The following is a 144,179-nucleotide window of genomic DNA, read 5'->3' as shown; positions in this document are numbered from 1 at the left end:
AGCTTTTCCCTAGTGTTAAATCAATTAAAAGCCACTCAACTTCCATTTCATTGCAATGTATTGTAATCTGTTATCTAGTGCCCCCCATGTGCTATATTATCAGGGACTCTCTACAGTGATTAGCTTCAAAAATTTAATTAAAATGTAATTAATTTTATGCTTTGCTTATTTAGCAGAGTTTTTAGTAAAAATAATCTATTAGATGAGGCTTGGATTTAACCATTCTTTTAATATGAACAGCTACTGAGTGTTCTCTAAACTGTGAACTATGCTCTGGCAGTAGCAAGCAGGACCCACATGAATGACCATCCTGTCTATGGGGTAGAAGAGAAAACAGGCTGGTTGAGTCAGTCATGAAGCTTCAAAAAGTGACTGAAAGTCACACATTAGACAATTAATTTTTTATTATTTGTGCATACCCTGACCTGCAGTTCCCTGTCACTACAATTGTAATCTCATTGATTTCCCTGTTTGTTTTTATGCATATCAGGACCAGCATCACAGGATGGCCTGGCTGCTCCTTGTCTTTTCCCACATGACATGAAGTTAGCCTCTGTGTTCTGTCAAGACACCTTCTGCTGACTGATATGACAAGTATGGAAGTGGCACAGCTAACATTGAGGACTTTGAGACATTCCAAAAAACTATGTGAAGGAAGGCTGAGCACTTTAAAAAAGACAACTTGGCTGTACACAAGGCACTAGCTGTAGATATTTTCATTCGCTTTTGTCTCATGTACCTTGAAGCCCCTGAGAGTCCTGTTACTGCATCTCCTTTGTAGTTAGGGGGTGAAACAGGACAGTTCAAGCTATGTAAGACCAAATCCCCTCTCACCACCTTGGATGTCTTCCTTGCTAAAGATTAGGCAAGATGAGTCCAGGCCAATGACTTTAAAGCACTTGGGCAAGCCAAAATAGCGCTTATGTTAAAGATACACTCAAGGTATTCCCTGACTGTAGCATTTAGATAGACTTTTAAACAAACTAAAAAATTTACTGTCCAGCTCTGAGCTGTATGCTCCTGAGAACCTCTTGTGGATCATCAAATAAATTGCATTATACATTTTTAATTAATTTCTTTCTAGCATCTGGATGCACTTTGCAGGAAGACATTCTCCCTGGAGAGTTGCCACACTGCTCCACACCATCTGTATGCTTACACCCTTCTATTTTTTTCCATGGCAATGCATTTAAGTCTCCTTGAATGAAAGGCCAGCAAAGTATACTGACCATGGGGAAAGTGAAGCTCTCAAATACCTAAATATTGTGTCCCAGTGTTACTGGGTTATTCTCAGAGATTACTTTTCTGAAGTGGCTGTAACAACTCCAGGATTTATGGACAAAAATACTGGACAAAAAAACTTTCCAGTGTTGTGACTAAGTCTCAGCTATTTTAGTAGAACTGAAAGCAGTATAAAATGTGCACAGTTTCTTTGAGTATAGTATAGAAGGCAAGGTCTGTCAAGAAGCTGCCAATATTTTTAATAAATAGCATTTTACTTCACTCAAAGCAGTTCTAAATGGCACCCTGCTAAAAAGGTAACTCAGAAGCAAGACTCTGGAAATCCAAAAGCAATGAAAATAATTTTATCCTGAGTGGGTTATCACTGCTGTACAAAGGCAAACAGATCTGCCAGTGTGTTCCTACACCTAATCTCTCAGCCATGCCCTCATCTATTCATGTCACATTCCAAAAATCTCACTCACCTAACCACTATCTTCATCCTTCTCAGCCCCATTTCCCATCTGTCACCAGTTATAAGAACCATTGCCTCAAGTACTACATGCTTGTCCAACAAACAATATTCTAGAAAATAATCTGAATATTGTATGAATTTTCTGCCTCACTCAGTTGTATTCCTTCTAGTTAAAGCTCCTTAACAAAAGCAGATTGCTCTTTTTCCTGTTTTCTGCCAAACTCTGGATTTAAGCTGACAGTGCACAAATGCAAGCTGAATGAATTACTATTGTATTGCCAGACTGACATGAATGGCAAATTGAGACCCTTTGTATCTTCATCAGTAACACTGGTAAATTTCCAGAATGCATAATTTATTTAAATAAAAACCAACAAAGCAACAAACAAAATCCACACTTCAGTCATCAGTTCAATTCAGATTTCCAAATTTTAAAGGAATTGTTATTTTGATTGAACAGCTTACTTTTTCCAGGAAGAAAGCCCCTTATAAAGTTCTGGATTTTGAGAAGACATTATAGACATCTTCAAAAAATATAACAAAATGTGGTATTCAAGATAGCAAAAACAGAACACAAAAACTTTTTCCTCATGATTCTACAATACATCATAAGTTCTTTTCACTGATTGGGAGTATTAGAAATGTGGTATAATATTCCTTTAATCCTTGATCTACTCATTTCTACTTTCATTTTGCACCCTCAATATTCCTTTTAATCATTTCAATCAGTGGCCAATGTTTTTACTAGACTGATATAGATGCCAAAGTATGCTAACACACTTAAAATATAATTAAACATTTCAGATTTAGTAGATGACTGAATTTTTTTTCACTATATTGCTGCCTCTGTTTAAAAATCAAGTTAATTATGCATTGAACTCATTTGAAATGCTTAGTTTGAACTTTAGCTTTAGTTTAACTATAATAAGCAGCATTACTATAATAATCAGCAAGTTTAACTATAATGATCAGAGATTATTTTAATTTAAGGTTGACACTGATATTTTTACTTCCTCTGCACATGAAAAAGTATTTAGAAACTATTAGTCATGATATATAATACTCTCAGGAAAAATAATTGTAAATTTTAATTCATATTTAAATGATGTTGGTCAGGATCTACTTTTCCTTAGACTGACAAGGTGTCTCATCCTGGTAGTTGTCTGAGTTGATGAGGCATTTAAAAGCAGGCATAATGGTAGGTCTAGCAGTCTGACTGAAGTCAATGATGCTTTTTGAATGCTTAAAATTAGCCACATGGTGAACTGTCTTAAACAGGATAAAAGTGATTACAGTTATTACATTGTCATTTACAGATATGAAATCACCTCTGACTGGAATTTTTGAACTGTACAAATATCTAAAGAACATGCTGTTTAAAAAAAGTAGTCTGGTTGAGAGTGGATGTAGATGATCAAATTACTTTTTTCAAATTTTGAGATTATTTGATTGCATAAGACAGAGAGATGTGTGGAAGAAAGGTGACTCTAAATAAGTTAAAATATTGAACTATAAGCATTCTAAGGATCAAAAAATATGTATTGCTTTCCAAAAAGACTTTTAAGATGTGCCTAAACCATAAGAACTTTTACATTACACAAATAAACTCTGTATCTATTAATACACACATATATTTCCAAGCATGTACCTTACTCTTTTAGTTGGATATAAACAGATTCTACAACTCTAAAAATATACATATTGTGAGGAAAAAAGGGGGTTGTAAGATATTACATCATCCCGCCTTCTAGAAAATTTATTAATTATTTTATTAAAGTGTTTTCTGAGATTTTTGACACCTACTATGAATTTACTAGATCCACTGAATCAACACAGAGATATTTAGACATATATGTAATATAATGTAATATAATATAATGTAATATAATATAATATAATATAATATAATATAATATAATATAATATAATATAATATACATATTTATAATTCATAAAAGTAAACTCACCCCTTTCCCAAAATTACTCCTAATCTGGATATGAAATAAATTAATGTTTCCAGCATGACTTTCCCATGGAAGTTCTGAAGTTTTTCATAAGGAACCAGTTACATACAAGTTCATTTCCTTTGATAGGCATCTCTTCTAAGCAGAGTCTAAATTTACTCAGCTAAGTCTATACTAGAAAGTAATTTGTTGCATAAGTGGATGAAAGCATTTGGTGCTTAGGTCCATATGCTTACACACCATGCATACACCATGGTTTCTTCAGATTGAAATCACTCTGGAGCATATCTCTACAGGCACTTTGAAATGAAATTTCCTGAGAGTTGTATGAATTACATTCTAATTATGCCTATCCATCTCTGTAGAATATGGAGGAAGTGAAAAACTCAACTTTTAAACCCAAAAAAATAGTCCACTTTGAAGGTGGTCAAAGTCAGGTAAGAGGGTATGTACATTATAACTCTCACTGTATTTAATTTTAGAGAAGAAAATATTTCTGAATATGTTCTAAAACCTGATCACATCATTCAAAAGGATCCTACTGACAGCCCAAGATCAACAGCTCAACAGAAACTTTATTCAGCTCAATTTACCCCCTGCCAGTGTTTACCCACTATACAGTGTTTATTAACAGATAACACTACAGTGTACTGCAGTTTATAATGGTGGATTCTCCAGTGGACATTTACTTTATCTCCTACAACAATAAATTAATCTTTAAAAACAAATACTGCTGCTCTCTCTAAAGTTAGTCTTGAATCCTAGACAGACTCTTTAACATTTCTAACACAGTTGATGTTTCTACTGAATTTTACCAGCTGGAATATTTTTTCAAAATACCTCAATTTATGAAATTAACCTGTTGCATAACTTTCAAGTCTATTGAGGACTAACTTCTTAATAATATTTAACTCTGCTGCAGATTATATTGTGTCATTGAGAGTTTTTCTCTTTGACTGCCTCTAGTGTAATTAAACTTTCCTGATACTTTGGTAAATCTTCTAGAGTTGAATCAATGGATGCTATCATCTCCTCTACTAAAGTAGATTTGGGCAGTAATGAGATTTTTAAACCTCAATTTAAGCTGTTAGACTCCTTTTCACTTATTTTTAATGGCTAATATATAACTATTTTTACAAGTCTAGAATGATTAATTGTAGCCTGCATATCTAAATCAGTTTTAAATGAGCTACCTCTCCTAGCTGGACAATAAGATGGACATTAATAAATTTTTTCCATGCCTGTAAAGATTTTTCAGGCTCTATTGAACTTTGTGCTGCTGATGCCAGACCATTCTGTTTGCTCATGCAAGGAATTCTTAAGAGAGTTTGGGTGCATCTACCCTATACTGCAGCTGCAGAGCCCACCATGAACTCCCATCTTTACTTGGGGTCTGGCATATATTATATATGGTAAAATTCAATGTCTTTGAGCAAAAGTATGAGCCTTTTCCACAGCAATTTTTATCAAATTTTAAGTAAGATTATTATACTTTGCAAATACTACTGTGTTTTTTTGATAGTCCTTATTCTAAGGAAATCACCATTTTTCATACATGTTGGGCAATTACATAGAGCCTGTTACAATTGTCATTGGTTCAATTATCATTTGGAAATTAAATACAGCTGTCACAATCACTGGTTAAACCAATTATTTATTACAGGACTAGAAAGTGATGGTCTGCCATTTCCATTTTTCAATGGTGAGATAAGCTTAAAAATGTGTGAATAGGTAGCACTAGAGAGGTACTCTTGAAAAAATTCTAAATATTTCCTAACAATTTTTTACTACAAGTCAGAACTAGTGAGTTTTGAGAGTACAATATTTAAATGCGCTTTAAACTCATGAGTTTTCCAACACTTAGAGTTTTATGTAAGTTCCAGTATAAAAAGATATTAAAATCATTCCCTGTGAAGATCTTTAGTCTACAATTCATACTACCTAGAATCTTCAGAGATGTCTTCAGGTTGATTTGACTGGATAAAAAGATGTCTACAAGACATAACCAAAGCTGTAAAATTATTACTGTCAGGAAGACTCCAAGAAGAGTCCACTTACTGCAGCTTTTTAAATCTGTTTATGATCAGGCTATCTAAGGCAGTGACAACAGGTGTAATATCAAGAGGCTACTCAGAAAGGAAAGCATGAAATCTCAGAATCTCAGTACTGCATCCTAAAAAAACAAACAAACAAAAAAAAAAAAAAAACAAAAACAAAAACCAAAAAACAATGTCTTGTAGTATCAAGAAGTGGACATAGAGCAAAAGGCACAATACATCCCTAAATGAAAAACACTTTATGTCAGGAAATGATACAAGCATTCCCCAGTCTTGGTGTGTGTTTACTGGCACTATGGCATGTTTTTCTTTTTCCACAGAAATGCAATTCCACCTGTTGGGTGCCAAGTACTAAGGGGGCATTAATCAACCTTTTTTGGTTTTTATTATTTTTGTTTTATATTCTTTTTTATTATGAAATGCGAAATATCAAAAGAAATTATTTTCAACATTATCAATATCTCAGAATAAGTAGGAAGTTATAATCAGTGGTGAATAAGATAAGCCAAATATAGACATTGATTTTTTTATATAAAAAAATATTGTTCTACACAGCTTTGCAGCTTACTGAACATATATATATATATATATATATATAAAATTCAAATTTTGATACACTTCCCCTCAAGATTCTAAAATCAAATAGACCACAATACTGTCATTTATTGCACAGAATGAAGCAGCAAGGCTATCAAAGTGCAACACAAAAAAAATTGCTTGAACTATGAATGACAACTCCTGCTAACATGTTGAAACTGCATTGGTTTTATTACCCTCTTTTTGTAAATATTCATAATTCATAGGTTCAGTAGCAAGTGACAGATGGATTAAACATGCTGATGAAAGTGAAAATGGAGGAAGATTATTTTTTTGTGTCCATGTGATTTTTGAAAAGTATTCCAGTTCTTTTTCCTCTTTATGAGGAGTCCAGTTTTCAGAGGTCTTTTACAAGAATTAAAACAGAAATATATGTCTCTATAGGTGCAAACATTCAAAAGTACAATCAAAAAGCACATGAATAAATGTGGACTGAGTGCATATGCTCACTAAGCTCCATAAATCTGCCTTTTTTTACTGGGAAAGAATTTCAAAACAACCTTCTGCAGAATCTTATCATGAGGGAGATTTTGCAAAAGTAGCTTGGAAGGTACAATTTTAATTTTTTAGAAAGTGGATAAGGACAGGAGAGCAGACCAAAAGGTCACAGAACAAGTGGGCAATCAAAGACTGTAGAGCTCACTCTATCTGTCTTTATATCAACCAAGTACTAGCAAAAAAAAATATATATATGCTTTACTTTAAAAACAGCATTTACTGCTTTGAACTCAGCATTTACTCTGTTTTAGTGTTACACCTCCTCCCTCAGGAGTCAGTGCCTGATCCAGTATTTCTCAGTATATTTTCTGCAGTCTGAAGGATACAGTATAGACCGTGCACTAATGAATTGTTTTGTAGATAAAAGGCTGGGATTAGCAGTAATTTTTTTGAAAATTGAATGATTTAAGAAAGTGGCAAAATCACTCACATGTGACAAAATAAAGGTGAATGGAGAATGGTGTTTGTGAGAAGCAGGGATATTTCCCTACCACGTGTAGTACTGAAATCAAGGGTCAGAACAGAATAATGAAATTGGGTTCTGGAAGAAAGTATCTTCTCATTACTACTGATTACTTCTTATTTATGCTGATATTGCATTCTGCATTTGGTTTTGATTATTTGTTTTGTTGGTTTGTTGTTTTATTTTAATACAGAGATCAATAGGATTGAGGATATAAAGCATATAGTTTGGGAGTTTTTTTCTGTAAAGTTGGAAACAGGGGACTTTAGCAATTTATTATGCTATGAAATATTACCAGCACAATTACTCTTACCAAGCACATGCATAACCTGAAACAGAATATATGTTTGCATATATTGATAGTCTGTCATCACCAGCTCCTGACATGTACAGGATTAGAAAAGGCTTCACACACTTGAAAAAATGGGTCCACATTATCAAAGCCACCAAAGGTGGAAATAATTCTTTGAAGATTATGGTCCTAATCAGTCCATTTTGAATGTGTTAAGAAGTTTGCACTTAATATTCTGTCCATGAGTACATTCAAGTGCAATAACTAAAACCTCCAAGCCACCCAAGTAATTCCTTGATATTTTAAACACACTTTCACTTACTTTAAAAATGTTTTGCTTCAGCCAAAGTTACACAATAGCACGGTGTTCAGCCAATGGAACCAGATGCAGAAGAGCTCAAAATTGCAAAATTTCCACCATTTCCCCCCCCCATTTTTTCTTTTCCTTTTCTCTTACAAAATAGTTTAACAATGTGTGTACTGCTTCATTGCCAGTCTTTGGCATGCAGAACCTTTTTAAATAACAATGCTGACATATGTTCAGTAGCTCTGAACTGGTTTCCATTGTTAGAAAATACATTTTAATACCCACCACCCATGATAGATCATCATGCTTGGAAATCATTGAAGATAACACTAATTCAGTTGCCCCCTTTTCAAGCACGTGCACAATTACATATGAAGATTTGTAAAGGCTTGGGCCTTCCTCCAAGTGGAAAATCATCCAAATCATCCTAAAGTACTGGGAAATTTACAAATATGCATTCATACAGAAATGGAAGCTTTCACAGGATGAGTGGCCCAAATAAAGAGAAAAGAATTGTTCAGTGACATGTTATTGCTAATTTTTTAAACCACTCTTCTGGAAGCTGTGCCAGTCTCTTCTTCACTCTTGATGAGTGAATAAAGAGAATCACTTGATCAGCATTGAGTACCACTTTCAAGACTGTAAGAATACAACCTGTAAATTGTTATGAGTTTTGAAATAGGCAGACTATGCTGGTCACCTCTGGAGAGCAGAAAGGACTTTCTATTAAAAAGAAAAAAAAAAAATAAAAAAAGAATTGCCACAAATTCATGATTTGGCATATCTTTGAAGGCTGCTCACTTGTCACTTCAAAAATTTCTTTCTTACAAAAAAATAATGCAATTTTTACTGGATTCAGCTTCTGGGATTTTGTTGTACAAGTGTGGGCTATTGGTTTTGGCTTGTCTTTCCATCTTTTCCTGAAGGCACACTGTAGCACACTCTCACCAAAATATTATCTATGTTAGAAGTCATGATTCACAGTTGTGATTTTATATATTCCTGCTGTAACTCCCCCCCAAACATTGCTTACTTACTGAAATATTGTGTAAGAAGGCCTCCTACATGCTGAAGTAGTTTCATATGACCCATGAGAATTTAACAGCACTCAGGGTATGTGACAGAAAGCAGATTTTCTGGCTTCTTAGAAATCTGTCCTACATCAAGGAATTAAATAAAATGGAAGCCTCTGGAGTTGGACACTTCTGTACAATAAGAGTTATCCATCCCTTACTTGTCTTTGAAAAAACAATTGCTGTATGGCAATTGAACCTCTTAGAAATCAAAACACTGCTTTAATTAATCAGTGTTCAAAGAATTTTGTTAGGAACTCACTCCACCAAACACCTACAAAATTTCATTTCACTTCCCTCAACATTTGGGCTATTTATCTTGCTCTTTCCCTGGATATCATTTATGTCCCTCATGTTATGCCAGATGTAAGCTGTTCTGGAGCAGCAGTTCTATCCCACTGAGATAGAAAGGTCTCCAGTAACTACATTTTTCTTTTTATGGGAAGAAGGGACCACTCCCTGGATTTCTGCTGACTGCCATATAGCAGACCAGTCAGTAGAAATATCATGTCCCTCATATTTCAGCACCATATACAATTTGTCCAGATCAGTGCAATGCCCTGACCCATTCAGCTGGTTTAGGGGAAGGTAGTTTGGTACACTGGGTGCTGCACAGGAGAAGCAACAAAATTCTCAGGAAGTTATATAGCAAACTTTTATTTGGAAACTTTAGAACATTAAGACAGATTAAGGTATTTAGCAAATTTTAAAACAACATCCAGACAAAGTAAGGAACTTCACAAACTTTAGCCTAGCCAACTTTAACTTATTTAGACAAAACAAGGCATTTACTAAGGGTATGGAGCAGTGGCCACCCCAGCCATGCAGAGCTCACCACCTTCCCTGCCCCACTTCCCATAGTTACTTTGAGCCAGTCAATGAATCATCCAGGCTTCTACAACTGGTTGTAATCTAATCTTAGTGCAGCAACTAATGTCCAGTTTTCACAAAGGTACCCATAGAGAAGATGATTGCTACAGTAATTGTGTGATCAGAAAGGTAAATACTTATTACAAGATTTTTCTCCAGCTATTTTTAACCACATATTTATAACTTTATCCTCTCTATTGCTAAGTGGCCTATGGCAAGGGTACAATCAGAAAAAGACAGGACCTTGCACCATTTGATACAAGATAATGGTTTTAATACCAGCAATATTTGAGTCCAAAAAAAATGCCAACAACATAAATTGTGAGAAACAGAGATGGTAGATAAATTTTCTCTCAAAACATGATCTTTTAAAAGAGAATTGGATATGGGGGAACAATAGACGTTAACTAAACCTGCTGACAAAATAACCAGAAGTGGGGATCATCCTGAAGAAGGGTAAACCTTAGTGCCCAAGGCTTACAAAACACTAATGAAGGTCAAGCCTTTAGTATTCTGCTCATAACTTACAATAAAATGAATGAGGAAAAAAATTCCAATGTGTAAGAGCTGGAGCACTTTGTATCATTCTTAAAGCTGAAGAGTTTTTTATATGGATCTTTAACTCTCTAATTTTGCAGTCCTTCACAGTATAAGCCTTCAGTGCAGACAATTTTTTATACAGATTTAACCACAGTATCATTAACTCAATGAATTGTAAAATGAGCAAAAACAGTTTTCTACATAAATGCTATGGATATAATGCCTTAGTATTATAAATAACAGCAATCTTGTAAGAGAAGAGAATGGCTAAAGATGTATAGGATGATAAATGTTGATAATACACATGGAGATATCATGGGGAAACTTCTAGATTAAAAAGAAATACCTTGATGTTTTTTTTTCCTCATAAAATACTGTTTACATAATTAGCATGTTGAATTATTCACTAAACTGTGATTATTACTTGGTCACAGGAGCAGCAGGTTGCACATAAATTGTAAGTTGCACATCTCCTGAATTTCAAAGCCAATAGCTGAGAAAACTGTGAAAGTTACTTAATTTTCTTGTCCACTCTCAATTTCATTGCTCATAACAGAAAGAGAGGGCTGCTGGTTTGAATCAATTATCTCAACTTTCTAGGTTTCCAAAGACAAAAAAATGGGTCTAGCTAATTCAGGAAAATAATTGTTTTGAACAGCAATTTTAAGATACTCCTTTATAATTGTCAAATTAAAATCAAATGTCAGTCAAGTCTGTGAATTCTTATAAAATAATGCATGACAGCCAGTTTTGAGCAGAGAAATCTTATCAGCATGGTTAATCTTTGACTCATTTTAAAGGTGGTTAAATTATGTAAATTTTAATGAGTCTTTTCCCTTTTCATTGAGACAAACCCTCTCTGGCTTCACTCACCATCATCTTTATTTTCCTTATTCCTCATTTTGTGAAACTGATAAAGTGAGGAATTTGTCTGAGTTAGAAATGAATGTGCTTCATCAGGATTAAATGTTATTTATAGCCAAGAGCAAATTGAAAACTAATCACCTCTGGTTTTGCCATTACAAAATTTGTCAACTGTGATATATACCTAATAAATTATTATTTTGGGGCATTTAATTTTTTTAAAAATTTAATTAATTCTTCAGTTTTATGCTCTTGTTTGGTCTATTCAAACAAATAGAGTCTTTGTTTTTATCTACTTACATTGCCTTAAGAGTTACAGCTAGATAAAACCAAAACAAACTGGATATTGTTAATAACAATATTTATGAGAGCTTCAGAAATGGAATTGTGTGTCTCTGTTAATAAAAGCTGAAACTGCACATAAACATTAACAGAAACATCTGTTTTACCCAGAGCATAACATTTTAGATGGCTTGGGTCATCCAAAAACTGAATACCAAAATACATAGTAAAAATATTGCTGGAGTTGTGTGCCATTATACAAATGAGCCATTCTGTTTCTTTTTTTTTTTTTTTTTTCATTCAAATGTTAATTGAAAAAGAATAAAAGGATTGAGCAATCTTTTTTGAGGATTTTTAAGGACTTTAAGGATTTTAAGGCTTTGATGTGTACATTTACAGCTAAATCATTTTATCTTTTAGCAGTGCATTTCAACCTTAAATCAAAACTACAGAGACTATAGAAAGTTGCACTTGCAGTTCTGGGTTCAAAATAATGGACATCATACAGATAAGTACAGCTCACTTATTATAAGTATCTAGCTTGATTAATAGATTTCAAGGCTGGATATGAAAGAATAAAAATGCCATCAGGGAAGGCTTTAATATGGACTGCTATTGGGCATGCTTTATGAATCAATGTTAGATTTAATATTTGAATAAATTGGAAGGTTTTTTACTCTTTTCTAACCTATTAATACATATTCTTAATTTATGAGGACTATATCATAGCCTAACATCTCCTCCACAGTTCATCTATGTTAACAGCTAATGTAAACCTCTTAAGAAAAATCTTTTAGGCTAAAAACATAGACACAGTGCAAGTAAGAACAAAATAAAATGTTATTCACAATTTCCACACTGCTAAAATTTTCCTAAGATGTTGCTTACACACTACATATTTTTACATTAATGGCCACTTAGTAGAGATATAATTCATGCACAAAATCACTTTATCTGCAAATACAGTTTCGTGGGAGACATCAGTGAAGTACTGGACACTTTTCATCTATAGTTTAGTTGCCTGTACTTAAAGAACATGCTTTTGCATGAATAAGCCAAATATTTATTTTTTTCAGTTGCAAAACTGACCATCTACTTCAACATGAAAATTATTTTTCTGGCTTCTGGCAACAAAGAGAATTCATGTATTTTATTCCAGCATATGATGGTTTAAAAGAAAGGAAATTTATATGTATTCCTGGATTGATGCATGAATAGATGTCCAAGCAACATTAATCCTATCTAACAATGAGGATGTGATGGAAGAAAACACTCCACACATTTTAAAATTACTTTGCTTTTATCTGATATCTAGACTGCTGATCAGTCATATCATTGCATTATTATTATCATTTATATTATTTGTATACAGAATCTACTCTTTCACACCTATTTCAAACTTTTAAATGTATTTATTCTGCTCCACCACTGAATATTCTGTGGGTGAAAAAAACCTGTTTATTCGAGGAGTCAAACCCTATAATACGTTTTATTGCAAATTATTCATTCATGAATGTCTCAGTGAATTTTTCCTTAGTGAGTATTTTATTGTTTTAATATAACAGAATTAAGCTCTCCTAGGTCCAGGACTGAATCAGGCATTTAGGAAAATGTTGTTCCTGACCCAAGGAGCCAATATTTTAACAGGATTTACCTGTGCTATTTGTTTGTGAATGAAGAATGTAAAAGGACAAGTTCACTTTTCTCTCTGATTATTTTTCACATTTTTCTGAAGTATTGTATCTAGAAGATGGACATAATAACTATTACTAGAACATCACCAGCTCATCAGGTCTAATTAATATATGCAGTTATATTCCAATATTGTGTAACCCCTTTGGTGCAGTTTTTAAGACTTAGATGTGGTATTTCTGTTTTCTTTCAGGCTGTAGCAGATTTTTCTAGTGGGCCACTGATGTGTCCTCCGTGGTTGACATTTTTTAAAATAAGTTAATTAAGCTCCTCATTAGTGTTAGAGAGCATGGCTCTTTCTGTAGATGCAGATATTCAGGAGGTGCTGATGTCTTGTCACTGGGCTGGCTCTTGCTCCTCTTATCTGAAGCACCTGCTTGTTCATGTTTAGAAATGCATTCTTGCTTAGCTGTTAGTTTTGGCAACATTCCTACCCACAAGGTTGTATGTTGGTGTGAAGAGGGAGTAAATATCACAGCTGAAAATAGGTTCTGAGGATTGGCTTTCACCAAATGAAACTGATACCCCAAATTCTTAGATGATGACAGTGTGGAAAAGGAGTCTAGCTTTCAGTGCCATAAAGGCTATGTGAACAATGTAGGAAGATAGAATAAATGATTATTTATCATTTAAATAAGAATTAAAAGGTTTATTGAATGCATAAATTGTGAATGTACAAATTATGCCATGATTTCTTCATCCCTCAGTGATGCACACAAGAACTCTTCCCAGTCACAGAGTGATGATTCACCTCAAACAGTGGGAGATAGCTGACAGCAGGAGATGGCTGACAGAAACTGTGACTTTTTTTCTGTCTGTGTGATCTGGTGAAGAAAAACAACAATCTTTTAACTGTCTGCTTCATATAAGCTCTTCATCTCTTGGTCATGGTCATTTGTTTCAAACCCTGAGCTGCCAGAGGAAAAGCAAGATCTGGAGAAGAGGACAACAAATTACACATCCTAATATCTTTCCTGAGGAGATTCTGAAACAGCAAAGATGAAGGAGATAAAACCAGGTCTAATTGTGGCATTCATGAAAAGCTTAGAGCACTAAAGTATCTTAGTGATATCAATTAATCTGATTTTCTGTGTATCTACCTTTTTAAGAAGTTGGAGAAGATCTTTCACCACACAATATTTCTGTTTGGCAGTGGGAATTTTATTCATAGTTCCATTCTTCCATTATCTTAGGATTTACAGTAGATGAGACAAAGAATCAGAGAAAAGCAAATTTCTTTTTCTTATATTTTATTTGAGATAATAAGGTATCTCAAGATGTAACAGCCACACATTTTCAGTCTTCCTGATCACATATCAGGTTAAACTTTGTTTTGCTTTAATGGGTTCAGAAGAACTAGAAATGAAACTTCATTTTAATATTATTTTCTCTGACTTTACTGATGATTTGGAGTCTCCAAAAAGTCATGTATTTTGGCCTTATCTTTGAGCAGCTATATGGCAGGTGAATAATTTGTTGGCCTGCTGATGCAGCTCTGTCATGAACAATTTAAAGTGTAATGCTGTCTTTCCACTACTGTGCTCAGCATCTCTGTAATGGCCTTCTGCTATCCTCCTGCTACTTTAGATATGGAAAAAAGGATTAATTTTAATTCTGCTATAAAGTAAATTTCTCTTCATTATTGCTTATTTAAATACTCACCATGATAACATTGATCACAGGGTTATTTTTTATTTTACACAAGATATATTTGTTTTCAGATATCAGAGAATTAAGCAAAATTATTTAATTACCATAAAAGAATGCAAATAAATTTTATCAGGTTTGTGCTGCATTAAGTACAAATTTTAGCAGAAAGAGACAGTTGCACACTTGAGTTAAGATTTCCAACAGTATTTATTATTCATCGATCAAGTTTTTACTTCATGTAAAGCTCATATTGCAAAAAAACATATTTTTAAATTAAAGTACTACTTTTCAATTTCAAATGAAAAAGCAATTTATTTTTTTAAAATTACATTAAAAACCTTAGAAGATACCAAATAGTTTTTTTGGCAGTTACTGATCTTGTCAAACAAATGTTATTTTAAGAAGCTTGTTGGTAGAATGCTAATATTGAATGAGAAGTTTCCCTTGCAGTAATGGACAAAATCCAATGCATTTTTAGGAAATATAAAGACTGAACACTACAAAAATCAGCCAACTATTTCATGGAAAGCCTACTGTCTTTGCAGGTGTTAGCAGACCTTCCAAAAAGTCTAACTGAATCTGGACTGACACCTTAAAAACCAAACACATTTGGCAAAATTCGGGAAGGCAATCACTACAGAATAAGTAGTAGAATAACCAAAAAAAACCAAAACACACTAAACAAAATAAAATAATCCCATGCAAAATCAAATGAAACATTCTAAACATTTTCAGAAATGTGTATAAAGTATAGAATACATATATAGTGGACAACTCAGAATATCTAAATGCTATATGCACTAGAATTAGAGGTTAAATAAAAAAGCAAACAAAAATACATGCAGCTCATTGTTACTGTTTTAATTAACTTGGAGTATTCTTAAAATCAATTAAAAGAAAATTATTAAAGGCCTCTGGATGTGACAGGCAGCTGGTAACTGTCACCAGAATAATTAATGAATGTTGCCATGAAATTCAATACTTTCAGTTACTTGGGTAAAACTCTGAACTGCTGAAGTCAACAGCTAACTTAAAAACAATAGCACTGCAAGCTTTTTAGGTAATTAAATCAGTTTTATCCTGGATTTGTCCCTCTTGCCTGGATTTCCTGGTGACACCTAGGACAAATTCTTAGGTAGCTTTCTCCAGAGTTATATCCAAGTGTTTCAGTCTAGTATAAGATTTTCTGGTCCCTATAAAGATATGACTTCACTCATCTTCCATTCTCTCCATCAGGAAATCATTGAGGATCTATTTCCCCAACCTCAGCATCTATTTTGTAGAACAAATAGGGCCTTAATATTCTTAATATTCTTTTGGTCTAATGTCTTGTGCCTGGGATGGATTAAGTCCAGTCTCAAATCTTGGGTACCAAGTGACTAGGAAAGAGCTCCCTAGAAAACTACACTGGAGTCATAGCAGTGAACACTGGAGAAGTGTCAGCAATGTCTTTTGTTTTGTCATGAGCAGTTTGACTGATACAACTCCATTACAGACAAGAAATGCTGTGACAGTGAAAGTATTCAGAGACCACAAGGGAGTGAGGACCCAGCTGTAACACTGAAACCTGGCACGCTCAAACCAGGCACAGCTGTGTTTAAGTCCATGCAAGCCTCACATATCTTTATTTATAAGACTTATATCCAATTTTCTATGAAGGAGATAAACTTTAAACTATTCCAGAGGGAAAAAGCAAACAAGAAGAATATTGAAAAATTTAACTCCAGAGATCTTCTTCCAGTCTTTCTTTGTGAGCTATAAAGGTGAAGAAGAAAAGAAAAAAATATGTTCCCTGCCTCCTCAATTGCTTGTTAAAAACCAAGCAGAAATTACATTATTCTCTATTCCACAGCAATTCCTGGACAAATTAGGAAAGGTGGGACTCTGTTGGTGCTTGAGAACGTTTCAGAGGGCAGTTGTTTGCTGATTTACCATTGTTCACTGAACTGTAAGGCAGCAGCATTCTTGGCACTGGCTATGTTAGTATAACAAACAGACCCATTTGATGTAGCAGCAGTGAATATTGCATGAGGTTGATCATTAATGGACCTTTTCAGTTCATACTGGCAGAACTGTGACAGAGCTCATATATTTCAGCTGGGTATTAGACATTTCTCATACCACTTGTCCTTCTAATCAGGTTCATTTAAAAGCCAGAAATTTGAATTTCTGCTTGTATTTTGTAGAGCTCCACTTTTTGAGCTAACACATGACAGACACTGTTACAGGTCTGAATTACTGCAGATTAAATGTACATATTTTATTTTGTTTTTCAGTATAGTTTTCCACCTGAAGAAAGAAAAAATTTATTGGAGATTAACCTCTCCAGCAAATGCACTCTAGAGTCCACATTGATGTATAAATATGGAAAAAGAGAGCTTGAATTGGTACTTATATCATGTTCAGAAATTAAATTAAATATATATTATACTGCAATTGTGATAATCCTGTTTCTTTCCATGTTTAATTTTATCTTTTTTTTTTTCTTTTAACAGAAAAAAATTAGTAGTGAAATATTTTTATCTATAACAAGCAAAATAAACTACAATTAACTTCATTTTACATCAGGAATGCCAAAATATTTGGGAGACCTTGTTGGCCTAGGTCCAATAGGAAGGCTGAGCTGCATTTGGACATTAGTCTAGTACTCCATTAACTTCTATTAAAAAATTGGAATATAGATTTAAATCACATTTGTCTGAAGATGTAATTGATCCCAGGCTGCAAGAATCACTCTCTTTCTGCAGCACAGAGATACTGAGGCAAAACACAAGGACTTAGCAGCTTCTTCCTAAGCCATGATGAAATTGAAGGGGATACACTCCTTTTGGATAGGATAGAGTTAATTTTGTACAGAGATGGCTTTCTGATGGAAAGCAGTGAATGAATGCTTTATTTTGCTCACATGTGCATTTTTTTGCTTTGCCTATATAAGTGTTTTTATCTCAACTCATGAGTTTTCTCACTTCTCTTTCTATTCTCAACACAACCATTTGAGGGGAAGTGAGCAAGCACTTTTGTGTGGCTTAGCTGTTACTGGAGTTAAGCCACAGAAGAGGCAAAGTGAGTATCTTGTTTTACATGCCTGGATACCTCAGTATCATTATCTAACTCTAGGCATTTGAGAATTTTTCAGGAAAACATGGAGGTGGCTTTGTGACTTTGAATCTCCATTATATTATAGCTGCTTGAAATAAAAGCATTAAAAGCAACCTAAGTCAGATTTCTGTCTGCCAAATTTAATTCTCCGTAAAAGAAGTTGGAGTTAAAACGTATCTTTTTCTGGTAATAAAAATACACAGCACTGAGAGAAATGTAACTAACTGCTCTCATTGCCACTTTATGTATTTTGGTCCCATCATTTTGGGTTGCACCATCTCTTGGGGTGAGAAAGTGCAGCTGCCTCCAACTCCAACTCCAAGTTCAACTCCTCTCCTTTCTCATATCTGTTCATTATCATGCCACTGCCTCCCCTCAAAAATACCTGCAAACAGTTTGTTTCTGTCAAAATTACCAGTTATCCCAGTAGCTGCATATAGCCTTTGCAAATCCCCCTCATTGACAGCTAATAACCTGGTTTGGAATTAAGAGTCTTTGCCTGCTACACAGAACCCTCCATTTGTCCTCTCCATCACTGTTAGAAACTTTTTCAAAGGCAGCCCTGAAGTGTAAATGTTCTTTGTGAACATTAAAATGTCATTTCAGTGCTTGTCTGGGTATTATTGATTTAATCTAACAAGTAGGTGAGAGACTCCAGGGACCAGTGCTGTGTAATTGCTGCTGTGACAGAGCCAACTAACACCACTCTGGCCAGAAGCTTTTTGATCATAATCAATACTGAGTCTACTTCTCTCACACTTAAATTTCCTTCAATAAAATATGGTCATGGATGGCATCAAACTGGAAGGTGATATTATTTCCTCTTTGACAGCCAGACCCTCATATCACCTCATTAGGAGGTTTGAAATTTGAAGTGACATGTGCCTGTTTTCCTTTATATCAGCAGCATTTTTCAGTGAAAACTTCATCTTCTACCTGCATGTTGCCTGATGTTGCAAATGGATTTAATTTTTTCAATTTCAGTAAATCCCTTAGGTTTCCATTTCCTATTTAGAAACAATGGGAGAATGCAGTAAAACAGTAAAAACAGTAAAAACAATGAGAGTTTTACATACTTTTCACAATAAGTAACAAATGAAGGACTATTTCATTTCTATTGCACCAAGTGGTGATAGACATTAAATATAAATATATATTTGGGGAAGTGGAGCAGCAAGAGGGTGCCCATGAAGTAGTCATTTGTCCTTAGAAATAAGAGGGGGAAGATAATGAGGTCTACAAACTTTTTTTTTTTTCAAAACAGGGATTAGAGTAAATGTGATTTTTATGTGAGACAAATTAAACCTAAATTTTCCCAGTAAATGTCTGCTAAAATTTTTGTATGCATTCACAATTTTTTTTCTACAGAATTCACGTTATGTCTCCTGAGTCAAACTTGAAATTCAGGCAAGCAGACTTGTTTCCAGGAATTCTTTTAGAAGGAAGACTATGATCCTGATAAAGAAGTAGTGAAATGAACCCATAACATCTTGTCTTTCCACTATCCATCAAAAAGACAAAGACTGAAAAAGAGCATGGCAGGACATCTGACCAAGCAAATTCTGAGCTTTTGATCTAAAGCACTCATGACAGACTGGCTGATGGACCATGACCTTTGTCTCTGGATCAGCCTGGACATACCTAATGCTGAATCCTAAAGTTAGGATTAACTTTAACTCACTCTCAGCCCTCCCTGGAGTCAGTAGAGAACGATGAAAATATATATTGCTGCAGATACCTGTGACTTTTGGGTGTCTTGGCTGCTAAAGGAGCCTACCTTGACATTTACCCTGTCAGACAAGGATGGGTGAACCCAGGCTTTTCCATTGCACCAGTTGCAAATTTGGCAGTGGTGGGGAGGGGTAGTGTCTGTATTTCAGCTTTGGGAGGATTATGCAAGGTTACAAAACTAAAAGTAGCAGTGAATTCGCTCCTTCCTTCACCACACCTTATTTCTAGAGTTAGAGACCACAGAGAAGATTCAAAACCCTCCACATGACCTTCCAGGCTGTTTCACAGACATGAAAAATAACATGCAAAAGTTAAGTACATGTTACAGTGTCACATTTAGAAAAACAAAAATGCTCCTTCCTGCTGTATTCCAACACTGTAGGCTATGAAAGTAAGAGGAAAATTATGTGACTTCTTTCTTAACTTCTTTTTGACACATACTGATAAGATTACAAATCATCTTTTTATTTCTTGATTTTTTTACTGAGGGATCATTAGGCATTCTTATTAGGCGTTTCATTACATGGTTGGGCAAGAATTACCATTTCTAAAACCAGCAGGACAATGACATTTTTTATATATTTGATAAACATCTTCCTAAAATAGTGCACCTTTCGTTAACAATGTGAGGATCTGAACAATAAGTCCTTATCTTAGAGTTTGGAACTTCAATTTTTTTCCTTCTCTGTGTTTTATGACAGTCTCTGGCAAAATGCTGGGTTTGTATAAGACTTTAGAAGAAGACAGTATTTAACATAGCAATGGGATGTCCCTAATAATCCAATGTCACGTTTGATACTGAATTTCTTGGATAGGTGATGGACGTTCCAGCAAACAGAGCATCCTACATATGATGCACTTATTTCTGTTTAAGAAGGGCACAATGAGAAAAGGGAATTTGGGTAACTTCTTTGACAAATTCCAAGAGTCTGTCACACTTATATATGTACTTCCTTTATCTATAAAACAATGAAACTACAATTTTAGCATGCCAAGTTTCCAATGTTACAGGTACTAATAGAACTTTGCTACATCACAGAATCATAGAATAGGCTGAGTTGGAATTAAAACACAAGAATCATCAAGTCCAAGCCGTAGTCCTGCACAGGACCATCTCCTAGAGTCACACCATGTGCCTGAGGGTGGTGTCCAAATGTTTCTTGAATTCTGTCAGGCTTGGTGTTGTCACCACATCTCTAGGGAGCCTGTGCTCAACCCCCATATGTATAAGAGAATATGATACTGATGAAAGTAATTTCTAAAATTCAATATTTAAAAATTCAATAAACATCCACAGTGCTTAAAAGGACCTGGTTGCAATTCTTTTCTTTGAATCTGCTCTAGCTTTGTCTTGACATTCCTTTCCTCAGTATGTTAGTGGGAGAAATAACTGTATTGTCTCCTCTTCCCAAAAAACTCTGGGTAAAGTGGTTCAGAAATTTCAAACCATGTATTGCTTTCTTCTGAACTAACCCATTCAGCAATACAATGTTTCTCATAATTGAGTCCTATTTACTTCATTAATTCCATTGGGGATTGCTGATAATTATACCCCAGTATGATTTCCTCAGAGATATCATACAGACCCTTGATAAACAGCTGAGGAGAAAAATCAGGGGATTAAGAGTAATTATAGCAAAGTGTTTTGCTATTAAAATAATTGAATAAAAATTAATTGGATTATCTGTGATCTTCAGCAGCTCCTAGAATTTAAACATTAATTAAATTATCGTAAGTCTCATTCAAAATTGAGGGATTGAATATTAGCTATTTTGACACTACCAGGCAGTAGAAACAAAATACAAAGTACTTGTGCTGTATGCAATGCTCATTGTTACTATTGTACAGAAACAAAGGCCCACTTTAGGAATGCTGAACTTCTTATTTTTCATTTACATTCTATTTAACTATTGCTCCCTGATGGAAAAATTCATTATAACTGGCAAAATAATTCTTTTTGTTAAATAATTAACAATATAATATTCAATAAGAACAGCCTGGTTACCTAATTTTGTCAGCAAGTTTTTCAAATGGAAATATGTGTTGTTTCTTAGTAGAAATTACATTAAGTGTAGAAAAAAATTTTAAAAATCTGGTTGCTTTCCTATATTATTAGACCTCAAATATACTATATATAGAATAGTATTACTTTTAAATGCACCATTCATAGAATGTATGTATTTGTAATTATTTTTCCCCAGTGAAATATTTCTTGGAGGAAAGAATAAACACCTTTTTAATGTTAAATTGACTTGGAGGCTAGAAGCTAAATACTTAATTCAAAAATGCTCCCTTTAAACACAATTTAAAATATTTGTTATTCAAGGTAAGATAAATTTTAAGCAAAAATACATTTTCCCCTATATGCATTGAAAGAGCTTTCTAACAATAATAATAATAATAATAATAATAATAATAATAATAATAATAATAATAATAATAATAATAACAACATGATTGTATGAATAGTTAAAAGGAAATCATCCAACAAAAATTTAAAGAAAATCTCAAAGAAACATTTAACTTGAACATGCAGAGGAGCAAATATTTTGTGTCTATATCAAGTCGTCTGCAGGTGTATGGGTACTGAGTGTTGCACACCTCATGGTCATTCTTTAGGAGTTCATTATAGTTTTGTGCCATTCTTTATAGCTACCCTTAAATGCCAAAGTGTGCATGCAGTGGTTCATTCCAAAAGGATCATAATTTCAGAAAACACCATCTGTCTTTCATAAAGACTCAGGTTTTTTGCATTATGGATGCTGTATATTCCAATGTGTAATCCATAACAGCAAGGGTAAAAGGTGATACTGTAGATGACACTGACTAGCACAATCAGACAGGGCCATTGAGGTGCTGTTGGAAAAAAAAGAATAAAAGACATGATACATTCAAAGCATCATTCAAAATGTACATGGTGTGACCTCTGTATCTGAGAAAGTCTAATGACATAATGAACAGTAAATAAAAACTGATGGAAGGTAAGACATTATTGGGAGTGGAGGCAATCTAAATTTTTAGATTATAAATTTTTCATTGTCTCTGCCTTATTCTGAGCAGAAAATGCTCTATGAGGTGGACTCCTGGTCCACCAATCCTGGAAGTGAGGCCACTGAACTCAATGGCTTTCAGCAGGAGTCAACAGCCCACCACTGAAAATAATTTTTTTAATCTAAAAGAAAACTTACTATATTCAATGCACTCAGGCTCATATTCCAAGCTGCTGTGAAGAGATAGCCAGTCCACCACGAATCTATCAACATTTCCATCTCATCTATTAGGCAGTATTACAAAAAATAAGTAAATGCAAAATGTCATTTTAGGTCGTACAATCAATGCAAATATTTAATTGACTTTATCATTAATTTGCCTTACTTGATCCATATTTCTTTTTCTGATGTCTCTTTGGCAATTTCAGCACTGTAAGCCCAATGTTCAGAACTCATCATCAGGCTCAAAGAACCACAGTATTGTCCTAAACAAGGTGTGTAGGGCACACCAAGCATGTATACTAAGTTTCTTAAGCATGATGTGGTGTTCTAACAAGGTTAAAATGCCTAAACTAGCATTGAATTATATTAGCCTGAATTATTCATATGCTTAAATGCACTGCATGAAATATTTTACAGAATAAACTCTGCATGATCACTGTTAAGCTACTTCAATATCATCTCCACATCTTGCTTCAAGTTCATCCACCTCCTTCCAACATTTTGTTATAGGCTCTTGATATCTGATTGTTACTGACAGATAACACTGTAAGGGTGGAATTACTCTATAACTTGAGAACTATCAAAACCCTCATAAAAATAGATCATATAAAATATAGTCGAGATAACAAACAGTGATTAAAATCAAGTAAGAGCTTAATAATAAGAAACTGAGATGATCACATGCAATCAGTTCTGAGAAATGGAGCAATTAAACTGATTTAAGAATCAATCAAGTTTACTACATAGAAAAAGACATGAGATTTCCCATTACATGATACACAGAAAGCTCATTTTATAGATGTTTCAAACTGAATTATAAAAGGGTTTTCCAACATCATTTGCCTGCAGTCTTTGGTCACATAATTGAGGGGGGATCAATTTGGGCATTTTGTCTAGAGTTAAATTTGTCTAATATTTCTAACGTGGTCAATAAGATTTCAAAGTTTATACCATACTCATATGGAAGTGGATGTAATGAGACCCCCCAAACTATGAAAAGCCCATCAAATCAATTTGTCAAGCAGATCTTCTGAGAATGTCACAACAGTCCAACTGAAATATTAAAAAAAAAATAAAAAATAAAAAAATAAAAAAAAGATAAGACCACTCAGGGTGTCTCAGAGACCAAAAGTTTGAATTATTTGAAGATCAATTCAGGGATGAAGCAAGAATAAAAACAACACACCTGGATAACAGTAAATTCTTACAGATATCAGATATCATTCACCAAAGTAATTTCCAAAAGTAGCTACAGTTGCAAGCTTTTTAGACTCATGGAAGTACTTCAGGTTTAACCAAGTTCAACCCTTGAAAATTTTTTTTGTTGGCTGTGTTTTGATGTTTATTAAACAAATCTTCAAATATCATCTCATTCTGTTAAAATTGTCATTAGAAGCTGATGCAGGACATTTGATATCTAACCAACAATGGTGATATTTAATTTTAAAACATTTCTTCACTATCCTCTACAATATTCTGTCTATATGCTTGGGAGATTAAAACACACAGAAAGATTATATATTTAGCTAGTATCAGACAGTGATGGTTAACTACATTTTGTGTATTTGTATTAATTACATATTGTGTCCAAAAATGAACACCAGTTCTCAGCTTCCATTTGGAAGTGTTTTTCGTTTAGAAGACTGTAAGTGGTTTCATCAAGAATAAAAGATGAACTTTTCTGCATTGCTCTGGAATTAAAATATGTAATAATATCACAGTTATAAAAGACATCTGAAAATGGGTTAGACTAGAAAATGAACCAGCAACAATAGGCGATTGTTAATTCCTAACTATACCTTCTTCATGATCAACTATAAATATTTATATAATTTGCATTACTTTAATTTATCCAATATTTTGATAATTTAGATAAGCTGGCTTTGAGAACTGTGACCTTGCTGAGCTTATAGCAATCTTTACAGTTGAGTTATCACCTCTTGAAAAATGGCATTATAATGAAACTGCTGACACAACCTTTACTATAGCAATGCTACTGTAAGGAATTTTATAACAGGCAATCAAGCCTCTGGGATACCTCAGGTACCAACATCTCTTGATGCATATCTTGGTATCAAAAATGATCAAAAGATTGACAATTAAGATGTTTATATTATTGCAATAGTTTATCAAAGCAATACTGGAAAGAACAAGGAAGCAATTTAATTTTTAACATATTTTTTGTTATTTCTTTGGGAAATACAAAATTATATAATTTTCTTGTAAAAAAAAAAAGGTAATAATTGAACTAAAGAATGATGATCCTTGAAGGCTACAATCTTCATTACCTCTTATTCTCACCAAATGAGTCATGGCCTAACATACCAAAACCACCAGAATCTTTAAAAAATAAAAATCAAAGATATATATAATACTGAATTTTGGCTTAAAAGGAAATAAGTACCAGTGCAAAAATGTTAAACATATGGTGATAGCCAAATATTTCAATTACTTCACAGACCAATATTTGGCACTGCAGGATCAGCACTTATGCAAGGTTCATGTTGTACTTGTTGATGAGCTCTGAAGATATATCCTTACAGGCACATCCTTGTCACAGACACTCAGCTTGAATAATCTGAAAACACTGCTGAACTTCATATAATATCCACATAATATAATAATAAAATTCATCCTCATGGCATACTTCTTTGTTTTTATAACAGATCCCCACAAACTACAATCAAGAAATACTATTGCATTTTCTGCAATGCTTTGTTTGTCACATATTCTGTGGTTTTGTGTAGGGATACAGCTTTTAATCTAGTTATATTGCATGTTCTGGGTGTGATGTGACAGTGTCTGCCCCATGAAGCTGCCAAGTATCAAGTAACTATCATATAATTTATGAACTAAAACTGCATATTTCCATTTCTCATTACACAAACCTTATCAAATTCCTAACCCTGAAGTAGATCCTGAGGGAAAAACAAAACAAGAACTGCATAAAAGATAATTGTATGTAACTAGCATGGTTATTTTTTCCTTTGAAAAGTCAATTTATACAAAGTTGAAAGCTATCATATTAGCAAATGATAAACATTCACCATGCCTAGAAGGTAAGAAAACAATAACAATGTCAATTACAGGGAAATTATAAATGAAAAAGAAAAAAAATTTTCTCAAAAATTTTTGAGACAAGACACATCATGTGAAATCAGAAAATTGGCAAATACAGAGGTAAAGGATCTAAAGCTTTACCCATTGATATTCTGCCTGTTTAAAGATGACATAAAGTGACTTTTTATACTAATGTATTTCAAGATCTAGCTGAGGCACCACTTCAAAGTTAAAAGTTCAGTAAGCAAAAACAAGTTTTGTAACTGAAGAAACAAAGTTCAGTACAAGAGACTTCCACTTGTTTGTCACCTTGATGAACGCTTAGGTTCACATTTGGAAGAAACACTGCAGTACATAAGTGTTATATTTGGGCTTTTGCAGTCCCTAGGGACATGTCAGTATTCCCAAGCATGAAGAAAGAAAAGACAGAAGCCATCTCTGATCCGGAAATAATTTACAAAATGCTACTTCACTAGGAACACTCATGCACTAATAGTTTCTAGAACGGTCATGTGGGGACCCATTCTGTTTCAGCTCAGAGCATGAGCAGCTCAAGCTAGCAACCTTCACACCCTATAGACATGCAGCAAGAGGGTGATTGACCTGGCATGGTTTGCTGCTCACAGCCTTTTCCATGAGACTGGAGGAACAGACGACATTCTCTGTCCACAGAAGAGCTGAGTGTCTGATGGTGAGAACAGCTTCAGGAGCACGGACTCTCCTTCCCCCAGAAAGAGAGGATAGGGCCTCTGTGGACTGAAACAGTCTGTCAAAGCAGCTCAGTTCTATCACCTGTTTCAGGGAAAGGAAATCCACAGAGGGTTTTGTTGGTTTTTTGGTTTGGTTTTTTTTTTTGTTTGTTTGTTTTTTGGTTTTTTTTTTGGGGGGGGGATGTGTGTGTGTGTTTAATGTTTTCTCCTGCTCTAGCTAAAGGAAAAAGCACCTTGAATACAAATAATGAGAACAGGTGAGTAAGCCACTACTGATGGTGGGTTTAGATAAGTAGCTATCCATTTGAAATTATTCTGCTGCTGACATCTGGTTGAAGGATTATTTAAGAGTTTGCAAGGAAAAGTCTTTTATGTCTAGGATTAAGTGATTCTTGGTCTATACCACTACAAACAGAAGCACAACTGCAATCTAATTTCTGAGTCTTTGTCAATAATACAAACCTGTCTGTCCTGTCTCACCCTTCTTTAAAAGATTTGAGAATGTAGACAGTAACAGCAGCCTCCTGAGGAACATTTCAGAACTTTTGAAATGGGTAGATGCTTGAAGTAATTTGCCTTTTTTTCCTTATTTAGCAAACACTCTCTTGAAACAAAACATCAGCTTTACAAAAGAGGTCCTGACATTTGGAGTGGATTTAGTCATTATTGCATGTATATTTAAATCTCTTTCTAGTTTTTTGTTCAGTAAGTTTTCATGGACACCGGCATGGGCAAGCAGAGAGTAAAGGTCCTGACAAAGTGAGATTAATCAGGAGCTTTCTGGCTTTTTTTTTTTTTTTTTTCTCTCTACCTCCTCAGACAAATTGACCTGAGGCATTAGAATCAGCATTTATTTTGTTTGCAGAGATGGGTCAGAGGAATTCAGTACCAGACTGCCTGAAAGCAAGACTTGGCTCTTCTTGGTGTAGTGGAGCTGAATAAAAGGGAAGAGTTAAGTGTCATTGTAGAGCTTCTAGTGCTTTTGTAAGAGTTTGATAATTTCCATACCCTAAAAATGCTCAGGGACTGAGAACTTCATGGATGAGGCTGACAGTCACACAGTGCACTAGCAGTCTCCATTTGAGTACACTAAAAAGAATGAAAAAAAAATGATGTTCATAACTGATGTGAGCAAACTGGACTGGTTATTCACCATAGGGTGATTTGACAAAAATACATACAGCTTCTGTATAGAAAAGGAAACCTAGTAATTATTCCCTCTGAATGTTTGCAATCTTACCTATAAAAAGGGAATGGACTGATCCAGATTTGAACTGAGACATTTATGTGGTAGCTCTATGTGTCTAACTAGTGGGTACAATTGAAGAAAACTAATGTATGTGTATGTACAAATTAGTATTTTTTTTCCTCACTGCATGATGATGATTTTATAAGAAAAAAACTATATATATAAGAAAAAAACTATATATGAAAACTATATATAAAAACTATGTAGGAATAGCTATATATGTAATATATTATTCCAAAGAGAATTAATTAAAGACTGAATAAAATGCTTTGCAGCATTAGCAGTAGGACAACAAATGTAAATATTAATAGAAATATTTAAGATATAGAAGATAAATAAGAGGTTAGCTTAAAAATTCAATCTTCATTATGCTGCTCCAGACTTTGAGTCAAGAGTTTGATTGCCTCTCTGTCTACAATTAATCCATTGAAAACAAATCCAAGAAAAGCATTTAGATCCTGAAAGATATCAGAATCTCATACTTGTGTTTCACAATACAGTGAATGAAATTAAGAGGGGTTTTTAAGCCTCCTGGTTGGTATAGTTAACCAATATAGCAATACTTTTTTGTTACTAGAGACTGTAGATTGTGTTCTTTTTAAACAGTCAGCTGGGCAGGAAAAAGAAGGTCTCTTCTATGAAGGTTATGTGGTTCAACTGGAGGAGATCCCTCCTGGAAGAGATGGCTCTTTCCCTGTAAACAATCAAAGCTAAGAACATGCAAGGCAGAATTCTCCAGCACAACCTGGACTAAAAGACTCCAAAAAGGGCAGAGAGAAGATAATTTGTCTAACTTACACTAGCACAGAAGGGATTTTTCAAAAATCCAGATGTGATTGCAAAATGGTTGCAAAAATTTTCAAGACCTTTTCAAGGATGTGGTAGGACAAGGAATGAATTTTTTCTAAATCCTTACTACCTTATCACAGAATTTTAATTATGCTCATTCATAAGGTTTTTCTCATATATAGATTGTGTTAAATATAGATTGAGTTAAATTAATTTGTGTTAAATTAAATGTATTCTAAACTCTGACTGCTTTCAGTGCTCTAAGCATGATCTAAAAAGATGACTATGGTAGCAGTCTGACTGAAAATCCACAGAAAAAGTACTTTGGAAGCTTTACAAACAAGATATTTCATATTATTTGATCTAATGTTGAAGAAGGGTTTGTCAACTAAATCCTGGCAGAACTGGCATAACATCTGGAAAATTGTAAAATGCAACTTCTCAGCTGGTCACACACACAGATTGTAAATAATTATGATAATTATCTTTTCTTCTTTGAGCTGTGTGCATTTCTGCCTTAGGATTATTAGAACTATCAACAAACAGGGAGAAAAACACCTCCACAAAACATGAGGAAGAGAAATCACACTGACTGAAGTAGGCTTAACTAATAGCTCTGGGAGAAAAGTATGGTTAGCTGTACATGCAGAAGTTTGATTGTACTTCAGAAACAAATTTCATTCCAAGTAGAAGTGTTTCAGTGAAATAATAACCAGCATGACTCTGTAGGGTCTTTTCAGTGCCTTTGACAAGGTGGCAAGATTGATAACAATTCACTTCACCCTGAAGAAAGTTCCCTGCCTGTAATTCCCTTCAGGCATCTCAGGGGAACTATAGGGCTTCCTTCTATTTAAAGGTGTATCCAGAGGCAGTTCTTTTGGAAAAAGATATGAGAAGATTTCATCAGAAGACATAATGGCAATATTTGAGTACCTTTTGAATTCTTCTTTTTTTTTCCAGATATAGGGCAAAACATTGTTATTATAAGATCTGTAGCCATTTCTCTCATTTTGAGTACAATTTGCTGATCATCTAATAGCACATTCCTTTCTTCTAGAACTCAACAGAATCTTTGTGGCATTTTATTTCAGAAATATTCTTTTACATGAGCCAGAGATAGACACTTAGAGTTATGTCTTGTCCCAATAAACACAACCAATTTACAAGATTTCTACAACACAAATTCTGCTTCTAACTCTTCTTTAATTGTGAATCAATCCTTCCTACCAAGACACAGGATTTGACACAAGCTTTATTTCCAACAACATGCCCCTTGTTCATTCCACCTCCTGACCTGACATTGCCATTAGGCTGTCACCCTTTTTCTGCAGTTCCCCTTTTAACTCACCATTCAATGTATTGACACCACCCTTCACCCTTGGAGTCACTTGCAAATTCCAGGGTCTAAACTTCTGAGTGAGTTACTGCAGTTTAACTTTGTCTGACATGCAGTAATTATTCATTTGTACATATTTTGCATGCAGCCATGCAAGTTAAGGCATTTTAGAAGCTGTACTAGTAATGTTGCTTTATCTATTTTCATTGTTAAATTGAGACACTTTGGTCCCCATTGTTAGGGATCTAAAACTGTATACATACATGTGCATTTGATGTATGATACACTTTTTAGCACAAAAAAATAGATCAAGACTTTATCCTTTATTAATTAATTTGAATCAAATACATAATGACCTTACCTATCTCCTTTGAATGGTACCCTGTATCTCTACTCCAGACTCCATTCAGATTTTGAATCCTTAAGAACCCATTGCCATTTTCATTTTAATGACCACTACTAGGATCTTACATTTCTGGTTGCAGGATCTGTCTGTTGAACTAGATCTAAAGAAGTAACCATAAAAATTGACATCAGGACTTGTAGAAGCATGAGACCCAGGATCCCTGTGTTATGGATAGTATGATGATAATTCAGGTTGATCTGGTTTGTTACCTACTATTGTCCATTCCTGTCTGTTGCTTAGAGTTTCCCAATAATACAGATTTATTTGTTAACCTCACGTGCCTTTCTGAAAATTTTTGCCTTGTAGAAAAATAAAGCCACTCTTTTAAACTCTTCCCACTCCTCTACTCTCATTGTTGTCCCTTTTGCTCTGTTATTGTAAAGAGTTTCCCTGATGTGTCTCCAACAGGAAATGCAGTGCTGCATTAAATTTTACATTAAATAATTTAATGCATGGCTTCAATATCCTACCTTGATTATGTGTATCAGAGGCTAAAATACAGAAGAAAAATACAACATACAATGTGCTAGATAACTCAAAAGATTTTGCTTTCTGACTGTGCATGTAACCATGATTTAGGCAAGAAGCCTAGCCAAGGTAAATAATATCCATTTGAGAAGGGTCAGACTTAAGTAGAAAACCCCATGGTTTCAAATCCTAATATATGAGGTTTGTATCTTTATTTATGAGGAGTATTAAAATAATCATTCAATGCTTTTTCATATATATGAATGTGTGACACTCCTAAAAATAATTGCACCATTAAGATAATGGAGAATTGCTATATAAATCCCACTTAAATCTCTCATGACCCTTCTTGCAAGAGTATGAAAAAGCCCTCTTTTCCCATTTGGCAGACAGAAAAGCCCCAAACCTACTTACACCCATGACATTTCAGCCCTATGATATAGCATGGAATGCAGGGCAAGACATTTTTTCTCTTGTCTCTGAATTTCTGGAAAGCAGATTGCATTCTGCTTTATGGCTCAGGTTACCACTGAACTCATTTATTTAAATTACATTTTAAAACATTGATAATTAAGTCTAATTTTCAATATAGTATGCCTCTTAATTCCATCTCTATTTGAAAATTATTTAATAGGCCCAATGTTTAGCAAGGTGGGCAATAATTCTCTGCTTTGCTCTTGGGCTATACATGCCTTTTTTACATTCATCTTACTAGCTACAAAACTCCATTCACATAACTGTATTTACAGGGGAAAAAAAGTCTTTATTATTAATAAACTTTGCCACTTCTTGAGACTATTAATAAACTTGTGACCAACTGTGAATATCTGATGGCATTTGTTGGTTTCCAAAAATAACAAACATGTTATGCTTTGTGAGATTGGAATGATGCATAAAATGCCATTACACAAGTCATCCACTGTCATAGCCAGAAGTATTTATGTGAAATATATTGTATGAAAAATCAATACAAACCTTTTATTATCCCAAGAAGGTCATTAGGTGTCATTACCATTGTTATCCAGAAATAGGGTCAACATTGGCTCTCCATGTCTGGCAGCAGCTCTTGTGTTAGACACTTTTTTTTTTCAAGTGCTATGATTAGGACAGTGTTCTAGGCAAAATTTATGAATTTTACACATTTCCAAAGTTTTGCCTCAGCAGGTATTCCTGGGGCTGGATTCCAAAAGGCTTTTTTGGTTAACAGGAATAAATCAATGGCAGAAATGGAAGAGAAGAAAAAAACAAGGAAACCTTCATGCCATACCTATAACTGTGATTTGTATAGACTGGGGATAGATCTAAATACAAAAACTACTAAAAAAATTAAACCTTCCAGTGTTGTTCATGAAAGAATTCCATTTATTTCCCTATCTTAAAGCACCTCAGCAGTTTGTAGCTGTATTTCCAAAGGAGGAACCTGTCTCAGGATCTTAACTTGGAGCAAACCTGCAGCTAACAGTTTATCCATTGAATCCATTGAAACAAAGATTTGCCTCTCAATCTTAAGAGGTATAAATTGCATCCCAATTTTACAGATCTTCACATCTCTAGGGCTTTAGGCTTAGCTTATAGCCATGCCTTATGAACTCTTTATCTAGGGGCAGGAGCAAAGAGGTGTTACAGAGTGGTCATGGGTGTACTAGAGATACTATGGAATAATTTAGTGATGGAAATAGTTGTTGGATATTCTTTGGTGCTCACTCTGGTCTTTTTGGTCTGATATGTTTAGAGAGGCACAAGAGGCACATAGCTGTGTTGTATTCTCCATATCAATTTTTTCACGTTTGCCAACATTATTTTATGGAGATATTTTACTACAAGAGAGCCTTGCTTATCTGGAAAATATTTAATTTTTTTTTAAAAAAAAAGGTCAGAGCAGTGACTGAGTGGCTGAGCAGTGGTTTTTCTACCTGACAGAGTACACATTTTACAGAGAAGCTTACATGAATTAACAAAGGAAATTATTTTACAAATTTATGTTCTTGCCTTCTTGTGTTCCTCGTTCCACCTGCTTCTTCTTAGAGGACTTCTATCCCTTGTAGGTAATATCAGAATATACAATAAAATTATAATCAGCTATTTCAAGTCATGGTTGTTGCACTGTGGCAGAAGGAGTGCAGCTTGTACAAGTCTGTGAGTGGTAGCTGAGCATGAGTGTTACATCTCAGCAGAAGCTGTTTCTGAAAGATCTTACACTTCTTTTTCACCCTTCAGAATGACACTATCTCGGTGAAGAAAGCTTTTTCAAGCTGCTAAAGAGTGTGATGCTCTTCAGATTTTAGGTCAGATGTGATGACATGCCATGGCATGCTGCCTTTTATAAACTCAAAAAACTTCTCAGGTGTTTGCCAGCAGATTAACAAGTTACTCAAGTACAGTAACAAGTGTATGTCATCAAAACAATTCCCTTCCAACCACTAGAGAAATTCGTCTAAGAAGCTTGAACTGTCATGGTACTGTATCTTAAATCCCAATTAATGCTCCATATCTGAAAATTGAAAAGGGTCCTATTAACAATATTCACACAACCCCATGCCTGTCAATGCATTTAGAAATAGAGATTTTCAAACCAATTTATGGGAGTCATAAAATTCTTTCATTTTCTTAGTAAGCACCTAGACATGACAAAAGCAATTCATTATTTCAATCACTAGGAAATCTTTTATGAGAAAAACGGGAATTATTCAAGATTCTTTTCATATAGATGTTTTCACATGAAATTATGTAGAACTGTACTTTTCTACTTTTTCTATAACCAAAGTCTCACAGCAGGTGTAATTCAGTATTGCATTATGATAGTTCATAGTACTGCAACATTTTGTAAAGAAGTGTGTGATCTGTTTTCAGTCAGTGTCAAATCAGTGTCACATCTGGTCTATCAGAGAAATTCTTCTTTGGAGATATGTATCATTATAATGACAAGGCTCTTATATTCATCTTTGGTGACTAAGATATCCTTGCATGCACTGTGTGTATCCTTTAGCAGCTTGCAATATAGGAGATAGACTAGGTCCTACATGTCATTTAATGTAAAATGTGCAGATGTTTCTGTGTTCATTTTGTTACAAGCTGTAGAATCACTTAAAAAAAATAAATAAAGTAAAAAGAAAAATCAGCTAGCAGACTTTGCAACAGAGCAGCGAGGAATTAATAATTTTTGTTCCTCAGACAGGAAATTTATCTGTAAATTAGACTTGATAAGCTTTTTGGCTAAATCTCTTGGGACCATGCAACCCTTCTGGGGAAGGTGCAGGCTGACTGGGCTCCCCACCCAAACACCTGCTGGATCTATGCAAATCTGTGTCTTTTGATGTCCCTTTGAGCTCTAATTTCCTTTCTCAACCTTTCTGTATGCAAAAATGAAAACCTCTCTCAACTAAATCTCTCCAAAGTCACAGAGAATGGCTGAATAATGTGATAACACCAAACTCTTCCTTGTAGATGCATTGATAGAAGTATAGATTTTTTTCTAATATTTCACATAAATGTTGCACATCTTCATATATGCACACGGTAAGAAATTTAAATTCTTGTGAATATAATAAATGGATTATCGCCCAAGTTATGTCCAAAACATGAATGAAACATTTTCAATATTAATTCTTCCTTTTAAAATATAGCAGTGCTTTAAAACCAACCTTAAGAAAATAAAATTAAACATTGAGTAAGTTTTCATATAAAGCAAAACCAGAATAATTTTGGTAGTTTAGCCAGTGTAAAGCCTTTCCTTTATTACTCTGTATAGCAACTCATGCCAAAAGAAAAGGGATGTAAACCATTTTTTCCCAGATTGTAGTATTCTTTACATCTAAACAGACAGAAAGTGCACAAACCCTTAATTTGCTTGGCAAAGTAGAAGAGAAAGAAGTATGATTGCAGCATCTGTGAGGGCATTGCAAGCAAATTGAGAAAAAAATTGAATGGGCACAGAGATTGCTCTCACTGCTGAGTGACTGATCAAAGCAAGGCTGGGTTCTGCTGCAGGAATGACAATAGACCCAGTGGGTTTGGTATAGATTCCTGCAAAGACATTTTGGGACTCTTGGCTCTAAACAAAGAATTCCACATATCCAAGCACATCTGCATCCCTTAGAATTAAGTACCAACAGTAATTAATTGCTTTGCCTCATGGATCCATAAATATTTTCCACAAAAATAGTAGTAATTTCAGATGCGCTGCTTTACGGTGTTTCTAATGTACCTAATGTGTCATGTGTACTATCTCCACAATTTTGATGGGAGCACATGTCAAGAAATGTGAAAAATAGGTATTCTATTTACTGTATATTTCTGCTTCCAACAAATTGCTATTTCCTGTCTCAGGAAATAATGTTTGCCACCATTTCAATGTGATGTTAAGAAGGTGTTTTTCCTTTCATCCTTTCAACATACATCAACAGGTTTGGTTATTGCTGGAGGTTTTCCCCCTTTTTTAAGCCAATATTGTACAAAAATCATACCTAATGCTGGTGATTAATAATGAGGCACTTCCTAGTGAAGCCTCTGCAAACCAGGAAATTGCACAAACAAGCAGAATTATCTGTCACCACATGATAAAATTTAAGTGTAAGAAGCTTCTTGTCAAATACAATCGACAGAACAAGTAATAGATTAATCTTGGTAGCAGTAAAAGTAATCTATAAACCACTGCCTTCTCTTATATATATAAATATAAATGCCTCTACTTTTAAACACTGTGATGAAGTGCAGTAAAATAAAATAAAAAATGGTAGTGAGAGAACCAGTGATGTTTCTTCTTCACTCAGAACACAGTGAACAGTGCTAATAATTTTAGTGTTCACTTCCTGTCAATGTCAATTTAGTTTTGTTGCTGTTTTTATGAAAAACTAAAGTTGACAAAAATAAATCTAGCCACTTTCATGATTTCTGTAAGCTTGTTAATATTTCAAAAATCTCTCTTTAATTTTGAGGCCTGTAAGGAAGTGCAAAAATTACTTGGTAAATTTTCCATTTAGGCTTTTTAAAAGTTTCTCTCTTCCTTCCGAATGGTCTAAAATATATTATCTTCCAATGAAAAAGGTGCATAATACATTGAAGTGCAAGTTTAGAAAAGAATTGAATTTTTATTTTTTAATAAACACCTATTTTTAATTTGTTTCAATTGTTTCCATTCCAAATATAAGCAATGTTTTTCTTCAGTTCTTCAGAAGAATAAAATCCCCCAGTATTTAAATAGTTCATTTGAAACTCAGAATGATCCTTCATGGATCTTTCTTTATAACATCTCCAAAGATTCCCAGAAGACTTCTCAGGCTTTCAGTGAAAAAGTATGTATTTGGTCTCTGAGAGACAGGCTGTGATACAGGTTTCCTTGCAAGCACTTTTGGAAACAGTGGTTTTATAAGCCAGTTATAATTCTTTAGAAATGTATAGATGTGTCCTAAAATGGAGAAAAGGCTTATATTGTGCTACTATATTTTAAATACATTTTCTGAGCATCCAAGGAATCACCATAATCTCCATGTAAAACAAGTAGTGTTTGGCATCCAATATACAATATCATTCACCCCTACCAGGAACCACATGGAAAAGAATATCTTCATTTCCACTTCTCCTTTCCTATACAGAATACAGGAATAAAGAGCAGGTCCCATTTCCATTTTTAAGTAGTCTTGCAATATTCTCTTAGCCTGTCAAGGCAATAGTTTACCTGATACCATTTCACATGTTCTCCTATCTGACTTCCTTTTCTGTATGCCATTTCAGGATATTCTAAGGAACATTCATTGTTTCCACTATGTTTGAGCATTCTTATACATAAAGTTCATGTTTACAATGAAAGACAGCATAACTACTGCATCTTCACACAAGTTTAAGAAAAGCCTCCCTGCTAAGCATTTTTCTGAATTTCTGCAATCTCTTTGATTTCTTTGCTCTTTATGTTTTAGAAATTCACAAAGCAAAGAGAAAATCCTAAGTGGTCTTAGACATTCTGGCTTTCCAAATCTAACATGTTCTGCAAATATACAGCACAACCCAGAAAGAAAGTCTGTATCTTTGAGAGTGCTTCCACCCTTTTACATAAACCTTGATCTTCCATCAATGCATGAATGTGAAGTAATCAAAAATTTTTCTCAGAGTATAAAAAATTAGATAAAACAAGCCTGCAGTGACAAATACCAAGAATTTCCTAATAGGGATAACCAACATGAAGTAGACAGGTTCTCATTAATATAAATAAATAAATAAATAAATAAATAAATAAATACTGGCTTGCTATGAGCAGATTTTATTAATACCTGTTGAATCACCTTCCAATTCAAGAAAACCATCTTTTCTGGTATTTGGCAAAAGTGAGGTTCCTAAATTATTTCAGCTCACTTATCCCTCAAGAAGCAACAGTTTCTGTTTGGGATTTATGTGCTATATCAACTGAATTAGGAGAATCAAACTTTTTATGCTTTCCATGCACTTCCTTTCTAACCTGTACATCAAAACCCCCTCTTTATGTCTGTAAAAACATCCATTAACAAAGGAGAAGGAATTTATTCTCCAATGATGGAGATTACTGTGAAAACTGAGTCACTAAATTGTTATTCCATATTTATACCTATTGAGAAGGTCATGATAGAAAAATGTCAGGCAGAAGTTTGAGAAGAAAACAGAGAGGTGAAAGCCATGTTATTTGATGCCTAACTGACATTGCTTCCATATTAAAAGATTCCACAAATGAGATTACCTAATGATATTCTTATCACATTCTATTTAAACTTAACAGGGCAAGTTCTTGAGTCAATGAAGCTTCAGTGGTTTCCTGGGACATCATATGAAATGAGATGTATGGAGCTGGCCACAACCAGCAGAAAGAGTAACTTGTGTGGCTGTCAAGGCTCTCCATGGCAACTCTCATTTGGCAATAACAGAATAGTTGTGCTGCTCGTAGCTTTGTGGCACTCTTTTTATTAAATTAGGTAATTAACTGCGCATCATCACTATTGGAACATACATTGAGAAAGTCCCAAGGGAAAATAACTACTTGAGTTTCAGTGATTATAGTGTTGTTTTTAAGTAAATTTGCAGCCCTGAAGTTTTTGTCATGACTTTTCCCCCAGTTGCTATGGAATCAACTATTTTAAGGTTTGCAACAGAGAAATGATTGTATTTTATGTCACCACAGAGCACAACTACATACACATCAAACCACATCTGCTGGAAAATCTGAATTAGAGTGCAGAGAGTTCCTAAGAAAACCTGACAACTTTCTTAAACAGTAGTGGGAATTGATACATTTTGTGAAAATGGTTTTCCTGTCAGACTGGGACATAAGCCATCAAATTGTTTAAGAAAGTACCAAAATAGATAAATGCTGAGCAATATACTAGATTTACACTGCATAAGCTGAAGTGGCTATATATAGACAAATGAATTGGCAACTCCTGGACATACCAGTGGCACCATGTCTACATGTTCACTACTGTCAGCCCTAAAACACACCTCAGAGAATTGTACTTGTTGTTTGCCATTTGTTTTACTGTTTCATTTCTGGAGAGACGGTAAGATAAAAGTCAAAAGTTTAGAAAATCTCTAACAAATAAATGGAAATAAGAAGAAAGTATTTTCTTTATAGCAGCAGGAAAAAAAAGTATGTGCTTGCCTGCAGTTATCAGAATCAAACCACTCCTTTCAGCATCTAGGAACACTTTAATTAGGAAGATATTCAGCACAAGGCAACAGCAAGCATGGGAACAGTTCATGTTCTTTCTGACTGTGAAAGTTTTTGCTACAGTCTTGTCACATCAGCTGGTAAGAGTATTTGGGCTTTTGAGTAAATGGTAATGCCATATGGGTCACAAGCTTCCAATTTCTCACTGTCTGAAATGTTTTCATTCCAGTAAGGGAAGTTTCCTGGAGGCTATCGTGAATAGAAACATGGACAGATTAGCCTCTCATATGCATAAACACACTTTGATAGAAGTAGGACAAAGTGTGTGAATCTGAAGTGTGCTGAACAGACTTAAATCTGCATCTACAATATCTAATATCATTAGTGACTTCATTGGTGTAAAAACAAATTGCTAAACAAAATGAGAATAAACTTGTGAAAGGACAAAAAAATTCAGAATAACATAATATATAAACAGGAATAAATTGAAGCTATACCTTCAGATGGTTAAAAATTTTAACAATTTCTTTCTCATCTGTCAAAAGGGAATGTAAACTTACCCTCACTGACAATATCATCCCTTTGGTAAGACTTACAGAAATGCTGCCATAATATCCTACCACTAAGAGTTTTAGGGAGGGTGGCAGCTGAAAATAGATAAATTAAATTCACCTGCCAAAGTGCTGATTTTGTACATAAAAATGTCAAGATCTTGCACTACAGCCAAATGAATTCATAGTAGACTAGTGGCATCTAAATTGCCAATTGCAAGTAATTGCAACATATCTTCCCATGCTTTTTTCTTTTTCTTCTTAAAATAATGAACACGCACATGATTTGTAAAGATTATAAAATAGCTTAATAGACTGCCTCAAAATTTCTCCTCAAATCGTGTTCTTTATAGAGTGATTTAGTGTGACTTCTGGATTTGATTAGGTCAGGAAGGGTATTACCACTGGGTTAGATAAAATATGCATAAGTGAGCCCTTTGTTTGCACTACCTCCTTGCACCAGACAGGCTCTGACAGAATCATTACTCCTTTTGATATTTTCTAGTCAGACTCTGAGCTCTCCAGCAGAGTTTACCATTAAAAAAAAAAAGAGTGGAGAAATGCAAGGGCTGGTGCTTATCTCTGTCAGAAAGGTTCTCTAGGCAGTGTTTCAGCACTGTCTTTTGCCTCTCTTTATAAAGAGAGGCCTGGAAAGAAGAGTTGGCATCACTCCTGAACATGATGAGATTGAGAGAGACCTGGAGACTGGAGAAGTCAGGTGCAACAGAAAATATTTCTCTGCATCTACAAAAAGAAAAAATATTAGCCAACCAGGCTGTGAAAGAGATGCAAATTATAAGAAAATAAAGCAGAACATGGCAAAATACATGTCAGAATGAAGACAGAGTTGTCATATGTGAACTGCAGTCTTGTTTTATTTTTGAATAATTAGTGAAATGGCCTTTAGGAATTTCTAGTAAACTTTCTAAGGAAAATAATCCCAAACAAATGAACAAGACAGCCAAACAAAAAACAAACAACAAAAAAAGCCTCATAGTAAAGAATATCCTGAGCAACACTGGCTGAAAAATGATGCAATGATTTGCTTTGGGATTTTTCTCTCTTCCAACCTGATGATCTTTTTCTCTAGCATGTGCAAGTGATATGCCAAGGGTCTAAAAAATATTTGAAATGTAATCTGGGAAGCAGAAACACTGAAATGGAATATATATCTAGTTAAAAATTCTTACTGAAATAAAACCAATTTTAAAAATTTGGTTTTTTGGGTTTTTTTCATTTTTATGACATCCACATTTTAGATCTGGCAGAGCCCTGCCAATATTAAGTTCCATGTGAATGATAAAAAGGGGCCTGGGAATATAGGCAGGCCAAGCATTGCTAATTGGTTTTATCATAAAATAAACAGTGTTCAAAAAACCAGCAGGGGAGTGGGGTATGTTCCATGTGTGTGTAGGTTTGTGTGTGTGTGTGCAAACTTCAGTCACTGCTATTAGTGGCTGGTCAGTGCTTCTACAAATCTTGAGCTGCAATTCCTTATTCACCTAACCTGAACATACTGTAACTATTCCAAATATAAAAATAAAGAATGGATAATCCAAGTGAATCTTAGGATGGCTTTCCACCATAAAAGCTAGACTGAAACCTAAGAAGTAAGCTCTTAAGGAGGTCAAAATGTATCACATGTACTGTCAATAAACTGCTTTTTACTTACCAGCCAGTCTTAAAGGTTAGAGAGGTAAAAGGGTTTCAGAAAGAAGAAGCATGAATAAATGTATAGGAACTAAAAAGAAAAAATAAAACATATGGTGGAGAAATGAAAACAAATCCACAGTTTAAAATAACACCCAAAGAAAACAGACAGCTAGGGAAAAGAAAAAAAAAAAAAAAACAAAAAAAACATAAAAACAATATTCAAGAAGAAAAAAAACTTTCTAAAGAGGAAGATATTTGTATGCTGTTTAAAAAAAAAATCAAGTTCAGGGCTGCCTGTCCTTTTCAGAAGGTTATTGTAGCTGTGGCATGCCAAGTTCTCTACCAAATGCTACCCAAACTAGAGATGCAACTAAGCTGAGTTACATACTGATCACACTGGAAAACCACCTATTCTGGGAGCTGGCATGAGAGCCTAAAGACAAATAGAAATTATGAAAACACTTATTAAGGAATGGCTGTGAAACACTATTGTCTTTTTAAATAATTTAAAGTGTGGCAGGCATACTTTATGAATGTATGAATTCATACATACAATTATGAAAAAAATGGCAGGCATGCCATTTCAAATAGTCTCTACATGATTTGCAAATAGCAACATTATTGTACATAAATTAACAAAGAAAATTAATGTGAAAAAAATTTTGCATTTGATGATTAATGCATATTTCTTAGATGAGAGAAAAGTATATGCATGTAAAAAAGAAATAAAGGAAAATGTAAGAAAGTTGCCAAAGTCCAAATATAGAGTGAACTTTCAGAATGCAGATCAGTGACATTTCCAGCTTTGTGGGACATAGTGAATAAAATATAGCAAAAAATAGCATGTATTTTCTTATAAATAAAATAATCTGCCATCTTTCTTCACTTTATTTTACAATCATGGAGTGCACTCTGTCTTAAAGTTCAGAAAACTTGTTTTGTCTAGTTATGGCTGCTATGAGAAATAAAAGACTTTGAAAGCCACAGTCAGTTACCATAAATACTGAAAGGTAAGCTTCAAATGCTCATGACTATTTGCCTTTTCTTTTGGCCAGGCAATAGCAGCAGTGCTGATGAAAAAAGCTGGTATATTTGGCTTGTTAGAGAGATTCTGTTTTCTTTGAAACAGGAACTTTCCAGGCACTGGTATTCAGCCAGCAGCCAACATCTATTAGCAGATAGCACTGTGAGCTGCAGGCTAGGGAGAATCAGAGTAATGACTCCTATGATTGGCACTGTTAATGACTTTTTCCCTGGGTTCTTTTTCTGGCTGGTATTTACTATTTTGCCCTGTCTTCTCTGGCCTTTTGCATGTTACATCAGTGAACAAAAAAAAGTTTGAATTGGAGAATACTACTCTTGATGTGACAAATTTCTCTAAAATTTCTCTATGAACCTGTGGTATTCCTTTTCCTAATAAGCCTGACAGCCACACAGAGAATGTATTGCTGTTGGACTAGAGGTAATATATGAAGAATAAACTCCATAGCAAAGCTAGGAACTTAATTATTTTTTGTTTTGCTTTTAATAAGCAACTACTTAGGTGAAATAAAAAGTCTAGAGATATTAGCACCTCTCTAGCAATGAAGATACACAGTTAGTTTGTGCATGAATGCTACAGAACTCCTTCTGAAATTACTACAGCTATGGATAGTAAAAGTGGAGTGTCATTAAAAGTGGCTCTTCATTTTATCTGCTAACCATGCAGAGGTGTTCAGTCCAATCTTGTTATCCAAGCAATTTGCAGAGTCAGTAAAGTTAAACACAGAGGAGTCCTGTGTAGGTGTCTAAAGTAGGTGAGGATAAGTTAACAGCTAAAGGTGCCTCACTTTTTTGAATGACAAAAGCAAAAAATAAATTAATAGGCTGGACCAGATGTCAAATCTTAGATAACTAAAGTGAATCTCACACTGAATACCTACAATACAGAGAAAAAATTAAGTTGAAGACTCAGGGTTTCTTTGACCAAATTTGCTTTAATTTTAATGTTTCTTTTCCCTCTTCTACCTCCCTTAAAAAATGAAAATAATCATTTTTATTATACTGTGCATCTTATGTTTCAACCATTGCTTCTTATAACTATAATAAGTTTACATAAGGAGTCTGTTTTGAGAATGATCTTTCTTTTTTTATCGAAAAAGCTGGATTTAGCCTTAGCCATGCAAACTCCTTTGTTGCTCACTCATCTTATTGGCACATTAGGCAGGACTTTGCAAAAGCCCAGCATTACAGTTCAGAAGATAAGTCTGGAGTCTTTGAAGATTTAAAGACTCTTTGAAAATATGGTCTGGTGACTCCACTCCAGAGCCCACTGGGGTCCCTGTAAATTTTTGAATGTATTTCAAAAGCCTCTGGATCACATCACAGCCCCTCCACCTCTCATATACATAACTATGCATATTTAAAAAAAAAATTTCGTAATATCAGATTTGAAGGAAAATTTAAATTGACCACACAGACATGCTAATGTCCCCAGACTGCCTACTTAAACTGAGAAATATGAACTCTAACATGTTTCTATACTGAAACTGGCTTTGTTATTGCATAGTAGAAAGAAATGTGTGTTTAACATTCTGCAGATGTCTATGCAATGCTTATCTGCAGCCAGAATGAATAATTCTAAAAGGCTGATGTTTGAACACATACTAAAGCACAGCAGAATTAAAGGTGGAAGTTCAAGTGCTGCAATTTCAAACTATTGATCAATGGTAATTTTTGGCACCCCTGGGTTAGTGATGCTGGCATATGGCAAGCAAGCAAACCACGAAGGTTAAGTATGAATCATCAGAACAAATGTAACTCACCTTCTTCAGTTTTCTTAGATTCAAAAAACTTTTGCTGTTTGGTGGTCTTTCTCCTGTGTGCTTCTGTGCACTGCAGCAAGGCATATCTTGTAGACCAGATCTTCTGAGAACATCAAATTAGAGAGAATGTTGAGAAAAATGCTGCTTCTCTGTTCTTTTTAATTTGTCAGATAACCCGGAAAAATAATTATTTATGTGTTACTGCTACACTTTATTACATCAGAGATGGCTCTAATTTTCTCCTGTTCATCTTTATACTTTCAAAAATATCATTAAAAATCCCTTTAACCTACAGAGGTTTTGCTTATTTGACTAGAAATTACAGAAAGAATAATCTGTTTCATAATCGGTTTACTTACCAGATCATGTTCAACTAAGCATAATTTGGTTAATACTCATAGAACAAGGATATTAAATCAGTTATACTGAATGGTACTGCTATGTCATTATTATTCAGCATTGATTTATTCACTAGGATGCCATTTAGGAGCACACCTTTCTGCAAATTCCTTTCCTTTTGAACAGCATATAAGATCTGAGTTGGGCTGATTGGTAAGAATTTCAAGCATAATTCTACTGTTTCCAAATATTAGGAGAGAAAAATATTTTGCTTTCATACAGAATCTCTGTAATATTATTACAGTTGCTAGTTTTATTCACTTTGTACTCTAATGACATATATATGTATAGCAAGAGAGTTGCTAAACTATATGGGAAAAGAAAAGAAAAAAAAAAAAAAGGTATGCCATTTATTTTGTAAGAACATAGCCTGTAATAAAGTATTGTCAAAGCTATTAACTGGCCATAAGCTTTGTACTTAATTTACACAGTTCCAGGACTGTGATTTGCCAGACTTCCTCTGCCTGCAACTTTGTCTCATTTGGTTTACCTGTGGCTGTAGCTTTTCTGAATGAGCAGGTGGGTATGGCTCATTTGTTTTACTTTTTTATCTTTGTATTGTAGAATTGTAGAATGACACTGTAATTTTTATGCACATAGCAGTAGCAAGCAGTTATTTAATGTACAGTGAGGTATTTATGACTCTCATGTGGTATTCTAGTGTAGAGAAATACAGAGCTGGGTATCAGGAGACTTAAGAAGAGGAGACACAGGGTGGTGCACAGAGAAGTGCAGACACAGGATGGTAAGAGATGGGCACAGCCTGGCCCCAGAGGCCAAAGAGTCACAAACAACTCAGCCTTGGAGAGTTAAAGAACTGCAGGTGTGGAGCTGCACAGAACTGAATTTAGGAGTTACAAGCAGAGCACAAGACTGATGTCAAACATACTGGAAGTCACTACTCAAGGAAAATCTGGGTTTAACCCGGAGCTTCAGATTAAGGAAGAAATACTAATGTGTGAAAGTGTGCAGGCAGACACACAAAAATGAACCCTAATGAATCCTGGAGTCAGGAAGGAATCCTCAACAGGAACACCACATTCCTCCTGCTGCTGAAAGACTCTGGATGTCAGGGATTCACCTTAAAATCCCACAGCTGGAATTAAACATCCAGCCTCACAGCCCAGAGAAGATGGGTGAGCTCATCAAAAAAAGATACAAAAAGTAAATGCATGTATAACAATTGAAAGTACATTTTTAGTGTTTCTTTATTCAATAACACTTCAGTCTGGACTAAGAATGATTAGATTCTAAAGATTTCCATTATACAAATGATAAATTATTTTCATTCCTTAAATATATATCAGGTGTGCTGCCTTTTCCTACAGACAAATTTGGAGAATAAAAGCTTGTGGTTAAACAATGCCCTGATTAAATCTGAAGATATTACCTTACTACTTATCATTAACAAAAATAATAATAGGACATGCATACATCAGTTATACAATTTGGTTTCTAGGAAGTTAATTTCACCTTAGAAAGATTTCAGTGATGATTTGATATTTTTTCACTTGTTTTACAATCATCATGCTTTAGAGAAAAGATATACTGTCAAAACATAAACATCCAAATATAATTTAAGAGAAAAAATACCTTTAAACATATATAAAGTGGGTTTATTTCAGAGTTGCAAATGAAAATTGGAAGTTTTCCTTTTACCTAAACAAGAAAAATATATAGCTTATAATTAAAAAGTAACAGAAATTTTATATGGGTCTAATAGAATTTTCAGCTGCAATTTATATTTCAAATCCCCTCTGGAAGTTTTAGGGCAATTTTGGGGAGTTTTGTTCTGGTTGTTTTTTAAGGAATTTTATGTGACATCAGCAAAATGCTGTTATTGACTTAAGCTGCAAGTGAAATCTGGGATAAAAGAGCACTGTGAATGGGAAATTATGTCTTTACATAGTTGTACAAGGAAGCAGAGGAAGGGGGGGTGGGGAAAGGGTAAGGGAAAAGGAGAAAGTAAGTCTTTTTTTAAATATACAAACAGATACATCTTAGGGATTTTTACTGGATAAAAGTTACACTTTTCATTTAATGGGGTTACACTTTTTCATTTAATGTGGTAAGCGTGGATGCAGGAAAGTCAAAGCCCGAATTTTTTAAATTTTGTAAGAGCCAGTGCATTCATCACAATTACATGACTTTGAAGTCTCTGGTGTCTCATGTGCTGTGCCTTAGTCATGATCTTTTCCAATGACAATATTGGGATTTCTCATATGTATACTTTAAGTCTGAATTTCCTTAATTCACAAGCTCAGTTTGAGTATAATCAGAACATCTCTATGGTGAATTTACCTAATGAATATGATAATATGGCTTTGAGATGTTACAGCTCTATCTGGAAAAATAAAAATAAAATATAATAAAATTTTAAAAAATCAAAATATTGAAAATACTTTATCCTTTCCTTTCCAGAATTCCAGATACACCTAAAATAACTCACTCAGTAACTTTTACCATAGGCATATAGGAGAAGTAAATTGGAAATTATTTTTAATCTCTGTGGAGTTATTAAGGATAATTTTCTCCCAGCTCTTGGGAGAAAGTTCCTAGCAATTTCCTTTTTCTGCTTAACTCTTTTGCCTTTAGAAGGTAGAATTTATTTTTCTTTTCCCTTTCATTAAAATCTTTATCCCTCAGGGATTCAGTACCACAATTTTCCTCTCTGAATACCACTACTGTATTGTAAAACTCTCTGAGCAGAGGACATAGACTGAGGAAATGTCTCTTCCTACATCACTACAGAAGTGTACAACGAGGAGGACATTAAATCCAGAAGGGTCTTCTGCTAAAAGAAAGCCATGTCCACTGAAAGCTAGAATCACTTACACTTCCTCCCTTCCTTGTCGTTCAGTTACTTAATCCATGCAATGTAGAACATACAGGCTAGCATACACTGGTATAAAAAAAAAAAAAAATAAAAAAAATTACTAGTGTGTTCTGGCTCAAAATTATGCCACTAAAGAAGATACAGTCAATTATGTGCAAGCAGCAATTTAGGGATCTAGGTGGAAGCCTCCAGTAGGCACCTTAACTCATGCAAGTCCATTTCTCCCACTCTGCTGGCTTTAGTTTGAGAATTCTTTCATGCCTGAATAACTACTTGAGGTCCTGCTCACTGCAATGCATAAATCCTTAAATTTTTACAGACAGTGCTGTCTGAACAGAATTCTAATTTCTTGAAACACTTTCTCAAAAACCATACAATGCTTTAGCAGAATCATGAAAATAATGGCTAACAGACAAAAGCTAAAAGTAACTGCTTCTTAGACTCAGTTCATGAAAGTCTGCTTTCCCATTTTTCTGTGTAAGCTTCCCCATAAATACAAAGAAATGGATTAAACACATGAAGAGTTAGCAAAGAGCACAACAATAATCTCACATAGTGTTGGATGACTGTTGACCCATGTGTTTTATTGTAGTTGATATAAAACCTCTCTTATTGTCCTGCAGTGAACTTAACAGTTGAGTCAAAGAAACCCTGTTTCCAGTGTTTTTCATCCTTTCACTAGGAAAAAGCCTAAAGTCAGCTCTCTCTCTTCCATCTCTGTCCAAGGCAATCAATAAAGAGAGCACAGCTCCCACTCTTCCTACACATTTGGAAGCCTGTATAGAACATAATTGTCAAATTCTTCAGAAATTAAAGCTGACACTCTATAAACACAGACTATAGTCTGGAATATTTTATATTCAACCCATTCCTGTTTAAAGTATCTTGACAGATTGTGGTTTCAAAGCAAAAAGAGAAAAAAAGTGGAGAAAAAGAGGAGGACAGGAAGGAAAGAAAGCAAAACATCAGCATCCTTGTTTTTCTTTCCTGTGAACCAAAAGTTCCCTTAGCAGAACAACAGGAGTATTTCTGTCTGCTGTACTTTACAATCATCCAGAAACTGAAGGTTTTATAATATAAGGTGACTCCCTAGCCTTAGCTGATGAATGGCTATAATTTTCCATTAGACATCCTGAATCATCCAACTTGCCACAGCAAGGAAGCTCTCTAACTGAATTGAAGCTATAATTCTAAAGCATAAGAGTTTGCTGTGGAAGGGTAACACATTGGTCGTGAATCCTTGACATTCAAGCACTGTTGAGGGAAAAAAAACCAAACAAACAAAACCCAAATGTTATCTATTTACAGAGAAAAGGATTCTGAGTGAGCTTAGTCATTTAATGCTGAGCACAAAACCCTAACTGGAGTCCAAATGAAGATTTACAACGGGACAAAGCAGGATGCTGGAATAGGCAGTACCACAGATCTCAAATATGAAAGCATTTTCAAGGATAGATAACTCTAAACAGGTCAGATATAATGACCTGTATTAATAACACTGAAGTAGGTTTATTTGGTTTAAAACCTAGGGAGAAAATTTCCACTCTTTTTCTTCCATAGAAATAGGAATTTGAAAGAAAGAGGCTGAAATTAAGGGTTCATTGGTTATTAAAGTTATCATCAAACTCTGACTTCTCAGGATGAAAAGGTAGTTAATATTTCATGAATTAAACACTGAAAAGCTCTAGCATCAGCAGAACAAAATAATGTTTAAAAAAAATATTATTCCAAAGTGAAACTTGTTTTGGAGATCACAGCAGGACATACAGTTGTAACTTTATAACTAGACTTAGCAAGAATAATGGCAATATTTTGTAAGATGGAAAACAAAGGTGAGGAGTAGTGGTGCACTAAAGGTGACAAGTGCAAATACATAATCAAGATAATCTTCTGAGAGGAGTGGTGCATGGCATAGTTAGGTCACTTGACTATCTTACTGAAGATCTGAGGTTTTTTGCTGGAGCAAGCAGACTAAACATTCTATGCCTTGAGAGCTGCTGAAGGCCCTGTGGATGAGAAACATGCAGGATAAGTACCAAAACCTTTCAGTGCTTCAGCTCCTTACCTCTACAGTGAAAAATGCTGCTTCCTTTACCTCTTGTCAAAGCTGTAAGCACACCTGTGACTGTGTGTGTGTCTGAGATTCATGCTCAGGCTTGTTGCTGGTTGGACCTACAAAACAGAGTGTGGCAGCCTTTAGCCTGGTCAGAAACCCCCAGTTCACAGAGCAGTGGGCTCAGCTCCAGCAGCCAGAAAGGATTGTTCAGAGCCAGAGCAGCTGGAGATATTTCCTATAAAATTACATAGAAAATCCCAAGTCCACTCAAGTCAGGGACAGAGATGCTATCACATGGATTGAACCAGGATCTCACTATTCATATGTACTAACCTCATACATTTTCCATTAATTGAAGAATCTTGAAATCCACAAAGAATTAATAGAGAATGAAACAATCCTGATTTAAGTGGATGTGAGTTATTTTTTTTCCAAGTATTAGGACAATGGTCTTTTTTGACTACTAGCCAGCTGGTCAGCTCTTTATTAATTCCCCAAAAAAAATGCCAGCTTCAACTTGGTGAGTAGTGAATACCCCAAGGTCCTGGCAAGTAACTCAAACTTGGCAGACTTTTATACTCATCAAACCCAAATAAGGAAAATGAGAAAACAAGCACCAAGCCTGCTTTTTCCCAAGTACCAACCAGGAGACATAAGGGGTTATTATAAATTATGAGCCTTTATATAGCATGTTTGAAATCCAGTTGCAGCTAGAGATATGTGGTTGGACTGGCCTCATTCAGTCTGAGGGCACTTAGAAAACCTTACTTTCCTAAGTGTCAATAAACTCATAGCCAAGTCTATAAATAAGCACCAAATGGATTTTGTGGAATGGTTGATTTCTGTTAGATTCCATCTTCAAGTATTAGTGGTCTGGCTTCCTTATTTTTAATTCCAGTGAATGGCATCCACTAAGAAATGTAGACTTGTGTGAGTGCTGCACTTTAAATGAAAAATTAACTGAAGGTGAAACCCTACCAGCAGTTTTCAGCTTTTAGGTGACATTCAAAGCTGCATTCCAGCAAGGATCATTTTAACTTCACTGCTGTAACAGGGGCTAAAACTGTTTCCTGAAAGTAGCACTACAAAGCATTTAAAATAATAGCTTGACCCTTTATCTTCTGTAAATTTGCCAGGATGTAATTGGATTAGCCTAGAAAAAAACCCAACACTATTCCTGCCTATTGGAAAGATACAGGATTTTAAAAAAGGCTAACAATTCTCAAAGTGGATCAGTGCAATTTCTGCTGCAAAACAATAAAGTTTAACAGATGACTATTTAAGGAAAGAGCATTGAAAATCTACACGGAAGACATGCTAAAAATGATCTTTAACATAGTCTTCTATTAATTACATTTTTTACAAATAGGTATATTAAATAGAGAAAAGGTATATACATCACTTTCAATTACTTGTCAACTTCAAAGATGGTATGCAGCATGCAATTTAACTTATTATGAAAGAAAACCAGTGTATGCAATATTAAGCAGTTTCTCAGAATATACTGGTTCACATGCAAAAAATTAAATATGGATTCTGAAACTGCTAAAATTTCGAGTGAAGTACTTTAATGGCTTAACTACTATAACTACAGAAGATCCCTGCTTGCATTACTGTCATGCTAATTTGTTTGAATATTTTATGTCAGGAAAATCCAGAACAAATAGTTAGCACCTTCAAGACCCAGACACAGGATGTTCACATCTCTCGTGGATTACCATTTGGATAAAACTGGTTTTACACTGAAAGTTGATTGTGCAAAATTTTGAACAATACTTTCAGTTTATGTTTCAGGTTGAGCAGAACATGGTTTATCTCTTGCCTCTCAAGTCTTAGAGTGACACTGTGAAGAGAACATCTGTAAATCATTCTCTTTCTTTTTTACTGTTTCCACTACAAACAACACTTTTGGTGCACTTCAATGATAATGTAAATCCTACACAAATGTGGTTCCAGAGTGTTCATATCTTGAGTTCCTGAAATGGGTAATGTTTTCACATGGAAAAAATATCAGCAATTCAAAGTTTTCCAATTTTTTTCCCCAGATCAGTCTCCCCTGATTGAAAACAGTTTACACATATCAAAATATATAAAAACTGAGGAAAGTATGTGGAATTTTTGTTAACTACATTTATATACATCTGTACACAAACACATACGGAAATTTGTTGACAGGAACTGTTTTTCTGTTCATGAAGCTTAGGCTTTGCTTCATTTGGAAAAAAAAAAAAAAAAAAAAAAAAAAAAAAACCAATTGCTGTGTCCAGAATATTTCATTCAGAGACTGATGCTTCTGAAATGAAATGATGCTTCAGTTATGAATCCCTATCTGTTGAAGTTTGGTGCAGATGACAAGAAACTCAGCACTTCCAGGGGCCAGGTAAGAACTGTATAGTCATTTAGGTTTGGAGTTTTGAGTTTTCTTTTGGTGCATTGGTTAATTTTCATTTTTATGGGATTTTGGGTATTTTAATTGTCATCTCTTTTATATACATTTCTAGGTCTTAGTTTTCCTGTACAGGGTGTGTCTGTGTTTCATGTAATAACATGAGAGAGTCATAGAATTTTTAATTTTTTTCTTTTTTTTTCTTCTTTCAGTACCAAAGTACAATGCAGGTCACATATGCCAAAACTGGATGAACTTAACTAGATCAAAACATGAGTCACTGCATTAATAGCTTGCTTCCAGGCATTGCAGCAGTATCTTGGAAATTTAAATGCATGCAATCAACCCTACCAACAGCCAAAATGTGTTTTCAGTCTAAACTGTGTTACTGTGATACTGCACAGTCACAAGAGTCTTGAAGACAGATTGAAACTAAATCTGAAAATTGCTTTTCCCTATTTTATTAACAAGTCTACAGTAGTCTGTATGAAAACCTGTTATGCCCTACCTTTTGTGTACAAAAATCAAACCCTGCAATATTTACCTGTGACATTCCACGTTCATGCTGGTGTAACCTGAGAACAACATTTGACCCTTTAAGGAGACAGAGTAGGGCAGATGCTCTTATTTCAGAATAAGTTAGTTACCCTAGTAATAGTTGTTATCATGCTTACACAGGATGATTTTTAAGCTGTTCTTTGTGTTAGACAGAGGCAGTTTTCCCCACATTGGTGCTCCCAGTGCCTTGCATGTGGCTGGAAAGGGGCTGGTAGCACACCAGTGCTCTGGCTCCAACTGGGCAGTGCCAGCCCAGCACCAGCCCCCTCTCTCCAGTGCTCCCCCAGTAGGAGGGGGGTGCTCAAATCCTGGGAGGGGAAATAACCAGGATAACTGACCCAAACGGACCAAAGGGATGCTCCATACCATGTGACACCTGCTCAGATATAAATGGTAAGAGAAAAGAGGAGGAAAGGTGGGTGCATTCATCATTTACAACATTTACCTTCTGGAGTAACCACCTGTGGTAAAGCCCAGCTGCCCAGCAAGCAGCTGGGCATCACTTGCTGATGGGAAGCATAGAATAAACCTTCTGACTTTTTTCCCTTTGCTTGCACTCACATGACCTTCACTTTTGCTTTTGTAAGCTGCCTTTATCTGCAGCTGCAAGGGGTTTTTTCCATGTTATTTTCTCTCATTCCAGCCTTCATCCTGCTGAAAGAAGTGACAGAATGGCTTGGTGGACACCTGGCATCCAGCCAAGGTCAACCCACCACAGTCCAAAAAATCTGTTGACATTTGATAAGAATGAGATCTTCCCAACTGCAAATTCTATCATACAAGATTTTGAAAATACTGCTTCCTGTTAGCAATGAAAGCAAAGAAACCTGAGAGACATTCAGCTGAGGGTATTTCTTACTGTAGTCTGTTGAATGTTTACTTCTGTTTCAATGCAATTTGAATAAAATTCTAAAGGTTCACTGTGGCTAAAGTGAAATGAACAGTATTTTTATCCTCAAAAAGAAATTTGACATCCCACTGTCCTAGCTAACATTAAAAAAACAAATTTATAGAAAAATAAAATTAAATAAAAAACAAAGTCCAAAAAATCTTTTTGCAAAGAAAATTCCAAAACTAAGTCTAATTTATAATTTATAAATTAATATATATATATTATAAATATAATTTATAAACTAAGTCTAATTAATAATTTATTTTTATAGCAAACCTGACTCTAATATTAATATGTTTTATTCAAGTTGGCAAAAAGATATAAAATTAAATGAATGCTGAATTTCAATGGTAATACCTCAGTGAAAATCATAGGAAATTTCAAGATTTTCTGCATAGATATTCAAAGCTTCAAGGACCATGGGACTGAAAAATGAGACCCAAGCAATCTTATGAAAATAAACAGTTCATGGGGTAAAAAGAGCTCCTTTCTCAGTACTTCATTGGAGTATGATGAACCCAGTAGCTAACCATGTGCTTCCCTCAGTGCTATGGGCATCTATCAGCAATTTTTCATACAGACTGAAGAGAATAATGAAATTGTTAATGCACAAAAGCATTTTATGTGTATAAATGTTAAATAATGTTTCTATTGATACATTAGTATCAATTGTATACATTGTTTAATGTTTATATTGATACATTAGTGTAACAATTATATTACATTATTTATTTCTTTAACTACTTTACTGGTTGAGACTACTATTCACTATTAAAAGTTAATTGTTACAGATGATGCTCTCTTCTGCTTAGTTCTGGATTCTCTCTTCCTCCCTTTTGTAACAGTGTTTTGATATATCAATTTGTATCTTACAAATAGTTTTAATAATCTGATCAAAACATATTCCCAATTTAAACTCATGATGGCAAAGCACTTTGCATACATGATCAACTGTATTCCTCACATTTAGTCTGTGAGTGCATACAGCTATCTTATTTACAAGTATTCACACTCAATGGCTTTGAATATATTTCAGTTTTCTGAAACACAGAGAAAAAAACTATGTGAAAACTTAAAATCTGTAGGATGATAGAAGCAGATTTCTGATAGAATGCCTTTTCTATGAATTAGATACTATATGGTACTACCAAAGTTTGGAATGCTTCTCTCTTTCCACATGATATTGGAGAATTTATTGGTATTTACAGCGTTGAGGCATTTCCATTTCTTTTTATTATGTGCCTATTTCTTAGTGTTATTCATTTTTCAGTGTAAATTAGACTAAACTACATAGCTCCCTGGGTTATACTAGTCATCAGAAACCTAGCCATGAAAAATCCATTTGCAATGCTTTGAACTCTGCAGTAGAAATTGTATGCTGTTGTCATGTGCTTTCTCAGCTGCTCTGTTAGCACAAAGATACATTTATTTTAAAATTTTCATTTGGGTTTTAGCTGCCTTTCCTTTAAATTCAGAAGAGATTGGACTTTCATCAGAAATCAACCATGGTCCAGCTTCAGGAGCTAAACTATTACAGCAAACTCCATTTTTAAAAGAATCATGTGTGATTATGGGAGTATGTGATTATCCTTTGGAAATATCAGTTGAAAGACAACTCCATGTAGGCCAGACAATATTGAAATTAAGTTGATGAAAATTTTTGTTTGTTCACATCACAGAATCAGGACACAGTTCAGGATATTTGGTGATCTCTGGTCCATGAACAAGAAGAGATAGCAGGCAGCCATCAAGGGCTGTAAGCTGACACAGACCTGCCACAAGCTTGGATGGTGGCTGTCCCTGCTGCCCATGATGCAGATCAGAGCTGTTTCCTCACTGCTTTTGGGAGAGTGCACTCACTCAAGAGTAACTTAACAACAAAACTCTGTAGCTTTCCTTTAGAAGTCAGTAGTGTTTCTTGTATTTTGCGCATTACCTTTCCTGGTTTTTTTGGTTTGGTTTGGTTTGGTTTTTTTTTTTTTTTTTTTGGTTTGGTTTGTTTTGGTTTTTTTTTTTTTATTTTATTTTATTTTTTTTTAATAAATGGTCTTATTACATTAATAGTTTCCATTTACAACCTGAATTTTCATTGTGTCCAATCCTATTTCAATGGTGAAATCTGTGGGCCTCAAGGCTATTTTAATGTGATATCTTTCATGCTATAATTGATGCTTTCAGAGGAATCTCAAACCCTCAACAGACATCAGCTAAAATGTTAAGAGTGCCTCAAAGTCCCTCTGGTACTATATTTTATAACCATGAAAGAAATGTCATTATTGTAAATTCTCAGCCTTTGTCTGAAAATCTTGTAGCAGTTCCCCTGAGCATCAGTTCAGTTAATTAATTCAAACAATTTCCCCTCTAATCTCTAAAACATTTTCATATTTAAGACAATAAATGGAACACTTAAGGGGCCCATTGGTTGTTGGTCATTAATATGCCATGGAATTAAAGGAATTATTGCTGGCCTTCGGTGACATGAATAATTTTCATATGGTTTGGACCCATACAAGGTTAAAATTATGACCTCTCAGTGCTCTAAGCAAATGAATATAATGAAATCCTTTTAATAGGACTTGCTACTCCTTTGCCTTTCTTGAAACCTAATTCGATACTTAACCACATGATTTATGCCAATTTTGGAATCATATTATTTAATGATGACTTTAAAATTAGTAATTAATTTAGCAATGGATTGATTATATTTCTCTTGAACCGGTTCATAAGGTTAATGCAATAGGAGTCTGATGGGTCTGGTCCCATTGACAGTAATTGGTTATTGTGTTACATGTTAAGAAAAGGAGTCAGCAGCTGAAGAACACCCATGGGATTTGCAGGAGACAGAGCTGCATGCCTGCAAACCTCCTTTCCTCCCTTCAAACACTTGTTTTAAATTCATAACAGAATTATTTTTGACCTTCAGGGTGATGTTCCATAAGGCTTAGTTTTAACTAATGTACAGTAGCAGATTATAGCAATGCAGCAAAATTATTCTCCCACAGGAAGATCAACAAAGCCACTGCAGTCCTCTTGGTGCTTAAATGTGGTGTTTCAGTGCAACTGTCAAAATAACATGCTGTCACCATGGAAAGCTATCAGTTTCTTACCACCATCTGATGTTCAGATTAAAAAGCTTACACTAAAGTCCAAAATATATATTAATATATTTTTTCATTATTTAATGGAAAAAATATTCTATAACTTTAAATTTTATTATTCTTAATTATAAAATCCTGAATAAATAACTTGTGACCAGTAAGTTGCACTGATCAGCTTCTATCAAAGACTAAAATAAAAGACACAGAATGAATGAAGTATTTCTGTGCTTATTACTTTATGAATAGCATACCTATTGATAATTTTATGTTAAGTGGCAGCACATAGTTTAACTTATGCTTTCAAGATTACAAAATAATAAGAGAATAACAGATAGGCATAATATGGTCAAATCAAATATATTAACCAAGACTCTTTTCATTTAGTTTCCCTTTGAGGCCAAATCATTAGAAAGCTTTTACAGCTTATGAATTGATTTACCACACTCATTGAGATTTTTAAAGAACTCTTTAAAGATATAACAACTTACAAGTAAGCATGAAAGCAAACTATGCAGAGTACACATTCATATCTTAATGATTATATGAGTCTGGTTTATCACATCTAAACATTTATAGTTCCAAAGAAAAAATTAAGAATTCCACTTCCAAATTTCTGAAATATTCAAGATAAATTGTTCAAGTTATTGCAACATGGAAAAATATTAAAATCCTGGTTCAAAGACTGTGGAAATTAAAAGATATTTCTGAAAAGGGATGGCACCAAATACATTGTCATGAGGGACAAGCCCCTAAGAAAAGTCTCCAGTCAGGTCAACAGAAATTAAAGGAAAGTGTATATGAAAATATTGCATGTCATATATCTCAAAGTACATCTTCTGAAGGTCATGTTTTCATGAATTAGATTAGGCACTGTCAGTTACTTCTGTTTCTGAGGCACAGCATCAGTCACATTCTGTTAGACAATGTGCTACAAAATGACTTGACATGATGCACTGGAATGCACAGCACTTCAACCAGGAAATTTAGAAATAGTATTTGAGCATTTTCCACTTCTCTGAGTGACCAAACACCTAAAGATGACTCCCAGTCTTTACTTAAAGTTGGTCCCAAGTCTTCCAGTGTTGAGAGTACAGGAAATTTGGTCTGATTTTTATTGTCAGAGCTATGTGAGGAAAATTGCATGCTATCCTCTTTGGAACAGTGCTTTCCTGTAAGCCACAGCCAGGTCCCATTCTAATAGCATCTAATTGCACCACAAAATTGCAAATATACTTAAGATTAGTGGCTTAGGTATGCATCTGGATTTTTTCCTTTCTCCTTTTCTATTAAAGTTCTTCTGTGACTGAATATGGAGTACTGGTGAACACATGTCAAAGTGGTAGGGGAATTTTAATTTCCCTGGAATAGAAATTGCATCCTAGTTGAAGGCAAAAGCCACAGTTCAATTCTTTCAGAAATATCCCCAAGAGGGTCTGAACTTCACTGCTTGCTTCTATCACGAGCACCTGGCATGAAATGAACAAATGTAATATTACTGTGAAACACCAAGGAAAAAAATCATCTGTCATGAAAAAATTCAAATAGAATGGGATCACATACCAATTTAAAGTACATTTCTCAGGCATGTATATAGAGACATAAGCATTAATATAGGATATGACTAGCCTATCCAGAACACCACTTATTATCCAATAAGGAAATGCAAACTAAAAAGTTCTATTATATAACATATATAGTTCTTAAACTATTTTTATACAGACAAATTTTCATACTATTTCTGTCACAAAGACCACTGAGAAAAATATTTAAGTACTTTAAACAAATTTGGCTTTTTAAACAAAATTACACTCATATTTTCACACCTATTTATTGAGGCCTGACAAGACACTTCCAGCCTCTTGACTTAATGTCTGAAAATCCTGGCACCATTGAACAAAAAAAAAACAGATTAAAAGGGCTATCTCAAGGAAAAAAGAGGCTTCAATAACCTACCTTAAAGTATGCTATTGCTTTTCCTTAGATCAGGATTTTATTCTAAGTGCATAGATCTCACACTGTGCTCTGGAATATTAATACTCTTGTGAAAGTAAATGTATTCTCATCCTCAGATCTTTTAATCCCTATAGTATTACATTTTATTTCCTGGCTTATGCCCCATGCTTTTCTGTAAAGGCATTAAGTGGAATTTGCAATCTCACATCGTATTTGCTGATCCAGAGAGTTGCAGACAAAATATGGCACGAAAAGGAACTACTGCTTCTTCTCAGCAGTGCTTCCAAGGAATCTGTCATCACTAATTCTCTGAAACTGCAGATAACTGATAATAACAAATATTTTCCTTTCTCTTCCTCGGCCTCTCCTCTTATCTACTGGATGTTAATTTTGGGACTTCTAAAACTGTAGAATTTCTAAGAGTGGTGTGAATGTTACTGCCCCTGAGTTATCCTAGACTTTCAAATGAAACTGAGTGTAGACAATCTGGGCTAAATACCATTTAAAAATACCCAAATGCCCAGACTATTAAGCAGAAGACATCCTTTCAAAGGGAAAGTCAAAATCCCTATTAAAGATCATTTGTTTTAGACTGGATAACATGCACAAGAATATAGAAACAATTCTGAGTTGGGATGATAGAAAGAGGCACTATTGTAGTGCTTTCAACTTAAGTACCAATACATCAATGATGTCAATATTTTTAAAAAATAATTTTAATCTTCATAAATACTTCCAGGATGAATTTGAGGTGATGCATATTCATGCTGTAAACTAGAGCAAATTATTTTAGACAAAGTCTAAAGACTTTTTTTTTTCATTAGTGAATGAAGAGAGGGCAAGCCATCAGTTTTGTACTCACCAATCCAGTATTTTCACTCTGTTTTGTTTGCTGGCTTTACCACTTTCTGTGAAGCTTTCTGGATAATAAGCACTCAGTCATACACAAACTTACTGTATTTCCATGACATTTCAAAATTACCCTTCTGCAAGACACTTGCCTAATTTTAAAGCTTCTGTTAAGGTTAAATGGAGAAGAGTAAAATTGCATGTTTATTCAACCTATCTACCTATATCAACCTATGTTGATAACCAACATAATGAACTCCATAGGGAGACACAACAAACAGCAAACTGATAGGGATAAGAGAAATTGGAGGAGCCCATCCACTGAAGTGCTGCTTTGGCTCGTCAGGAGACATGGGTCAGTCTGGTTAATGTCTAGCAATGGCCACCAGAAGCAGCTCTCTGTCCTGCAGCTGCTGAAAGGCTGGGTCAGTAATTCTGCTACAGCATCAGCCAGTAGACCACAGAGATGGGAAAAGAGGAAAACACTTGTGAAGAGAAGATCAGAGTCATCAAAGGGATTTTGGCTCTGAAATCAAACACAGTCACCCGCTCTCTTGCCTGTATGACCCCACAGCTGCAGAGCTTTGCTTTCTCTGGCTCCTTTTAAACTGTGCTCCAACAAAGAAAGCTCTTCTGTAGCCAAGTACTCACATGGGTGAGAGATGAGGTCACTTCAAATCTTTTGGATTGACCCTGTTTGGAGCAGTGGGCTGAAACTGTCTCCTGCTTTCCCAGAGAATCAGACAGCTACTGGGATGCCCAAGATATTCCTGGATTAATTTTCTGTTTCTTTACTGTTAATTTTCTGTTACTTAAAATAAAAGTAGAAGTTAATTGAAATGGGAGTGAAGGCAGACTCATGTGTTTATTTTAAACCCCCCTTGTCCCTATCACTCTGATTTTTTGAATGACCCAAAAAGCTTTATGATATCTTTTAAGTAGAAATGCAAGCTGTGTTATGAGCCTAGGTTGGGATCAAAGGTCAGAATAGTGAATAAAAACCTGAGATATGTAACTTATTACTAATTACTAGTTCTTTTTGAAGAAATACTCTTGTGTGCTTTTATTAGCTCCTGTTGCTTTGCAAGAGAACACACATTGCTTTTCAGTGAGAACCCACATTGTGCCTCCTTATTATTACTTAGTCAACAGTACCAAAGATTTCTTGCATGATCTAAACAAAAGAGGAAGGAATTATTATTTACAATTCAACAGCTCTGAATGTGCTTTTTCAGGAAAATAGAGAATCAATTTTTGGACTGAAGTTTTTTTCCCATAAATGTCAACCTCTACTGTCCAACCAATGAGTTTTTTTGGTTTTTTTTAGTAGCAGTTTAAACATCTTTTTACAGTGAAACTGTTTACTCAATTTATGTGTAAGAAATTGAGTCTTTCCCCTTTAGTAAACATGTGATCTCACTCACGGTCTCCATTTCTGTTTTATCATTTTGGCTATTGTTGAATAATTCCTTTATTTGCTCAGTGTTTCTGATAGCAACTAGTGAATACCCAGGTCTAAATGATAAGGAAGAAAGAACACTTATTGTCACTCTTGGAACTTCAGCAACACGCTCTCTTTTCATTCTGCATCTCACTGATTAATTTCTGGTATTTCTTCAAGGTTCTGCTTTTTATTAAATGTTCTTCATACAAAGATTTTGCTGTCACAAAAGAATATCTGTATATGGGAGCTTTGCACATGGACTACATTCATTTTTTCAACATTAGAATAATAATTAATATTATTTATTACTATTGCTAGTTTTCTTTACTTCTACTTTCATGTGCTTTAGTGTATAAACTCTCTAAGCCCAATGCTTGTTTACCAAATTATCCATATACTCATTTATATTGTGCATTATATATTACAGATATTATAGATATAGATTAGATACTGTGCATTAGATTCATGGTTTCTTTTCACTTGCATTGCCTCAAGCAGAAAAGAGTCCAGAAATGGTCTTTAATCATACCAGGGATTTTTGTGTGAATCCTTCACTCACATTGCAAGTATTTCCTTTCAGACATATAGGGGGATTACTGTGATATCATTTTGCTGGTATGCAAGGGCAGTAAAATATTCCATTTCCTTAATCTAAGGTTCAAATATCTACCTGCAATTAAGTAACTATACTTACTTACTTACTTCCCTCATTCCTTCACTTCTTTGCTTTAAAGATTCAGCTTGTGATCAGTTGTTCTCCTGAGTCCACTGTGCATTTTTAAAATTTATTTCACTTATTTATGGAATAAAATGGGGCTTGTGAACATCAAGGTTAAATTATTGTGTATTTATTTCTTTTTTCTTTTTCCTATCTCTTTGTTTCAACATTTCACTGCCTTACATAATTTTCCACCACTGTATCATTTTATGTAGTGGTTCATTGTATCTCTCTTCTGGCACCCTCGCTTTAGAGCAAAGATTCCTCTTGGGTGTCTCTACAACATCATCAGGATTCTTTTGTCTTTGGTGATTACATCTGCCTTTCCAGCTTCTGTATCTTTTCTTACAATGTAGAAAGCACTTTACACTAATTCTTCTATTTTCTTCTGCATCCATAAATAGAAAACACACATACAGCTCTTATGAAACTGTCTTGCATTTTTCAATAGAAAACTTAAATAGCTGCAGTGTTTTTCTGCATATTAGAAAGTGAGTAGGATAACAGTTTGGCAAGAAAAAACCTCCTGTAGTTTTAATCTACAACTCACTGTTAGAACATGTAGACATTATTCATGGAGCAAAACTTGAGGGGGACACCTGCTTCTCTGGATGCATATCTTGATGGCAAAATTGTGGGTTGCCATTAAGATAGTCATATCCCACCACACATCTCTGCAAGAGATTCAATTCTCTAATCCCTAACTATAGCATTAAGTAGCTTAGTCCCAGAAGTACATAGAAAAACAAATTTTATACCATCCCACCTACTGGAATACACTATCCTCTGTAAATTCCTCCTTTCACTTCCCATTGACCAACATTTATGGATTTCTCTTCAGGATGCAGTGTTTTGTAAATTCCCCTTTCAGAGAAATACCTCCTTCCAGGCACCCCTTGAAGGTACTTTTTGCACATTTCAGTCATGCATCACACTTCTGTAGTCTACCCCACAATCATTTTTCTTGATGCACTGGATGATGGGTCATCCCATAACTTCTATACAGACACAAACTCTCTGGAAGAAAGCAAAGGCTAAAATTTTCCTTGCTGTATAGAATATTATAAATACCCATGTCAAAGGGTCATATATAATAAAATATTCTCATTATCTGTACTACATAAACACACTGTATCTCTATATCTCTGAAGCATAATAGTGTGAGTTCTTAAGGAGATAAATTTTGTCTAACTTTATGTTTTCCTTGAGAAAACAGATGATAATACATTTTTCTTAGCCTGAAGGAATTCTAGATAAACCAGAGAAATGAAGAGAAGGATTGAAGAGCTTACTGATAGGAGAATGAGAAATCTTTACTAGTTATTTGTTAATATAATTATTGATATTGTTATTGATAATTGTTATTATTTATCTACTTATTTATTTCAAATTATTTGACTGAACATGTATATTTCACGATAGTATGGTTCAGTCTTTAAAGAAGCATTTTCACTTACTGGTTCCTCTAAGGCTACTCATTTATTCAAGTTAAAATGAGAAAAGCTTAAAATATCTCTATCATCTATGTAACTGCAAAAGAGGAGATAACATTGCAGTTTCATAAGAATTAACTACCAGTTGTCCAGTAATATTTATTTACTTTTCTTCAGGGAGTCTTTTAAATTGACCCTTCTCTCATAAAACAAAATAATAAGCATGAGAAATAAGCTTTATGATGGCATCACTACAATGCATTCAACATTCTGGGAACATATTTTTTTTCTTGGAATGTAGTAATTCCATCAATTTACTTATTAACAGGGAATAAGATCCATTAGTTTTGGAGGAAAGAAGTGGAGGACAAATATCTGTATTTGTGAATCAGGCTGCACAATATACATTTGTAAATATAATTTTAGATGCAGTTATATTACACATAAAAAGCATCTGATATATCTGAGAGTATTGCTCAAGGCTACATGACAAATGTAGCTCTTGGCAAAGTACTAAATGAAATGCTAAAAACATGTATAGCATAAGGTAAGATAATTATTATGTATTATATATATAATTAATAAGGTAGGAGAATATAAGAGATAATTCTGGTCTGAAACACATGCTGCAATTTAATTTACATGATGATTCATCTTTCAAGAACCTCAGTCTTTACAGCAGCTATACATCAGTGTGAATACAGAGACACTGACACACTTCCTTTTATGCTTAGCTGAAAATAAACATAATATCCTAAATATGGCAAAGCAGAGCACCACTGAAGATTGACTTTTTACCCACAACAGTTGCAAGGAAAGTCTGTCATCAATAATGAAACTGTTGTATTGATAATCAAACACTGAAGACCTCTGGATAAGTGGATCTAATGAGTACACCAAAGTGATTTGAGAGGACAGCATAGTAGTTTTATGGTTTAACCATTCTCTATCTGTGCAATTGCAATACTGTTAAATTTCCTCCACCATCCTGATCAAATTAAATGGCAGAAAACCATGGTCAATATCTGTTTTTCTGAGGACCAGGAACAAGTAACCATTCTGCACTCATTCTTTCAACATTCAAGAACTGTCTCAACAATGATAGATTACTTCAGCCATCAAAATTCTCTAATTTTTTCAGACTTTCTGTCTGAAACAAAGGATTTGGTTGAAATCTTACTTCATACCATATAGGAAATAAGATTAAAATTTTATTTGGGAAAGTCTAGTGTGGAGACATCAGATTGTGTATAGCGCCAGCACACAGGCATTAAAATGTGCAGAAATTTATTTTTACAAATGCACCAGTTACAAACTACTGCATTTTTGAAACTATAGGTAGAACAGTTGCCCATTACCCTGCTCTGGACATTATTTTCCTACACCAGGTCCTGCTATGTGTCTTCTCCTTCCTGCCCTACCATGATCTGAGATCTGATTTGAGCAGAATCCACCAGAAATATTTAGCTTTTATTACATCATTTTTGCCAGAGTCACCTCAATTTCATAAATTTTCCTCTGTAAAACTCTCACCAAAAATCTCTGGTAAGGGAACACACCTCATACCCAAGGGCACCTTTCAACTAACTACCATCAGTAAGGTAAGGAAATTCATTCAGAAATGTTTATTTGTAGCACAAATAATACCATGGAAATATGTCCCTGAAGAAAATAGGTACAGCTCCTACATTATGGAATATATCCTTAGAAGGATCCCTCTGAAACACCAGAAATAATTGCTTACATTATCAAGCACTCAAGTCTTGGCATTTTAGATAATTAATGTCTGGGAAAAAACACAAACTTTAGGGCAACAGCGTTGAGTTTTTACCAATAAAAAGTAGTTCATTTGAAGCTTCATAGAAGAGCATTAAGAAAAAATCTTGGAAGGTGTTTCAAAAAACAATTTCTGTATTTAGGTCATAAAGATGGAAATTTAAAATATTTTTTACATTTATCAACAAAGCTTAAAGAAAGCCAAAGTAATGATTTCCACACCTATAAACCTATGGAGAAAGATATTCATGTAAAAGCTGTCAAAGGCTTGTGAATTTACCTGTTATTCTGTAATTCTGACTAGAGTTACAATTCAGCACTTATACTAATTTTAAGTATTGCTCCACGTATTTAAATTATTCTCCTTCATAAACTTGGTCTTATAATTGCATGTCATAATTGCATGACAAGGATATTTTGTAGTAAAATTAAAAAAAGTATATGCTTCTCCTTAAAAGGACCAGTTACTGCAACTACAAAATGGTAAAAGCCAATCATAAAACATCCTCTCTGTAATACTTGGGATCTCAGTTCCAGCTGGCAGAAGTGAAACTAAAGGCAATTAACACATCTTAAATGCTGGACCCAAAAACCTTTATCTCTGCAATTATTCACAGAAGTCAATAATGTTAGAAAGTGCTCATCAGAGTACATCAGAGTGAGTAAAGGTTCACATTCTGCCCTGCATAAGAAGGTGATTGTCCCCTCTTAAGGAATATGAATGACCCATTTAATTAATCCTAGTTGTACCATGAGGAAGTGGTGGTGTTATATACTAGCAAAACATTTATGTTCAGGTCAGGGTCAAGACCCAATAGCTTTGCACTTAATAATACATCTCTCTCCAGATTTTGCTGAGCACAAAAATATATAGAGATCTGGATTGCTGTAGCTGAGCAGGTACTTACACTTGGTAAGAAAGACAGAGGAATTTTCTGTGCAAAGGTACATCTGCACAGGCACCATTCAGTTCCAGATTCAGGTGGTAAGAATCCCTCCTCTTCACTAAATTATCCTAGAAAAAATATGAGCCTGATTTCATAATCATAATTCGGTTAATTAATGAAAAAAATGTTTACTCAGTCTTTTTTAAAATTAGTTTTTATGTTAGTAAGGTGAAGGTATTTTCTGCCTCTGAGCTTTCCTGCATGTTGCTACTGCAATGCATTTTTCTAATGCTAATTTCTGATGCTTTTCTAAGCATAGATTATGCTTCTTGTTAGTGTTAACTTCCTGTGACAAGTAATAATAAGAACAGATAGACAAGAGGTGAAGGACAAGTGGTATCAGTAGACAAGACTAATACATGCTGGAATGAATCTAACAATTTTCATTCCTCACAATAGTATGAGACACTCAAGGGTATCATGCTGTCTGTGCTTTAGGACACAGTGAATCAAATAACTTTCAAGCTCACTACTGAAAGACAAGGCTTACTAAGCTGTCCCAGTCAAGCTGGCACATGAATGTTTCTAGAATGAAAAGCAGCTTTTAGTGCAGCAACTATGCTGTAGTCTCATGAATCCAGCCAATATGTAATACAGAAATAATTTACCCAAAGATGGTTCTGTAATTATGGTCTAAAAAGCTTTCAAAATTTCACAGAATTCAATATATTTAGAAGGTCATAGCATGAAATTGCTTCCTAGAGCAAAACTGATATAAACAAATTCTTTCCTTAAGAATTCCTTTGTTTAAGCCATTTTTATTTCTGTCTCCAAAGAGAAAGAGTTACAGAGAATCCAAATCAGCACTGCTTAAAAATATGAATCCATCTTAGGCACCTGCATTCCCATTGAAATCATTATGTGGAGTCACAAATGACACAAGCAGCTGTAGAGCTTAATAAAATGAACTTGCTCATTTTGCTCAAATAAAATGAATGTTCATTCCTAGCCCTCCTAAATTCTCATTCCTAAATTTACTTCTCACGTTGAAGGACCTAGAGAGCAAGAAACAAGTTAAAGAAATTAAAGAAAAATTACTGAACCCCATTACTTTCTTATGCTTACAATTTCCCATATCACAAAGAGCCATTTCCCAAATACATATGTATCAGAACTTTCATACATGTCCTGGCAAATCTATCATTTCTTGCACTCCAAGAATCATCAAATTACAGAAATGTTGTTTATGAAACCCATGAAAATTCAAACAGGGATTGGTGTACACATAAAAAATTTTACACTTTAAACACGCCAAAGAGGAGCATTTATCTTAAGATTTATATACATTTAATGAAACAAAGGAAAAAACCTACCCAAACTAACCAAACAAACAAAATAAAACTCAACATTGCCCCAAGAAAGCCAGCAAAATCCCAGTTGGGATAAAGCCTTTTATCAGCTGGCAACAATTTTCTAGATGACTGGTGGTGTGGTGCCCTGTGTGCCAAAACTCTGTCCCCTACAAATCTGATCCTGTGCTAAATGGCTGCTATTGTCAGTTTCTTTCAGCTACTTTCACCATAAGTGAATTTCAGCTGGCAACAAGGAGAAATGTCTATTATTTTTTTTATGAAGCTGATGGCATCTTTAGTACAATTGCATGCAGCTGCTGGGGACAAGTGATGCTTTGCCAAAGTGCATCCCATGATGTCTTGTTTCCCTCTTTTTGTGCATTGTTTCCTTTCCATTCTCTCTGCAACGAAAATAAAAGAGAAATCACCAAAGCTGAATAGAGAAAACTTGTTCTCATTTTTTTGCTTTTGAGCCCACCACTGAGAAGGGAGGGCTGCAGACACAGCTTTCATTAGAAGAGCCTTTTTAGGAAAGAGAATGACAATAAGGGAGACAAACTTTTTAATACCAAGCCAGGTGAGGATAGTCAGGAGCTTATGAATTGCAATAGAGTTCACAGGAAACTATATGCAGTAGCAGGCTGCAGCCATGGCCAGTTTGCTGTCACCTGAGGATATATGTTTCATAAAGACAAGAACTGAAATAATTTGGATGTTAATGTAACCAGAGAGATGACTAGATTTTGAACCTCTGAATAAAGAAAGGGAGGCTGCAATGATAATAATGAAGATGGATAGCTACAACAACCTTGGTTAAGTCAGTGTTACCTATAAAACCCTTCATAAAACCACCTTTTCCACTGCAATCACTACTGGTTTATTTTCTGAGTTTAGGTTTTCCAGTCTAGTTCTATGCCAGCTCTCCATCTTTGATAACATCATTTTATACTTTAATTCCTTTATGAGGGAATAATATATTAGTTTTGTCCCTAATATTGGCCTCTTAGTAAAAGCAAGCAATAAATTATAAATACTAATGAAAAAATCCTACTTACATTACTTTAATTTTCCTAGAATAGGACATGTGCATTCATGTTTTTAAAAGTTGAGAAACTTCGGTGAGTATACTACAGAATACCAGTACTACAAAATTTTCTCAAGCCTAAAGATGCCTTTTCAAGCCATTATGAGCATGAAAGAAATTTGAAGTTCCTTCCTAATAGAATGCATTAAATCTCCATCTTGTTTTAAATCCATGGAGGACTGATACACCTAGAAGTAGTGGAAAAAATAAAATTTGAAACTAAGGAATTTTTTCAAATTTCTTATTGTCCTACTAAAGTCAACACACAGCCCAAGCTGCAGTACTTGACTTTCCATAATATGCAAATTTCTGTCTGACCCAGATATAAATTTGCAATTTTGTATATCAAATATTTAAAGAAACATCCCAAAAAGCATGTGTTTTATACACATGAGAAGCATGGGTTTTGTACTCGGCTCTGTCCAACAAACTCAGTGATAAAATGTCTCTCAATCCCCCAGGTTTAAAAACCTCCAACTTCTCTTCTTTTTTTTTGAGAAAAATTGAATTAAACATCTTCTTTCAGAGGTTTGTGCCATTTACTTCAGCAAGTACTGAAATGATTAACGATTATATAAATATTTGTAAGGATATGTGAGTCAATGCAGGCAGCCAGAACAACCACAAAGCACAGCTGAAACGCAAAGAATAAATTTATTTCCTTACCTCATTAACCAGAGGATGCTGAGGCAATACCTGTGCAGAGACAAAGAAAACAGAACTGTAAGGATCAGTACTTTCTTCTCAGGAGCTGTTAGAGTGCTGTGCTTTGGATCCAGAATAAGAATGGTACTGATAACACACTGATGCTTTGGTTGTGTTTAAGTTGTGTTTATCCTAAATCAAGGACGTTTCTCTTGTCTCACACTCTGCCAGTGAGGAAGTGCACAATGGAAACTGGGAGTGGGCACAACTGGGACAGGTGACCCAAACAGACCAATGGAATATTCCACACCACAGAAAGTCATGCTCTGAATATAAACTGGGGAGAGTTACCCACCAAGGGCAGCTGATCTGGGTTCGGGAGGGAGGTCTGGCACAGGTCAGTGGGTGGTGAGCAATAGCATTAAGCATCACTGGATTTTCCCTTTTCATTACCATTATTATTATAATTTACCATTATTATTTTATTTTATTTTATTTTATTTTATTTTATTTTATTTTATTTTATTTTATTTTATTTTATTTTATTTTCAATCATTAAAATGTTCTTATCTGAGCTAACAAGTTAGAGTGGAGGGAGCAGCTGCTTGGGGCTTCATCTCCAGCTAAGCTTACAAGAATGACACATATTGCCCTATGTAGAAACTAAAATTGATTGGGCTATACCTCTGTAGAGCAAGCAAGTGGAAGTCTGGAAGTGGGGATTCCATATCTGTTTTCTTTACCACCAATATTTGTGTATAATCACCCAGGTGTGCACATACACACAGAAAAAATCTGATATCATACGAGTAGATCATTTCACATTTTATTAAACACAGAAGAGGGACATACCAAACAAATTTTGCAATACAGAGTTTTGGTTTTTTTTTCAGTAAGTCAGAAGTACACAGTAATTTTCATATATTGAATATTTAAAATAAATAAGTGACAAAATTATTCCCTTAGGCACACTCAGAAAACAGAAGCATGATTATGCACAAAAGAATGTGGCCTTGTATTTGTCTGTCATGTGTTTCCCAAAAGAAGCATATTTAATTATTTGAATGAACTGTTATGTAATTAAGAAAGAAGTCCTGTAATTGTACTTAAGAGTGTTTTCCCCTTAAAATACTCTATATTAGTTGCTTTGAAGCTGAATTCTGACATTCTTCTTTTGTATAATTTTCAGAAATCTAATACATTTTTCCCAAACCTATTTGTCTTTAACCAAAGGCTTCTTCACAGTCTGCTAAAGTTTTGTGAAGTTTTAGTCTGAGGATTTATCTGTTTCAGGGAAATACAGCAAGAACAACAGCTAGCCTAGGAGAAAATTGATTTTTAGTGTCCATAATTCACAGACAGAAACTGTGTTATGCAGTGACTGCAGGAAAGGCTTACATGGATGTTAAATCATTGTAATAGTTGTACATACAAATGTTCCAAGAGATATAAAATACAACTTCTTCCTCTTGCAAGAGTCTAGTCTAAATATCTGCCACTTTGACATCCACATTCACTCTCCTCCATGGAGTTTTAGAATAATCAATAGTCACAACCTCCCAGTATAAAAATGGTGGCTAACAAAGGCTGACTAGTGCCTCCTAGAATATGGTCAGTATTTTCATAGCACAAAAAAGATTTTCTACAGCCCTTGTAAATGATACATCCTCATATTGCCTGAAAAGGAAGCACTATAATGTTGATGCTCCTTCTGTGTCTGAATGCCCATCACCTGTGGTATAGCTGCCAGTACCACAGCCCAAAGGCTCCCAGGCTGGGAGGCGACAGACTGGAATGGAACTGGTTGGACAAAACCCCCTTCCTCTCCCTTCCCTCAAAGCAATTTTCAAACACATCACACCATTGCTTTTACCTTTTTCTGCAATTTGAAATGGAAATTAATATCCTTCCTGATGGTATTCTACAAGTAGAATCCCACTGTTAAGTGTGATGGTAACAAGGCAAGTGAAATACAAACCCAAACCATCTCTATTCTGTCTTGATTAATTGTTCTTTTTTCAACTTCCCCATGTGGTAAGGACAGTGCACGTAGACCTTATCTCATGGGGTTTTTTCAGTTAATACTAATTTCAGGATATTTTTACTTGAGCAGGAAAACAATTTTGCAAAATGTCATGGAAAGTAACCTAGAAAACAATTTTGTTATTAATAGTGATAATAAGATGTTGGGGTTTTTTTTAAGAAAATCATGGCCCTCCAATTCTTTCCAGTAGTAGGGAAAAGGCAAATTCATCCACAGTACTGACCAGGTATTGATGACAGCCATTAGTCCAGCATAAGTCAGAAACAGTGATAATATCTCCAGGGGCATGTACCATCTTATGAAAGTGGTTGGTCACACATGTGGAGCTACAGGATGGATATTGTCAGGTTAACAATATTGCAGCCATCTGCTCGTGGCTCTTCATGTTCTTGTGCCAGCCCAAGTGCCAGAGTTGGGGAGCCTGGCTTGTACCAGCAGCAGCTTGAGGGGAATTTTCTATCAGGGCTTGCTGGGAGACCTATGCCAGATGCAGAGCTCACTACTCCTGTACAAGATCTGTGCATCCCTTCATATGCACCATGAAGTTCTTTTTCATGCAAGAACAGTTTGCATTTAATATTTATATTTTAAAATATTATTTTATTTTAAAGATTTAAATAACACAATAACCACATTCTTCAATGTCCCTTTAGACCAGAGATTTTTTTTTTTTTACATTGAAACAAAGCATCTAATTTTTAAATACTCCCTTAACCCCCTTCTCAGCAAAAAAGTCCTTAAACTCCCTAATAAATCACCCACTCTTGCAAAAGCTCCAGACATTGACTGTAGCTTGATTGTTCTTGTTCTCATTTTGGAAGTTTTTTTTTTTTTCTTCCCTTGCTTAACGGAGGATGGAAGACTTAATTATTTGAATTAAATTTTATATTCAAGCCTGATATAATTTTATCACTGTCACAGGAGCTCTGGCTAATGTTTAAAGGACTCCTTATAGCCTTTATTATGTCTGAATTGTGAAACACATCGATATTTGCACACATCCATCTCCTTTGAAGGAAAGGAATGCTGCAGGCCTTCCTGCTCACAGTTTATTCACTGTAACAAAAATTGGTGCTTTGGCATGTCAATTTATATTTTCTCTGTAGAATGAGAAATAAAAAATCCACGTTTGCAGTCTGAAACTATGTCATAGGACCATCTGCTATTTGATAGCAATTTGTTAATGCTTGTTCTCATACCTACCCAGCTACTTCTCTGGCTCAGAACCCATTCCCAGATACATCACAAGTAACCTCTAGTTCCAGCAGATATTCCTTTTTCAAATAGAGTAAGATTGCTAGGAGAAACATCATTCTTTCAACTACCAACACTCCTATTTGATTAAAAACTAGGAAATGTTAGGCATCATAACAGGCTTCTTGTCATTTTTGAATTTTGTCTCCTTTAGCCTGAAATTCAGAACTCTACTTTTGACCTCTTCTGCATATCCACTGTCACTACAAACTCTGGAATTTTGGTAGCTCTTATCCACACTTAATCACAGTACAGTGATCACTCATCTACAGTGACAGCTGCTGTATGGAATCCAGGAATGGTTCCTCATCACCAAATTTCTCACTGCTGCATTTACTCTTTTATTTCTCCTGGACTGAATGACAAAATGGTTATGCAGCATTCAGCTTTAGTTGCTTTATTTAAATGTTGGAGTGTAGCTGCATTATATTAATTTTCCCACCCTGCAGGATCAGGAGGGCTCTTTATTCCAGTATTCTGTCACTCCATTCCTCTTCATTCCTGCTGTGCCTCCTCTGTATTCACTGATCAGTTTATACATAGTCCATGACTCAATAATTACCTTACACCACTTCCTGAGATTTTTTTTTTAATATATATTAGATATATTTTTTAATAAGAAAACAATTGAAGGAATAAAGAAGGATCAGACAAGCTGACACAGTTAGACAACATTTGAGCTTCAACAGACTTCAAAATAAAATGTATTGCTGTGAAATTTTGTCACAATATTATAATTATTTACAAAGCCATGTTAGTCTTTACAACAATTCATAAGACACGACAAAAATCAGATTTTAGGAAATACATTCACTTACATATTCTAGCTTTGTGTCCAAAAAGATTACAGAAATATACAGTAGGTCTGTATTTCTTAGACTTATGGTCTAATGAACAAATTGACATATTATACATATTGTACTGTTATTTTAAAGAGTTAAGAGGACAGTTACTACATATCCATATAGTATTCATTGATGGAGTATAGATTCTGATTAATTAATTTGGGAAAAATGCATATAGTTCATTATCTAAATATTCTATAGCTAAAATTAGATGGTAAATTTTAAAAAGCTATACTTTTACTTTAAATGACTATTTTTAAAATAGGAGGCAATATTCATTAAACTAGTTATATAAATCAGATATTTTTAAATTCCAAACATTATAATATTCACATTTCTTTCCCAGTTTTTAATGCCTAATATCCTAAGTATCTGAAAAATTACTTTTTGCTTATGTAGATGGTAAGGCCTGTTCCCCGAGGATCTGAAACTGAATTATTCAGTGCTCTCTGACAACACTCAAGACAAATTAAATAAAATCAAAATGAATCCTGATGACTTTCCCCTTATATTCACACTTTAAAATAATAAGTCCTGACAAAAAGGGCATTATCATTTCATATGGCCCAATTAGGGAAACTAAAGGCTTGAGGCCCTATTATTTGCTATGGCAATTTCATATTGAACTACATTGGAATGATCTGCCAGAAGTCTGGCTATATTCCCAGCCTTAAAATTTATGCATAGGGATTTGGTAGCCTGAGAATAAAAAATGGACTTTGGTGGGAGAAAAAAAAAAAAAAGTGTTTCAGAAATAGTTAATAGCAAAATTGTGGGGGATAGTTGTCACATTTAGCACACAGAATAATAGGACACACAATGTGCTCTATTTTCTTACAAGTTAAATTTAGTGACAGATCTCATATAAGGAAGTCCATACTTTTCCAAGGTGACAGCTTCCAGTAATCACCTGGGACTAAACTAGAAGTATTTTTGGTTTACCCATTTTGTTCTGATGGTATTTATAATACTTTTTAAAAATCTTTACCTGCACTGGAGCTTTTTCCAGTTCATTATTTATAAAAAAAAAAAATAAAATTCAAATTTTATATGGGATAAGTACAAAAAAAGTTTAGTGTTTCAAATCTTATCTATAGAAAGATGTCTGTTACTGGCATTAATCAATCAAAACACAGTGCTACAAGGCTTTTTCAACAACATACTTGATTTCATAACACTTAATCATATATTTGAATGTCAATTCTTTTGATTGATCTAATGTTTTCTAAATATTTATCAATAGAAAACATAAGATAAGAGACACCTGTAGCTTTCTCTTTTTATTCTTTAGACAATTTGAATGATACTGCTAACTCTTGGTCATTTTTTTAAATATTTTTCCATACCTTTCAATTGTAGATGAAAAAGATATGAACATTTGCTCATGTCACTCTATTTACATATTTTACCATTTGTAGTAAAATGCAACTGTAACTTTAGTTTTAGAGAATTTTCAATGAAGAAGTGAATCTAAACTGATATTATAAAACCTTATCACAGAAATATCAGACATTCTCATAAATGTATGTGTAACAAATGAATGCTAGAAGTCAGACAGAAAACCTGAAACAATGAACTGCACATGGTGTTGTTTTGGATATTATATTTAAAAGGATAAAAGAAATTTTGCCTTTAATTGGGATTCTTCTTTTCTTTCTTGTATGTTTATATCTTAAAACCTTCATTTTAGTGAATACTGACAGCAGATTCTGTTATTTGTCACTTATCCTGATACAGCATCTTCATGATACTAAGTACCATATAAAGCCATAAGTACACTTTCCTCCACAGAGTCTACAACATAGAAAGGCAAAACAAAAATGAAGAGTGAAAATAAAGGATGAATCACAAAATAACACTAAATTTGCTCCTTTTCATCACTAACATGTATGATTACAGAGGTTACCATTTTTCTAGAATTCTGAGTCAAATTTCTGTGTATCTTCAGCAAACTAATTGTCAGTATGGAACTAAAATACTCTTAACTCTAAACTGCTATCTGCATCAATTAGGAACCCAGTAGGCTAATAAGAAATTTGCATTCTGTGATTTATGTTTTGCCCTAGCTAAAATTCTAAAATGGAGAACAGTCACAAATTTCTCTTGATAGAATCAATTTATAGCATTTTATAACTCATACCATAACTTCAATAGTGAGAGGAGTAAAATAAGCTGTTTAGGGAACTGTAGCAATCTGATATGGAGAAACAGTTAAAAGTAACATTATTTAATTAATTTGTGTTAAAATAATAATTAAAAAATCAAATTAAAATAGTATTATAAAATCATTTCGAGTTTACAAATAAAATTTATATCATTTTTTCTTAACCAATGATGGTAAATGTTCTAAATGTATCAAGGTAGAAACTGAGGACTCAAGCTATTCAAGGACAGCTCAATGTTAATAAAATTATATATATGTCTGATGGCATTTTTTATCTTTCCAGGACATTTATTAGAAGAAAAAAATATTTTCCAATGCACATAGAAATCAGGAAAAATTAATTTATAGATTGTTCCTTAGACTATCTGAATCGCTGTGAAGACAAAAATTAAAAATCATGTTTAATTTCTCCTTCACTATTATGCCTTAACCTAATTCACCATTGGTTTTCTACAGAGTTTTGTGAATATTAACTGCAGCACTAGCAGAAATGCAACCTTCTAGTCCTGTCCACATACTAAGATTTTAATGGTTTGCACTTTATATGCACAATGCCAGATGACTCTTGTGGCTTAAATCTACATGTATTATACAGCCCTATGTCAACTGGTCTGTAAGGAACCAGATCTTCTCCTGGCTGATCATGCTTAAGATGTAAATAATATTACAAGCACATCTTCTGTACACATTTGAGAATTAGTTTTATTTGTGTTTTAAAATGCACTTCTGTTATACTGCTCTAACTTAGCAATGTGCTGAGAGAGCAGTTCCTCCAAGACAGTCCCTCCACCCACCCTGCAGCCCTGCCTTACCACTAATTAACCACCATTCTGTGCAGTGCAAACCTCATGCCTTGAAAAGTAGGCACACCTTGCCAAGCCTTGCCTTTTTTAGTAAGTGATGTTCATGCAAAAACACAACAGTAAACTGAATGCCACTTTCACTGAAAATCGCTAACAATGAAATAAATTGATGGGTGAACAGGGTTGATACATTTAAAAAATGTATGGCCAAAGTCTGCATAAAACATCTTAAAAACTCTAAAGATCCCCAAAACAGAAGACACAGGAAAGTGGAGAAGGCTTCTTGGAATACTAATTTAATGAAAAATGTAGACTAAATTTGCTTTAAAATAATCATCTCACAGATTGCCTGTAGCTGTCCTCATCATCTTATGAGATCCATAAAGGGCAACCTTTGTTTAATAGCAACATCTGACATTTATTGCTATGCCTCAGATAGACAGTGTCCCTTTCAATTTATGAAGTCATAAGAGAACCTCTTTTTGGGAAAACAATGTATGGTAACTGGGTTTGTTTTTCAAATATCAAAACAATGCTTCAGCCAAGTAGCTTCAGAGCAACTGTCACAGGGGACTTTCATGTAATAAAAATACTTTTTGGTATAACATATCTGAATTTGATGAGAATAAAGTAGTCTCTGCAAAATAAATCCAAATGATAAAATAATGTAATCGAAGTTTTCATAAAGGCAAAAACACAATTGCTGCATTGATTCTACTGGTGCTTTTTAGAGTCAGTTGTATCTAAGCTATGGAACTCTGGATAGCCTCTCATCAGATAGTTCTTTACATGAGTTTCCATCAGAGAATTTTTCAAAACAATATTTCATCTAGTGTTTCAATAGGATATTGAAAATTCCATGCATTCAAAGGTTATAAGCAGGCTTACAACTGCCTTAAAAATTGTAAGATTTTAAAAAATAGTAACTTTTCCATTTGTATGATTTCTGCATTCTTAGGGGTTTTTGAAATATTGTTTTCAATATTTCCAGGGAAGGAATCTTTTTACCAAATTAATTTATATTTTAAGATTTCTAAATAGTCTAGATGTGGTCACAGTATGCCCCACCCTGCACATCACACTAACTGGTCTTCAGCAGCGTCCTTGCTCTGCCCAGCTTCTGCCTTCAGACACCCCTGCTGCTACAGGCATGGAAGAGGCTCCTGGTAACCTCACCCTTCTCAGCAAGTTACTCTACTCTATGTTAATAAATGTATTCAATTTCACAAAACAGGAATTTTTACATTGTCTCATTCACAGCACTGTCCCATTCACAGCCCACACTTCAGTTAATTGTGTAGGTTCATGTTTATGTACTTGATGCAATTGTACTAGGAATGTGAAGTGTCAAGTGTTCTAGCTTAGAACTTTTGTCCTCCATTCTGGTCTTTTAATAAGGTCTTGAAGATGAAATCACTGTGAACAAACACTTTTCCATTTAGTTTTGTTTCTCCAGAATTCAGAAAGAAACTGAAATTAGAATGAATCGGTTTTTTAAGCAAAAATTTCAAATTGTGCAATGTCTCAGGCCTAAACAGTTTTGGGATATTGTTCCTCAGCAAGATCAGCACTGTAGTGGGAACATTGCCTTTAGATAACCTTGACTTTGCTGTGAGCAGAGAGAGCACCAGCCTTTGCCCATACAAGCCTGATAGACAGCATCACTGTTTTGACTTCTTCAAGCAGTGCACAGAGGTGAGAGCAGCATGAAGTGGCTCTGGCAGATGGGAGATGACTGCATGCAGAAACTGCAAAAATTCACATGGGCACCAAGAGCACAATACAGCTGTGGTATTTGGGTTTACTTTTCCATATACTTCACATCAATGGTCTGAATGCATTTTTGACTAATGTTTTATTCTAATCTAGATGCTTTAAATCAATCAAAAAATAGGTGCAGATAGAATGCTCTATTTTTAACAGAACTAAATTAGGAATGTAACTTAAGCTTAGTGACTAACTCCCAAAATACAAGTTCAAAACGACAAAATATCACCTCATTTTATCTGATATTAATAAATTTAGATAATTTTTTCATGCTTTTCACTTTATAGGAGTTGAAGGCCTCAGAATATACTTAGTCTACTTATTACTTCTGCAGACAACATTTAAGGGTATAAACCGAAGGATTGTTATCTTTTGATTTTTCCAGACTCACCATAATTCTTTCTGGCATATATGTGCCAATATTATCACACTGAATAGCCAGCTATCTCAAAACTCCTTTAGGTAAATCTCTAAGATATCTTTACACCTGTTCATTGCCACACTGGTTACAGCACAACAACATCCTCCATGCATGGCACAGACTGCAGGAGCACACCTCAGCAATTTCCTTTCCTTTGCTGTTAATCTCATGTTTCATCCCTTTCATTTGGTTCCATACTTTTTCCTACCTCATCAGGCCCTTAGCTGACCAACCATCTGAATGAGGCCAAATGTGTTTCTTGGAAATATCTTTCAGATTTCTTCATACTTTCTGCCTCTTCCTTCATTTAGCATCTTTCAGCCTCAGGCATATTGCCTTGGAATACAACTTTCTAAAATAGCCTGATATCTTTGGTATGTATCCTTAGTATGGCATTCATTATGGATACTGCAAAAGTATCCACTGTTGGTATCTGATATGAAAATGGATAACAATTCAAAATAAAAAGGACTGCTGGCAAGCTTTGGTAGGATTCACAGTATATTTACACTGTTATAGGCCAAATCACTTAAAAGCATATGAACCAGAGGTTTGGCTTGTTGCTTTTTCTTCTTTTCATTCTTTTTTTTATCCAGATGCTAACCTGAAGACAGAGAAAAGGCTAAGATATGTACATGAGTTGAAACAGGCAACAGATGCTAATATTATAATGTGTGACTGCAACATCATAAGCAATGAGAAAAGATGAAAAAAAAAAAAAAACACAACGAAACAAAAACTTTTATAATTACCAAGAAATTATATATTAAAATTACATTTATTGTAAGGATTAGTGTTTAGCTTTTCAGTTAAAATAAAAAAAAAAAAAACACCAGCAGAAGTGTGAATCCAAAACATTACCCTCTCCCTCTCTCCTGTCTAGCATTCACACTTGCACACACCACAGTCCTGGCCAGTCTGGATGCTGGATTCAGGCATGTGATATTTTAAGGAAAGAAACAGCTCTGTCATTATAGAGTGTTTCCTTCTCTTCTTTCCTGAAAAGGTCAGTAATGACAGGTCGTCCTCCAATTGCATAGTCTATTTCCCCTCTTGACCTTTTCAGAGGCAGAATCCATGCAAAACTTCTGAAATACCATGTAAGCCTGAAGAAAGGGTTAGAACAGGTTCAGAAGAAAGTGCTGGTTATCAAAGTCTTCCAAGTGAAACATCATTGTGAGACAAAGGCTATTATAAAAACCTTTTCAGGGAAGTTTACTCTTTTAATCCACAGTGGGTTTTCTTTAAATGTTTGAGTCAGATTCTCAATATGTATAAATCACCACAGAAACAGTTGGAGAAGCAATATATATTTCAATTTTCCTTTTTTCTTTATTTCTAATTGTTTTGCATATGTAGACATTTTTAACATGGTTTTAAAAATTAATATTAATGATAGGAGAGGAAGCAAGAACACCTCAACCAGGAAGAAATGGCCTATCAGCATATGATTTAACTCTTACACAAGCCATGTTAATGATAGAGTAGGAAACAAAAAAAGTATAAATTAAATCTAGGAGGGGAGTTCTGAAGTTACTGTTTAGTATTTTAGATTTTGGCCAAAGTCAAATTTTGGAATTTGTTCAAAGGCAGTCATCCTAATATTTACAGATAGATAAAAGAGAGAGAAGTTATTGTTTGCCCTGTTTCTTATAATGTATCCCTTAGTAGAGAAGCCAGAAAAGGATAGATTCTGATGAAAAAGAAAGGAATAAAGGTGTAATGTAAGGTTGCTACACAGACACAGAGAACCCAACCTGTGTTATTATGCACATCACATGGCTTGTAAAGGCAAATATTCTTTTTTTTCCCCTCATGTACACAAGGAAAGAACAAGGAACCCTGATTTCCTGCTTAACTCTTGCCCTTTTTATTAATTACAGAGTGGATTTTGTTTTTTTCTGGGTGGCAGGCAGGGTAGAGAGAGGAATATTCCTAATTTGTAAAGGGATAATAGAATTTAAATCAGCTCCAGTGAAGAATATCACCCTCTGCTCAATAATGTCACCTATTTTGGAAAAGGAATCTAGCTATTAGCAACCCAGACAAGATGTCATTTGTCTGATGGACTTTTTTTTTTTTTTTTTTTATAAACTGGAAGGTACATGTTTGGCTAACAATATACAGATGAACTTTATAAAAATATAATTAAAATTAGTGTCACTGAGTCAGAAAAAAAAAAAAAAAGTTAAATTTAACTGGCAGTGGATGCAACAGAACTATCTAAATGTCAGCAACTGTTCAGAGCAAGATGATCAGTGCATCAAAATTGCATATAAGATTGTTTCAATATGCATGCAAAACTGATGAGGTTTTAGACACTCCTAAAAGCAAGGCAGGAATGAGGAAGGCATTGATAAAAGCTAAAGATAAAAGCATTTTTAAAAATTTTCTTATTCCCCAAAAATAAAACAAAGGAAGGAAATAATGAGAATATTAAGACAGGCAGATCTAAAGAAAACTTTTTTTTTTGTTTCTTCATCCCCAGTTATGGTGTGAAGGAAACATAAACCATAACTTATCAGTCACTAAGAACATCTTTTACCAATTGCTGCCAAAGGCTTTTCACCATGACAACATTCATTTCATTGTCACATAGGTCTATAATTTGTAAAAATCTTCAGCTCTTTTCATGTCTCAGGAGACTTCTTGCACAGGAGCTAGTGGGCCACTTTGACAGAGCTATAAAGCAGCTCAGAAGGGGAAAAGGTGTGAAACAAGGCTGACCAGTGATGAGCAAGGTGATGCTGTGGCAAAACTTGAGGTAACAAGCACTAGCAGGGTCCCTCAATACCCTTCAGGAGGTGGAGGCTACAAAGCACCACCCCTGAAATGTTTTCACATTAACACACCCAACATGAGGAAAGAACAAGAGGAGCTTGAGCTTTGGCCAAGTCCCAGAGATTTGACATAAGTGGTATAAGTGAAACCTGGTGGGATGGGCCCTGTGACTGCAGTGCCCTGATGAATGGGTATCTGCTCTCCAGGAGGATAGGCAGGGAAGAGAGGGAGAGGTGACATTGTGAGTAACAGAAGGGTTAGAATGTCTGGAGCTCACAGCTGACAATGGCACACTTGAGAGCCTCCAGATGAAGAACCAATAGGCAAAGAAATAATGCTGGTATAATCATGGGAGTCTGCCATATAATGACACTGATAAATGATTCTCTGAGGGATTAAGGGATGCTCCCAAGTGAACTGTCCTTGTTCTTATGGGGGACTTCAATTAGCCAAAAAAATTAACTGAGAGCATTATAGAGCTGGTATAGCCAGGACAGAAGATTCCTAAGAAACCTGGATGACAACTTAATGAAACAAGTCCTAAGGGAGCTGACTTGGAAAGATCCCAGTTTGATTTCCTTGTCAACAGAGGGATCTCATGAGAGAGGTGGGGGTTGGTGACTGCCTTGACCACAGTGACCACAAAGCAATCAAGTTTAAAATCTCTGTTAACAAGAAGAAGAGTGCCAGAAAAACCTCCTTTCTGGACATGAGCAGAGCAGACTTCAGCCTGCTCAGGGAACCAGTGAGTGAGGTCCTCCAGGAAAATGTTTTTGCACGTGGTGGGGTGCTTCAGTGCTAGTCACTTCTTAAACACCACCTCCCAGGGGCACAGAGACAGGCAATTCCCAAATGTCAGAAATCACACAGGAGAGGCATGAGGCCGGCTTGGATGAACAGGATTCTTGGAAATAAGGAATAGAATAAAGGTGTATGGCCAGTGAAAGCAAAGTCAGGTGACATGGGAAGAATGCAGAGATGCAGCTTGCCACTGCAGGGAGAAAATTAGTGCAGCCAGGGCTCAGCTGGAGTTGAAGCTGGCCAGAATTGCAAAACCAGTTTTTTCAAATATATCAATGGCAATAGGCAGTTGGCCTGTTGCAGAATGAGAGTGGTCACCTCACAAAGGGAATTGCCTTTCTCTGATCTGTCTCAGCTCCATAAAATCAGTTGTTTCTCAACAAGGCATCCTTTGGTAAGTCTGAGATGCTTACTTTAACTTGGATCTATTTCTTCATATTGACAATAAAAGACTAGTCTAAAAGTTTAAGCTTATAAATTTCAGGTGCCTACATTCAGGTAAATAACTCCCATTGTAATTAATTTTGTACGTGTTTGAAGTGAGCCAAGGTACCTAGATCAGATGAGATCCTGTCTCATCTCTCTGGAGGGGGATTCACATGAACAGTGCAGTCTGAGCCTGGTTCCTCAGAGAGTGACTTCAAATCCAAAACTATACACCCCTTTTCAGCAGAAAAAAAGGATTGCCAGGTTATTTGGATTCTTTATTATATGAATACTAAAAAGCCTTCTACATTACAGAGACCTCACAACTTTTTGAAACAGTAGGTTTATCCTTCATTTTAGTACAAAAAAAGTACAAGGCAATGTCTATTTATTTTTGTGTGGTTGTTTTTCATTATTTAGCACAGTTTGTATCATGGATCTTGATAGTCTGAATATAAATAAGTAAACTCACCAGATCTCCACAGACATTTATCATATAAATGCATATGCATACATTTATAATCTTCCAGTTGTCTCTTCTAAGGCAACAATGCATACTGCCTCAGACTATACTTATTGTATTCTAGACATTTCTAAAGTATTTTATCTAATTCTTTCTGCAATACAATACTTTTATAGATATTTTTCATGGTTTAGGAATGGTCTCCCGTAATGTAGTGCTCTCACCAAAACCACACCAGCACTTGCTTCCCCCTCCCACCCCATCTGGACACATAAAAGGCAAAGATCACAGGTTGAGACAGGTTGAACAATTTACTGGGAACAGGAAAGAAATAAGAAAATGAACAGTAATAGCAACAATAATAATAACAGAAGTCTACAAAGAGAGGGAGGTTTACATGCAAAATGCACACCAAACTGGGTACAATAAATACATGAATGGACAGACCTTCTGCCTGCCATGCATTCCCCTGACCAGAAAAGAATTACCCTTTTTTGTCAGAAGCTAGTCCTTTTTCCCTACTCTAGCAATGACATAAAATGGTGTTGAACAGCACAATGTCTTGGCCATGATCCCCCCTCTAAACTTGGCCAAAACCAGGACATGAATACAATACTAGTTTATTATATACTTTAATAACTTTACTGCACTGAGATTTCTTCATTTATTCTACTATTGATAGCTATATAATAATTCTCTGCATGTCATTTTTTCAGCTTTGAGACAGATCAGGAGGTGAGGGGATATAGGGATAAATGGCAATACTGAGGGAAAGCAGAAAGTGATAAATTCATCTCACACAGATCTCTTAATCATGGTTAAATATTCAGATCCTCTGCCAGTTTCTCTATGTCATTTATCTTATACAGCTCAAAAAATCACCTCACATGCAAGAAGAGAACACTCAAATAATAAATATTTTTTGTTTTTCTTTTCGGCACTGATGATATTTTGTGCTACATGAAAAGGTCTGATGAGAAAGAAACAACCCAGAAACTGTGTAGCATAATAAAAAGGTTTTGTTTTCAATTAACAACTAGAATTTTTAGTCTGCCTTCTTGGCTTTACAGTCCCTGGTATGTTTAGTTTTATCTGTGAGTGTCAACTGTGCTGTGCTTGCAATCAGATAGATGGCAGCACTCTAGGACTCAGAGCCACTTGGTGATACAGAGAAAATGTGATGCCCTAAAGGCAGTGGCAGTGCTGCCACACCACAGTCCTCTCCCTTTCTGAAGGGAAGCAAAGCATTGTTCCATAGATGCAGAGGATACTGCAGTGGGACTCTGCATCTGTCAGTGTTCACTTCTCATTTCATGCTAGAATTAGTTTAGAAAGAAAATAACAAGGCATAAGGCAAGACAACTCATTTTACTAGCCTGTGCTAGATGTTATTTTCTTTTTTGGTTGTTTGGTAGATAAAACACTAATACTTAGATTCCACAGTGGATAAAAAAAAGACAGAGATTATAAGGAATGGGCTATTCCAAAAAGTAGTTTAATAATGAAACATTTGTTACTGTTTAAGTCCCATCTCATGGAATAGATTTGACATGTTTTCATAGAATTACAAGTAAATCAATATCATCAGGAAAATGCTGCAGAATACTTGCTTTCTGAGATGACAATTTACCCTCTTCCCCCCAAAAAAGATGTTTTCTGACATATCTTATTAAAATAGGTGCCACAGTGGAATAAAATATTCTTTAATTAATACAATAAACAGAATACTGGTTTCCCTGTGCAATGCAATCCAAGTATGTGGAAAGTGCTCATTTGACACCTCATTTTATTTTGAAAGAAATTATTTGCTATTAGAAACATTAGGCAGAAGATTAGGACATTATATAGTGGCTATCAGTCCTTGACAATTTTATATGGCAGGGTGAATGAGGGGATAAAACCTTCCAAGCATATCACCATTATGGAAAATATGTGCAAAAATTGGACTTCCTGTAACAGACAGACAATTAGAGTTTGCCTTTGCTCTATGCACACTGTCACACATAGTCATTGCTTAGAGCTCTCTTGTTTTCACTGTTTCAAAAACTAATTTGTATTTAAGTGACACCCTCTTTCCACTTCCTCTTAGCCACAAAAAGCACTAAATAAAACCTACAACAGCCAGAAAGGCAAACTTACTGAGTGTCACTTCAGCCTGTGAGCTGGATTTGTTTCAAAATCAGTTTCAAAAGGAAAGTCAAGTTGATAAAGGCTAACCCTCTTCTGTGTCCCAGAACTCTTTATTTCTGATGCATGGAGAAAAAGACACCTTCACAGATTTCCTATGTTCCAGCCCAGGAGAGGCAGATAGTGTCAGAGAAGCAGGAAACACTCATCCTCTCACTCACAGCTGAGTTGGCAAGGCTCTGGTGAGCAGGGCACCAAGGCTGTTTTCTCACTTGCACCCTCTGAATCACAGTCTGAAGGACAATTCATTCCTTCCTTTGCCAGGGGCAGCTGAAGATTCCAAAGGGGAGCCCATACCCTGTGCCAGGCAGTGGGGCTGCCACATGGATGTCCTACAACTTGAGGGGTCCTGGGGAGGGAGAAGTTGATTCTGGAGTGACCCAATTTTCCCACTACTCAATACCAACTACCAATGGCCAGATCCCAGAGCTGTTCTTCATTCCTTTGGTACCTGCCAAATGCATTCTGTCCCTTCCCTCAGCAGCTGGGCAGTATAGCAAAAATATTAGGAAAGGCTGCTTGGTCAAGATAAGGACAGAGAGATTTCTTACCAATTACCATCAAAGGAAAAACTACTCAGCATGGGGAAGTTAGTTTATTTTGTTACTAATCAAATCAGAGCAGGATAATTAGAAATAAACCCAAATCTTAAAACATCCTCCCCCCACTCCTCTGTTCTTCCTGGGCTTAACATCACAGAAGTAAATTGTTAAAAAAACATGTAGGCATTACTCAAAACTAACCCTTTTCTCCCTTTTTATTCCCTTCTTCCTCTCTCATTCTTACTCTTTCTGTCCTCTCTCTCTCCCTTTCTTTCATTTTCTTCTCCTTCTTTTCGGTCTTTCCATCTGTCCTTCCATTTCCACTTCCAAAAAAAAAAAAGGAGATTACAGCAAAGGATTCTGGAGTCTAGCACTTGGGTACAAGGAAAAAAAAATCAAGTTATTCCCTCTTATCAATTATATGTTACAATTTAGTTTTTCATCACAGGATCAGATAATATGTGATTGCCTTACATATGATTTTACAGAAGTAATCATAAAAGATAAACATGTACAATACAAATGTCAGCATTTCTATAACCTAGATACTGGTAGATGAAATAAATCAACATAATTCTCTTTTATATGTTCAGCATGGGAGAAAATCTCTTCCCGATTGAGATGTCCGTGATTGACAGTGCAAAATATTTTGAGTCATCATTTAATAAAAATATGTATGAAGTTCAAAAGAGTTCTAGATTCAGAAAATTTAGTTATCTGAGTTTTGTTAATTAAAGATTTATTATAACACTAACTGTCTGGCTCAATCCTAGTAACATACATAGGCAGAACTAGAATTAACATGTAAGGAAAATGTGATTGAACAGTGGAAAAAAAGTAGATTGAAGGAAACTTCAGTTCTCACAGGAGACAGGAAAATGATAACCTGAGGAAAGACTGCAGTTTACTCTGGAAGATGTATAGTATGTCAGTTTATCACTGTAAATCAAGAGAGACTAGAGGGTGGTTTTGTGTAAAAATAACTATTTGCTATAGAAACTCGAGGTGGAACTGGAATACTAGTAAAACTATTGATTTATGTTCTGCAGCCTTCACACTACTAAAAAGATTACTTTTTTTTTCACTGAGAAAATAATAAACTTCTCTTTTAAAAATCATGGAAAGTGAAGGGTTGTGTTCTTTGATTCACCTTTGCAAACAGATATCTATCCTCAAGTTCCCATTCTGCCCAGCCAACTTGGCAGAGTTTCTTCAGCTCAGGATGCTTTAAAGATAGTTAAGGAACTTGGCAAAGCACATGAAGTGCATAGAGACCAACAGTAGTGGAGTGGACAAGACTCCTAACATAAATTCAGTCATTTTATATAGATTCCCTCTAAAAGTAATTAGAGTGACCTTTGGCAGTCTTTCACTAAGAATCAGGTACCGAGTTTGTAAAACCATAAGAAAATTATGGGGAAATCTCATGGCAGTGGCATTGCCACAAAAGACTAAAACTGCAGAAATCTCTTTTGCTTCACTTCTAGCTTCATTCTTACACTCAGAATATGTGGCATAACCAGAACTGAAGGGATTTCCATGACAGTAGCTAAGCATTACATCTCAGAACAAGGTCCCATTTTCAGTTATGCTCTCTTATTTCTGCCCCTGAAGGATGCAGAGAAATACTTGTACATGTGAACTGCATAATTTGTGTTATCTTCTCCTGAGCATTTAAAACCCATAGACTGAAGCACTGCCCAATTCATATTAAGTCCTAAAGTTTTCACAACTCAATGAAGAATGTGTCTGCAGCATAAGGATTCCACACAACATGCTGTCTTAATTTCACTGGGTTAGTTTTGCATAGGGCTAAGAAACATTTTCATCTGGCCCATTTTATATAGTATTTCAAGAGGTAGAAATCTCCAAGAGGATTGAAAGTGTATGAACAATTTGGCAAAATATTCAATTAATATCTACAGAATGGTTTCACTCAAATCAAAAGCCTATTGAAAATTTAGTGCACACTTAAGCACTTTTGCTGAAATGAGACAGAAAGTAAGCTTATACCTTGGAGATAAGCTCTGAGACACTTTGATTCCTTAACTAACACATTGGGAGCAGCAGGATATTTTAGAATTGGCAAGCTCATTTAACCTTCTTTTGGAAACAAGAAAAACATACAGCTTACTATTTGTATTGTAAAATTTTTTTAACTAATTCTATCTTTGCATTCCCAGAAAATTTAAAAGCAGTACTGAGACACTAGTGATTGCACCAGCAATTATTGCTCTATATGTTCAAATACAAATCAGGTGTACTCTGCAGTTTGAGCAAACATAAGATAGGAAGAAATAATATTTGTTAGATAATCTTTAACAGGCTTACTAAAAGACTGCATATCTTTCCAGTCCCATTGCAAATACACTTATCCTTAGCCCAAACTGTTAATACAAGATGTAGGATTTTAATAAAGCAAGTAGCTGCATATTCCAGTTGATTATGAAAGACTGACCTCAGACAAGAATTTTAAAATAACATTCACACATCAAGATAAAACAGCCATCAGTGTCTCATTGCTCTTTATTTAGGGCTTAGGTTAGTTAATATTTACTCCCTCAATTTATTTGTATGCAAGCTATAAAATAAAATCACAATTTAATGCATTAATGTAGTATCACAATGGGTGGCAAGGAGCTTGTGGAGATTAAATAACATGCTTTATGCAGCAAGGCTTAGTTTAATTTGTTTGACAGCTGAGTTTTTGTACTTGTAATTGCAGATATTGCAAGTGGAGTTAACAATGTGCTGCAGTTCATGTATATGAGACTCAAAACCTATGTGCAGCTTCAAGTCCCTAGAATTCTGAAAATCATGTTGGCTTTTTTTAATCTTCATAAATAAGATTACATTTGTATACATCTTAAATAGTAATTAAGAGTTAATGTTACAGAAACAATCACATGAACTTCCTTGAATGGGTTCTTGTTTCATTTGGACAATTTGTATCAATATGGATTTGTTCCAAATTTTTAGCCTGCGTGATCTAGTCCCAACAAAAACTTTACAACTGATCTCACAAAAATAAGGAAAGAAAAATGCACTAATTGAATTTTGCAGAAACTATGGAGGTTATCTTCCTTAGAAGACTTAAAAGGCTTTTTTTTTTTACTTATTTTTTTACTTATTGCAGCGTTGTTAGAAACAAATCTTAGGCTATAGGCAAACAGTTGCCAATGGTTGAGCTTTCAGTTGGATAAATAACAAATACAGCGAGCTAAATGACAATTCTCACATCAGCAAGAACTTAATTTATTCTCACAGGAAGCTACTCCAAAGAGAATCCCAGACACAAATTTACAGGCATACAGTATATGTCCTGAGGATCCTGGAAAAAAAAGAAAAAAAGAAAAAAGAGGAGGTGGCAGTGGGGGAACAATGAGAAACAGATCTGTAGCTGTTCTATAGAAAGATATGAAAGTTCCAGGAAGCAGAAACTACAGACTTGAGCTGCGTTTTGCAGGTATTGCAAAAGTTTCCATTAAGAAATGGATCACTAAAAACTTGCTCCTTTTTTCAGGTGCCTATTCTTACAAAACTTACATTTCTTGAAGATCTCTGCTTGAAAATCACCAATCAGTTAAGGAAGGCAGACAGGGACATAGTTATTCCTTTTAAAATTTCCACAGTAATGGGACAAACATTGTTTTATTTAATGAAAAAAAAGCAGCTGCAGGGAATACCAATCTGTAGTGCCCCATTCAGAGGTTAGATAGAATGCATCTTTAGCTTTTTGTGTTAGTCATAGTGTCTGACATCCTACCATCTTTTCAGTTCATTAGGTATAAAGGAGGTATTAGGAACATGTCTCTCCACATCAGCATAGCACTAGTGATAGGAACAGTCAGCTCTAAATGTTCTGCTTGTCGCCTGAGCCCAGATATACCCCTGCTGAGAAGAATTTGTGATTTTATTCTTGCTGTATTAGATGAGTAGACACTGCTCATTCACTGTGAAAGCTACAAATACTGTAAGGCAAAAAATACAGAACATGAAGTGGAAAGATTCTTCAGTTGCAAAGCAAAGAAAGGGAAAAGGAATCAGAAATTAGGTCATTGGTATAAGTTAGGAAAACACAGCTGAATTCCTTCCTCTACGTGTTCAAAAGTAGACTTCCAGATACTCAGGAACTCTTCATTTATTCTCAGGAATAGCTTTCCCTTTAGGGATAATATTGATTCATTACAAAGGTAACATAGCTGACTAGTTTAAATCAGTTATCATATTTCATGCCTTAGACACAGGTGAGATGACTACCTGTAAGGATTTAAAGACTTCTACAATAAGCTAGGAAATTTCAATACAAGTAAGAGTAAACTTGGGGCAGTAAGCAATGTATCAATGCCTAACAACAGATACCTACAAAGGGATGTGATTCTTCAATGTGGACTGTCCAAAATGTTTTAACTCTTCTCAGGCTGCTAGAAGAACACAAAAAAAGTAGTTAGTGATCATGGAAAGGTCTCTTTAATTATCACATGGAACAAAATATGTAAGAATAATGAAGGAAAATAAGCTTTTGGATTTTTTAGGCATCTCAGTCAGCTCTCAGTAAGCAGTGCCCTACAAAGCAAGTGTCAGAAACACTGAAGAGATTTTGTTCCCCTGAGACTCCCTGAGCACAGATGAAGATCCTTTCTGGGTTATATTTTATTGCAACGTTCAAGAGCCTGTGACTTAATAAATGGACAGCTATAGGGGTCTTTACTTAAAACAGATCTGTGTGCAGAAAATCGTGGAATTATGCTAGGAAAACAATAGATCATGTACTTGTCTGTGCTAAATCACAACACATGCATTTTGTTTTAATTAATCTTTCTCTTCTGCTGCTGGAATTTTACAGATTGCCATGGCGAATGAGCTGCAAAGAACCCTCTGAGGGCAAAGCTTTCATTTTAGTTTAGAATTTTCTGTTCAAGTTAAGAATAAACCTTAAGACAGAAGTTTAGTACGAAGAGACAGAGGGGACATAACAGATAAGAAACTTTTTGGGGTTGCTTTATTTTAATTAAACAATTGCAAATTTCCTTTTTTGAGGGGGAGGGGGCAGCTGTTTCTGGTTTTTTGTTTTTTTTGCTTGAAGGTTTAATACAAAATCCTGGCTTCTCCCCTGGTTACAAAGTTCAACATTTTTAGTTCTTTTCAGTGCCTTTGACATAATTGTCAGTTGTGTCTTTGCCATGTTGAAGACAAGGTAGTCCAAGAGTATTCTCACAAAGTGAAAGCACCCACCTCACTTTTACAAACTTTTTACAAGCAGACTGCAATCAATCTGCCAGGAAGTTTTTGGGTGGCTCCAGCAGGTTCTTCTCTGGAGCCTGCTGCTAATGCAGATGCCCAGCCCCAAGTAGGTACAACCACCAGATGCTGTAAGACCCTGCTGTGACTGGAGTTTTTGAGTCTTACAGGGTACTGATACCTTCAGATACCTTCAGCACACATTGCCCAAGGGCCAGTATAAATGCTAACACATCAATGAAACTAGAGCAAGGTGGCTGCAATGACAGGCTGCAGTGATAGGCAGGGTGCATGCATGATAGGCTGCATGCTAGATCATGCTCAACATCCTACCTCAACAGTGATCAGAACTGGATAATTAGCAGAGAAAAAATGGTTAATAGTTTTTATACCAAGAAAACATTGTGAAAAAAAGTTACAGAATTGTTTCTATATCTGCATGACAGAAAGTCCTTGAACTCGTGTGTTTTTTACCTTACTGCACTTCCATCTACAGCCTATTTACATCAATCTTGTCTAGAGAACAAATTGTTTTTTCTGGAAATCAAATGAAATTATAGTTAAGCTGTGAAGCACTGCAACAGTACCAGTTAGTCATTTTTTATAATCTTCATGAGGAAACACGAAAAAAACTTCATAAATTCTTGTATCCTAAAAATTGTAATTTCTACAGCAACTTACCTTCTAATTCATTCTTATGAACAGTAGATATCTCAAAGTTAGGTATCAAGTCTAAGTAAGGCATATAAATTATTTTTATATAACATACCCTACAACAATCCTTTTGTTCTTTTCTATTCTGTTTGACATTAAACTTCTTCCTATTCTTATTCATCTCACCAGAGTCAACACCTCTGCCTGTATGCTGATTCCATCCTCAGTGTGCTTTCTCCTTGCATCACACTAATGTCACATTATTCTGACATGGTGACCTGTTAATGCAATGATTCAATCTTCCTTCCTTAGAAAATAAAGTGTTCTTTATTGGTCTTGCAATAAAATCAATTTTGCATAGTTAAATGAGGAAATAAAAGTCCACCACAGACACCTGCAAGACTTTGATAGGAAGCTGACAATGACAATAAGTTATAAAGGTAGGTGTAAACAGTTTTTTTAATATATTTTTCTTGTGTTGCACCACAATTACAACTAGCAGTTTGGGGGAACCCCAGATCCTACTCACACTTGTTAAAATATTAGTTCTGGAAGGCAAAATATCCAGGAGCTAGAGAATTTTCAATGGAGAAAAAAAAGGACTGAAATCACTCTGAAAAGTGCAAAAACTTATGTGAACTATTCTTCTAGACAGAAAGTGCTTCCCAAGGACTGCCATGGAACACTGGCAGTCCAAGAGAATGATGAATATGAAAATGTTTATGCTCCACATGTTTCCCTTTAGCTGCCAGACCTTGCAGTGTGGCTTTGGACTGTGGTTGAGCAGGATGTGATCTGTGACCATCTTAATAGTTAACTAATGAGATATAGGTGACTGTGGCTTGCTGCTTGCTCTCATTTTTTTTCATGCTGTGAAATGTTTTAAAAATCTTTAGTATGTACATCCCTTAGCTCCTACTTCACTTTATAAAGTAAAGTATTTCTAAAAAGTCTTTTTAGAGGAAATAATTTGGTATCACTGAGAGGAGGGGAATGAACTAAACTTTCAATTAAAGTCTCAATCAAACTTTACTGTTTTTGAAGTCATCTAAATTGATTCCTTTATAGTACAGGGCTTTGATGCCATTTTAAATAACTTCATAGAAGAGTGAATTTGAAAAAAGAATCGTGTTCAGTGTAGCTGAATGCACCTAAGGCATTTGCTGCACTGAGTAAGGATATTCAATGAGTTTCAACAGACCAGAAACCTTACACTGACTTCCAAGTACCTGCACTTTTTAAAAATGCTCTTGTAATTGTAGAAAGCTGTGGTTTCAGGTCAGATCCCACTATATTACACTGGTTTATGTTATGTAAGCATGGCTAATGGATGAAAATTCAGCAATTTGCCTGTGTGCTTCTCAACGCTGACTGAAAAATTCATTAACCAGTTAAATAATGCCATAATCTGCACATTCTAAAACATTCAGAATTTGCCATCATTAGGAGCCTGGATGCAAACTATTGAAGTCTGTGGGAGGAATTTCCAGATTTCAGAGGATTGTGAAAGGGAAATCACAGCATTTTATTGTTTGTCCTGTCAGAATCGGAAAACTGTGCAACAATATGTTCTCTTTTTGGTGATAAAGCCTTCAAAGTTCAGAAATAAATGTCTTCTTCATCCCTCTGTCTTTGAAGAAATGGCCAGTTTGCTGGGGCTTTACTTTCTGTCCTTCAGTTTTCAGTGGCTTCTTGGAGAGCAACAGAATATAACACAGACCCTCCTGTAAATGGTAGGGAAATTTCCATCTCTCCATTATTTCTGAAGATTTTCTTCACCCCTTTGAGCTTCACTAATACCTCAAGACCCTTTTCCAGGCCTGTTTACCAACTGCCCTTCTGGCTGACAAGGAGGAAAAAAAAAATAAATCTAGCAATCTTGTGTTAAAGGAGGTGTGGGAGTTGATGTAGAGAAGCTGTTTTTCTGCAGGGCCTGGCAAGGCATGGTGCTTAAATGAGACTTGAGGAGGAGGAGTTCAAATTATGTTGGTGTGCAGGAACATGCTCAATTAGAATTACAATATTTCTAGATTTTTCTTCCATTATATTTAAGCACAGAAGAATTCCCCAGAATTTGATCATTAAAAAAAAAAAAAAAAAACCTGATGCAAAAACCCATCAATTAGAGCACAAGCCTAGATTATTGTTAGTCTTTTATAGCTCAAAACACACTCTTTCAGTTGTCCACATTGAGACAGATGTTTAACATGTCAAAATTACCATAAAGAACCTACAACTGCACCAAGGAAATCCCTATTAATATTATATCTCATATAGAGCTTTATATCCAGACAGCTTGGTTCAGCTATATTCATCAGAAGCTCTGAAAGTAGTCAAACTTTTAAAAAAAAAATAGTAAAGATCCCAAGTACGTTGTTTAGTTTTGTTTTTTTCATTCAGGAAGCCAAAATCTTCTTTAAAAGCAAGATTTACTGGAGTGAATGTTTTAAATACAGCCTGTTTTATTGAAAAAATTATAGAAAAATAATTTCAGTATATCCAAATAAAAAAATCTCTATCTAAGATGAAGTGAATTATAATGAAAAAGAATCACAGATTTATTATACAAAACATTTTCCAAAAAGGTTTCTAAACTTTGTAAATAAATATGACAAAAGAGAGGCTGTTTTGCAAAACACTGAATTACAGCATTTTAATGTTTCTTCAAGAAAACTTGATTAAAAAAAAAAAAAAAAAGCCTGACCTTTATTCTAGGAGATTTCAATTGAGTTAATACAAAAAACTATGATTGCCCCTCATTTGCACACACAGCTGCTACTAGAGAAATACATTGCAGCCTGGAACCTTGTACTTATTGGCATTTGAGCTCCCTAGCAATAAAAAATACTGCTTGGAACAGAAATAAAGAATAACTCAATAAATCATAATTTAAATTATTATATAAATTGATACTAGTCTAAAAGTAACCACTTCATTGAAAGCCAGAGGATATTATTTAATTGGTTAGATGACAGTGCTAATGATGCCAAGGGTGAGGGTACAATCCCCATCCAGGCCATTCACTAAAGACTTGGACTTGATCATCTTTGTGTGTCTCAACTCAGAATATTCTGTCATCATGGTGAGAGTAAGAAGCTGTTTAACAGTATTCTATTCCAGGGTAGAAAGGGATATTAATTCAGGAGCTGTAGCCAAGCACATTGATCTTTGCTGCCATCCAGAAATGAAATGTCATGTACAGCAACTCCGTCATTTCTATTCCAATATACTGCCCATTCTGTGGTACTGCCTTTTAGGTTTTACAAGGGAAATCCTTGGTGATCTCCATAAGAATTTGGGTTGTTATAGATCTCCCAAATACTTCACTGTGATGAATTTTCATTTTCCTATTGCATGATGTATGAGAGGCACATGGCAGTAATCTCTCTTTGGATTGAAAACATTTTCTGTTTATATCATAGAAGGCTGAATCCTGCAAACACACAGAATTCCACTCAGCATCATCAGGACTTCCAGAAACACTGGAACACTGAAAAATGTGTCTTAAATTTCAAAACATAATCTAGCTTCCACTCATATAATATAGTTTCATAATATAATATGTTTTCCACTCACCTGAAACCTACTGAGGTTTCCTGGAGATTCCTTAATAGTGCCTGTTAAAAACATACTAAGGAATGTGTGTCAGTTATGGCTGTGATAACAATGGTACATTGGGTGGATCCACCCATACTGATCCAGCTCCCTGCAAAAACCTGCTGCAGGTGAAAAAGGTTAAGGACAATATAGAAAGTGATATGAAATATAATAGCACTTAGTGTGTGGGATATCAGCCCACCTAATTTCAGATATTTATGCCAAGCTAGTACCTAATACCTTCTGAATGAACAAAACATCAATGTTTAAAACACACTGAATCACTCTCTGGAGTTATTTTCTTTATCAAACAGAAGGATCTTCTATCAATAATTTTCAATAAATAGCTAACTTCTGGAGGACAGGATACTAAATTTTGCATTTCATCTATTAAAAAGGAATTTAAAAATCACCTGAGGCATATGTACATGCATTCTGTTCATGTTCAAAGTATTCCCTGTTATTTCCTTGTACTGTCACAGCTGGACAGACTTCCAAATTTTATCCTAAGAATCTGAATCATCCTCACTATCCTCCTTTTTTATAGTCTGACACAGAGGAACTTGCACCCACTTGCTGTAGCAATCAGCAACTTAGCAATGAAACCTTGCAAGGATGCAATTTTATTAAACCATATTCTCCTTTTGTATGTGCAGGTATATCTGAGCATCTGCCTCCCTCCTACATGTGTATGCTCAAAAACTTTTAAATCTTTCAACCCACAGAAACCAGAATTTCAAAGGTATTAAATTCCATTAAAGTATTTGAAAATGTTTGTTTCTTATTAGCGTGTGCGCTGATGAATAGGTTGCAGTCTGAGCTCACATTTTGAGAAACATACAAATAAACTTAGGAAAGGTTCCATCAGGCCAAATATCCTTAAGAAACAGAGATACTGGCTTCAGACTGGGTGGGACAGGTTCCCAACTGAAGAGGACATGACTAACATATTTCTAAAATTCTGCCTCATAGGAAATTAGCCATTCCACAAGCTAAGGAGAACAAATTTGTCCAGTCTACTATTTATTGCAGATTATTCCTCAAGTCCTGATAGGGAGGTAATGATCCACAATGAAGTCCTTACAGTACTTATGGATTGAGGGCCCCTGTAGTTTTATACATGCACTGCTTTATGTGTTCCTAAGAGAAATCACCTATATTATTTTGTAGAATTCAAAGTCAGAAAGATTCTTGCAGAATAATTTAATTAAGGTCTAGATTTCAATAGAAAATGTATTATTTCTCTTTCTCTCTTTTTTACCAATAAAAGTTAATGTTAGTTAATTGTTCTCCTACAGAAACACCTGAAAGTTAACTTTTTTTAGTTCTGTAGTAAGGTATTGCTCTATTAAACTAAATGAGATTCTGCATAACTCACTGCAATTATTAGGTGTGTCTGACCTAGGTGATGTGCCAAGTTAGATGACAGCCAGTTCTGTGATGCAGGTGAGGTATAGCTTCTTTTTAAAAAGGACACAAAGATTATTATACAGTACAGGAAAAAACATTTCCAGGCACCAAGCTAGCTAATAAGTATGCAGAGAAAGCAATCATTCTTCAAGAATGTGGCCTTTTAGTAGTGTAGCTGTGCAAAGCAGCTTGAATTAGAATTAGGTGGCCAGGAGGATTGCTTTTGTCTGTTTGCATATGTGAATTTGATGAGCCTGCAAGCTTCTTACAGGGAAGAGAGAAAGTGAGGAGAAAAATGGAATGAACCCCTGTGTCTTGCCTTAGAAGAAAAATGTGGAAGTGAAATACTATTCTCAGTTGGTGTTGAGTCAGCTAAAATATATTAATGGAGAATTATATCCAATCTTTAGTTCTTTATGTGTTTTCTGGATTTCTTTTATGCAACTTGACTTTAGTGCTACAAAATTCTTGAGAATAATCCTTGCAGAGATTGCAAGTACCAGCATAAATCCTTTTTTTTACCAAGTTTGTTAGATATACACATCAGCTCTTGTGTAAGTGTTCTAATGAACAGGAATCCACTTCCTTGCATGCTCACAGATGAGCATACCATAAAACTTTTGGGGTTCAATTTATCACACCTGATTATAGCTTTTTTAATAGTGGCGTAAAATAGAAAAGCAAATTACATAGGATCCAGTCTTGTCTTTAAACAAGTTCCTGAGCTAGTCCTAACACCAGTTTAGAGCTGTTCAACTTTCAGCTAATACCACCCTGGGATAAAACTGTAGAGTGTTCCATTGTATGAATTAATATTATAATTAATAAAATACTTTTGCTAATTTCATCATAATGAGGTACTTGCAATTGTTAAGATGCTGTTAAATATGCATGGAATTCCTCTGAATGTTTGCTTTTTGATTCTCAAGTGCTTTTTTCTCCTCCAGGATGCCCAATTAGAAGAATCCAAATGTTCCCACCCACTTGGAAAGCTATTTGTCTATCCCTCACAGACAAAACAATGCCAGATGTGATTAGCTGAACTTCCTGTGATGGGAATCCTTTTCCATTTTTATCCCATATCCAAAGTTCTTGAACCAGGAAGAGAAAGAATTCTGTACCTATTTCTAAAAAAATCTGTCCTTCCCAGAGCAACCAGTAGGTCCTACCTTGTTCTTGATCAAAGAGCAGTTCATAATTGCAGGATTCCAGCCAAATTCTGGAGATCCTGACAAATGGAAGGTAGTTTCTCTCTCATGCTAAGTGATGAGTAGTAACCAACACTATGACACATAAGGAGGGCATCTGCTTCATAGACACAAACCTGGAGCATCCCTCTGAATTGTGGCAAAGCTCATTCAGGAGGCAGGTGTCCTGCTGTACAGGTAAGGATGTGCCTGGCCTGCACAGATGTTTGGGGCTGTTTTGGAACAAAATGGAGTTTGATTAAATGGAAGTACTATCAGAAAATTGACTAGAGCATCAAAACACCATTTCTTTTCAACCTGAGATTCTAAATTCTACCTCTGTCCATAATAATTTTCAATGAAGGCAACCTGTTCATATTGGCTGTGGGTCCACTAGACAAAGACAAATTCATATAAATTATATAAAGTAACAAATAACACAGGAAAAAATAAATTAGCTTTTTTGACTTCTCTGGCCTGAAAATACAAGTTACAAGATTTAACAGAACTGAATCACAGCATATGTAAAATCAATAAAATAATAAATAATTCTGTATAGTCTTATAAGACTATATATGCAAATTATATTTATGTATGGCTGTAATTTATGAGTACTAAATATTATTTTGGAAAAATATTGAAATAAAGTAAAAAAATGTTGAGGGAATTATGGAGGGTAGTTACTGTCAAATGCAATAGGATAATCTGCAGAAGTATCATGTTTAGAGGAAAGCTGGAAGAAACTTATTAATGTTGGGTAGAAATATCTGTCAGAGATAACCCTAGGGAATAGAAAGATCTTTGGTTCTTCAGTATCTTATGCCAATATTTGGTAGACCAGGTTCTGCTGATAGAACACTAACCCAGAAAATTATTGTGCCCATGTGTTATATTCTCAACATGTATTGAAATTACATCATCAAAAGCTCAATGGTTTTTACATGTTTTATTTTGAAAAAAAGAAAATTCTTAGTGAAATATGTAAAAGGGATTCTTTCCATATCCATAATGGTAGCACTTTATGTTTTGATCGAGTTTTTACTGATTTTCTCTCTTTTCTGTGTTATTTTAGTGTTGCTTCTCTAACGTTTTTCAGATTAGTGGATCAAGCTGGAAAAAAATCTCACTACAATGTATGGACTTTTGAATAAATGGCTGCCCATTTTTATAAAATAGACTTCTCCCTTGCTGGTTACAAAAAGGGTTAATTTGAATTACTTTAGGCACTTCAAACATGCAGAACTCTTCTAACAAAACAAAGTCTGTTCTGTATATTGCTGTCCATGCAGGTATTTTTATATGAAAGGATACATTTTCAAAGCACTGCAAGGGAGGTATGTGCTAAAATCTGTTCATGTATAACAGGATTTGTGCTAATACTGCCTACACACTACTTTGAAACTGTACCCCTCTGGTTTCACTAGTTTATCACCATGGAAGGACTGTGACTTGAAAGAAGCTGACATTTGTGGAACAAAAACTCACTAAGAAAACAAAACTAAAATTAAACTGGTGGATCTGAAATAAAATGGACACTGTAATGAGAATTCTCTCTTTTTTTAACTTGGGGAAGTCTCTTTTATATAAAGATCACAGTAGCTTAAAAAGATTTTCCTTTTCTATAACCTCCTTTGCACATGTAACAAATCAGGTTGATGAAATTTGTTCTGGAAAATGATACAGACTCTCAGTGTATGGGAAGCAAGGTAATGGTATTGAATTTGATAAAGCTACATGGATTGAAGAGAATTTGAGATTTGGTCCAAAGCCTTAAAAGAATTTACTTTCATAACTCTTCAGAAGAAGAAAAAGGCCTGGATTTAGCACATACTATATAACAAAGCAAACAATTTCCTCCAAAGTCCTTTCTAGTTTCTAGTTTTGTTGTTGTTCTAAATGCCATACAGTTAAAGATTATAAAATTATAATATCATAAAAGAGAAACTATATATGTGCATGTACTTGAATGCATATCTTATGTACAAAAACATGGTGTTGCATAGACAACCCTAACTTAATTTTATCAATGATGGGCTCTACATGCTGACTCCTCAAGGGCACCAAGAGCCACCAGTGTCTTAGGAAAAGATGCAATGACTCCTTCCATATGGCAGTTTCTATGCAGAACTGGAATTCTGGTCTGCAGCTCAGCCTGGAAGCTGGGTGGAAAAACCTTGTCACACTTAAAAGCTCAATCAGCTTTTTGATTTTTTGTTCAGGAAAAGAGGGACAGGTTGTACCTAAATGCCAACTACACAAGCAAGCAGGTTATTAATATTGCCCTTATATTCCTTTAAATGTGAGGCATGCTTCACAGAAGAGTCCTTCATTTATAACCATATAAAGGCAAAGTTGAGAATTAAATGGTCAGGGAGTGGTACTAAACAACACATCCACTGTCACCACATGTCTTCATCTTTTGGTATATATGCATTTATATATGCTATGTCCCTTCAAAGGCACACAGGTGAAAAAAATATCAGTGTAACAAGAACACAACTAAATCCTGTACAGAAATATCTCCATAAAAGTCACATCAGATGGCTGGCTGGAACACAGTGCTAAAAATAATGTGTATTTTATAGCTTGTAACCCATGTATGCAATAGAAAATGAGAAGTATTTTGAAACAAAAAAGTACTGACACATAAAAAGCAAGTTTTCATCATAAGAAACAGAAATTGATTTATCCAACACATCACCATAACTTTTAGCATCCAACATTCATTACTTATATTCAGCTGTGGTTACCAGTTACCTGAAGGAACTATTAAAATGCTTCTTTTTTGTAAAATCTAAGGGAGAAAAAAAAAAGAACATTTTTTAAAACCTTTGGTTTTGTTAGGTTAATAAAGCATTTCTGCTCAGATCAGTTGTAAAATCTGTCAAGCCTATATTTCCTTTTTGGAAAAAGCTCTAAAACTTGTAGTCTTTATTTCTGTATGTACCCTTTTCATCTTTCTCCTTCTTATATTCCAGAATGCAGTTGGTATTTTTACTCTCATTGCCATGGTGTGGGTCTGCACCATGGGCTGCAGGGGAATCCCTGCTTCAGCACTGGAGCACCTCCTCCCCACCCCTAATTTACTGGCTCTGGTGTCTGCAGAGGTGCTCCTCTTACATATTCTCACTCCCTTCTCCAGCTAAAATATCTCCTGCACTGAAGTTTTTATCCTTCTTAAATACTTTATCTCAAGTGCTAACACTGCCACTGACAGGATTGGCCTTGGCCAGTGATGGAACTATACACTAGCCTAAGCCCTGTGCCCAACCTATAAGATTTGGTTTATAACTATGCCACTACCTTGATAATTACCTGGGGAACCCCCACGCATGAATACTTCAGGGCATGTCCCCTGATCATCCAGTCCCACCCAGAGCACAGCTCTACCTCTCCTGGGCTGTGCAATCTGCCTACTCGCCCAAAAGTTGAGGGAATGAGCAGGGAATGAGCAGCACACGTGATGCTCAGCCTATGGAAATGCTCCCATGGCCCACAGGTCAGGCAGAGGTGTACTCTTACCCTTTTCAGTATTCTGAGAAATAATTCACAGATCCAAAAGATTGGTTCTAAGTAGGAAGAGTGAATCCACCTGTACTCAGTTATCTGTTGTAGCTTCCCATGTTGTCCAATTTTATATCATTACCAGGCTGTGCCACTACATGAAAGGAACATTTAAATAACATAAAATAGAACATTTGTTACTATGAAAACCAGAGGCATGGGAAAATATTTGAGATTAATTATTAAGAAAGTATGAGTTTTACACCAAATTCAGAGTTATTTCACTTAACTGATTTCTAGATTGCTTAGTGTCTAGTATAAATTAGAAACCTCTTTATACTCAGCAAGAGATACAGGCACACATTGAGAATACTCACCTGTCCTAAATACCTGTTTAGAATATGATTATAACTTAAGAAATTATAACCTAAATTTTAGAGGTATAAAATGTGGTTGGTTAAATTAGATCTAAGATCAAAACAGAATTCCCAGGAAACATGAACTTGAACCATATTTAAGCCATGCTCATAAATTTATGCTTGCTTCATCCTGAAACCTAAGAAATCATTTGATTCCAAATCAGAATGAAAGCAGTTTGATTTTTACAACCAGTTTTGGAATTCTCTAAATTCTTATGAATATTATACATGACATCTGTAATTAAGACCTCCTTCAAATTCTCCAACAAAAATTTTAAACAATATCTTAAACAAAATAATTTTGAAAGCCTCATTTCTGGACTTGACAGATTAATTTATTTATTTGTTACAAGTCCTTTATTCACTTTTTAATGAAGTAAAACCTCATTTAGATGATGCATTTAAGTATCAAGCTTGTTGACATGAATATCAATATTTCCCTCAATACAATTAGTTAAACTAGATTAAGTTACATTGAAGTAGTGTCAATTTTATCACACCACTATGGATCATACTATCAGCACTGTCAAAAGCTTTCAATCTTGCCTGTTTTTATTAAATGATAGAATAAAAAGGAGATTGCACTATTAAAGGCCAGTGATCTTTGTGTGCTCCTCCCCAATTGTTAATACATTTTATTAGCAGTACATGAGGCTGTGCTGCTCTGTTAAATCAGAGAGCAAAGCCACACCCCAGACACACACAGTACCATGCTCTACAGCAGTCAAAATGGCATGCTGAGATTTTTTGTTGTGTTTCCCACTGTATGATTAAGCTCTTCTTCCTATTAGCATGCAAGTTAATCACCCAACAAAACTGAACAAAGGGTCATGAAAACAGATGGGAAGCCTTCAACCCTTCCTGGCTTCTGAGCACAAACTTTCTTGTTTTCTGCTTTAAATCCAAACACTTCTCATTTTCATTAAATTCATCTTCAGCAATTTTAAAGACAGAAAATAAAATTCATAGGTGTGTGCCCTCCCCAGCCCTTTCTCAGGCCCACTTTACAATTTCAGAACCTCCTGATAAGCCTTGACTGAGCCAGCTGTATGTAAAGTGGCCCTTGGCCACACCAAATGAGCCATGAGTTGATCATACCAGGAGCTCTTGCATAGCAAAAAATGGGATCAACCAGAAACATCAACTGGGAAACATCAGAAACATCAACCAAGGAAACTAAAGGACAAACAATTATCCTTTGTAGCCATGGTAAACCATTTACCTGAATCATAGCTCAAGTGGAACAGCATCATTGGGAGTTGTAGCTTGAGTGGAACTGTGCCATTGTTACTGCACTCTGGGAAAAAGGTGCAGTGGTTATTGGCTTGGATTATGGCCAGGATGGAAACTCACTGGTAACCAATTTAGTGCACTCAAATTAACCTTGAAAATGGGAAAAGAAACACACTAACAAAAGTCCACACAAATTTGAAGATTGCAGAAATAATGTTCCCAGACACCCAGTTCTATATGTATTTGTTCACTTTTACAGATATTCAAAGTAGCTTTCTTTCTTTCCATCCAGACATGCATATTATCTCAATGAATTTTTTTGGAAACTAATAGCCAGACACTTTCACAGTAACTTTGACATATTCCAAGTTTTCTAATTCACCCAACAGTTTAAAATGACAATACTTCTAGACCAAATGTATTTAATTACATATTTTAAGCTTATGTTGCAAAACCTTCATAAATGTATTCAACTTTACACTTTCTTCCTTCCATAGCACAGAGAAGTTTTCATTTATATCTTTAAATGGGTTGAATTTGATAGAAGGATTTTACCAATCCTCATTGAAACTAGTAGGACTCAAGATCAATCAGCTTTTTTTTATATTTAGACCTGCACAGATGGATTTTGTAAGGCATTATAATTGAATTAAAGACAATGGTTGACCAGCATAGTTAATAGGAAAGAAGAAAAAAGCCTCAGGAGCTCAGACAAGCGAGGTGACAACCAAAAGCCACAATAAGACACATGAAATGATGAAGAAAAAGGCATCTTGATTTTTATTTCTTTGATTTGTGCATTGCTTACAGCAGCAAAAAGCAAACAGCTAAGCAGTGAAAGCAGTGAATACAAGCATCAATTTACAGTGGTGTATCTTGCTAATAAAAAGAACAACTAATTTGATTTGGAATTTGCAGTGAAACTCTTGAATGGGCTTCTCATTTTCAATGTACTGCAATCTTCTTTAGAAAGAATAGTGGGGCTTTTTTAAAGCAATATATTTTTTCATTTCACTAGAAAGATAAATTGATCTTAAATTCCAACTGGTCTCATAGAGGAAAACTAAAAGAGCATTCTTCTAATTGGAAGCTATAAATGACACACAGGTCTGTATACTACATTAGTTCAAGCCATATAAGTTTTAAAGAGGAATTTCATAAATACCATTATTTAAACATATTGATCAATAAGCTGAAAAGGAAAGAATCTTCTTTTCTAAACTACCTCCCCAGAACCAAAAAAGAATAAAAGTTAATGTAGTTATCCTCTGGGCAGGTTTGCTGGCAAGCTTTATGGTTTGTGAACATAAAACATCTTAGTAAACTGAATTTTAAGTAGCTGAATTCTAGTCAAGAATTTTTTATCCCACTTAGGAATTGGTTCATAGTGACAGAATTTATTCCCCTTGTGAGCTCAAACATTGTCAGAGGAAAGCCATTTTACTTTCTGCTGATCTGTGTTTGAATATAAAAAGAAAAAGGCATTTACTAAAAATTATTATCTGAGTCATTTTAGATATATAGTCTTGAGTGCTAAAATTTTCCCTGGTTTTCTCCCTAAATAAAAACAATTGGAGAGGTGCTCTGGTCCCAACAAATCCATAAATATTCCTGGCAAAAATAAAGCTTGGGAAAAGGGAGGGGAAAGCATGCTTGTTCTATTTTGGACAGTAAAAAATGAAAATTCAGGCCACAGACTTTAAATATCCTTTTCTTTTCCCAGTGGAAGGAAAATCTCAGTCTTTTCTTACACTGTTCTCTCTCATTTTTATTCCAAGACTGACAATAATTTATATAAAGACTATTGTGTAAAGGTTTCCTTCCATATAAAAGCTCCAGCAAAGACACAAATTAATCTCTGTGTAAATTTGTCTATAAATAGGGGGGAAAGTCTTACATGAAATAGAGGGAATATTTATTAATAAATATCTTAGGCCTTATAATTTATCACCTTCTGGTTTTTTGGTCTAAAAACCTCAGAAGTCTGCTGAAATTTACTAGATGGGGATTTATTTATTTATTAACTTACTTATCTATTGTTCAAGCCTGGACCTGAACAAAGAGTCAATACAAATACCAACTCTTACCAGCCTCAAATAAAGATTTCAGTTATATTGTATATTATATCTGAGGGTGACTAGTCAGAAAAGTGAATTGTGATGATGTTTTGCACTAGAGGAACCTGCCAGAGACACTGAATATAATGAGGGAAGTGACTACTTTGGAAGAGTAGGAAAACATCAAGAATTCAAACACTATTGAAGCACAATGTAGAGTGAATTTACACACAACCTGAGAAAAATACAATTAATGGCATTGAGCTGAAAGTTATCTTCTCTTCAATGTGTTCACTTTTATTTCTTTTTTTTTCTTCACTTTAATTGATTGGGTTGTGCAGTGCTATGAGCAAGCTCTAATTTAAAACAGATTTCCTACATAGCAAGGTCAAGCTTTGCTGCACTGATAACCCTGAAGCAAGCTTGGCTGGGAGCCCTCAATCATGGTGGAGTTTTTATTATTGTGCAACAGGATATAAAAAAAAAGAAAACTGAGAATCCGACAAGAAATTTCTGAGAAGAAAAACCATTGGGATGTCAGGACTGATTTTATTGTCTGCATCTTTTTTATAGGACATGTTCTGTATGTGTATAGACTTAGATGGACATAAGTATTGTTTTACTTATATATTTTTCAAAGTACACATGCACACTTATGCAAATATATTTGAAAACAGAATATGCTTGTGCCTTTGCACTCTTATGTAAAGTTATAATGCAGACATTTTTACACATAAGAAAGAGTGGGAAATTCTAAAATTCTGAAATCCTTTCTCACTTTGTTTCCAGGGAAAGTGCCACAGTTTTTTAACATTTTAACAAAAATATGTGCCTGAATGTGTACCCACATTTTTTCATATATATATATATATATATATATATGCATACATGTATGTGCATAATGAATTATGAGTATTGATCTCACGTCTTTAATTTCCCCAAACTGCTGTATTAAAATTATCATCCTACATTTCAACACTTGAAAAAGATCAATTACCTACTGTCAGTTTTATATTCTGCCTCAAATTCAATTCATCAATTAATTTTGTGTGAAGCAATTATTTCATTCTACTGTTCCAGACTCAGTCCAAATCTTTTACATTGAGTATTGCCTTTACTGCAAGATGGAAAAGTTTAATATTACAAAGTAATCATTCTTGCTGAGTGATAGATATAAAAAATTTGAAGTTAAAAGATGTGGTAGCTAGAGATTTTACTGAGACAGAATCCTGAGACGGGCAATAAATATTTTCTATGCAAAAATTGTGAGAATATTTTTTGCCAAATTTGAATTTTATCCTTCAGAGTCACAGGCATGGCTCCAACCCATACTTTCAGGGATATTCACAACATTTTTAGGAAGAAAACAAAAAAAGCCCTCAAAAATAAAACAAATAAAAACCTCCATGCAAATATGTTTGTATCAAAGAAAAATGAGCCACAGAGAAGAGCTAAACTTGTAATAACATTACTTAGAGTTTGGCTAGACAGAGTACAAGTAGATATTCTTCACTGAAAGACCCTTATATGGGAAAAAAATCAATTACTAAAATCAAAAATGACTTTATAAAACATCAACAGCAGTAGCACAGAAAGCATATACAACAGAAGATCACTGGACTGCACTTTTAATCAAACGAGGTTCAGATACAGAGAATTTCTGGGTAGTTGCTCTGATACTATTTCTAGATCAGCCCATTCTTAGCTATTCTGTCTAGGAGTTTGAAGTACAGTGGAGAGTTTCTCCCAGCTTTTCCTGTTGGAGAATTGTGTAAATAACAATCATTGTGACAGGCTCCTGAACATCAATTTTTCCTACTGTAATATTATATCTTCCAGGCTGCTCATTCTTTCTTGAGGTGAAAGAAGGTGCAGAAAATCACTTAGTACCTTTTTGTCTGATTGTTCTCAATACTTATTTTTCTTTCCATTCAGAATTCATTTTAACTCATTTTTCTCTCACTTTTCTCTCCATCCCATGTACTGACGGTTAATTAAAGCAAACACCTTTAGTTATTTGGCATTAAATACATTTCTACAAAATCTGGGATCATTTTACTTAACAGACACTTCAAAGTCTGTGTAATGAATAAGTCCAAACTGTGACCTTCTCCTCAGGTATTTGAGCATTTGTGAAACCTCACAGAAATCTCAGATGAGTGAGTGTCAAGATTTCTTACATTTTAACATAAGTTTTTTAAAAACTTAGTATTTCAGCCACTTTGACTTGATGGAGACTCCAGAGGACCTTTAGAAACACCCAAATCCCCACGTGTGCTTTACAGTGGAAAATATTCTTGAATATTGACACATCATTTTTTTCCTGATTCATTTCCCATATTTGCTGAAAGAGAATCTTCAGCCTGAAACATGTCTTCACTCATTTTGCTCCATACTCAAAACCACCACTGTAATGTGGCTGAAGTCTTCAAGATTAAAAAAACACATAGAAGTTCCCAAATTGTATGAAGGCTAAAAGAGGTCTCCAGTAAATGAACTGGACACTAATGATTGGATGAAAATATGTGACTTAGAGGTCTCACCTTAAAGTTTTCTCCCTTTTGAAAACAGCAAGTGGCAGACAAGATCAGGCTATAAATAAAATTGTCTATCATGGAAATGAGTAAAAGTTCCCTCTACAGGAGACTATTTATATTCTTTGAGGTGGATTTAGAATTACATTATGTCACATACAGTTACTGGATTATCAACATACAAGATGTCAGATACCTTTCTGCCTTCTGTAGCTCCTTTGTATGAGCTTTCATCTTCATCCACACATTTCATAGAATTCATTTTAATTAGCAATGAACCTCTGTCACATTTCCTTTTGGTACATATAAATGAAAATTACTGGTCTCTAACAGAAATAGCTATTTAAAGTCAGTGTTTGTTCAAAAGTTTAGAAACAGTAATATTGGCCAAAAATACTGAAATCTGTACTATTTTTGCATTCACCTACACGTACAGAACTCAGTGATCTTAAGTTCCTTTCTTACACTTAGGATAAAATATTCAGAAGTACTAACCTTACAGAATCAACTTTTCTGAGAGTCATAAAAAAGGTAGAAAACTTTCCATGTGGCATAATTAATGTCTTGGAGCCTGGTGAAAAAGGATCATTTGTAGACTTAAAGGAAGCATCAGAGCCAGAGGAGAGTGTAGCTGTTGATAAGATGGTGACTCTCTGCTAAATTTGAGTGAAATGAATCCTAGGAAGTGGGGAACAGGTTAAAAGAGCTGTGAAAGTGGCTTAATTGATGTCAAGGTCAGTGCAAAATTGCTAAAAAACCTTTCAATTCCCACTCCTGTTCTGAGACCAGTACACAATTAGCAAAAAAAAATTGTGAGCTCTGTGATTTCAACCCAAACAAACTGAAAAGCAAGCAAGAAAACAACCAAACCAAACCAAACAAAAAAAAACAAAAACAAAAACAAAAAAAACCAACAAAAAAAAAAAACAACAAAAAAAAAAAAAAAAAAAACAAAAAAAAAAAAAAAAAAACAAAAAGAAAACACTAGAAAAACAGCACCAAAAAAATCTTTTTTTAAAAGATCACAAATAGTTAAATCCTCTTCTCTTCTCTTACAACAGGACATAAATTCATCCCTCAGGCCTTTCTGGGCAGTAGCTTATTGAGTCTGAAATCACAGTGGCTATGGATAAAGATTCAGGAGTGAGCTTATTACAAACAACTTTGCATTCAAGTCCTTCATTTAGATTTCACAAACCCAATAACAGAACACTCCAGGCTACAGACAGTTACTACCCTGTTTTAACCAACAAGCAAAGGCACATACAAAAAAAAAAAAAAGTTTTTTATCTATCCACATAGAACCAAAAACAGGAAAAGCAAAACATCAGGACATTCACCCCAGTGGGATTTAGTGGACTACTTCACCAAAATAAACTTCAAATAAAGAAACAACAAAACAAAAACAACACCAAAGAAAACAACAAAACTAACAAGAAAAGACATTAAAGATATTTCTTTCCTTTCAAACTATGTAAATATCAAGTCTTTTTGGATCTCAGTTGAAACTAAGTTCCAAGAGCTACAAAAGCAATGGTAGCAACAGGTGCAGGATACTCAAAGGGATGACTCATTCCTCTGGAAAATACATACTTTAACATGAATAGCAATTGTAATCACACTGATTAGTTCTTTGTTTGTTTGTTTGTTTTCCTAGGAAATCTTTTATCACCCTAAGAGGGCTTCTGTATAGTAAAATATAAAAATATTCCATTATAGTCCATTTTCTGGGACTATTCAAACAAAGAGGAGCACCTCAAAAGAGTGTTTCAAATTATTACCAATTATTCAGAGGAAACACAATGTGGATGATTAGGTATTAATACTGCTCCTGGAAACCTAAGGGAGCAGTATTGTTGTACTGGGACTCTGGAAGCAATTACAGCTTGTGTCTGCCTGTCCATGTCTCCCTTGTGGTGTGGAGTCAGTGTGTCCTTATTCCAACACAACCCCCGGGAGGGAGATAGGATGGTAAGGAGTTGAATTCCAGGATGTCTGGTTTATGTGGGATTAGGAATAAATTACAGGTCTCAAGGAAATAGGAAGATGCAACTAAGTAGTAGACAGGGCATCCTCAACAGAAATTACCATCACACAAGGAAGTCCTTACAGTTTTAATGAGACTATGGCTCAATTTCACAGCAAAGGAGAGAGGGAAGGAAAAGAGAGGGATCTTTCCTCTGATATTCATTTGCCTTGCCCTCATCACTGTTGGCATGAGGATGGTATGATCAGTGTCATCTCATGCATACAAAGTAGATACCAAACTGAACTACTCTGATTAATTTCCTGATTCTGAAATCGAATTACCATTGGCTAGAAAATTTTATTACACACATTTATGCTGCTCTGCACCTTTTCTGCATTTTAGAACAATTCTTAAATTAAATTACAATTTGTTTACAAGTACATAGTGTACATAACTCAATATAGTACTTGCAGCATGTAAGTTAAAATAGCAAACAAATGATAAAGATAATCAAGGAAAAGAAATTTATAGTAAAGTGATATAAAGTATATCACAGCAGAAGAACAGTGTATTAAAACCATTAACTAAATTAAATGTAAAACTTGTAATTTTTCCAAATTCCATTTGTTATTTGAAAAAAACTTTCACTGACTTCAGTGTTCTGTCCAAGTGACAAGAGTTGCACCAATGAAAAGTTCAAATATTAAAGTCTACTTTGAAGATCAATCATGGCATCCATCACTGAAGATTAGAAGTGACAATGACTTTCCTGTTAAGAGAATCACATTAGTTCAAGACAGATAACAAACAAAAGAGTTTTAATTCTGTATTTTAGGGTGAATCTTCAAAGTATTGCTGGTAATTTTAATGAGTCACAAATTATCAAGCTCAAGCAGTATGTTCATGTTAGCAGTGTTAGTATCTTTACTGGATGGAGTCAGTTCCATTACTTTAATAATTGGTCTCTGAATGCATTAGTGAAAAGAAGGAATAAAATACTTTTTAAGATCTTTTATGTATCAACTTGCCTTTGCAATCCATCTGTTAAATTATGCACATCTCTTGCCTCAGTTACTTTGAGCACATTCTATTCCCATTGATTTCACTCCTAGTATCTTATAGCCATATCTACTCTCAACAAACATCCAAGTATTGCATAATGTCATATTTGTATTAGAACCCTGAAGTTCTAGTCATTCTGTGAAAAATATCAAATTCAAATTATGCAGATAAATGATGTCAAAATTTTGGCATAGCTAGACCTTGGTCCAGTTGAGCACAGATTGACTCTGTGTCAGTTTTTCTTTTAGAACAAGGGCTGGCATTCTGTGCCAGCATCAGTCAGCCATGGCCAAAAATGAAAATCATGGTATCAGGCACTGTACAAAATGAGAATTAAAAAAAGTTGGGTACTGAACAAGTTGCTACCTTCCCTTGCTGCTTGGTGGATTCTGCAGTCTTGGAGTCAAATATGTAAATGTGTAATTTTAAAAAAGAGAGCAATTTATTTTTGAAAGCCTCGACATTTAACGAAGCAGGAGTCAGTGATAAACTGCTCACAAGGACTGCCAGCAGGAGACTTCACACACTGTAAGCACTTTACTACAGGGTGATTAATACTTATCACAAGGGAAAATAATATGCCATCCTTACTTGCTAAGAACATAAAAGAAGCTGCTTAGGTCACCAGGAGCAGAGCTGTGGACATGGCCACAGTAGTTACAGCTACACTGAGAGATGCTCAGGTCAGGATTGGGACATGATTATTCAAAATGCTAGATAGAAGGTATGCTCAAAGGCCACATGGATATTAGCAGGGTAAATGAATAGTCAGACTTTAAATATGAACTTCATATTGATTAGAATGCAAATGTCAGTTAGAATTAGACTGCATGAGAAATGTTTTATGTCTCTCTTATGCAAATGGTGCCTTGACAAGGCTTTCAAATACTTGTTCAGTGTCTGGACAACCCACAGGCACTGAATTGAGTTTTGGACCCCTTATTCCTAGGGTGACTCCTTAAATCTCAGTACCTGAGGTAGCTTTGAGGAGACAACAATAAAAAAAACACTGGATACACATTTGCATTGCTTCAATTCAGACCAAGGACTACATGAAATGCAGCAATATCCTTGCTAGCTCACCTTCCATCTCATACAGAGAAATGAAATCCCTCAGCCAATATTATTTCCTTTGATTCTTTATTTCAGTTGGTGATAATTATATATAAATATATATCCTCATAATAATATCTGAACTACCTTGCAATCTCTACTTAACCTTGCTAGTGAATGGTCCCCCCTTTTTAACAGGTGAGCAAATTGAAGACTAGATTATAGCAAATATTTGGCTGCTTTAAATATGAATAGGTATTAGATCTATGGGTATATGTGGCAACTTGAAAGTCAAAAAGAAATCTTTGGCAGAGCAGCAACTGAATCAAAGCCCACAAATATTAATTCTACAACACATTTCCTTTCCTGTTGCATTATGAAAGGAAGGTTCTGCCACATTATCTGTACAAGCAACCTGCTGTACCATTACCAGTTATCTTAAGTTAAGGCTGCTATTTGTGTTGTCACTGCCTGCATAGAATAAAGACAAATCCTATCATCAAACTCAATTCCAGCCCTGTATGAATGTAAAACTTGAAGGGTATTTTCTGGGCACATCAATGCTTTTGTCTGACATCTAATAGGTTCATATTATCTTCATTTCTCAGTTGTAATTAAATGTAATGATTGCATATTTATTTTTATTTACAAAGGCAGTTGCTTGTACAATAAAATTTGATTTAATCGATTGAAGACTCATTTAATGGACTTTTGAGGACCAAATGCATGTAAACAATGCTCTAATCAGACATCAAAACATGCATAAATCAAAGTAATTAAATCAATGTAACACTAAGAAAACTGTGAACCAGACAGATATTTTTAAAAATAAGCAATAAAAGATGTGATTTAAGATCTCAGTTAAGAGAACAGCTGCAGTACTGATAGCTGTATCCACTGTTACTGTCATTAAATAGCTGTCCCTGATCAGAGCCCTGTGATCAAGGTATCATAATTAGGAACTGAGCACAACATCTTCCCCATAAAATTTCTTCAGTATAAAATGGAGAAGACCATGCAGGAAACCAGAAATCTCTGTCATGGTGGAAAATTATAATGTAGTTGTATGTTCAGAATACTAAAGACATAAACATTTCCTACATCTTACACAAGACACATAAAAGGTACATGAAAGTTCAGACTTTCAACTAGGACAGCCAATGTGAAGTTTGACAATTTTTCCATGTGTGCTTAATCACAGTGCTTTGTGAAAATAAATTTCCAAGTATGCAATTAAATGGAATATTCATTTTCTCATTCTTCTTTGACAAGAGTACTGCACCTCTCACACAGATCCTCACCCAAGACAGAAGGGAAAATATATCCCTTTCTCATAGATATTTGTCTGCTCCTCTTACCAAGGTAGATACTTGCCTCAGACTGCTGGGGTATGCTTGCACAAACTCTGCATCCAGGTGGCTCCAGGCATGGGCTGTGTCTGGAGCCAAGGTCAGCTGCCTGTGTAAAGAATTTAAATACCCATTGATGCATGCACAATGTAAAAAACTTGAGATGCAGCTGTCAGAAATTGACCACTATGATGGGTTCTCCCACCTGACCCTCAAAGCACAGTTTCATTTGTGCTGTGACAGACCCATGTGGAGAGCAGGAGCAAGAGCTTTCTGCAGGTCATGCAGACAGGACACACAGCTATTTGTCCAGATGATGAAATCTGATATAAATGAGCAGTCATGACTACAACTAAAAATAATCCAACCCCCAGGCTATGTCCTTTTCCTCCAATGGTCCTTTCTCTCAGTTTCTATCTCAAAAGACAGGGAAACCAGTCTGATTCAGGCCAGGATTCATCACTTCTAGCTTTAGGTATGTAATAACTGAGGCCAATTTAGAAGTCTCCCTGGCTGTAAGGTACCTTCTGCAGTCAGTGGAAATAGGCATCTACTGAGGGCTATTTAGTACACATAAGATTAACTGTTTTTAATCCTCATCAACAAGTGAAAAGGATGGGAAAACACCTGTCACCTGACAAACAATGAGTACAAATGGGTACAAATACAGGTCTTACTTCATATTCTAATTTGCTCAAAGAACCCATGTGAGAATAGAAAAACTGCATCCCTAGATGACAGTGCTCTTACCACTGAAAATTATTTTGGCCTTATGCCCATAAATATGTTTCTATCCAGGCTCACCCCTATGCAAATGTGCTTTGAGCCACAGTTTTGTCAATCCTGCCCTGATGTATCCTTCCTCCAGTGTCAGCTCCTATGTTCCACAGTCTTTGCTGATAGTGTCCTCCAGCTTAATGTATTTGTTCATTCCCCTGCTCCCAACAACTTTTCTCCCACTTTGTCTCTGGAAAAGGAGCTTCCCCACCACCTCCACTCCTAAACTGTGCATTCCTAGCCTTGCTCAGGAATGCCTGCCACTCATCCTTTTTCAACCTGGATGGCAATGCTCTACAGAAGCTGCTTCTTTACTTTCTCCAAATGTGCCTACCTGTTTTTCCCATCCCTGTCAGTCAGCACCCAATCTTTTCTCTGTTCTCTACTGTTTTTTTACTCATTGCTGATTTTTTCTATAAACATAAGTGAGGTTTCAACAAGGCTATGCAATATAATTATCATTTGACATGAGGCTGGATTTCACAAACGATTAGGCAATCCACCACTTCACAATAGTAAACCTAAGATAAAATTCTCTTTTCAAATAAACTGACATGGATTGGTTGATATCAAACCTGAGAATTTAGACCTTTATTAGGTTAAAAATGAAGGCTTAACAGATGGCTTGTTGGAAGCAATCTTACTCAAGACAGAATGTCAGTATATTGTGATGAATCTTTAATATAAGCCAGAAGATTCCTGGAAATTTTTGCAGCTATTTGCCAAAATTACGTTAGGTGCATTTTCAATTTTTTTACACAATGCACACCAAAAAAATACAGATTATCTGAGCATTTCTCAAAAGTCAAAATAGCAGGAAAACACCTTTTAGCAAGCAACTTTTCTTACTAACACTAAAACATGAAGGGATTCTGCACCTGAAACCACTTAATGCTTTCATGGAGCAATAAAATAGCTTCAGGTGTTTCTCGAGGAATGAATTTTAAAAATGGTGGGGAGAAGATCCATCAAAAATAAATCAAAGCTTGTTTTGCTTGTGCCACAAGAAGTGTGTGTAATAGAAAGTTATTAGGACCAAAGCTACTTGCTGCATTGCCTCAGAACACTGTCCAATTGCCAAAGCATTCTCCTATCAATCAACCATCAGCCTCATTTCTCCTTGCCAGCACTGACAAGTCCCCATCTGACTGTAGATTATGAGATAAAAGGGACCTAGTGGCTTTGTTTCCTTCTTTATTAAATTATTTGCAGCACTCTGTTCTGTCTTCAAGACAGGTGTGAGGTGATAAGGAAAACCTGCACTTTCTGGAAAATTATTTTAAAACATGGATCAAAATAAAGTCTGAAGTCTAGGCAAGGTGTTAATTAAAAATGTATAAAAATATAATGGGATTTGAATCCCCAGATACATAATAGCTGAAATAATAATATTCAGCATTAGAGGAAATCTCATTCTTAAGATCCCTACGGTTATCTCTGCCCATTTTTGGAAACTATATCTGATTTTTTTTTGCGATATACTTCTTTCATAAATTCATTAAAAATTACTTCTTTTCCCTCTTGTTTATAAATCAACTACCCTGTTTGACCCCGAGATTAGCTCAGTTGGTTAGAACATGGTGCTAACAACTCCAAGGTTGCTGTGAGTTCAATCCCCATATAGGCCATTCTAATCCTTAAACATCCAGAATGTAAGTATTGAATAGCATTTCATGTAACTAAGTTGAAAGTAATTTCTAACTGCAGTCTTTGCTTTCAAAGATTTATTAAACTTTTTTTTTGTCTTTTCAAGGCTGTATTTATTTTATTCATTTTGAATGTCCTCTGGTTCAATAGCTCACTGGGTGCACAATGAAGCATTTGAATTTATCGAAAATTTCATGCATGCTACGAACTCTTTACAGGAAAAAAATACCAGAAAATTAGGAGAAAAAACAATCCTAGTTCATGAGCAAAGTGTTGTGATGAACGTAGTTCCACTCATGTATGTTATACACACAGGACTGTTCTGATAAATCAGTAATATTGAGACTCTGTGGGAGTCTTTGAAACACAGAGAGGATGCTTGTTAGAGGATTCTCACTGTTTCTATTTGAAATGCATCAGAAGTTCATTTCAGCTATTCAGCAGATCCATATATAGCACGGACTTGCCAGCTTAGGCTTAGTGTGTCAGGGTGCATCAGTGTGTTCAGAAAAGAGATTTATTGTGGCAGCATGAATGTCTAATTATGTGCATAGTTTACAGTTTTTCAACAGGAAAAAGCCAAAGAAGTGAAAAGCTGAAATGAGATTTATTTCTTGTTAGCAGCATTTGCTTACATATGCCTGTTACTTTTTTTTTTAATTAAATTATTTTCCATCCCTCTCTCCTCCTGCCTTATCAAAGCTGTATTACATTGCAAAGTCTTCCTTAGCTGGATTTGTTTTAAAAAGAATCACTATGCCTCCTTCTCACAAAACATCATACTAATAATTTTTCTCATGTATGCTGACAGTCATTTTGAGTATCTACAATGCTATTAGTTTCCTAGACATTAAACCTAAAGAAGAACTATTATTAAATCAAGCCATTACAGCATATAAACCACCAGGTTCAAGTTGCCTTTAACTTTGGGTTATTTCCTGAATTATACACTTTTTAGTTTGACTGCAACCTTTCTAGATTTTCATTGTTTCCTATGGGCAGGCAGGTGCTCAGCCATCTCCAGGAGAGCAGGGCCCCATCACATGTAATGGCTGCTCAGAAAGACAAACACCATCATTCCAAATGTCCTCCTTTTGTAACTCTTTCCTTGTCCTTTCCTCCCCTTTATGTATGAGCATGATATCCCATGATCTGGAGCACACCTTTGGTCAGCTGGGGTCACCTGTCCCAGCTGTGCTCCTCCCAATCCCTGTCTTGTCCCCAGCATGGCAGTAAGAAAAGCAGGAAGGACCTTGACTCTGTGCAAGCACCTCTTAGCAATGGCAAAAACGTCTCAATATTATGAATCCTGTGTTCAGCACAAATTCAAAACTTAACTCCATACTAGCCACTGTGAAGAAATTTCACTCTACCCCAGGCAAAACCAGCACAGTTCTGAAGACAGAATTATTAATTCCCATATGGCCTCTTACCACAGTCCTCACTGAAGTAGATCACAAATGTGAATTCATTTATCTCCACAGTACTTATGTAAGATAAGTGATTATTAATATCTCCATTTTATAAGAGTAGGGGGAAAAATTAAGACAAAGGTTTTCACTTAGTATGCCCAGTTTGAGATATTTGTTATTCCTTTTCACTCTGTGCAGAACATTTACAAAGCCCAGCTCTCAGTGGGTTCAGTTGCTGCTGTGAATGCTCAGCAATTATGTAGATCCAGGTGGAGGATGCTAAGTTGAAAACACAGCTAATGCCTAAATATACAATTAGTGCCTGCCTTTGTAGTGTTTGATTCAAGCAACTTACCCATAGGAACACTCTTACAGCAGCAGGACAGAGAATTCTGCTTATGAGCAGCCAATTGCCTTAACTCTCCCATTTCTTCCTACAGTCCCCCTCCTCACCTAATATTTAGTTTTCAGTAATAGAAACAAAAGTGCAAGCAATGCAAAACAATGCAAGATTAGATATTCTGTTTCTTCTTCTTTTTTTTTTTTTTTTTTTTTCTTTTTTTAGCCTCCTGTAATCTTTTCTTGTAAGAAAACTGAAACCAAGGCTGGGAGAGATGAGAGATGAAGCTCTGGTCCAGATGAAGCACCTATGCTCCTCCTTTGGGAACACCAAAGCAAAACCACAGGCATATGCATCTGCAGCACACACTGAATGAGCCCAGTGTTCTGCAGATATGTCAGACCAACTTGCTCTCAGAGAAGCTGCTGTGCACCTTGCATACACACATTGTAGGTCCAATGTGTTCAGATCAGATTGGATTATAACTGCATGTGTATTTGACAGCTACCCAGGATCTGGAGATGGCTGAAAGGGTGCCTCATTAATTTCTGTCACTGTCTGAAGGGAGGTTGTGGAAAGGATGAACCTGGGCTTCTTTCAGTGGTGCCCAGCAATAGGAAAAAAGGGAATGGGCACAAACCAGTGCACATCACAATGTAAATTTACACATTCACACATATCTTTGTTAGAGATATGAAGAGAAGACTTAGAGATTTTATATCCTGCCTTCAGCTCATATACAGCTGAATCAAAAAGAACTAAGGATGGTTACCAAAAGAAATAAAAATACTATTTTTTCCTACCGGTTTTGTGATGATTTTATATTCTGCTACTTTCCACACCATAAAAACAAAACAGAGAATGATGCAGGAGGAAATCTAAGGTATTCTCTTTATCCCAAGAAGCAGTCTTCCTGAGATATTGCCAGACTGTATTTTGTTTCACCCAGAAATACTTTTTTCACCAAGAAATGAATGAGCTAACTGTGCCATTAGCTGGCAAATTCTGTGGCTCAGAGGGAAAACTTGCCATGGGGTGATCAGTAGAACCTCACTTCTGTTACACAGAACTGTCCTCTTTACAATAAATTCAAAATTTTAGTAGGATGCAGACACTACCTTGAGGAGACCTCTTTAAAATCTCATTGTGCATGGCATATCCTATGTGAGATAAGTGCTGTATCCATAAGTGCTGTATGCCCTGGACTTGTACTTCCAGCCTCTTCTTTGCAAAATAGGTTCAGCTGTACCCAAATAACTCATGTTTGTCAGATCTTTCAGTAAGACTCAAAAGTGATAGAGATCTCATAGTTTATTTGGATTATATACTCCAGATGTATAATTCTTAAAATAGGAAAATTATTTTAGGAAACTTTCCTTCAACACAAGCCTACTAATTATTATTGTTTCTCCAATGGTGCAACATATAACTTTTAAAAATGTAAATAAAGCTAATTGCAAAACAAAATTTAAAAAAACACATAATTTAAAAACTTTCAGAAGAAGATTTTTCAAAGCAATTCATGTGTTTCTAATATTTTCTCATCTTTAAAAAATAGCATTCAGGCTTAAGCAACTGAAGTGCGTGAAGTATTAAACCTCAGTGCACAAACCAGCATTTTTTAACTGATTTTGGCTCCACTTAAAACTCCCCTGTCCCATTTTTCCCCTCAGCATGCATTAAGATCTCTCCACACAGGCAGCTTGGGCTCTTTGTACCCATGGCAAGCACCAGCTACAAACTGCTTATTCACATGAGGATGGTGCTGTGCTCACACTAACCTGCTCAGCATCCCAGGTGAACACTTTAGCTCAGATAATCATTACCTTAACACAGATATATGGTGCTTAGTCACAGCTGATCATGTCTGGCAGCTCTAAATGTGGGAAAAGTTATTTGTATCTGCTTGTAGGGCTGTTTAAAGATATCTCAATTTACATGAAGACTGTCTTTTTCAGACAGCACAGAGTGTTTTTAAGTAAGAGTTCAAGTGAGAATGGGAAGTGGTTTTGAAAAACCGAGATACTATATATTAGCAAAGACATGAATAGTACTTGAGTATTGTTAAGAATTGTAGTGCTTATGTAGAACTAGAGATATCAAGAGGTATAAAGTGATAAGGATGAAAGAAAATTAAGATTCTCTCTAGACCTTATTAATATATAGATATTAGAATTCTCATAAATATATTCAATAGACTGCTGTAAAGTTCAGTTGTAGGTTAGGATAGCAAGCAGACTTTACAGTGTGAAGGTGAGAGAGCTAAAATTGGTTTACAGAAGAGCTAATCTTCCACTGATATTTCAGAAATTCTTTGTAACTGCCTTTGTCATTTTCTGATGCCCAGTAATTTCAGCCTTGTCTTTTATATGCTGATTGATTCTTGAACTCATAATCCATTTTCCATCTTCCACTCTTTATTTTTTCACACAGCCTATCCAGGACACCTCAGAACTTCTCCATCAGTATAATGCACACTCCCATCATGCAGCCAGCCATAGCAGTGGGACAGGATTGCCATTAATCAAAATTAACTATATCCAGAAGTGTAAGTTGAGCAGGAATTCTGAAAATAGTTGTAACAAATTTCTTTCAAATCTCCTGTAGCATTGGGCACTGATTTGGACACAAACATCTTGACTCATTTAAACATCTTAAGGAGTGATACCAAGTGGATAAGGATATTACTTGATACTGCTAGCTGCCTTTGAAGGACTCTTGCTGCTGAGGGACTTTACTGAAGACCTCACAAATTTCTTTCTTTCAATGAATGATCTCAGTGTTTATTAATTGACTTGCAAAAGAAAAAAAGATATTTTTGAATAGGATTGCCATTATATTCCCCAAGGAAGGATATCAGTTAAGATTGCAGGGATACCACAGATTAATTTTATTTAAAAACTGAAGTCAGAGTATCAATTCCATAGTCAGTCTCAGGGTAGCTTTCAGACAGGGTAAAGGGTCAGACATTCTAGTCCCTAGGGAAAAGATTGAGGATACTTATGTATAAACATTTTCCTTTTGCACTTTTTCCCACTGCTAGTAGTTTTCCTTAATGGTGAGGCCAGCACAAACAGAAAGGAAAAGTAAATAAATAAAATTACAGACCATTTTCTATTATTAACTTCTTATATCTAGGATCACATGACATAAATGGCTTGAAAATACACACAGATGACACTTCTTTGTAGTGGGACCTTCAAACTTCAGTCCTGATTTTCCTTCTTCTCTACTTCAGTGGGTAGCTGGTGGGTCATTTCTCTTTGGAGTTTGAGGGGATCTGCAACATTTGCCCAGTTTATCATTTTACTGACTTTTTTTTTTTCTCTGCCACAAAATGTGGGACCTCCAAGCCCCCATTGGGAGGCTTGTCATTCAAGCCACTCAACTAACTTAGTGGTAAGAAAATCTATAGTGATGCTTACCAAACTCCTCTATGTAATGATAAACCATTAACCTGACTTCTGTCAATTTTAGTGTGCAAATACAACTCATCATCACTCAAACTGCCATCTTTCCTTCTGTTTCAGAGGATTTCAAGCCATTAATATCTGTGGTTAGTTAGTCAACCTGAAAACTACAAATGAGTCTTTATATGACAGCAAAGTCTGTAGGATGCCACTCCCATGCACAAACCTACCCACATACAAAAGTCAGGACAATTTTTCAACTGGAGAGCTGAAAGTTCTTCCTGTAAAGTATTGACTTGTTCTCTTTCATGACTTTTATCTGTTGTTTGTAGAAACTGCAATAAGAAATAAAAATATAGAGGCCTACAGAATAGTGCTAAGCTTTGGGTTTGTGTCAAGGAATAGGCACTCATCCTTTCTTGCATCCAATACAATCCTCTCTCTTATATTATTGCCCAGAATTTCAAAGCTTTTCACACTACCTGACTAGACAGCCTGTATGATAGATGAAGAAATACAAAAACTAACAAGTAGTGGAAACCTCTCCAAGCCAGAGTTAGAGTGGCAGTCTGATAAAGACATTCTTAATTGTGGTAAAAAGGCACACACTTAAGGGTTGCAGGCTCAGGATGACATGCACATCAGAAGATGTACTAGCCCCTGTTGTGGAGCTGGCAGGATGTCAGCCTCGTGCATTATTGGCTCCTTGTCTATGCTTCCTACCCCTTCATGCCATTACTCAGCCTGTGCAGGATTCAGACAGCTCTGCAGCTGCTCTGGCAGGAGACATTCCTAGCAATGGGACACAGTGGCTGGTACTCAGCTTCCATGAACTTCACCCCTCCTATAGCACAGTGCAATGTAAGCAAGAATCTGCTGCCAAAAGAAAAGTACAGCAGATGGGAATATTGACTCTTATCAGGGGATGTCATGGCCAAAGAAGGTGTTTACTAGTTTGTGCTACATTTAATTAGCTCATGTGGAGCATGCTACTGACTCTTAGTGAGCACCAATAAATACTTTATTCCTAAAACTGATAGTTTGAACATGGAAGATGCCTACAGAACACATAATATCTGTGTACATGCACAAACCCACATGTACTTTTTATTTAATTTATGCGTGCCTTGAGAGCAAGACCAGAAAAATCTATAATGAATACAAGTTCAAAATTTATATTTCATTGTTGCTTTTTCAATCCACTGCTCATATTATAAAAAGACTAGCACATAATTAAAATAAATAAAAATCGTTTTTTAAAAGGAGCATGACAGGCATTATGCTACTCTAAATCAGTAAGTGTGGAATGTTTAGTCACCAGAAGGTTCTTATTTGGTAAGAGCACAGGAATAGGTGGCTGTACTTTTTTTTTTAACCTGAACCTCTGATTAGCCTGGGGGACAAGTTTATTTGAAACAGAAGCCCATGAGAATCCTAGATATATACTCTGCATATAAACATATGTCTTATGTTTTAGAAGTCTTGTAAATGACATAACATACCTGGAATGGAGAACATGTCATATTTTTTTTCTATTACCATCTGGAGACAAGCTTCTGCCCCCTCCTGTGAGTGCTGGGCACACCACCAAATTTTCTCTTGTTAAGCCTAGGACATCAGGATTAAGATTTCAAGACAGTAGAAGAAAATAGGAAAAGAAAGGATTAGTAAAAGTGCAATTTTATCCTAAACCGACCATAATACATTCCTGGAATTCACTGGTCTGTTGGTAACTCCCTTGAATGCATTACATCAGTGGCTGGTTGCTGCACTGAGGTGAAATTAAAAGGAATTGGCAGAGCACACTCAGAGATTCACATCATGATGCTGCTCTGCACCACTCCACTGTCAAAGGATTTTACTTATGCTACCAATATAAAAAATCTTTATGAAAACACAAAACATTGTGTCACATTCCTTAAAGACCTGTATTTTATGCACAAGCTCATTTTATCTTATAAAGCCCAGCCACACATCAGACCATGAGCAAAGGATCAGGAGAACAGTGAGGACAGAACATAAGTCAGCTGTAGCAGCCATCTCTTTCTCAGGCTGATGTTGTTTTATAATCTACATTGAATCCTTTCGTAATGTGGAAAAGCTGCTGCAAAAACAATGGAGAAAATCTGGCAGCCTAACTAGTGTAAGGAAAAGGGTTTTATAAGAGCTGGCCAGGAACATTTAGATGAGTAATTAAAAAGATAAATGTCTGGTTTTCAGAAAGAAAAGGCTATAGAAGATATCTAAAGACAACTTTACCAGAAAGCAAAAAAGAAATTGAAATTTCTGCTTAGAAATAGAAGAATGTGTCACCACAGAAGAGCTAATAGCAATTTGCACAGGAATGAGAGTCTTCACTATGCAGTGTCTGGACCATCTCTTTGAATATGAATCTTCATTCTGAGAGCTGAAGGTGGGACCATATTTGTGCTTTTGACCATAAATTTCAGCCTGGTTTTGGGACACTTTCACAATGAAAGATTCTTTTAAAATATCAAGAGGATTTTCTAACAGAGAAAGACAAAGAGTCTGTTTAGCTTTTAGGATCCAGTCCTAAAGAACATTTATATTTTTCTTCACAAAATGAACAGAGAAAATCTAAGGCCTTACCACTCCTCATCCAATTAGTCTCATGTTCTAGTCAGCTTTATAAAACCAAACACAGACAATCAATACAGAGAAATGAACACCTGAGAAGGTTTAATAACTTTCCTTTATCTATGCATATGTTATTTTTTGTTATCTCTATACACATGGAGAAAGACATAAAATATTCATATAGAGTTTTAGTAACTACTATCATGTGACTACATGATGCAGCCAGTTCACAATGACTTCTCTATTTAATAAACTGTAGATTTAATCTGACTCTTAGAAAACTGCCCTGTTTAAAACAAGGTTCAGGGCAATAACTTCTGATTCATACATTTTCCTTCACTTATTTATTCTCTAATGAATTGTGTTTCTCATCTGGAAAGACAGAACAGTTTATACATACCAAGAAATGCATGTGAAATAATGCTAGAGACAGTCTAGCTATAATGAATAACACTATATCCAACTGTAATTCCCAGATGAAAAGTTAATTCAATATTGTACTAGGTTCAGCACATTGAAATTCTGCCTGTTCTGAATTATTCCACACTCATTTTTTATGAGAGATACAGTGATATTTTTGTGTTCAGGTTGATATATATGACATTTCTTGGGAAAAGAATTGCTACTGTCAATAACATCCCTTGCTGGTTTACACATTGGCTTAACCACTAATCAACACACTTTAAAAAATTCCTAGTTTAAAAAAGATTTTCTGTGCTCCAGACTTACTTATTAATTTTTTGCTTAATAAGTTTTTGAACATATTTAAATTCATATATGTATCTGGAGTACATTATCAATAGCAATTATATTGCACTATGAAGAGATTATGCATTAACTAGATGATGGCTCAAGCTTCAAATATGAGTTCTGTGACAGAAACAGATCATCTCAGTCTGCAGACTGCCTTGAAAAACTGACCCACAGAACAACTACCTGATACAAGTTCAGAATATCTCAGTGTACCCAAAGATATTTCCCTGTATTATTTTCAGAGTATGTGGATCATAGGTGTCAAATATCAGTGTCTTACTGGAGAAAAATCAATCTGAGGCCTGGTGCTTTCAAATTTATGAAATTGAGATTTTCCAATTACTTACACATTTTATATGGACATATTTCTTCAAGACTTGTACAGAATGATCCTGCTTGCTGCTTCCTAGCTCTCATCTGACACACTACATTTATCCTGGCACAATGGGTGTGCAGCTGCATTCATCCACAAAATAAAGTTCAGACAAGTTAGATCAAACTTAGTCACTGCCTCTGTCTTGCCAGGGAAGCTCTTTCTCAGGAGCACTGCAGCAGGCAGACATGCTGTGGTATCATCCAGAGAATGGCTAAAGTAACAATTAATGTACTATTGAGGGGAAGGAAAGGGAAGAAAGGGAGAGGGGAAAAAAGAGAGAGGAAGAGAAGGAAAGAAAAGAAAGAGAAAGAAAAGAACGAGAAAGAAAGAGAAAGAAAGAGAAAGAAAGAGAAAGGAAAAAAAGAAAAGAAAGAGAGAAAATCATTGCTTATCTTTGCTCAGAAAGTGGCTTTTTAACTTAGTGCCCCAGCAGAATAAGTGCATTAGTCCAATGGAACAGCCATCTCTAGCTCTCAGCTTTACTGAACAGACCTCAATTAAATATCATAACAAAGGAGACTTTTTGTTGTCTAGCTCCTAGGAAGTCAGAATGTTGTCACTGTCTCTGTAAAGGCTGGAAGTGGTACAGCATCTGTTTGGGTTACCTGAATATCTCCTAAAAACTCAGCTTTGGAAAGGCTGGAAAATAATTTAGCCTTCATGGAAAATTAATACAGTGAGAAAACAAAAGATGAACATAAATCACAGTACACTGAATCCACAAGTGAATAGGCTCAGATATAATAACAACAAATAAAAGTATTCCTTTATGGAGAGGCTGAAGCCAAAAAAATTTAATTAAATTAATTGAAAAGCAAATGATGGAATTAGAAAGTACAACACACAGAGGCAGGTTATGCATGCTGACTTTAGATTAAAATGCCTTAAGCTATCCCAGCATAATTTAGAATGTATTGGATAAAATGTGCTCTGGTTTCAGCTACTTTAAATTATCCAAAACTGTGATCTGGTATAATGTTTGCCAGAATTAGAAGTGCAAAACTAAAAAACATTAAGTCAGTTCTGAGAAGAAAGGAATGAAAATAACCTGCACTGAAATTTCACAGATATTTGCCTTGCTTGATGCTTTAAGTCACTCAGCACTACTGCCCTTTTGTAAAGGATATTACACATAGCAGTATATAGTAGTAGTGAAAGTGAACACTCAGAAATAGTATTTTCATACAGTGGTTCTATAGGGAAAAGAAAATCTCTTGCAAAAGGGATAGCAGATGGTTGCTAGAAAGTTTAGGATGTCAAGAAAAGTTTCAGGTTTTCCCTGTGTGTGACTGTAAATTGCATGCAACTGAAGCATGGATTCAATTAGTATTTACTATTTCATCTTATGCTCCCTTCACAGCACTTGCTACACTTCAGAAACAAGTTTTTAAAGATTTTGTTGAGTTATTATTATTTTTATTGGATCCCCATTGCAGTAAATATTAACTTCAACGATTTTTCCAAATATTCTTTCTCTGTGTATCAGCTGACTGCTTTACAACATCTGTTGTTTGTGGGGCAACAAGCACCAGCATATCACAGAACTTGAGGAGAGCTGTACTCCCATCCCACATCTCATTTCTGATAGGGCCACCTACACAGCAAAGTTGATTGGAAAGCATATAGAACAGCATGTTTTGGAAGTGGTTGTGGTCAGGAAAACAGCAGGCACCAAGGTCAAATTGTCAATCAAGATCTAAAAAAAAACCAAGAAAATAGAGATCCAGAGAAAAGAAGACTCAAAAAAATACGTGTGCTTAACATAAATATGAAATATATGGTGTCATTATTCTGTAAGGAAACAGTGCAAATCATGTGTGCTGCATAAGTGTATACATTTTGGAAAGATAAAAGGACAGATCATGTAAATGCAAATTACATTCATTTCATCCTGCATCATAAACGATGGCATTGGAGATGTCAAATGAAAGACCATTAGTTTTCTTGACTGGTGGATGAGCTGAAACAACTCTCTCATTTTTCTTTCTCAGTACTGATAGTAACAAATCCTAATAATGTTAGGACTTTCATGAACCATTAAGATTTCAAATTCCACTGTGCATATTCACATTAAGTGGTATTTTAGTCTGTGCAGAGCTGAGGAGTTATTGTAAAAATTTGCAGAATAAATGCAGAGATAATATAGATTATTGCACTTATCTTTAATAAGGGGTTTTAATGTATTTTAAGGGCTTTTTTTAATAACTAATTTGTAAACAAGGAAAAAACCAAAATATGAAAATATGACTGGGAAGATTTATAGGGTAAGGTTTTATTACACAAGAAAATTGGAGAGACTGGATCTTGTCTTGAAAACAGCTAAATTATATGCAATAACTATTATACTGCATTCTATATATGGGTCTATAATAATATGTATTGTCTACAACTGCATTTCAACAAGGAAGGAAATTTTTATAAGGGGAAACAATAAATATTATTAGACCATCTATGCTAGTTCAAGAAAAAAAACGTTCATACTGAACCCCTCTGAATAAAACGTCTTGTGTAGTGCATGAAATGTACTCATACACACACACATACACACATATACATCTCCAAATGTCATGCCTACTGTTCTCAGCACTTTTCTGCCTCTTTTGCAACACAGAAACTCCCACAAGAGGAAATATGATAGGTGCTATACAAATAAAAGGAGCTTTGAATTTGGGTGAAAGAGCATATTTTTGTATCTTAAACAGAGCATAGGGAGGGACTTCCAATAATTCACAGTGGATGACATCACTGGAGTCCCACTGTGATAGTTGATTGAAGCTGGAAAAAAAAGTGCTTTCACTTCATCTACCAAAAAAAAAAAAAAAAAATCATTCCAACTTTGTTCTACAGGCATTTCTTCTCTCAAGCAGCAGCATCTGTGATTTCCATCAAGAACAGTCCAAAAATAAAAATAATGACAAATTTTAAAAAATGTGCCAAACAACTGTGGAGCCATTTCACAGCATAATGTCACACTTTTGGGCACTCATTTGTGTGAAAAATGGAAACTCCACTTGCTTTTGCTGGCTTCTACTTCACTGATGTATCCAGAAGTCTCAGAGAGTTGCTTGCTAACAAGGTTAGAGTCTTAAAGTTCTTGCCATATTCTAGGAGGTTCAACAAGGACATGCTCATCCTTCTGAACTTAGTTTTGAAACAGCAACGTGGCTTCCACCTAGAATATGCCAAAAAGAGGAGGCATTTCCAGACAACTAAGTCAACTACTGAAAAAAAAAATAAATAAAATGAAAGCAAAACTCTGGAAGAGCTTTTTAGAAAAAAAAACATTTTTGGGACATCACTGAAGAGCAAGAATTCTTTATCCAATCAAATAAAAATAATGCATTGTCATTACCATGACTTAGAGTGGAGTCAGTGAGAAAAAAATTATTTGACCTAGATCAGAAAGCAGTACCTGGAATTCCTGAAGGTGTTTTTACAGACCTAAGAGTATTGATGTAGGAATTGTTTCTCCATCTCTAGAATTTTTTCTAGAGTATATTAACCTTTCAGTATAAAGCACCTGTCATTTGCACCTGGAAATCTGAATATTAGAAATTTTTTAATGTGTTTTGTCTTCCTTTGGTTTCAAACAATACACAAATCACCAAAATGAGAAAAGTGAGAAATATGTTGTCTCATTTACAAATATAGAAGATAAAGCCTTTTAGCAGAGTCAACAATCTGCCACAGGCATCTACTTATCAGTTGATAAAAGGGAAATTCCTTTGTGGAATTTAATTAATCTCTTTACCCACCTGCCAATAATGTCATTCTCTAGAAATCTAGTTTTATTTATTTATAGTCTGCAGAGTGTATTTTCTTCTCTGCCAATTAAACAGAACAGCCCTGTCAGGTTAACCATATATATGAAATTTCAATAAGTTGTCATAAGGAATGTATTTGACCCTCAAAATATGCTTTACAACATAAAAGCATGTGCATTAAATCAAAAATATATTTTAAATGCTCTTTCATAGTTGTAGATACATAACAATTTACATACACTGAAAATACAGGGCTGATTTTACACATAAATGTAGAAAGACTTAGGTGCTTACATTTCTATTTGGTTTTTTGAATGATCACCTCTTTAAAATAGAGAAACTATGTATTCCTAAAGTGAATATTTGCATGTAAAGTTGACCTGAACAGAGTAGGGAAGAATTCCTAACTTTCCTGCTGTTGATTCCAGCAGGGCAAAGGTTCCATCATGGGCTAAGGTTCAACAAAGTTTTAAAGTGTAAGTCAATCTCACCTAGCCTTGACCATCTGTACTGGTTTTGACTAGCTAGCTAAATTTATCAGTGGTAGCTGGTGTGGGGCTGTGTTCTGGGTTTGTGCTGAGAGCAGTGTTGGTAACTCAGGGATGCTTTGCTGCTCCTGAGCAGTGCTGACACAGAGTCAGCCTTTCCTGGCTCTCACCTGCCCCACCAGCAGTGGGCTGAGAGGGCACGAGAGGCAGCACAGGCTGACCCCAAGGGACCCAAGAGATATTCCTGACCAAATGGTGCCATGCTCAGTGTATGAAGCTGAGGAGAAGAGGGGGAAAGTAGGGAAGTGATGGTGTTTGTCTAGCCAGTGGCCAGCATGCAGGATGGAGCCCTGCTCTCCTGGGGATTGCTGAATGCCTGCCAGCCCATGGGAAGCAGTCAATTAATTCCTTGCTTTGCTTTTCTGTCTCTCCCTCAACTCATGAATTTTCTCACCCCTATCCCACAAGTGGCAAATGGCTGTGTGAGGCTTAGTTGTCTAGGGTTAAACCATGACACAATCCAAAGGCCAAAAGTCAAGCCCAAGCTCTTTTATACCCCAGTAATCAATGAGAGAGGGAGAGCACATTCATATGGTATCTATTCCTGTTATATTAAGGCATGTTACACCTCCTGATAAGATATCCTTTGTTTTGTCAGAAGGACCATCTACCTGTTCTGACAGCAAATCAAGAGTAATACCTGCAGAACATGTACTCATCAGATTAGCCTGACTCTGTATCTGTCCAGACAATGAGGCTCTTGGAACTGCTCAGCCACTTTAGCTCTTTAATAAATAAAGGATGTACACTGCAAAACAATACTTCATCTCCTTTATTTGAGGAATGGGCACTGTCTATCTATCTGTCTTTGTTAGCAATGGGATTCACATTGTAGTGGGAGTTTCTGTTTAACACAGGTAAAACTAAACTGGAAAAACTTCACCTGAGGCATTTTGCCAATTAAAGATGAAAATGCATTTTTCTTTTGGTTAAGTGATGGAATCAACAGAGAAATTATCTGGTGTAATACTAAAAAGAAATTCAATTATTAATGTGCGAATATGATACTCTACAGTAGAATTTCAAAATTAAAAATGCAACAGAATGCAACAGAAATCATGGAACCTTAATTAAAGGCTGGTAATTTTTTCTTCTTTATAATATAAAAAACTAATAAAATATTGATGATGATTTATTAGAGAAGCCTGCTCTGGTTAAATTAAAAAAAAAAAAATAAAAAAAATCCTACTCTACAAACATTTTCTCTGCACAATTTATTTGGCCTGTAACTTTGCCAAGTTTGACAGGAAGAATGTACATTGACTCAAATTGGCTTCAAATTTGCATGAAGAACTGGAAACCCTTCCTAGCAAAGAGCCAAAAGGATGACATTAGTTTCAAATTCTCTTGTGACTGTTGGCTTTCCTTAAGAAGTCATTCTAAGTCCCTGCTCAGCAAACCAGTCTGGTGAGGTCTGTGAGAATTAAACTGATGCCACATGTTTGAAAACAGTTATTCTATTTAGAATATTAACATAGTGGTATCACAGAACAGGTAAGTAACAATGTTGTTCAGAGATGTTCTCTGCTTTGCTTGCTACATTCCTCCAAAGATGATAACTTTCTTATTCAGAAGAAATATGAATTATATAATAGTTAGCAGAAGGAAAGGAATAAGGAAAAGGAACTTCAATAAAACCTGAAATGTTATTATCATAACAATTCTTTGCTTATTACATCCCAGGCAGATGTACAAAATGGACACTAAAATGGAAATCTGGATACTTTGAAATCTTGATAGCCAGTGGTTTGGAAGGTTTCACAACTTTTTAAAACCACCTTAATCATGATGAGCATGTTTATGATTCAGAGGTAACTACAACTCAAGGTAGACTGCCTATACTTAGTAAAGCTAATTTCAGGGGATCATGAAAAATACCAACTATTAAACTATGGATGGAGCAAGTACAATGTCCACGACACTTTCAGTGTCTTCCTGACTAAATGGTTCCTCAAATGTGCTGTGTGAGAAGTGTTGTTAGATATCTTATGTACATGAAACACTCATGTTATCCAGGTAAAAAGTCAATATATTTGATGTCAATATATATTTGGCTCCAGATCACCCTCTTTTTCTCCCTCCTCACACATCCACCCTTGTCCTTGTTTAATTTATTGCAAAACAGTAAGCATCAACAGGTGCTTTACCCAACATTTCAGGTACAGTGACTCATACCCTGAGAATGCCAGCCTCTCTATATTAGACTAGAAAACTTCTCAAGAACTGCTTTAAATCTCTGGCCCTGATTCAGGGCAGTGCATTTCTACCCTCCAACCCTGCTGTTTCTATCATCCTCTGAGAGGAAGTCTCAGTGTACCTGAGTAATATGCTTAACCCAGTACTCTTACTAAACCTTATCACATGCCATGTGAGATGCTCATAAATCTTTGCTGAGTGGTGCACTTCCTGTCATACATATTTACTGTACTACACAAAAATATATGACATTTATGCCATTGACATTTTGAGAATACCATATAATGATTTGATAATCATCCAACCATGAACATGCATTCACACACTACTGCCAATAGTCATGTTAAGTTCAAATTTCTGGAAGAAAAAACATGTGATAATCATCCACATACAGTTCATGGCTTTACCTAACTACAGCTGATCCTCTTGTATAATATAACTTTCAAGGTTCTCAACTTGGAAAACCACTCCCATTTCTCAGTGCACCTAAATATATGTTTGTCTTTAAGCACATACGCTTACACTGCACAGTGCCTCAAGTGTCTTAACCCTCCTAAAGACAAGGTCTCTACATTTGCAATTCTGCAGACTGACCACAGCTGATGTAGCAATATTTTCCCATTTTTGTTCCCATGCTGTTTTTCTCATGTTACTCTCCTGACTTTGCACCTGCCAACTCCAGTATTGTAACAATGGCATATTCTCATCAGAAGCTGCTTCCAGTGGCATGAGGATCATCTCCCCTACCCCCTGCCCTATTCCTTCTAACTTTTAGTTTATACTGCAAGACCTAGTGAGTAACATTCCAGATAATGGTCATCAATCACTGACAAGCATTACTCAACATGCAGGCCCAGAATACAGCAAACCAATTTGTGTGTAACTCTTGTACCTAATTAAGCATGATCCCATCAGTGCTAAAAGCATAATAAATAGGGGAAAAAACAGCAAGTTTTTCTGTGTCCCAAGGAAAACCAGGGAAAAAAGCATGTCCAGAAAACTCATCATGTTCATCATTTCCTGCTACACCATTGTCCTGGAATAGATATGCAAGAGAGGACAATATTCTTCTAGGGATTCTGCCACTTAATTTACTAGCTAGACACCAAGGAAAACTATTTTTCCCTCTCTCTTTCTTATTTAATTTTTACTTTCCCCATTTTTTCTCTCATTCATATGGATTCCTTTCTTCCTCCTTCCCTCCAAGTAACATCATCTGTGGACCTTGCAAATAAAGTATTGCATACATATCTCATCCTTTCAACAGCACTTAAATACTGATTAAACTTTAGAATCTAAAGATGTCCTAAGCAGTGGTAAATTGAACACCTTTAGATGCTTTCTGAACTTAAAATGAAAATCTGATGTAAATCTCTCAAGCAACAGGCTTAGTGATCCAAATAATCCCAAAGATGGCACCACAGGGAACATTTTACATAAATAAGCTATAAAGGAGCCACATGAAGAGACAGTGGTGGATGAGATAAGGTTACAAACCAAGTGCCACAAAGTCAGAGTCCACCCAAACAACAGAAAAGGCTGACAGATTTTGAATTATTTGAGTGCCTGCTTGTCTGTACTGCTTTCAGAAACTGCCAGTGTATGAGTACCTGTAAGTCATTAGGTCATGAATGCTCTGAATAGCTGGCAAATATATTATTTGACTCACTGAACAACAAATTCCATCCAAAAACTCCAGTTACACTGTTTCAGGTAAACGAATTTAAGTGTCTCAGTCTCTATAGGTCCTGAATAAAAGGCAACAATCATCATCTTAAATAGTGATCTGCAGATGGACATCAGCATAAGAAAGCACTAAAACAAACAACAGGGAAAGGAAAAGACACCAAATAAGATATTTAAATTTGCATGACTATAGGTGAGCTAAGTGGTTTAAATTGCCCTGGTAGTTGCTAGATATTTAGTCAGTAGAGACAGCAGAGCTTAAAGAATGTGATTGAACTGTGTAAAAGTTGATGTCTATTAGCTAGCCAGGTGAATAAATCCCTAGGTTCCACTGCCTGTGTTAACTGTTGACTAGAAAGGGAGTTTACATAACACAGACATCTACAGATAGGAGTCCTAATCTCAAATTGAATCCTGTCCTTCCTGCCTCCTGGAGTTGTGTATAGCAAGAAAAAATAAGTACAAAACATAGTAAGTAGTGTTTCATTAAGTATGGTCATTATTGCTTCAGAATTCAAACTTACAACATTGTAGTGATGGCCAAAAAAAAAAAAAAATTATGCTTGGAAAATGATGACCTCAGTCCTCTCAGTCTTAAATCTCATGAAGAATGAGTGATCACATTTCCACATTAAATGCTGCCTGATAATAGGGCCCTGAGAAATGCTAGGATGTCTTCTAAGATATTTTCCATGAGACAAAATACTTTTGCTCTTAAATACATATGTAAATAACTAGCAATAGCACGGAAAAATCCTTTTTTCCAAGATCATTATGAAAAGATATTTAAAGCCAAATGTTTATAAACCTTCTAAATGGACAAACAATCTATCTGGCACAGCCTCCTGGAGCTTCATACCTCTCTGATAAACAGAATATAATTTATTTTCTCTTAACTCTCTACATCACTACACAGCATTTAGACATGTCCACGTGATGAAGAGGGTAGGATTTGCTTGTGAGCAAGAATTATACATTGTTCCTGAAGCAGTGCAAAACATGATTTGTTCTTCTCTATATTTGTTTGAGCTGGTTTTAACATTTATTTAGTTTTATCCATTATTGACAGTTCTTGTTGGCAGTAAGTAATTTTCACAGCAGATCAGGCTGGAGAACTTAACCTCCTAACACCTGAGAGATGAAATATAAAGTCATCCAGAGAAAGGCCTTAAAATGCTTGAACTCTAGCAGTATAAGTTTTTTCCAAGCCATATTTCCACTTTGGTGTGATGGGAATAGAACTAAGATTTTTTTTTCTTTTTCAAAGAGAAATTATCCTTATCCTTTCCAATAAATAATAAGTCCTTTGCACAGGTGACTGTCACTTTGGTAAACGTTGCTTTCCTCAGTTGTTAATGATGCATTTTAAAATTTCTTCACAAAGTACACCTAGTAAGAAAAATATATTTATTGTGCCAATCAGAGAAAGTGCTTTGAGGCACAGCTTTCCATTGTTTTTCTCTGCATAGAGATCTGTGAACTGCTGATCAAGAACTGCCTTATTGTCACTTGATGGAAGGTCCTCAGAAGACTACAGGATTCTATCTTGTGTCTCTTGTTTGTGTGTCACAGCAGCTACTGAGTTACTGAGAATGTCTCAATTTTGCCACAGTTTGCAGCAGTCCCTAAGATGCTTCTGATCCTAATGTACCAAAAATACTCTATTTGGTTCAAATGCATAGATGAAGGATTTTTTTTTTTCAAGAAAGAGGGAAAGCATGCAAAAGAACCCCCAAACATTTAAAATACAGCTCAAAGAAAGTGCTGGCTCATTAATATAACCAGGATAAATCAGAGAAATACAATTAGAAATTTAATTGGTGAGGAAAGATGATTGTTGGAAGTTATTTGATGAATTAAATCACTGCTCATTAAAGGGAGGCAGCATACATACTTCAGAGTAAGCAAGTTAAAGGGAGAAATAATTTAAGTTTGCATTGAATAAAAATGACCATTTGAAAGGACTTGTTCAAACCCCTTTTGTCTACACTGCTTTAATGACTGCCAAATCTGACAGCTGAAGTTCCCAAAATTCCCTGTTGGTCTGCCATCAGAGGCTGTAGATACTTGTTGCTATGTGAACTAAAGAAGGGCAATGAGCCCCCCAAAGACCATCCCGTGCTCTTCTTGTGGTCCTTTTGCCTCTTCTAGGCTTGCACTTGTTATCTCAGCTTAAATACAATTAATGGCCACATCACAGTACCAGCAGGATGTCAATACTAGGTAAGCTCTGCTTGGAATAAGAGCAATGCAGTCCTGAATGCTCAGAAAAAAAATAAATAAGAGCTCGTGTTTTGTCAGGCTTTTCCAAAAATGATGTGAGCAGCTCCTTCTAATGTTTCTTGAAGCCTTATGCTGAATGAAAAGTGGCACTAATGCTCTGAGGGCCATCAAGCAGCTACTCCTCAAAGTCATAATAACAGAGACTCCTCAAAGCAAACAAGGCTGGTATTTGCCCATGGTAATGAGCTCACTGCTTGCATGCAAAATTAAGTTTTAATTTATTTTAAACCTCTTCTGTTTCATCTTCGCAATCCAAGGAAGCATAAAATAAAAAGGAAAGAGTGAGAAAAGTACCAGAAAACATTCAAAATGCCCTTCATGTTGACATGCTCTTACAGGTTTTCTTCTGCTCTCAGAGAGAGATCACTTCTGTGTAGTATCAACACATTTAAAAGTAAAATTAACTGCAACTATGGGAGTGAGAATAAAGAATAAAATCCATTATAAACCTGTTTCTCTCAAGTCAGTATTGAGACACTCTAATGAACCTCCAATCTACAGGTTATGCTGCATAAGTTCAAAACTTAAAGAAATTACTTTAACTTGCAGCTCACAATTATCAATTACTAGAAATAAGTACAGCCATGGAAGAGTGAATTATTTATTGAATATCAGTTTGTCATTAAAATGGAGCAGTGATAAGCTTTAAGGAAGAATAACTTAGAACCTGTACATTACTTCTTAGACTGAGTTTAGAAAACACTACATGAAGACTTAAAACATTAAAGAATAGCATTCATCTTTTCAAAGACACTAATAAAGGAGTAACTGTCTAGAGGAAATTCCCTAGGTATTGGAGAATAAATTTGATTTCCTTTTCTTCAAGACAAACTAATCTGTAGCCATTTCCAAGGAACCTTCCTCACTTCCTGTATTTCAGACTGGAAACACATACAACACCATAAGCCACTACTAGCAAAACCCAACTCTTTCAACCTTTGTGCTTCTTTCCCTTTCAATGGGAAACAGAGCCCCAGCTGTTGACATTTAGGAGAGGGGAGGCTGCATGAGGTAACATACAAGTAAATTATATAAGATTTTTTCTGGAGTGCTTGTTGTGAAGACATATTTGAGAGATGGTATGCAAAGCAGACTTTCATTTAAACACCCTCTTCAGCCAAGGTTTTTAAACTAGGAGAGTGTATTTCCTTTGCTTTGTTCAGCTAAGCTACTAAAACATATTCAGAAGAATCTTCAAAGACAATTCAACTGAGTTGAGTATTTTTGGTCTATAATTTCATAATGGGTTTTTTTTCTTTATATGTTTATTGTGCTAAAACAGGGCTTTACAAAACCTGTTCTTGCAGATTCTCACATTTGAAACTAAAAAGTGAATATATTCCAAAAATTCATTTTACACTAAATGAAGTGCATCTTGCATTGCTGAAAGGGGTATATAAAATGTAATTTCAATGCTTATCCAAAATAATGATATTTTAGTGATATTATACCCAAAATAACTTTGTATAAGCACAATTTATGTAAACATTACTAAACATAAGTTAGCCATATCTTCCTAACATGTTTTATTTTGTCTTCTCTTTCCCATGTCCTAATAATCAAAGGGAAGTTTCACAGCTTCTCTGCCCAACCATTTAATTCTGCTTCACCTTAAGCACTTGAATTCAGTAAAAGGTGCTCTCTAGAGCCAATTATGATGAATTTTAACTTTGATGATTAAATAGAAAGCAGCAACAGAAAATAATAGGAAAAAAGAGAAAGACTGTTTTATTAGAAGGTGCTGTCAGCAAGGATGACATTAAATAAATGATTACAGAGGTTCAGTTCACCTGGGCCTGTCTCAAAACCAAAACCACTCATGTGTGACTCATCAGTTTGCCAAATGAGAACAGATGCCAGGCTCCAGGAAGTCAGCAGGATCAAATGCTTCAGTGCAAAGAACAGAAACCTGGCAGTAACCAAACACAGGCTAAATTCACCTTTTAATAAATATTTTCAATAATTTCTAATCTGATTATTTACTATGCATTGATGATGTGGATTAATTTAATTATACTGAGTCATTAAACTTACACTTCATCAATTAATGATCAAGAATCCTACAGATTCTAACACTGCACACCTTTCACATCTTGCCATATCACAAACCTACCAGAAGGTTTTAAGAATAAAACCTGATAGATGATTGCAATTAAGAGTATAAAAGTTTCTCATAGAAAAAAACTCATCACTAACCTCACCACTAGTCCAAAACTCTAGTGTGACTTCATTCACTTTCTGCATGGGTTTTCTTCTGAAGACACAATTAAGGGACAGTCCTCTGGTTGTAATGAGAATCTGATCAACATTAATTAAAAATGCTTGGAAAGTACTTCTCTAAACCGTAGGTGGCTCCTATCTCATCCAAGTTTAGCAGATGAAAAATTAGCTCCTTAATTTAAGTCTATTACCTTTGATCCCCATAGAGTAAATGCAGAGGCACACATGACTAAAGGGAATTGCTCCATTCTAGCAGAGCTTTAAAGGATAGGATCTAGCTGTAGATTATGACATCTAAATTCAGGTGACTAGAGGTAAACTAGATGTCCAAGCACCCATTAAACTGGGTAATTATGGTCCTACTATCTGCAAACTCAAAGCCATTTTACAAAAAACCATTATGGGGGAAAAAAATTTTTGTTAAATTCTATTTAAATGCCTAAATTTTTCTCTGTCTTCTAATGAAAAAGGAAAATTCAAAACACTTTCTCTAAAAAGCTTTTTTAGCCTAATCTGGATATGGAAGCATTATTATTCATTAATCATAGCCCTGTAGTTATTTCATAGCCTTGTAGATATTCTGTGGTCCTGTTTCAGGGAAAAATGAAAACTAACTTCTGCCATAATTTCTTTTCAATCTGACTCCAGTTCTGGATTTCCTGTTTTCATAGTGCTTTATTTGGAGATTATTAGAATAACTCCATAATATTTTTATGCTTTAGTCACTAATACATACCTGACCTTTGAACTCTCTTTTATTTGAAAATAGAAGCTGCATATGAACAGACATATCATGAAAAGAATAATTAAAATGTATCTATTAAACGAATTCTCTTGCAGATAGATCCATTTCTATTTCCACTGCAAGTGGATGTGATTTAGTGTAACTTCAGTTGAACCACTGCTCTGCCTTCATGTTGCATGGATTTAGTGAAATAGATAAGATACAGTCCCAATTCAGCAATTTACAAGAATTTTTTCCACCATTCATTATTCTGGTGAGTTCTTATTTTTCAGTAATGTTTCTGGCCCCTGAAACCATGCAACAGCATCTCCATTAGCTGGAATTTTATTCTCCATATAAAATCTCTGATATATCCAACAGATTGGCCATCAGGTCCTTCTGCCATACCACTTTCAACCTAAGTAAAAAATACTCTGTAGCAAAATCCTTTGGAATGAATCTTCTTTGACAGTCATTAGCTGTACATCTGGTCAAGACACTTTCCACACGTTCACTGTTGGAAAAGAAGTTTTCACGACAACAACTATAACACGACTCAATGAAATACTAATAAAATGATTTAATAATTCATTGCAATTTAAAAATATTCATGTGGGTTTGTCACTACAGCTTTTGAAATGTAATGAATTAATATCCTTTGTCTTAATTTGTGGACAGATGGTGTGAAAAGGGCTGAGTGATCCACAGTGCTCTCCCTCAGCTTGTCAAGATTTATTTACAGTACAGGAGCCATCCTCTGATGGCTGATTATCTGCTTCATTTAGTGAAAGTGAAATTAACCTCTGGTTTCTGTGCTGGTGACTCAGCAGGTAGTGCACCAATAATGCAAAAAGTAATACCAGAAAGACATTGGTCTTCAACCCTAACAAGGCCCATTAAAGAGCCAAATTGCTTTATTAGACCCAAGAGATAGAAGCAATCATTTCAGTCTACTAACTGGAAATAATAAAGTCTGAGGGAGGAAAAAAAAAAAAAAAAAAAAAAAAAGGAGAAGATTAGTTTTCTTTCCATTCCTGATTTAAAAAAAAATGCCTTTTAGGTGAATTTTTTTAAAAATCTCATAATTCTGCAATTAAGTTCATGGGAAGCAGATCAGTGCACTGAAATTGAAAAAATCAGGAAACATACAAAAGCTTATATACATTGTTCCAGCTACTGTGGCTTTTGCCTCTTGATTTGCATTAACTGGTACAGAATATTATGCACAGAGCATCTCTAACAAGAGTAATCTTAGTTAAACAGCTTGATGTTAAGTACACCCGATGCATGATTCTTTTTGCTGGTTAATAACACGACAGCAGTAATAATCCACCCGGAAAAGCAAATTAAATGCTTTCAAAACTGTAACCTCTTTTGAAAGGTTCTTCTAATGATAGCATTTATGAGCTCACAATGGAAAATCAGCATAGAGGAGAGCTAATGATGAGCAATATGAACCCTGTTTAATTGAATGTTCTGAGAACTGCCTGAATCTCAAGGGCTATCTGTCAACAGGAGGAAAGAGCAGGCTATTTTAAATCAAATTTACATTATATTTCTGCAAGAAAATCTTCAATGTTATCTTCTTTCAGAATATATTTTGTTTCATCATGAGATATTTACTCCATCTGAAAATATCCTCTTTAAGTGGTGTGATGTAGCAAAAGTGTTAAAAAGAAAACAATTTTTTTTCTATGATGAACATACACAAGTGCTTCAAAATATTGATTACCCATGGGTAGTTTTTGTGAGCAAGAATCAAGCAAGAGCAGGTATTAAGCATCATACCCACTCATGTTCAGAAAAGTAAGTGCTGCAGTACACACCAGATGGGGAGATAAAACAGAGTTCAAAAGATTTTCCTGAAATACTGAAAAAGTGTATATATGGAGCACACTGAGGAATTCTTGTTATGGAAATATCTTGGTGGTGTTTGTTCAAAAGCGTCAACTCATTCTACAGATGTTTTCTAACCACTTGTGGCCTTTGAAAGCAGAAGTATTTTCATTACTTCAGATTATTTTCTAAAAGAAGCACAAATATTTTTATTACACATTTGACTGTGTTGGCATATTATATTCCCTGTCGTTGTTCCAGGACATATTGTGATTTATTTAATTCCAGCAAACAAAGGCCACAGAGCAAGATTCAGGACAGTTAAACTAGGATAGTGCTCAGTGCTTCTATACAGTAAAGCATTACTGAAAGTTGGAATCACCTTTCAAAATATAAACAGCTGCAAGGATCATTAAAGGTGAAAAGCAAGATTTTTCTTTATGTCAAGATGCTTTCCATTTTTATGCCTTTTCTTCTGAGACTTCTTGCCCAACTTAAAAAAAAACCCAAAACCTACAGAAGTCTTTTCTTGATTCATTTGATCAAAGCTCCAGGACTGTTCAGGGAAATTTGCTGAGCAGTATGTTTTCAGTGTCTGCAGAGGGATATGAAAATTTACCATGCCTTCAGAATAAGGTTATATAGAAAGGATCTCTAGCATAGCTTATAAATAATATTCAGTTTCTTTGTACCCCAGGCAAAATGACCTCAAGTTGAAAGAACACCACAGAGTCTAGAAAGGGGTTGTCTCCAAATTAGTATTTACCTTATTCCTCTCCTGCCTTGCTCCTATATGCAGGTTATTTTAAGCATCCATGTAAATTAGTCATTTCATATGACTGAAAGTAAATAATGCTGTTGTTTCATCAGGAGGAGATCATAGACTGGCAAAATGTGATTACAGGTCTGAGATCCCAGAGTAATTGTGGGACTCTGCTGGACTCAGGAGAACTCTACATCTTGACAAGAGTGTGTTTGGGAAGAACATTATCACCACCCCTATCCTCATGGAGAATAAGTATATCATTCATGTTTTGTGGAGGAAAGACAAGGTACATTACTGTTACATGTATCTAAACTTTTCCTGGAAGCTGAAAACTGCCATATTACATTTAACTAAATCTCTAATATTCATCCACTCCCCACATTTCTATCACGTCACCTTACCTCCTTTGGAACTGCTCCACCTAAAGCTTGCCATAGCCTGAGATTTTGCAAATGAAGAGATGATAATTTGCATGTCTTGTGTGCCACATTGTGCCAACCTTTCCCCATTGAGATATCTCCCTCTTGTCACAGTCCTTCCCAGTTAACAGATCACTGTCTCCAAAAGCTTTTTAGCAGTTTCCTATCTGTCCAACTATCATCTTTTTGATACAAATCAGTCCTCTTTTATGTGCCACATTTCAGTTTTCTTCTCAATCACCTCTTGTAGAGAATCACACTGTTCCTGTTTAAGAATTTATTTAACCTTGTCTTTATAGGATAGGAATAAGTCTTGGGATCATCTTCCCTGATACTAACCCTTACATTTGATCCTATTCACCTGTCATAGCAATGCATAAGGAAGACAATACATTGATGAATGCATTGGACTGTAACAAAAAATAAGAGCAGCATCTTCCAGGTTGCAAATAGATTCAAGTCACATTCTGAAAGTTAGGTGCAAATCTCCTGCTCTCAGTCAGACTGTGGATTCCTTTCTGGCTTTGAGCTTCACATTCCCTCCACTAAGAGCAGGAAAGAAATTAAGTCTCAATAATGATTACACATCAGCTTCTCATGGGTGCCCCAAGAGTAAAATCTGTCATTTCTCTTCAACATTTACTGTAGCAATATTGACAAAGTGTCCCTGTGCCACTAGCTCAGAGCACTGGATATATGCATATCTTCACCAAGTGTGTGAACAGGAGTGATCCTCATTCACTGCCACTTCTTTAAGGACTGTATTCTGTGATTGAGCAATCTCATGTCAGTTTTGTCCAATATTTAGACTGGACTATACTTTTACCCAAGTAAGAGAAAAGTTTCTTCGAAATTTTCTGTTTCCTAATGACAAAATGGCTTTCTACAGTGCTGAAGAGATATTATAAAACACTAATGAAGAATGCTCAATAAATTCCTGTAACAATACATATCACTTATACTGATGCAGTTTGTCTAAACATAAACAAACCTGTTTTGTAAAATTCCTTCCCACACAACTATTTTCTAAAGCTCCAGGAGACTGATGATCTTCTCCTGCAATTTTTTGTAGTTTTGTTTTTTAGCTATATGTGATATCTGAAAGGCTAAATAGCATATGATTCTGTCTCCTGGAATCTCTTGCAGCAAGAAATTTACTTAAAATGTCTAGCCTTCATTGTTTGTCAGAGTAAACTTAATCTAATTGGCTCGGGGTCTTGAAGTGGTCTCTCTGGAAAATTTTATTGACACAAGAAGCCATTCCTTCCAGGAACTGGTTCTTTTAGTCTCATTTAATTTTTTTCCCCTAATTTAGGATAAATACATAGCATTTTGTGTCTGCATGTGTCTACAATATGCACCTGAATCTCCCCAAAAAAAATCCCATCAAATACTCTTAGGGTTTATTTATTTATTAGCATTTCAGCAATAACAGATTGCAAATTTTATTTGCAATATGGCATAAGACAGTTACTGCAAAAATACCTTCCAGACCAGCTGAACAAATAACTCAGAAATATGCATGATCATTTTTTGACCACAAATTTTTTGAGAACAGAGCCTCTTTTCCAATATTTAATATTTAACTGAAATACATTGTTTAGTCCTTATTCTTTCACTCTTCCAATAGTTACTAATTACATAAGTAGCTGTCTTAGAAGTAATTATGACTTGGCAGTTATGTTTCATTTAAAATCCATAGAACTGAGAGGCCAGGAACAATACCTAATATCACTTATCAGGACAAAGAAAATTTGCAGCAAGGTACTGATTGGGTTGTTATTTTATGTAAAGTAAATTAAATTCCTGAATTTTTAAATTAATCCAATTCTTCTGCAGGTCTAAAGTGTCTTTTTAGACAAATTGGTGTGGTGCAAATCAGACTCTGGAGAAAACATGGTTTTCAGCTGAAAAGCAGAAATAAAACAGATTCACACATTAAAAAAAAAAAAACAAACCAGAAACACATCAAGTCCAAAGATGTAGAGTAGCCCAGATATATGTGAAGAACATTTTCCACATTTAGGAGAGTGGAAATTTATTTTTTAATAGCAAACACTATTTAATACTAAATGCATAAAGACTATGGTGGGAAAAAAGGAAACTAAATAATGTACAACTTCCCAGCAATCTCTCTTGTCTATAGGGCTGCAGAGTCACACCTGGCTATTTTTCTCCTGGAGGCATGGTTTTGTACACCACCATGTCCACCTTAAAAGGATGGTGCATGTTCTAGCAATTAAAACTTTAGCTGAATTATCAGGGCTAGGCAACCATTAGCTCCATTGAGAAGACCTGGAAACCTGGAAAGATCTTCCTAGCAAGCATCTATCACCCCCAGATTGAGCTGCTCATGCTTTTAGGTAGGTTCTGGGAAAAAATAAAGCCTAGTACTTGAGCATCAAATGGCCTAAGGAAGCAAATAGATGTTTAAAGATGAAAAGAGGGTTTCCAAAATGAAAGCAGTTTTTAAGCCACAAGCAGGAGCAGAAATAGGCAAAATAAGAATGAGATTTTTGCATGAAATCCCAGCAATCCACAATGTCAAGGGCAAGCTTATCTGGAGAGTCCCTCAACATTAATCTTTCATTGATGCTTTCACCAGATTTTAGATCATCACATTTTGATTTTTACACTGGTTCCTTTTACCTATACTTTGCTCCTCTCCAGTATATGTCATACAAACTTTGCAATGTTAGCTGTACATTCCTTCTCTTCTGGGGCTCCTCTGTTTCATGTCCAAAGAAGAACAGGCATAATTTTTTTCATATTCAGCTCCCAAGTAGCACTTACTCTTCACCAGAAGAGTTCTGTTGACCAGTTGTCTTGGTTTGAGAGATGTTCATTAAGAAAGGAAGAAGCTTCTCTTGAAATGGGCAACATAAATCCTCTCCCTCCAATTTTATAATTTAAGTCCCCCACCATGCCCAGAATCATTTGGGAGAGTGCCTGACACCAGGAGCCACAAGCAGGTTAGCAATCATTCTCATAGCTGAGCAGCACAGATGACTGCACTCTACTAGACTTTGCTTAATCTGCTAAAATAGCCCTAAGGAATCAGCCCAGCAGAGTGCTTCATTCATTGCTGCATAACTTTGAGCCTCTGCATTACAAAAAATCAGCTACAGCTTTTCATTGTTGTGTTTACACACAGACAGACCCATTTTTCCCAGTCTTAATTTCAATGTGGTTAAAGGATAAATAGCAGAGCTGCCTCAACTGTGCTATTTTACAGATATATAGGTACACAGATATATTATAAAGCAGGAAAATGTGCTCTAATTTCCCTAGTGCTGATGCTTTAAAAGGATGATGGCTGTAAAATATCCTAGCCCAGGACTACCACACAATGATCTCCCACAGGGGCACAGAGGGTGAGCTCAGGTTTCACTGGTTTGTGTGCATCAGACACTGAGATGCTGCAACAGTGAACACACAATGCTCCTCCTAGAGCTGAGATCTCCCACAATAAGAGCATTTGAACACTCCACTTTAATGGATTTTTTTTTCACAATATTTTTACTTTCTTTTTGGGAAACTGGAAGATATGAAAATGAAGATGGTTTTTAAGGGCTAGCTTGCCTAGGGTGACACCAAAATTTCAACTCAAAGCTCAGAACCTCTATACATTCTTTAACTATGTTTTTCTACACATAATAGTTGCTCAGTTCCTGCCTGCCAAGTACATACAGACACCTTTACAAATGCATACAAATACATAAAAAAAAAAATAAATTCCATTGTTGTAAATAATAAAGGAAGATTTCCTTTTCCTTTTTTTTTTCTCCCAGAAAGATTTTCTTCACAAGAGAGGTTGTCAGGCACTACACTGGATGTGTCACTTATAGTTGACAAGGTGGTCACAGGTTGGACTCATAAGTCTTTTTCAACATAAATGATACTCTGATACTCTGGAAAAAAGAGATTGAACATTAATGTTTCACATCTAATTCAGACTGCGAATTTGTCAATTAGGTGGTGAAAAAATTTCAGCTTAAAAGAATAATAAAGAATATATGAATTAACACTGTAGCACAAATTTTAGAGAACAAGTTCTACTTTGACCAGGATTTACGATAATTTCAAACTGTGTAATTCAGAAGAAAAATATGAATTTTTATACCTTTTATGGAAAAAATTGTGATTGTTTATTTTTCAATCACAATTAACTTGGAAATTGCTTTTGATCATAGATATCAAAATTGTTAGCAAGACAACCCAAGAAGCATTATCCTTATTTTACCTTGCAAATTTTACTACTTGGCAAACATGGTATATAAATATAAATAAATTTCACAATGTACAGATGAGAAAAATTCAGGGCAATGAAACCACATTTGAGAGCTATTAAGACATAATTCTGTCAACCTAACTCATTCCTTATTCTGATCATATTATCTGAAGTAACACTTTTATTCTACATCCACGAAAGAAAGTCAAATTTTATTTTTCCTCTTAAACTATATCAACACAAACTTACTCAATTGTAGTCACTGCCTGGAGCAAGCTGGTATCCAAATATCATAAAGAACAATATTATACAATAGTAGAGAAAGCATAACAATCATTATAAATTATATGCCATGCAAAGATTTTAAAAAAAAGGAATGCAAGGCCTTGCACTGCTTGTTAGTAGTATTAATATTACTGTGCTTTCTTACCCAAGATATAATCTCTGAAAATACACGTTCTCTCAAGCCCTTACCTTCTTCAGCCCACCTCAAATTAACAGAAATTAGAAAAATAAGATC

Source organism: Oenanthe melanoleuca, chromosome 1A, assembly GCF_029582105.1.
Source record: "Oenanthe melanoleuca isolate GR-GAL-2019-014 chromosome 1A, OMel1.0, whole genome shotgun sequence".
In the NCBI taxonomy this organism is placed as follows: domain Eukaryota; kingdom Metazoa; phylum Chordata; class Aves; order Passeriformes; family Muscicapidae; genus Oenanthe; species Oenanthe melanoleuca.
The sequence above is the reverse complement of the archived record's forward strand: the minus strand, read 5'-3'. Positions refer to the sequence as shown.